This window comes from Ochotona curzoniae, unplaced genomic scaffold (genome assembly GCF_017591425.1).
Source record: "Ochotona curzoniae isolate NIBS_2020 unplaced genomic scaffold, NIBS_Ocur_1.0 patch392, whole genome shotgun sequence".
In the NCBI taxonomy this organism is placed as follows: Eukaryota; Metazoa; Chordata; class Mammalia; order Lagomorpha; family Ochotonidae; genus Ochotona; species Ochotona curzoniae.
Window position 1 is genome coordinate 265734 of NW_024466964.1, and position 121896 is coordinate 387629.

The following is a 121896-nucleotide window of genomic DNA, read 5'->3' on the forward strand; positions in this document are numbered from 1 at the left end:
CAGCGCGGCCGGAGGCTCGGGAGCCCGCAGGCCGGCGCACGCCTACCTGCTGCCGCGCATCACCTACTGCACGGCGGACGGTCGCCATCCGCGCGTCTTCGCCTGGGTCTACCGCCACCAGGCGCGTCACAAGGCCGTGGTGCTGCGCTGCCACGCCGTGTTGCTAGCGCGGGCGCACAAGGCGCGCGCCCTGGCCCGCCTGCTCCGCCAGACCGCGCTGGCGGCCTTCAGCGACTTCAAGCGCCTACAACGCCAGAGCGACGCGCGCCACGTGCGCCAGCAGCACCTGCGCGCGGGGGGTGCTGCCGCCTCGGTGCCCCGTGCCCCTCTGCGCCGCTTGCTCAATGCCAAGTGCGCCTACCGGCCGCCGCCGACGGAGCGCGGCCGCGGGGCGCCACGCCTCAGCAGCATCCTGGAGGAGGATGAGGAAGAGGCAGAGGGGGCGGAGGGGGCAGAGAAGTGCGAGGGAGGAGCCCCCCAGAACGAGCGGGCTGAGGTGCTCAGCCTAACCCGGGAGCTGAGGACGTGCAGCCTGCGGGGCGTCCCGGCACCGCCACCGCCGCCACCCGCACTGCCCCGTCGCTGGAGGGCTGGCTCCTGGGAGCGCGCGGGCCAGGCACGATGATGGCCCAAGGGGCAGGACTCGCCGCCCCACACCCGGTCCATTAGACTCACAGCCTCCAACCCCGGCCCTGCCTGCTTCGGCTCCCAACCACTCCCTGGCACTGCCTCCCTGGTGGTCTTGGTTGTGGTCCTCCAACCCTTGGCCTCCTTCTGGCTTAGGGTGCACCTGACATGCCCTTGACTGCTGGGGGTGGGGGCTATCACCTCCACCTACACCCGGGCCCTCCATAGTGGAGCTGCCTCCCAAGCTTTACAGCAGGCTGCACACTGACCACCCGGCTCCCCGACCCACCACCACCACCCCAAGAGATCCTTTCAAGAGAAGAGAGACATGTTTCTAGAAATGCAGGAGGGTAGGTTTGCACTCTGGGTGGAGGCCTGGACTTGCCCTTGGTCTTGCTAGCCCTACTCCCTGGGGTGAGAGTTACCCTGCAGAGATGTCTCTCAGAGGGAGAACAAGATGGCTGGGGCAGTTAAGGGCAGGACTCCAAGGGCCACCAACTCGGCACTGTATACATAGGAAGAATTCTCAGGGCCTCTCCTGGGCCTCCCTGCCCCTTGCAGGATTCCTGGGACTTCACTACTCTGCCTCTGGTGAGGAATGGATGAATGTACCAAGTTCCAACAGCAAACTAGGCCAGGCCACAGGTCTGCAGCGGGCAGCTGCCCAAGCCTTTGCCGCCAACAGGTGCCTCACAGCCAGGACCAAGGTGCGGCTTCCGAAGGAGGTAAGGAGAACCTCTGACAAGTGCTTGGGGACAAGATGAGGCTGATCAGGGCAGGTGGAGCCTTGAGTTTCACAGCAGCAGGGATGGGGAAGGAGGGGTGTTAGCCCAGCAGGGAGAATGGACTCTGCCCAAGTGTCTGCAGAGACCACACAAGGCCCAAAGATGTGTGTGTCCCCAACTGATCATTGTGAATAAAGTGGACCTGCTTTTTCAGCCTGTCACCACTCTGTGTTGTGTTTGATGCCAGGCTGGCTGGGGGCGAAAAGACTGTCATCAGAACCTTGCAGACCGCAGCAGGAATTCCAGCCCTTTGAGCAGCTGGAGCCAAGTGTCAGGATTGGAGGGGGAGGAGAGCTCAGAAAACTGTTCTCTTATTGCCGGGAGAGAAGGCAGTGGCACATGCCCTGTTTGAAAACAACATGTGCCAAGTTCTGGGCGGGGTGGGGTGTTATGTCTGCATACCTGGCACTTGGGTGCAAGTGTCTGGGATATTAGGCAGGAAGGGGGCACCGGGCTGAGGGGTGGGGCATTTCCCAGCATGCAGCATAGACTAGGCATGGCCCCTCCCCTGCACAGTGGGTGGAACGGAGAAGAACCAGCTGCCCAGCTTTCTTCAAGGAGCTGGGGATGTCAACGCAGACCCCTAATAGGCAGTGTGAGTCTGGAGCTGGGATGCCTTTTTATGCCTGTGTTAAGTTGGGCATCAAGCCCAGAGTTCCCAGAGTCCCAAAGTGGCCTCAGCCACTGCCAGGCATCGTGGTTCCCGGAGCTGCCAGCCAAGGTACCACTGTCCCCATCACTGTGGTGAGACCCACCCAGGGCCAGGGGCCTTGGAGAGGGCATAGCCAGGGTTGGTGTCCCATCTGACTGACAAGGATCCAGCGGGCAAGGGCTTCTCATGGTGTGGCTCCCCATGTGCAAGAGATAAGCAAGCAGGAGGATGTCAGATGTGGAGGCAGGATGAACCCAGGACAGCCCAGGCATGGGCTGAAATGACCATAGCCAGAAGCAAGGCCAAAAGCACACTCCCTGCCACACTTCAGGCAGCAGAGGGGACCAAGCGTGCTACATAGCAGGCACAGCGCTGGCCAGAGATGCCTGGGACTCTGGGCTCTTACAGCCTCAAGGGAGGTACATAAGATTAGAGGAGCAGTTACTGAGTAATTATCTGCAGGCCTGCCCCCAGCCTCACCCTACCCCTCAGGTTTTGGGGAGTCTCCTGACACATAGATGCACACACACACACACACACATCTATCTACCTTGTGCATTGCACACATGCACATATGCCTGCCAGTTGTTTGACTGACCACACCTGCATTTCCAATGTGTGTGGAGCAAGAAGACCCTGGACCAGCATTCCTCTCCCATTGGGTGGAAACAGAGAGAAACCAGCGACCAGCCAGCACAGCTCCAGCTGCCACAGGGCTGAGAGTCAAGGGGATGGAGCTGCTGTAACCACCAGCCACTTCAGCAGCATTGCCCATGGGAGCGGGGTTTGGGGAGGTCAGGGGAGCCATGTCCACCTTACCCAAGCACTAAGGGCAGTGTTCCCCCACCCGCCTCAGCACCTCATCACCCACGTCGGAACCAGAAGCTCCCTAGGCAGTGGTCAGGATGTCTGTGGCCCCTGGCTCTTCTGCTGGCTTCCAAGTTCCCCACCCTGGGGAAAGATGACCATGGGCTGGGCCAGTGGTTTGCAAGCTGTGTTCTCTGAGTCCTTGGTTTCCCAGGGGTGTCCAAGGAGCTGCTGTTACCAGCGCTATGTGGGTTTTCCATGGGGAGGTTCTGGGATTCCAACTGAGTAGTGGGAACCTCCAGGTGGCTGGCTGGATTGTTAAGTGACTAGATGACACACTCCTTAACCCATGCCTACCTCCAGGCCTGCTGTGTGAGGTCTGCTGGGCAGACTCATCAGGAAATTGGGGTTGGAGCAGCTAAGGGAGTCTCAGAATGGCAGTGAAAACCCTCGCAAGAATGACAAGCTAGGGCTGCACTGTGGCACCGTGAGTTAAGCTGCTGCCAGTATCCCATGAGGGCACTGGTCTAAGTCCTGACTTCTCTGCTTTGACCTGTCCCAGCTTATTTGGGGAATGAACCAGCACATGGAATATCTACCTCTCTCCTCTATCTTTAAAATAAACCAGCATGATAGTCTGCCCAGCCCAAGGCAGGATGAGTGCTCCTGGTGTGTCCTGCCTCTGCCTGCCTGAAGCCATGGCTGTTGGCCCATGGGCCCCAGCACACATTGCGGCACCAATGGGTCCACCAGACAGCACCAGGTAGTCCCACCCCTGGGCCTTGGCACACACGGGTGCCACATCCCGGACTGCCCTTCCTGCAGGCTGCGTGTTTTTAGATTCTTCCCTGTCAGCAAAGCCCAGCTGCAGCTCCGCTTCCTGCAGCTTCACTTCCCTCTTCTCCCCAGCCTTACCCCGCTCCTGCCAGGTCTGAGGGGCTGCCACCTCTTGCAGTCACAGGGGGCTCCATCTGTGCTGTTCTCGGGGTCTTCAGCCTGGTCCACCTTGACATATTCGTCTCTTACTGGCTCCATCTTCAGCTCCCCACCCTCTTCAGCACCTTGTCCGCCATAGAATAGGAATTTTTTTTCTTTTTTTTAAGATTTATTTATTTTTATTGGAAAGGCAGATATACAGAGAGGAGGAGAGACAGAGAGGAAGATCTTCTGGCCGATGACTTATTTCCCAAGTGACTGTGACCACCGGTGCTGCGCCGACCCAAAGCCAGGAGCCAGGAACTTCTTTCCAGGTCTCCCACGTGGGTGCAGGGACCCAATGCTCTGGGCCGTCCTCCACTGCTTTCCTAGGCCACAAGCAGGGAGCTGGATGGGAAATGGAGCTGCCGGGATTAGAACTGGTGCCCATATGGGATCCCAGTGCGTTCAAGGCAAGGACTTTAGCCGCTAGGCCACACCGCCGGGCCCAGGATAGGAAGTTGATGCTCAGTAGTGGTTTGTTGAATGAATACATGAATGAACGAGTCAGATGGAAGTGCCATCATAGGCCTGGAAAGCAAGTGGGTGGAGGAACCTTCCCTACGACAAGCTGCTGCTCTGAGATACTGAAGGCGTCATGTCCTCGGGCACCCTGCTCCTACTGAGGCCCTTTCTAGGGGACGAGCTCTATTCCTTGGGGTCTGCTCTGGCTCCACAGGGCTAGTCAAGGCCCCAGTGCAGAGCAGACAACAGAGAACACACAGCAGCACCTGGCCGTGGCCAGACACACTCTGGCCACATTGGCTGACCTTGGCAGACTTGGGTGAGTGGCACAAGAGCCCTCCAGGTAGGAGCCGTCTTCCACCCAACACTCAAGTCAGCAGACCGGGACTCGGCATCACACATACCTGTGCTGGCCATTTGATGCCTGGCTAGTTTCAGGCTAGCCTGGGTTTCCAGTCTGCCTCAGTAGGGACAGGAGGTCCATGCTCTGTATGGCTGTAAGGTGAAGGATGTGAGATGGAGCCTGTGGAAATGTCTGGCACAGGGAAGGGTAGTCACTGCGACTTCCTGGCTATAACCACCGTCTGCCCAGGAGCTCTCCTCCTGGGAATATCCAGAAGGCAATCAGGTGCCTGGTGCTTGAGATACTAATCACGTGGTCTGTTCATGCCCCATGGTGGTGAAACGCCCAATGTTCCATTCATCTATAAACCACAGTGAAGATTCAACCAACTCATGCCTGCCTAGTAATCTGCTTCTACTTGTTCAGCTAAATACATTTGATCCTACTGATGTTAGACTTGGAGCCAACACTACAATACAGCAGGTTAAGTACCTGCAGTGCAGCATCCCATATGGGCACAAGTTCAAATCTCGGCTGCTGCAAGTCTGATGCAGCTCCAGCTCCCTGCTGACGTATCTAGGAGAACAGCAGAAGATGGCCCAAGTTCTTTGGCTCCTGCACTCGTGTGGGAAAACACATAAAACCCTTGGCTCCTGGCTTCAGCCTGGCCTAACCCTGGCCATTGCTGCTGCCATTTGGGGGACAGCAGGTGGAAGCGCTCTCTCTCTCTCTCTCTCTCTCTCTCTTCCCCCTTCCACTCTTTCTTTGCCTCAAAAAGCCCTAACCAATGCCTCCTGTTCTTCTCTGAGGTTCTGATTCTAGATCTAAGCCCCATTCAGCAGTTGCTATTCCCTTCCGTGTGTGTGTATGTGTGTGCGTGTGCGTGCGCACGCGCACTCGTGGCTGGCTTACTCCCCAAATAGCCACAAAGGCCAAAGTTGAACCAATCCAAAGCTAAGAGCCAGAGCTTCTTCTGGGCTCCCATATGGATGTAGACTTTGGGCCACCCACTGCTGCTTTTCCAGGCCACAAACAGGGAGCTAGATGTAAAGTGGTACAGCCAGGACACAAACTGGACTCCATATGCGATGCTAGGCACTTAGAGGTGGAAAATTAGCCAATTTGGGCCTGACACGATAGTGTAGTGGTTAAGGTCCTCGCCTTGCACACCCGGGATCTCATATGGGCGCCAGTTCTAATCCTGGTGGCCCTGCTTCCCATCCAACTCCCTGCCTGTAGCCTGGGAAAGCACTCAAGGATGGCCCAAAGCTTTGGTATCCTGCACCCACGTGGGAGACCCAGAAGGGCTCCTGGCTCCTGGCTTTGGATTGGCTCAACTCCTGCCGTTGCAGCTGCTTGGAGAGTGAATTATTGGACGGAAGATCTTCCTCTCTGTCTCTCCTCCTCTCTGTATATCTGCCTTTCCAACAAAAATAAATAAAAAACAAAAAAAGAAAGGAACTTAGCCAGTTAGCTCTCAGGCTGGCTCCTCCCAGTTGTTTTGTTTGACTTGCCCAGGACCTTCGGTGGAGCTCACACTCCCTTTGATGGAGCATGAGCTGTATGTGCTGATCTCAGAGTCCACGTTCTGGAATTACCCTTGACTCATTCCAGGGTGTGGGCTGCTCAAGGCTTACCCAGAGGGGCCATGTAGAGAGGATAGAATATTCCAGAAGGCTTCAGAAAACATCCAGCATCACACAGCAGTCAGGGCAGACTGATCCCACACTGGCTGTAAGACAAGAAAGCTGGAAGGAGGCAACACAATTCCACCCGGGCCTGGTGGGAATCCCTCCGGGGGCCCGAGCTTGCTGTGAAGGCAACACGTGCAGACTAGAGCCAGGGCAGTGAAAACAGGCGTCTATGGGCATTTCCTGATGGGGAGAGTCATGTGGTCAGGAAGCACCAGGCGGGGGGGCTTCAATAAGCACCCCCACCCTGTGAGGGCTTGAGGGTGTATGCCTGCATCCCTCCTGGCAGTCAGGGAAACACCTGCTACTCTGGAACAGGAGCGAGGAAGAGCAGGCAAGGCCACCACTTCTCAGCTGAGATCATCGCTGTGATGTATCCCACAGGGGTGGGACTGGGCTCAGCCAGCAGCCTTGGAAAGGGGCAGGGCTGCAGGAAGGGGTGGGGGAGGTACTGCCAGGTCACAGGGGCCACTGCAGTCGCTCCTTCCTCTCCCACACCATCAGCCTGGAGGAGGCAGGCTATCACCTCTCTCATACCAGCCTTCCTGTAAGATTCACTTGGTGCCTGGTGTACAAGCCCAGCTCGTGGGTGGGAAGCAGTGTCATGGGGTCAAGGGTCGCTATGGTGGGGGGCAGCACAGGAGGCAGAGGGAACAAGTCGAGCCGTGAAGGTGAGGGGCCCACAGCACTTAGAGTCGTTGAGGATGTTAAATTCTTCTTTCGGGATTATAAAAGCAGCACATTTGTATCTGAAACCAGTGAAACAGCAACTGCACAAGAAATTGAATGAGCGCCCTTCCCCCATCCATCCCCAATGCACTCAGAAGGAGTGAACAGTGCAGCTGGGGCTTGTCCTTTCCGGCTCTCTCCACACACGGGAACGGGAACGCTAAAGTGTGTGCACACACACACCACACACACACATACACACACACACACACACACACACACACACACACACACACGAGTTGTTTGTTTTCACCAGAGGAAGTCATTTCCAGCACATTAGTCTGCTCCTCGCTCTCTTTCTCACTTACATCATGCACTTCCCCCCGCACACTGGATTGAGATCCAACTCAGTCTCTCTTTTTAAGGACTTATGTTTTATTTATCGAGAAGGCAAAGAGAGAGAGAGAGAGAAGTGTGTGGGCTGGCTCTCTACAAATGTCTGCAACAGCCAGGGCTGGGACAAACTTAAACCAGAAGCCAGGGGCCCGCCGCAGTACCCTAGTGGCTAAAGCCCTTGACCTGTACCCACATAGGAGATCCGGAGGAGGCTCCTGGCTCCTGGCTCCTGGCTTTGGATCAGCTAAGCTCTGGCCATTGCGGTCACTTGGGGAGTGAATCACTGGACAGAAGATCTTCCTCTCTGTCTCTCCTCCTCTCTGTATATCTGACTTTCCAATAAAAATAAATAAAATAATAAATCTTTAAAAAATAGAAGTTAAGAATTGCTCGGGGTCTGCCACGTGGATGCAGAGACCCAAGTGCACGGGTCATCTTCCGCTGCCTTTGCTGGTGCAGTGGCAAGGTGCTTTATTGGAAGCAGAGTAGCCAGGACTCAGACCAGCACTCTGATACCGGATACCTGTTAACCTGCCCTTAACTAGCTCCTTTTTTACCAGTTGCATAATCCGTGTGAGCATTGTGTGTTGCAGCAGTCTCAGCTTGTTCTAAGTGGATGACGAATGCCTGCACCGCTGCACGCAGAGCAATACCAGTCCACAGCCTGAAGGTAGCTGGGACAGGCGAGCATTTCTGTGGATGACTGCAGCCAGAGAGTCATCGTGGGAAGGACCCTTACAACCTGTGGCCCCATTCCCCAGCTTGCAGATGATAAAGGGGTCTTGCCCAAGTATACATCTCTCTTTAAGAAAAAAAAAAGATTGATTTGAAAGGCAGAGTTTAGAGAGGGATAAGAAAAGATCTTCCTTCCATCTGCCGATTCACTCTCCAAATGACCACGAGAGCCAGAGGTGGGTCAGTCTGGAGCCAAGAACTTCTTCCGGGTCTCCCATGGACACACAGGGGCCCAGGCACTTAGGCTCTTTTCTGCTGCTTTGCCAGGCACCTCGGCAGGGAGCTGGGTTCAAAGTAGAGCAACTGAGACTCCTATGGGTTGTCAGAACTATAGGCAACAGCTTTACCTGCTGTGTCCCATCTCCAGCCTCAAGTACACCAGCTTGCTACCCAGGAAGCTGGCTCCCAGATCAACAGCAGCTATCCCTTGTACAAAAACTACCTGGAGAAAAGAGAAAAGCACAGCTCACACAGCACTTCTCACAGACAACTGCTTGTGTCTACCCACTCTGCCACCATGGTGCCGTTCGCCCATCCGACACCATCTAGCCCATCATCTGCTTGCTGCCTTCCCAGCATTCGCCATGATCTCAATCATGACTCTAGTTTTTTTTTTTAAGGGAAGATGTATTTCCAACTTTGGAAAGATTTATTTATTTATGGGAGAGGTAGAATGATGCAGAGAAAAAAATCTTCCATTCACCGATTCACTCCCCACATAGCTACAATAGCCAGGACTGGTCTAGGCTGAAGTTAGCAACTTCAGCCAGATCTGCAGCATGGGATGCAAGGGCCCAAGCACTTGGCCATCTCCTGCTGCTTTCCCAAACACATTATCAGGGAGCAGGATCAGAAGTGGAATAGCTGGGACATGAACCTTGCCTGCTTGAAAGCAGTGCCTCTGGCACACAGTAGGTGCCTGACAAAGATTTGGACAGAGAGGGTCTGAGCCTCCCAACTGCCTCCTCCACCCCAGGAGGTGTCTGGCAGAGCTCTATGGCCCCAGCTCCAGGTAGGAAGCTGACTGCTGCTTCCCGCTGGGGTTGGGAGGGGTAAGGCTTCTACAAGGATGAAAGGTGGCAGGTGTGACCCATAGGGCTAATCTCTCTCTTCATCCTCAATGCCACACCCTCTCAGGAGCCTCTGCCAGACACCAGCAGGCCATCATCTCTGACTGCCACCCCCTCCCACCCTTCTCGTGTCCCTGCACAGGTGCTTCTCCCTGGAGTTCTGAACAGTCTCCTCTCCCTGCTCTTCTCTTTGGACCCCAACTGCCCCTTCTCTGCTCACAGGCAACTGTGATACTTTCCCCAAGAAGGTGGGGGGCCAGGGAGTGAGTGAAGAAGGGACCCACAGATTTTCTGCTTCTGAAATGGGTGGGGACACTGGCCGGGTGTTCTTGGCAACTAGTTCACTGAACAACCTTGGCCAAGTCCCTCTACCTCTCTGGGCTCTGTCTCTGCTTGGAAGTGAGGGACAGCAAGCAACTGGAGTTGACCTGCCAAAGCTGCTACCTTGTCATCATATTCATGCCTGAAAATTGGCAAAGGAGGGCCCGGCATAGTGCCCTAAGGGCTAAAGTCCTTGCTTTGAACGTGTTGGAATCCCACATTGGCACCGGTTCTAATCCCAGCAGCTCCACTTCCCATCCAGCTCCCTGCTTGTGGCCTGGGAAAGCAGTCAAAGGACAGCCCAAAGTGGGCTGCACCCATGTGGGAGACCTGGAAGAAGTTCCTGGCTCCTGGCTTTGGATTGGTGCAGCACCGGCCGTTGTGGTCACTTGGGGAGTGAATCATTGGACGGAAGATCTTCTTCTGTGCTTCTCCTCTCTGTATATCTGACTTTCCAATTTAAAAAAAAAATAAACATTTTTTAAAAAGAAAATTGACAAAGGAGAACCAGATTCCCATCTGTGCTATAGATGAATAAGAAAAATCCAGGGACCAGCACCATGGCTCAATGGGCTAATCCTCCACCTGTAGGCACCAGCATCCTATGTGGATGCCGATTGTAGTCCCTGCTGCTCCACTTCTAATGCAACTCCCTGCTTGTCAAAAAGCAGCAGAAGGATGACCCAAGACCTCGGGTCCCTAAACCCATGTGGAAGACCCAGAAGAAGCTACTGGCTCCTGGCTTCAGATTGGCTTAGCTGTGGTCATTGAGGCCAATGGGGGAATGAACCAGTATGGAATCTCTCTCTCTCTCTCTCTCCCTCTCTAAATCTGGCTTTCAAATTAAAATATCAAAAAAAAACAAAAAAAAAAAAAGAAAAAGAAAAGAAAAAGCCAGCTCTGGGAGGGGATGAGGCAGAAATAATGAGCCATCATGTGTGTGAGCTTGGCACGGGGCAGAAGTGATGTGGCCACCTTGGCTTTTTGGTACAGGGAAAGTCTCTACACTGGAATGGGCTTGAGAACCCTGCCCAGAGGGTGGGCACCCTGGTGGAGGTGAGGGCAGTCGCTGAGCAGTGGGTAGCAGACTACAGAGAGGGTGGGCTCCCTGGGGGTGGCCCTGGGAGCTGGTGCATTCTTTCTCAGCCGTGCTGGGCTGCTCACTTCCCCCACAGCTGGAATTCTACTTCCCACCCCTTTCCCAGCAGGCAGAGAGACTGGCTGTCCGTCCAGGGCCTGTCTGCTCCAGAGCTGGGCTGCAGGCCAGGGATCTGTAGTCCTCAGCCAACCAGCTTTCCTGAAATCAATGTCTGAGGCATGCTGACGGGCGTTGGCTGCTGTCCTAGGTGCTGAGGAGACGGCTGGGAACCGTGGAGAAAGAGATCCTGACCCTCCTAGCACCCACGTTCAAGTGGGGAGAGACCAACAAGAAGCAAGAGGCGGGGTCTCCCCGTTAGAAAGAAGATACATCTGTCCCCCACGGTGCCTTGCTACCGCCCAGCCTTACCTGGGCCACTGCTGGGAGAAAGGGCCAGCCATGGTGGGGAGTTTCTCCAAGCAGAGGCAAAGGAGGTAAGCGTGAATTGTCGCAACTGTGCCGGACCACCAACTAAGGTACGGCAAACCACAGTCACCGGGGGACCAGCTCCAGCGCTGAGCATCGTGCCCTCGGCAGGTTACATGGAGCAACCGAGCTACCTGGGATGGGAAGTGCGGCTGTCTCCGACACCTTAGAAACCCCAACGTGGACCAGCGCAGTTGGCTAGTGGCTAAAGTCCTTGCCTTGAACGCACCAGGATCCCATATGGGCGCCGGTTCTAATCCCAGCAGCTCCACTTCCCATCCAGCTCCCTGCTAGTGGCCTGGATCTAGGGACCCTGCACCCGCGTTTCCTGGCTCAGCGCAGCACTGACCATTGTGGTCACTTGAGGAGTGAACCATCGGACAGAAGATCTTCCTCTCTGTCTCTCCTCCTCTGTATATCTTACTTTTCCAGCCTCCGATGATTCACTCCCCAAGTGACCACAAGGGCCAATGCTATGCCAATCCAAAGCCAAGATCCAGGAACTTCTTCCAGGTCTCCCACGCGCATGCAGGGTCCCAAGGCTTTGAGCCATCCTCGACTGCTTTCCCAGGCCACAAGCAGGGAATTGGATGGGAAATGGAGCTGCCGGGATTAGAACCAGCACCCATATGGGATCCCGGCGCGTTCAAGGCGAGGACTTTAGCTGCTAGGCCACGCTGCTGGGCCCCTTTTTTAATTTTAATATTGATTGCAATGGTGAGGAGGTTGCAGACTGATGTGGGCCTCTAATTAGGATGGAGAAGGTGGGGATGGGGGGGAGGTGGGTAAGATAAATGAGTTTTCTCTTCTGTGTCCACAGAGTGGTAGGGAAGCTCTTGGGTACACCAGCAGGTGGGCCAGCCTAGCAAGAGTATCCTCTGAGACTCTTTACCAGACCTGTCCTCATACATGCCAGCAGGTGCTGCAGTCCACCTGAGACCCAGCTCTCACCATGGTGCTGTGGCCTGGCCAGGCCCGGTCAATCCCCAACCCTGGCTCCTCTCCTAGGCAGGTGCTTTGGCCTGACCCACAGAGGGCCTTCAGAGGCCCCCTTTTGATTCACCCAGTGTCAGGTCCCTCGATTGCCTGTGGTGCAGTGGTCTGGGCAGCGGAAACCCCACAAAATCATTTTATACGTGTCAAACAAGCACTCAGTGGCCCCATCCTGACCTGTGCCCAGTGCCCTGACCCCTAGCAATGCCCCCAACACACATGCCCATGGTGGTATTGATGACAATAGGCTGGCCCCAGCTGGCATGGCAGGCACTTTGCCCCTTTGCCCAAGATCCTAAATGACCTTGTGATCATCAGATCTCTGTGCCAAATCCCATTCTTTCTGAGAGTCATGAAGGTTTCTAACTGCCAAACCCCAAGTTGCACCATGACGGATGATCTTCTGTTTAGTGGCAGCTTCTGGCTTATTTCTCTGTTGGGAAAATGGATAGCTTTTCCGGAATTGATTTGCTTTTGAAGCAAAATGTGTCCACTATGCCTCTTCTAAATTTCTGTATCAGAATTACAATATGTCCTGACCTCACGGGCACCCTGTTCATCGTCAGCCCTCTGGCTGCTGCTCCGTGAGAACAAAGATTCTCCAACACTGCCCCTTCACACGAAATGCAGGAGCCGAACAGAAACCGAAGCTCCTGTCACACCGAAACAGCCTCCAAAGCTTCCAATTCCAAACGGTAAAAAACACACAAAATATCCAAAAGCCTCATTGTTCTCAATGATTGACTTGAAGTACAATATCATTTTTGAGCTTCTGTGTTCCCGGAGCTTAGAAAAGCATACAATAGTTACTCAATAAGTGATTGTTGATGGAGTGACTGAATGGGGGCTTTGGGGTTGAACACTGCTGTGGCTATGGAGAATCTTTAGAGATATTTCAGAAAGTGCTTGGCTTTTCTTTTCTGCCTGAAATGGTGGCAACCACCCCAATTCCAGGTCTCTAAGCTCCCAAGGAGGCACCTGTTCCGTCAAATCTAATTAGGCGGAGGTGCGGGGCAGCCTCTCTACGCAGGCTTCAGGGACCCCCACTTCTTCCACCTGTGGCCCTGCCCTCCTGTAGATTCTCAGTCCCCATGGCACACAGCTGGCAGGTGGGAAGGGATTGCTTATGGGCTGCTTATCGCAGAGGCTCATATCCTGTGGGCTGGACCCGAGTCACGTGGCCACATTAGCAGTACCCATGCTGGGTATAGCAAAAGAGGAGAACACAGAAGGAGCTACCAGGGTTCCCGTTTCTCCCTGGGCCTATGGCACCTGTACCATGCTCTCTCTGCTGCCTGTCCCATCTTCCCTTGGCCTTCAGCAAGTACCTCAAGTGCTCAGAGGTGACGACCTCGTGGGATCATCCACACTTGCCCCAGGATGACGGATGATGGAACAGACAGGAGCATCAGCTCGAATTTGTTGCCACTGTGAGCGTACGCCAAGCCCTTCGAGACCACACTTCAGAGTCCTACCAGGCTGTCCTCTAAGCTGACACTGACGGAGTCCCAGTCGGCCATGTCACCACCCCAGACGCTCCCAGTACATGACAAGGTCGGTGACTCACGCTCACTTGCGGATTCTTATATGTCTTCCACTGAAAAATGAGGCTCCTGATCAGAAGCAATGCTCTTTGGACTGCTAGGATTGTAAAACCAGATAACAATGTGGCCGGCAAAGCACAGCAGGCAGATGATGCAAACCCATTGCCATTTATTCCAGGAAAGCGTGATCCAGCATCCTGCACTTGGGGAGGAATATAGTACACTCACCCAGCCACCAGAGGGCAGGCCAAGCTTCTCCTGGCTGGGTGCCTTACTGATGACCCAGAGCCACTGCTGCTTGTCCCTGGTCATTCACTCTTGGGTAGCAGGAGAAAGGAAACAGAGACATCTAACCGATGGCCAATATCTATTGTTGTTTTCTTCCCTAAGAACAGAACCTTGACTTTTCAGTTAGGTCCCTAGCGCTGCCAAACAACCCAAGCATCCTCGTGTTTCTTTGCTACTGGGTGAGACCATGTTATCTGCCCTTCTCCCTACCGTTGCTTGGAACAAGTCGGTGAAGGCTGATATTCCAGAACTCAAGATGAACTTGAAGATGGAAGCTCTGAAGCAGGAAAGCCAGAACTGGAAGCCGGGTGGCGGCAGAGTCACATCATTGGCTCTGGACGGACAATGAGTGTAAGCCACGGTCATCTGTCAATCCAACCTGAGTCTGATGAGTACGTTGAGCAAGCAAGTTGGGGGAAAATATTCCCAATACAGCAATAATTATATATAAACAGACTGAAGTACCTGAAGGAAAAACAGAGAGTTCCAGATGAGTTGTTGAGAGCCACCAAGATGTCACTGATAACAGACTCACAACTAAAGGACCGAATGATCAAAAGTTAAATAAGCAGTTTCTGTCTTAGGGCCCAGGGAATCCGTGAACTTGGAAAAAAAAAAAAAGTGCTTTATTTTCATTTACTGCCAACTAAAATTTACCCCCTCGTCATTTTTAAATACAGATAATAAATCATAGTACTGTGAGCAGCGCCTATCATTTTGACACAATATATCTTATATTTTCAGATTGATTGCAATATCCCAAAGTATATTTTACTCCTGTCTGTACTTCAAAAATACAATAATTATTTGGCCTATTCTCAGTTGTTATTTAAACAGTAACTAAATTTACATATGATATCACAAATATTTTAATTATTCCATTAGAACTGGCTTAATTATTAGGTAGTACTGGCTTTATAGTTCTATACAATGAAGAGCATTATTTTGAAAAAGTTTGTTGGTATCACCAGGCTGCCAGAGGAACCTCTGGCACAAAAGGTTAAGAACTCTTAAAATAAATGGATTCTCAGACTAATAATAGTAATATCAGAAAAAGGGGATATAAAGGTTAAAACAAAGTCATTATAACAATGAACTCTCACCTCGGGGTCACTTACAGAAAGGAGAGCTGACCCCAACCAGGTGGTCTGTTCACCTGCCTCCTCAATCAGCCTTGCCGCCTTGCAGAGTTGTCTGGCTGCACCTCCTAGGGAGAGGCTCTGGTTGGATGCAACACTAGGTCATAATATGGGGCAGGGGAAAAGGGGAGGATGAAATGGGAGACCCCTGAGCTTAAGGAACTGTATCATGAAAAATTTAAAAAAAAATTTTTAAGATTTATTTATTTTTTATTGGAAAGGCAGATATATAGAGAGAAAGAGAGACAGAGATGGAAGATCTTCCATCCTCTGGTTTACTCCCCAAGCAGCCACAACAGCTGGAGTTGAGCCAATCCAAAGCCAGGAGCTAGGAGCTTCTCCCGGATCTCCCATGCGAGTGCAGGGTTCCAAGACTTTGGGCTGTCTTCCATTGCTTTCCCAGGCCACAAGCAGGGAGCTGGATGGGAAGCAGGACTGCTGGGATTAGAACCGGCACCCACATGGGATCCTGGCATGTTCAAGGCGAGGACTATCAGGCCAGAAAATTAAAAAAAAAAAATTAATGAATTTAAGAGCACAGAAAGTAAGTACTTTACTGTGGGAAGCTACACAGTTGGGTACAAGGTAAGCTGGACCCCCAACCTAGCTGTGCTTGTTCCTGTCACTATGTGGCTATTAACAAAACTTCCCTGAAGGCCTGGAATCTCCATTTTTTTCTCCCGCTTTTCATCATCTCTATTGCCACTTTTTTTTAAAACTTTTTTAGCTCAAGACTAGTCTTTTTTTTTTTTTTGACAATATTTACATAGTTAATTAGGGTAAAAAGATTCAAGGGCTATAGGAAAGTGGGTAAGATAATTATTTCCATATTGTTTCCTTCATGTTTAAAAGGGGGGTATTAAGGGAGAAGGCCCACCCATTTCCCACCATCCCCAGGTCCCAGATGTAGGGTATGCTCCGAGGTTCTTGCTCAAGTGGTTTTGATATTTCAACAGTTATGAATCGCTGCCAATCTTGCCACTCCAAGCATTATGAAGTCTTTGAAGAATCCACTGATTGACATAGTCCATCATAGAGTCTCTGTTTGCCCCGTATTTCACTGCCAACATATAGCTGAGATGGTTGGTTGACCAGTTCTGGCTTCTCTCTTTTCTTGGTTAGGGTTCTGAGTCCAGCATTTTGATTGGGGAGATCTCCAAAGAAACTTTGTCTGAGGTGTTCTCAAACCAGATTCTTGTATGTGCTAGCAAGTACAGGGCCCAGCACAGTCCATCGCCCTGATCAGCTGGTGGTTGCGATCGCTGGGTTGGTTCTGTTTTCAGCCCCGACTTCCACTGGAACCAATGGGTGTTGCAGTCCAGCCTGGTTCTGCCCAGCACATACTTGGCCCTTGCATAAACAAGTGGGAGCTGCAGCCTAGTTGGAGCGACCCACAATAACCCCCACCAGGCCCGCCCCCTACCCTGGTTTGCCAGTATGTGTAGCAGTAGTCCAGTCTGTCCCACACCCCATTCCACCCCAGCCCCTGTCCTAGTTTTCGTGCCCTCCCATGGAAGTGGTAACCCAAGAGAAAGGAGCCCACTATTTCCCTCCCAGGTCTCTCACTCCCAGATTGTGCACTTTCCAGGTGGTTCTGCAGTTTAACTTGACAGAACTAGCCCCCAGTGCCAGCTTCTGCCAGCTGATGCTGCAGCTAAGCCCAAACAACCCTCACCCACTCTAATTTTGTTTGCACCAGTAGGAATAATTGCCCAGCCTGGCTCTTCCCTGATCTAGTACACATGAGGCGTACAGGTGTTATAGCCCTGCTTAGTCTGGTCTGCCCCCATCCCAGCCCATGGTCTCCAGTGGGAGGCTACCAGCAAAAGAACCACCCCTTATTCCCCTGCCGGCTCTGCCCCCTCCCTTCCTTGTTCTCAACGCTTGCTGGTTGGGCGCTGCGGTCCCTTCTGGTACAGGCAACCTCACCTTGGCATTCCATATTGTGCACTGGTTTTTGTTGTGACCAAACCTGGCTCGACCCACACTGTTCTGGTGCTCGGATTTGCCAGTGGATGACGTGGACAGATTCAGCCTGGTCTTCCCCCGACCCCTGCCAAATGTATGCCAGTGGGTAACTTTCCATGGCCTGTTCTGTTTCCTATCATGTTTCTTGTGCTTACCTGCCGGGTCTGTGTCCTGCCAGAGGAGTTGCCCAGGCTCCTCCATCAGAAACTCTCCCAATGCCAGGTTTCTTGCTTACCAGTGGGTCCATGAGCCAGCCCTACTCAGTTCACCTGCTATCCTAGCAGGAACAGTGGCTTTTCCTGACTGGCCTTCAACCCAAACTGGTCCTTGCTGTTGGATGTTTCAGCCCAGCCATGGCTTGTCCATACCCACATATGGCTCACACATGGCTCAGTAGGGGTTTGAGACCTTGCCTAGTCCATCACACATCTATCCCGGTCCTCCAGGACACCAGAGCTCCCCAGGTGGCAGGTGGGCCCCGGACCTGCCCAGTCATGGAGACCTCCCCCCTTGGTGTACTCACCCCGAAGGGAGCAGCCCCTGGAGCCCAGGCAGGCCTGGGGACAGCTCACCACGTGCACATGGTGGCTGTCATCTGGGATCCAGGCATGAGATGCCCCATCCTGAGACCCACCAGCAGCTGGGGCCACTTTTTTTTTAAAATCAAGAAACAAAATGTTTGCATTTTAAAAATTGAAAAATATAGAAACAGTGAAGGAATGAAAATTATCTATGGATAATAGATACAAACATCAAGAGATCATGATTAAATTCATGTTTTCCAGCAGCCTTTTTTTTTTTTAAAATCTTTTTGTCTTTAAATTTAGTTGTGATGAGGTTGTGTGTTCCTGTATGTGTGCCTGCATACTTGCAACCTGTTTTTAAATAACTTTGTTGGGGGCTAGAATAATAACTCAACCGACTCATCCTCCACCTTGCAGGGCCAGCATTCCATATGGACACCAGCTCATGTCCTGGCTGTTCCACTTCCCATCCAGCTCTCTGCATATGGCCTGGAAAACAGCAGAACATGGCTCAAAGTCTTGGGACTCCATACCTGCATGAGAGACCTGAAGGAAGCTCTTGGCTCCTGGCTATCAGATCAGCTCAGCTCAGCTCTGGCTATCGTGGCTACTTCGGAAAGTGAATCAGCGCACAGAAGCTCTTTCTGCCTCTCCTCTCTGTAAACCTCGCCAGTCAGGCACATCACGTTAACCATGGCACGGCTCAGTTGGCGTGCATGCTGAAACAGTTGGGGATGTGCTGTGGGCTCTGTCAACATCTGGGAAGGGGGGATGCCTTTCGCCCCAGTTAATAGTTAACAATAACGTATCCCCCTCAAGGTTTCCAAACCTGGTGATTCTCACCTTGGCTACTAGTCATCAATTATACCTGTGACCACCAAAACTCTTCCCCGTTGCTCCCTGGCGTGCTGTGTTTAAACTTCCACGATAACAAGATCCTGCTTTTCACACCACTGATAATAAAAATTCGCAGAAGACACACGTCGGGGCTTCTTGTCCTGCTTCCCCACCCCCAACCCCCGCCCCCTCCTGGCTTCGCAAACTGAGAACTTGAGCCTGAATCTGTGTCTTTATTTTCCGCATCACTCACTGTTCCTGCTTCGGCCTGCGCTGACCCCCTGCCATGCTGGGCACAGCACAATATCCCTATAATCTTCAAAGGTAATATTGGATCATTTCAGTTTTTGTCTTAAAATGTCAGAATCAGCATGATTTTGCTGAAACATACTACTGAACCATGAAGAAGCAGATTATCCTGACAAATTACAGAGGGTCTTGGAGGAAAGTGAAAAACTGATTCTAAAGTTTACAGAAACCTTGAACTTGGGCAAGTGTTACTCTGGTGGGAGAAAAGCAACCAAAAGCTGGCAGGCATTCGGTCTGGCTAATGCCAGATTTGTGTCAACTACACAGTATGCCTGCATACTTGCTTTTTCTTCTTTTTCTTTTTAAAGACATGTGGGGAGGGCCTGGCATGGTAACCTAGCAACTAAGTCTTCGCCTTGCACACGTCGAGATCCCATATGGGCACCGATTCGTGTCATGGCTGCCCCACTTCCCATCCAGCTCTCTGTTTGTGGCCTGGGAAAGCAAACAAGGATGGCCCAAAGCCTTGGAACCCTGCTCCTGCATGGGAGACGAGGAAGAAGTTCCTGGCTCCTGGCTTTGGATCGGCTCAGTTCTGGCCATTGTAGCCACTTGGGGAGTGAATCAGCAGACAGAAGATCTTCATCTCTGTCTCTCTTCTCTGTATATCTGATTTTCTAATAAAAAAATTAATCTTTAAAAAACAAAAGGTATGTGGGGAAAGTAGAGAATGCCAGGTTGGGACATACCACCCTGGCCCCCAGGCAGATTATCCAAGGCAAGGGGTCTGGGGACATGTTGGAGCAGCAGAGGATGAGGGCATGTTTGACAAGGTAGGAATGACTTGTGGGATCCTCCACAGACCAGCCCACTACTCTCGGTAGACAAGGGAGGTGAAACTCGGTGGTTTAGAGGTGGGAGACCAGAGAGCATGCCTGGGTCAAAGCAAGACATTTCTCCATGTGGGAGACCTGGGCTGGGTTACATAGCACCACCCACCACCTACTGATACATGCAAAAACTGGGGCTGGGGGCATGTCTTGCTGGGCTAGGTTACAGTACCCACCTACAAGTGTTGGAACAGGGGGTAGGCTACCCTCAGGTTGGGTTGCAGCATCCACCAGAACAACAACAACAAAAAAAGAACCGGATTTGGGAGCAGGTTCTATAGGGGAATTATAGGTTTGCCTCTGTGGGACTGCAGCACCTGCTGTCTTGCATGAGAGATTGGGGTGGTGATGACTGAGTCAAGCTGGACCACAGAACTCACCTGACGGGAACTCATCTGACACCTGGGAGAACCAAGGCTGGGAGGAGGCTTGGCTAGGCCAGGCTGCAGCACCTGCTGGCACATGCAAAGACCAGGACTGAGGGCAGACCATGCCAAGCATGGCCACAGCACACAATGGCATGCATGAGATCTGGGCCTGGGAGCAGGCTTGATAGGAGAACTTGAGGAACTCCCCTACTAGGTCATAGCTCCCAGGGAGCACAAGAGCTGGGGTGTGAGGCCAGCCAGGGCAGCCCAGATTGCAGCAGTGAGCATTTGTGTGAGCCAAGTCTGGAGACAGATGGGACTGAACCAGGCTGTAGCACCCACTGACATGCATGAGAGCCAGGACAGGTAGTAGGCCACACCTGCGCGGACTTGGCTATAAAACCCACCAACGAGATCTGAGACTAGCCAGACTGAATCAAAGCACCTACCAGCAAGCATAGGATCTGGGAATGGGCTTGGTAGGGAAAATTTGAGGACTCTGCTACTGGATTCAGCTCTCACTGGGGCTGTAGGTGGACTCGGCTGGGTGAGGCTCCAGCACCTGCTGGCATTCCTGAGAGTCACAATGCTTGTGGAACAGGCCAGACTAGGCCGCAGCACCAGCAAGTCATAAGAGAGCCACGTTGGGGGTAGGCTGCAGCACCCACCAGTGAAAGGCAGAATGGGTGCAGACCAGTTGGGCTAGGTTGCAGTACCTGCCAGTGAGCTGCAGAACTGGGGACCAGCATAGACACACACAGGTGAGGACAGCAAGCTCTTCTAGGCCAGCAGAGGACAGCGAGTGCAAAACAGGTTGGACAATTCTCTTGCCCAAACTTTGCAGCAAGTGTCTGCATCTGTGGCTGCGCTAAGGTAGACTTGGTCAGCCAACAGACCCTGGAAAGATTTTTCTCAACCCTGGTGCAACCAAGCAGGTGATGTCTCAGAACTATCAAAACCATTTAATTACCACCCTCAGAACACTCCTCCCCACTTCAGGGTCACTAAGACGTCATCAAATGACCGTCCCCCATCCCCAGGTGCCGATGTAGTTTGGCAGCAAGGAGCAGTCCTCTCCCCTTCCCCCAGCCCCTTCCTTTGGACTGGGAGAATAAGAGAAAAAAACCAAAAAGCTCAGAAAAGGAAATTCAGAAAGAAAGGAAGAAATGAAGGAGGCTAAAATTATGGAAGCTAAATAGAAATAGTAACAAAATAAAATGTACGCAGGAAAGCTCCAGGGCTAGTGTCTAGAAATCAAAACTATTCATAATAAAAACAACGTATATGTGTGTAGGGACGAACAAATCCACCCATGGAATATAGTATATCGCTGGTGCACAGAAATTTGAAATTTTCCCATGCTGGAACTGCGGTCCCCGAGGAAAGCAAGCATTCCAACTCACTACTGTAGCATCCTTTGACATCTACAGGAAACACGTAAACTGGCCCCAGAGCAGAGTGAATAAAGATTCATTCTAAATGAATCAAAGACATAACAATAAAAGCAGACTCTTAAAAACTCTTCAGAAGACACCTTCACGCAAGTCCTCTTGTAATACGCTTGAACACTTCTCTATTCACTTACGCCGGAGCTCACTGCATGGAAACCCATCTAACTTCACCAGGTCCTTCCCGGTTGTACTGCACGTGGCTGTTGGAGCTTAAAATCCCAGAAGCAGAGCCTGAGGCTTCTAAAGCCCTTGCATTGTTGCCAACACTTAGGATTATCTAACTTTAAAAAAAAAGTTCTGGTATTTGAAGTATCACTTCATTGTCTTAACTTACAGAAACGTCCCAATTATTTTAGTTTGTCCCTTGTGAATTTCCTATGCCTACCTTTTGTCCATCTCCCTATCCAGTTTCTTGCCATACCCTCATTCATGTTCCATGAGTTTCTCATAGTCACCATTTAAGTCATTTGCAATAATTACAAAGAATATTTGGGGGATGGGGCTGGCACTGAGGCGTAGCATGTTAAGCTGCTCCTTGTCACCAGGATTCCAGCAGGGTGCCAATTTGTGTCCCGGATGTTCCATTTCCGATCTAGCTCCCTGCTAACAGCCTGGGAAAGCAGCAGAGGATGAGTCGGGTCCTTGGGCTCCTGCACCCGCACGGGAGACCTAAATGAAGCTCCTGGGTTCAACCTGTTCTAGCTCCGGCTGTTGTAGCCATCGGAGAGTGAAGCAGTGAATGAAGATTCTCTCTCTGCTTCGCCTTCTCCCACGCTCACTCTGCCTTTCAAATAAATAATAAACAGATCTTTTTACAATTGTCTCAGGTTCTCAACTTATTGCTAGGTTTGTCTATGAAATGGTTTTATTTTTTTAAGATTTTTAAATTTTATTTTTATTGGAAAGGCGGATATACAGAGAGGAGAGACAGAGAGGAAGATCTTCCGTCCGATGATTCACTCCCCAGGCAGCTGCAACGGCTGGAGCTGAGCCAATCCGAAGCCAGGAGCCTCTTCCGGGTCTCCCACATGGGTGCAGGGTCCCAAAGCTTTGGGCCGTCCTCAACTGCTTTCCCAGGCCACAGGCAGGGAACTGGATGGGAAGCGGGGCTGCTGGGATTAGAACCAGCGCCCATATGGGATCCTGGGCATGCAAGGCGAGGACCTTAACCACTGAGCCATCGTGCCGGGCCCTATAAAATGTTTTTAACAAAGTTTATTTTTTCATTTTATTTGAAAAATAAAGAAACAGCTCCCATACAATGGTTCACTGCTCAAAAACCTGCAACAAGTTACCGCTGGGCCAAGCTGCCGTCAGGAGCCTGGCACTCCATCCGATCAGCTGTGGTGGCAGCGACCCAGCCACTCAGCTGTCCCCTGCTCCCACCTGGAGTGTACACCGGCAGTAAGATTCATTGAAAGCCGAGTAGCTGGGACTCAACCCTGGCACTGTAACACAGACTCTGGGTTCCCAAGCAGCAACTTCATAACTGTACCAGATGCCTGGCCCGGAATAAACATTCTTAATGTTTAAGTGACCAGATCTGAAGACTCGTTCTTCTGAGAGCTGCCTTTAGCCTGCGTTGCTCACAGCCTGCTCATCTTCTTGCTGATCCTGGGGATCCTTCATACTTGGTGCACCTTGTCAGAGCGTGCTGTGATCCTGTGGGTCTTAACCCCCTCTCATGCCATGCCTGACTGAGCACGCCCCTGTGCCCAGCCAAGGTTGAGCCTGAGAGGTCCCAAGCATGTCCTGCCACGCCCTGCCCAAGTTGGAGGTGATTTCCAGGGGAGGCTGGCAGAAGCGCAGACTGTAACTGAGACACCCACTTTGTCCAGTGGGAACACCCACGCTTCCTTTCAGTCTCTTCTCTGCTTCCTGTCATCCGAGGCTCTTCCCGGGGACTCTGTTTCTCTGCATTCTCCTGTTTTCCTGTTGCCAGCAAGTTCTTCTACGCAGGGGGAAGGCAGCTGTCAGCAACAGTTACAGCTTCGCTTGGCAAGGACAACGGGAAAAACCGACCTTCCCACAGATTCAGCAGAAAAGTGGAGCACTGGCGTGGCTCCTGCTGGACCACCTGCCTGTCTCCTAGAAAGACTTTGCCCTAAAAGAAATGAGAAACCTTCCAAGGCAGAATAAAACTCCAATCACCATGGGAGGCTCCTCCTTTGCAAGTGATAGCAGCATGCCACTGCCGTGAGCTGACTGGTCTGGGTACCCGGATGGGAGAGGGCCAAAAGAACAGAATGGGAGGAGATTCTGGCTGGGGACAGGCGGAGCTCCGTCCTGACTGGGTGTGGTGGGATGGCAACTGATGGTCTGATGTTAGGGCTTGCAGCCCTTGCCAGCCCATCATGCCAACTCCCCCAACGGTCCTGGGACCAGTGAGAGCCAGGCTGCGAATGGTGAGCTGATCCCAGCTGCAGAGCCATTTCTTGTTAGCTCAAATGCCTTTACTTGATTAAACCTGGCAAAAATGACACGTGTCCTTGTGATGTGGGCTACATGAAATCATTCAGATACTGCACATGGGCCAGGGCCTGGCATGAAGAAAGACCTCAGTGTTAATTATTACAAGTAAACTGTTTGTTGAGTGAAAAAGTGAACGTAGGGTCCCTGGACCCCTACATTGGGACTCTGAGCGGGTTCCCTCCCAGACAGAAAGCCTGGGGTACAGAGTGGGAATTTTGGTCCTTGATAATCAATATTGCTGAAATCCTTTCTCTTCTTAGAGCTGAAAAGCGGAAATAAACGCAAGCTGCTGATGGTTGGTCTGTGTTAAGTCAGAACCCTTGAGCTGCTCCAGGGGCCAAAGGTGCAAAATGGAGTTGGTGAGGAGTGCCAGGAGTTCTCATGCCACATCATTCCAGATCCCCCACCCAGGCTCACTGCACACATGTGATCTCATTCAATCCTCACAGTGTCTCTGCAAGTGGACCCATTTCTCAGATGAGGAAGGTGAGTGGTGTGACCCACCCAAGCTCCCTGGGCTAAGAAACAAGGGAACCAGAATTCCAACCAGGCCTACTTGACACCAAATTTCTTGTTCTCCCGTGTTCGGGGCTGTGCCCCCACCATGGACACGACAAAAGGAGGCCATGAAGGACAAATGACTTGCCAAAGGCGGTGTACATGGCACGTGGTGAAGCCAAGATGCAAACTCGATTGTCACCGCCAACCCAGAATCCACAGGCGAGGGAGGCACGCGTTCAGTCTCAGTGGAGAAGCTCATGCCCAGGATGCTCCCTGACTCCAGCATCCTGCTGAGGATGGACAGCAGAGACCCCCAAGTAATGGGCTTCCTCTGCCCACGTGGGATGCCTAGACTGGGTTCTGTGTCTTCTCCCAGTCACTGTGGACACCTAGGGAGTGGATGCACAGCTGGAGTGCTCTGATTCTTTCTACTCCAGCCTCCCAAAGCTTCCTTCCAGCTGCGATACTTTGGATTCTGGGTAAGATGAAAAAGTTCCTCAGTTGTAGGACATTGTGACCCTAGAAGGTCAGCCAGCACAGGATTACAATTGATAGGATAATATTTGTATGAAAACAACTGAGTGGGTACCATTCCTATAGTTAAATGGATATCATTTGTATGAGAACAGCTGAGTGGACAGCATGTGAATGAGAACACTTGGTGGGATATACAAAACAAAAGAGTTCCAAACAAAAGTATAGAAACAGTTGATGGGTTTGTTGATAAGCTCAATACCTCCTCCCTTACCCTATGTGACCCTATCTGACCATCAGTCAGAGTCCACGCGTGTTATTATCTGCTCCATGTACCAAGCCCATCGCTGCAGGACAGCAATACTCAGCTGTATTGCTCTTCCTCCTAACTCCTGACTCTGGGGCTCAATGTGGCTGCTTCAGCATGGCCTTTTCAGCCTTGCCCCCTCCCTAAGGGAAGGAGAGAAAAAGTCACTCAACAGACCAGAAGCAGAGTTGTGGATCCTGGGAGGGTGGCCCTCAGAGAACTTAGGCGGATTCCTGGTGTGTACACAGCTCTTGGAGAGCTGGACAGAGAGCGGCCTATGAGAGTCAGAGGGACAAAGGAGGGACAAAGAAAATGGGACTTGCAAGGCAAGTGGGAACAGCATGGGACATTTTCTTTCTCTTTTTTTTAAATAAATATTTACTTATTTTTCCTCTATGTGTCAATTGATTTTTTTTTCATGTGCACATTTAAGGATCTTTTCCTCATTTTCAACTGAAGAGAGCTTTGTTATCATGTGTCGTGGTGAAGATTACTTTTGGTTAACTCTGTTGGGAGTTCTCTGCCCCTCCTGTATTCTGTTTCTCAATTCTTTCTCCAGGTTAGAGAAGTTTTCTTTTATTATTTCATTGAATACACTTTTAAGGCCAGCTTCTCTTTCTGTGTCTTTCGGAACTCCTATAACTTTTACCTTTGGCCTTTCAATAGTATATCTTAACTTGAATGCTTTTGTTGTTGTTGTTGTTGTTGTTTTAGCTTGACCCAGCTCTGCTTCCAGCTTTTTGTTTCCCCATTGTGTCAAGAAACACCTTCTAATTCTGAGATTCTTTCTTCTGCCTCATCCATTCTACTAGTATTGAGTCTTTCCACTGAATTTTTAATTTGTTCCATTGTGTTCTTCATTTCCAATAATTCTGTTTGATTTTGTTTCAGTACTGCTATTTCCTGTGTGACATATTTCTTAAACTCCTTGAATTTATGTGCTTCTCATTGTTGATCAGAAGCTTTAAAATTAGTTTTCTGGGGCCCGGTGCGGTGGCACGGTGGTTAAGGTCTTCGCCTTGCACGCCTGGGATCCCATATGGACGCTGGTTCTAATCCTGGCAGCCCCGCTTCCCTTCCAGCTCCCTGCCTGTGGCCCGGGAAAGCAGTCGAGGACGGCCCAAAGCTTTGGGACCCTGCACCCACGTGGGAGACCCGGACGAGGCTCCTGGCTTCAGATCGGCATAGCATCGGCAGTTGCGCTCACTTGGGGAATGAATCATTGGACGGAAGATCTTCCTCTCTGTCTCTCCCCTCTGTATATCTGCCTTTCCAATAAAAATAAAATAAATCCTAAAAAAAAATTAGTTTTCTGAATTCTGTACCCCCCATTTTATCAATGTCTTCCTCAGTTAACTCAGAAGTTAGGAAAGGGTTTTGCTTCTTTGCAGGGGAGTCCTCAGTAATATTCATTGTGCTTTTGTCTCTTCTTTTGCTCTTGGTCATTGTACTTCTGGTTAGCAGAGTCTTCTTCTTGGGGCAGGTTTTAAGCTGTGTCACCCACAGGTCTACAATGCGATTTTACTTACTGTGGTTGGCACATGGCTCTTTATCACTTGTGCCACTCCCTCCAGTGAGTTCCAGGTTTGGATTCTCATGTTAAACTTCCACCATGGTCTCCGTATGCCCAGCTCCTGGCTCACCACTCTCCACCTCCTGTGACACTGTGCTGAGGCTGCACCGTTGTCTACACAAGCTTTCTCCACTTCAGGTTCAAGCATTAGGGAGACACCAGGTGTCCTAAATAACTGGGTTGTTGGTGGTGCTGATCTTCCTATAACCTGCCAGCTGTTAGGACTAAAGGCCATCTGGACCTATTCTGACCCGTAGGATGCCAAAGTAAGTATTATTTTCCCTGTGGGATCTAGGCAATGCATTGAGCTAGAAGTGAGTTCACTCCCAGCCTAACACATGTACAGCTCAATGCTGTCCCTCTAGTCTCACAGCCTTTGTTACGCTGTGCAAGGAATGGCCATTAGACTCACAGGAGATCTCTCACAGGAAACTCTACAGGCCAGAAGAGAATGGAATGACATATTCCAGATTCTAAAAGGAAAAAATTGTCAGCCCAGAATAACATAACCAGTAAAGTTTTCCTTTGTCTTTGAAAATGAAATAAAATTCTCCCACAATAAAGAAAAGCTCAGACCTTCCCTACAAATGATACTTCAAGATGTTCTCTTGACAGAGAAGAGGAATAGCGTCCACCAAAACCAAAGGCAAATGTGAAGAAATAATGTGTTATTTCATCCCAGTGAAATAACAACAGAAAACTAAATCAATGAACAACCCATTGCTAAGATGACAGGACAAAATTACCACCTATTCATATTAACTGTGAATGCAAATGGATTAAACCATCAGTCAAACATCAAATTAATAGACTGGATTAAAAAACAAAACCCATCTATCTGTTACCTACAGGAGACACATCTCACCAACAAAGATCAGCGAAAACTATATTTCATGGATTTTGATATTTTTGTTTTTAATTGACATTTTCTCATATTAAATTCTTTACTGGAGAATCAAAATGGTGGAATAGGGTAAGGACACCTTTAAACAGATAGAGAAACATTTAATCAGGATGAAGCAGAGAGGACACATTCCAGGAAATAGGAGAGGACAGAACAACAGCAGAGGGGTACCTGGAGACTGACAGACACAGGAAAGCAGTGGATACAACGGTGTGGCATTGCAGTGACTGATACTCCAGCGGCATTCAGCTAACGGGCGATCTGAACTCCACTGGCAGCCGGAACTCCACCAGCAACCAGGTGGGAAGGGACTTTCACTGGGAGCTTGGGAGGTGAACCTAGACAAAGAACCGTCCATCCTGCTGGACTGATTGATTTGACCAGGAGCAGAGACAGAGCAGCAGATCACAGACAGGCAGTGTGAGAACAGCATGGATTTCACAGCCCAGTCAGCCCCCTAGAGCCAAATTGGGCGCCATTTTGCCTAAGGAGGCAAAGGCAAGGGAAAGGACTGAGCATACACTGAGCTGGGAGTGAACTCATTTCTGACTCAGTGAACTGCAGCAACGTGGCATTCTACAGGTTCCACCCAAGACAGGTCTGGGTAGCCCTCAGATCTGATGGCCAGCAGATCAAGAACTCTAGTAGTGGTACGTCAGGCACCATTTTGTACACTGTGGCAAAAGCTTTAGGACTGCAGGGGACAACAGTGAACTGCGCATGTGCTGAACTCGTGAGAACTCACTGAGTTCAGTGGATTGCACTGGTCCGCAGGAAAATAATACCAACTGTGGCATTGTACAGGTCAAAATAGGTCCGTGTGGCACCCAGACCTAACGTCCAACAGGTTCCGGCAAGATCAGCACCAACAACAACCTAGCTATATAGGACACCTGGTGTCTCTCTAATCCTGGGACCTGCTCCAACAAAAAGTGGAAGAAAGGTTGCAGCAACAACATCCAGGAGGGGCACAGAACTCCCAACAGGCTTGACCAAAAGATATCTTCACCAAGACACATGATCATCAAGCTCTCTTCAATCAAACATAAGGAAAAGATCCTTAAATGTGCACGTGAAAAAAATCAGTTGACACATAGAGGAATGCCAATTAAACTCACAGGAGATCTCTCACAGGAAACTCTACAGGCTACAAGAGAATGGAATGACATAGTCCAGATTCTAAAAGGAAAAAATTGTCGGCCTAGGATAACATCCCGCAAAGCTTTCTTTTGTCTTTGAAAATGAAATAAAATTTTTCCATAGCAAAGAAAAGCTAAAAGAATTTGCCTCTTCCAAACCTGCCCTACAAATGATACTTCAAGATGTTCTCTTGACAGAGAAGAGGAATAGCACCAAACAAAACCAAAGGCAAACGGGAAGAACATCCCAGTAAAATGACAACAGAAAACTAAACCAATGAACAACCCATTCCTAAAATGACAGGACCAAAGTACCACCCATACATATTAACCCTGAATGTAAATGGCTTAAACTCAATCAAATGTCATAGATTAGTAAACTGGATTAAAAAACAAAATTCATCGTTTGTTGTCTAGAAGAGACACATTTTACCAACAAAAATCAGCGGAAACTATATTGCATGGGATTTGATGTTTTCGGTTAGTTTCATCTCTTCAAAACACTTTCTTCTGATTAAATCATTCAATGACTCATAGATCATAGAGTAGCATCATTTTCTTCAAGAAGGTTCTTGATTTTCGTTTCTTCAGCTACACGTTAGTCATTTAGTAGCATGTTATTTAACTTCAGGGTGTTGTTAACTTGTTTTTTCCTGCTGTTGTTGATTTTGTATTGTGGCTTTTCACTTAGAGGATATATAGTAACTGTGTAATGGAGACGATCATATCTACATGTGAGGATACAATGCAGTATGCATCTCTACTTCCTGATCAAAGATGGACTCCCCATGAAACTGTTAACTATATGTTAACAATAGGATGCTGGACTCTCTGCCATTGCCCATGCCCACAATGATGGACTTATGACTGTTTATGAAGAACTACACTATTGCAATAATATAAAGAAATCAGCGGAGAGCAGGGGTTTGGGAAAGGTGTAAGGGAAATCCCAGAACCTATGGAACTGTATCATAAAATAGTAACAAAATGGGAAAAAAAATTTTTTTTATTAGAAAGGTAGTTTTACAAAGACAGAAAGCTCTTCCATCCTCAGCTTCACTCCCCAAATGACCACAACTGCCAAAACTGAGCCAATCCGAAGCCAGGAGCCTCCTCGGGGTCTCCCACATGAGTGCAGGGTTCCAAGGATGTGGGCCAGCCTTGTCTGCTTTCCCAGGCCGCAAGAAGGAAGCTGGATGGGAAGTGGAGCATCTGGGATAGGAATCAGCAGTGATATGGGATCCCTTTGCTTGGAAGGTAAGGATTAACCAATTGTGTCCTCCCCAGAATGGGAGATTTTCAACAAAGCAAATTTTTTGTACAATGGAAGGCAGAAACAAGGCCTGGGAGCAGGCCAGCAGGGGCACCTGCACTGGTCCCAAGTCCCTGTCACGTGAGTTTTAGCCTTCTTCCTGAGTTTTAGCCTTTTTCCTAGAGGGCAGCTTAGAGAAACCCTGCCCTGCACCTGTGTGCAACACTGTCGGGGGAGAACTCCCACATCCAGAAAGCCCCTCCCTCAATGCTCCCAGAATAGGGAGGAAGAGACGCAGGCACGCATTACATGTCCACAAAACTTTCCGACATCCCACCTGGCCCGAGCGGCGCATTCTCCAAGCTGGCTTTCCACTCCCTCTGTGCCCCGACACCGGCGCCACGAGCATGGCATCCACCCCTCCAACCTCCTGCCCGCTCAATCGGACTTGGGCCTCGCCCTCTCACCCTCCACGCCGAGCTCCATCAACCTGAGAGCCAGAGAGAGGCGGTCGCCCAGCAGGAGGACGGAAGGTGGCCTAAAAGCACGCGCGGGCGCAGCCATTGCCTCCGTGCGGGACGCGCTGCCGGGGCTCCCCTCCACGCCCTTATGAAGTGGGCGGCTCCTCTCCCTGGCCAGCGCCGGCCCTCATCCCTCCAGCCCTCGGACACACCCCGAGGGAGGAGCCACCCGCCCAGTTTGCCGGTATATCCCCGACCGGCCCAGCCCTCTGCTCTCTGCGCCTGCACCTACCGACCCGCGGACAGACATGGCCCGGGAGCCTCGGTCCGGCGCGCTGGAGCCGGAGTACCTTCAGCGGCTGCTGCTCTGCTCCCTGGAGGCCAAGAAGTCGGCCTATTGCCCCTACAGTCGCTTCCCCGTGGGCGCGGCCCTGCTCACCCGCGACGGGAGGATCTTCTCGGGTAAGGGCGGGAGCCTCGGGGTCCCTTCTCTCTGGCAGCCTGCGTGAGGGAGGGGGACAGGCGGCGACGCACAGAAAGGCTCATCGCGCTGGGAAACTCGATCCGGGCACCAGTGATTCTAAGAAGACTGGGACAGCCAGGAGGTTTGCAGGGAAGCAGAAAGGGGCATACTGGTGTGCTGGGAGAGGGGATTAATAGCTTGGCAACCTGCTCTGTGAAAGGCTCCTGGTTAAGGCTCCCACACAGCAAGTCCTAACCTCCAACCCCTGACCTAGGTGTTAGACCCATTTTTAGATGAACAAACTGAGGCCCATAGAGGGCATATGACAAGGTCAAGGTCTTGCTTTCAACCTTGCTAGGGGATGACAAAAGGGGATGCAGGTGGGTCCTGCCGAAAGGGTCCATGGGGTCAGCAGTGAGTGACAGGCTGGGAAGGTGGCGGGGAGGACTAGCTGGGCTGCTGCTGAGCCACTGAACTCCTTTCCTATGGCTGGCTGGTTTGGAAGAACACCAAAAGTCAAATTTGTTTGGCTAAGCTGGGGACATTGTCGTTCAGGCTATCCAGGACATGCCATGGTGGGGAAGGGGAGAGAGCGCATCTGCAAGGGCTCCGGTGGTGGTCATGTCTAGTGTGTTGATATTTTGCCTGGTGGCCTGGGTCTCCAGCACCTTCAATCAGGAAAAGTAACTTTGCCTGAGGGATCCCCCGGGAGAGGAAGGGAATTGCTGTGGGAGTTAACCCTTACAGACTATCCCCGCTGGGCTTCTGCCAGGCTATGAACCTGCCTCCCCCAGCCTTGTCCCAGCAGGGGCTGTGGCTTGAATCTTTGCACTTTTGAGCTCTTAGTGCTGCAAAGCACCTCCCTGGTTCCATCAGGTGCCTCAAGACTTGCTGAGGGGCGCTGAGTGTAGTGAGGAGGCAGTGGGGCCCAGTGGTAGCAGTTGCAATGGTTGTGCTATTCTATTTCTTGGGGAGGTGGGAGGGAGGGCCGCGTAGTGTGACTCTTCTTGACTGCTTTTCCAGCATCAAAAGATTAGTGTCCTGTGGGGACAGAGAGCTGGTCGACAGCCCCCAAAACAGGAGTCCGACATTCCAACAAGCTCTGGTCTTTTCTTTCTTGAAAAGCTGATTTAAAATAAGGCTAAACCTTATACCTGTTAACCACGGGGATCCCTGCAAGAGATGTCTAGGGGAACGGCTTTGTGGCGTCACTGAGGAAGCTGCAGGGGTGCCTGACCCAGCTGGCCGAGGAAGTGAGCCAGCAGATGGAGGGGCCCCCCACACACTCCCATTCCTCTCTTCCGTAACTCTGGTTTTCCAATAAATAGATAAATAAAAAGGCAGCCCAGCTCAGGTGCTGCATATTCTCCTGTTGCTCCTTCAGCAGCCAGTATACTGTGTGCCAGGAGCCAGGGCTATCAGCATGGCAGGGGGCAGGGACCCCTTGCCTTGCCCAGGCCATGTAGCTCCAGGTTAAGCCGAGATGAGCAGGAACATGGCCTACGCTGATGGCAGGAAAGGGCCTGGCATCGTCCATACAGGATTGTGCCATGAGGGCTTAGGGAGGCTCAGGGTTGGAGGCTCCTGGGTTTGACTCCTGGCACTGCTGTTCTGTTCCCTTCCGCCTTCTGGTCCTCACCTATCTCCTGTCAGGGTTGCTGTGGGTGGGGTTGCCTGGACTGGCAACCCTGGCCTGGTGTGTCATCATCGCATGGCTGGATGCGAGATTTGGAATTAATCCGCTTTTTGTCATTGTAAGAAAGTAATAAGGAAGGAGCTTCTTGGGAAGAGGAGGTTTCTTCTGACAGTATCTGTCAGGTGGAGACAGGCAGTGACCGTGAAGGTGCCAAGGAGGTGTGCCAGGAGGCAGGGAGGGAAGCCAGACCAAGCTTACCTCAGAGGCCACACCCTAGGGACCTAGTGTCCACCCCCAGGACCTTCCTCCAACCCCACCAGGGTTATGTCAATCTCCACCTAACCCGCAAGCCATTGGCGTTCATCATCAGCCATCTCGATGAGGCTGGGGGCTTCAAACATCTGTGTGAGTTTGGGGAGCCAGGTCTGGCTCGGTCTGCACAGGCTTCAAGTGGGTGAGTGCTCACAAGGTGTTTTATCCATGTTGGCTGCACCCCTCATTGCTGCCTGGAGACTTTTGGAGGCCCAGCATCAGATTGAATGACGTGGGAAGCAGGGAGTCAGGGCATGGTGCTAAGAGTGATGTGAGGATGGCACGTGGGGACCGTTAAGAAATCAAGGAGGACTGTGGCTGGCGGAACAGCGTCAAGGGTCACCACCTGCCCGTGATGTCGGCACATTCCTGGCCCATTACCACTGCTTGGTTAAGGCCCATTGAATGCATGGATGGATGCAAGTGGAACAGAGAAAGGAGATACGGTTCCTGGAGCAAGGGACAAGGCTTGGGATGGAAGGCATGAAGGGGGCGGGCTCCAGGGTCTGCAGCCACGTGTCCCAGGGCATGACAGCACCTGGCTGAAAGCAAGAAACTGTGTCGTGAGGAGCTCAAAGTACCGCATGAATCCCTAAAACGGGTCGAACACTCAGGGAGCCCCATGTGTAGAGACCAGCTCCTAATCCTGCCGCCTCCCGGGGTAAGGGAGATGAGGCTTGTCCCACACACACACACTAGCCAGAAATGACAGGATCCCACCAAAGCGGGAACAGGTTAGGGAGGATCCTGGCTGGGGCAGCCGGATGTGGAGCCTTCCTTTACCTCTGGGTTCTGCTGGCTTCTTCCTCTTACCCTGCAGGCCAGCTCTGTCTGGGTATCAGGGAGCATGACTTCACAGCCCCTGAGAAAATTATTCCCCACCAAACCCACATGGAAAAATTGCAGGGAAGAGCTCTGATTAGTCCATCTTCCGTTACAGGCATGTTTCCGGGCCAATCGCGGTTGTCCTGATGGGGTACTGTGATTGGGCCAGTTGACCAGCACATCTGACCTCAGCAGACTCCTCCTATAGGCAGAGCTCCTGCAGCTCCTGAGCAGGCTAGGGGAGGCCCGGCCTGTTCTGCCCCTGGCTGCAGCTGTGCTTAGAGGGAGTGGAAACAAACAGAAGAGTTGAGCTTCCCTAGACAGAAGGTGAGGGCAGCTGCAAAAGAGAACGGTCTATGGCAGTAAGATGGGGGGTGGCACTTAAAGGCAGCTGATACGGCAATGACCGCGGGCAGAAATGACACGGCCGGATCTCTGAGCTGAGTTCAAAGGTGCTGGTGGCACAGGTGTGCCCAGTCACAGCCTGATAGCTACCCTCATTTTCCCTCTGTTCCTGCCCAGCGTGGCCAGGTCCTGGTGCCAGTCACAGATGGGCCACCCAGGATGATAATTAAAACCTATGACAGACTGCCAGCTTTGGGGGAGAGATGGGGGCAGTGCAGAGAGGGAAGGAGCAAAACAGTAAGGGCTCCTGGGAGCAGATGAGGACACCGGGATGGGGCGAGAAGGACAGGAAAGCAGCAAGAGTGTGCCGGGGAAGGAGTGGCTGCCCGGGCCTACCCAGGCCAGAGGCTGTTTGTAGACAGCCCCTTGGCACATGGGTACAGTGGAGGGTCCATGTGTGGAACCATCCCGAGCCTGGGACATGCTGCCGAAAGGGCCCGGAAAGAGTCGAGGGCAGTGAAGGTGGCTGTTCCAAACTGGACAGGCACCTCCCCCGAGGGGGGGTGTAGTCCCTGCGGCAGCCCCTGACCTTGGGGCAGTGGTTTCGCTCCCTTCTCTCACGCTTTGCACTTGCCGTTCGGGGCAGGGGGAGAGGGGAGAAGGTCGCAGTACTGGACCAGCTCTGGTCACATGAAAGAGACACTGCAAGTTGGCCCACTTCCTGACTGACTTCCTGTTGAAAGTATTACAACCGTTCAATAGATTCTGTGTACATCTCCACCCCACCACCTTGCTCCCAGACTCCCCATTCCTGGCCTCCTTTCTCTGACTGGAAGCACCTCCCCAGAGCAGGAGACCCCTCATTCCTCCCCTCTCCCCCACTCCCGTGTTGCCCCTCCAAGCTGGCTCCTTGTAAAGCTGAGCTCTGCTGAGACCTCTGACTGCCCTCACGGGCCTGTGCAGGGGTGTCTGGCAGGGGCATGGGGCTGAAGGCCGTGCAGGGGCTGCAGGGGCTGCGGGGGCACACGTGGGGCCCTCCCCTAGTCTGGAGACTTGCCAACGTGACCCCAGATCCCAGGCCTCAGCCATTGCACGTCAGCACGAGGATTCCTGGACTCCCATCCCGAACCGCTGCATCGAGTTGGGGGCTGCAGGGGTGGGGCTCCTCTCTGTCTCAGAGTGTGGAAATCACTCGCCACGCAGGAGAACTTTCCTTGCCCATACTGATGCCATCCCGCCCCAGCTCTGCCCAAATCACCAAACCCTTCAAAACAGCCTCCTGGAAACACCTCAGAGCACAAGAGCAGGGTATGCGGCCCGGCTCATTGCCACCAGCCTCCATTTTTCCACTCTGTAAAATGGGTCTAGGATGGTGTCTGGATTGAGTCTCAGAATGCAGGCATGGTGCTCCCCAGGGCTGCCTGCAGGATAGAAACCTGGTTCAAGGTCGTGATTCCTGCTGCGAGTGTCCTCATCCTGGGAAGGGTAGTCCAGGCTTGTGCTTGTGGATCCCACCCAGCCGGTCCAGCATCCCGCATGCATTTCAGAGTCAGTGTAGGCAGCCCCGGGAGCGAGCAGGGCTCCTCCACGGGGCCTGTGACCCAGGGAGGCAGAGCCCAACGGTCTGGTCTGGTCGTCCGTGATTACAGCACACGGCCACACACTTCCTTTTCTCCTCGAGCAAGGCCAAAACGTTACACTTGCACTTTCTAGCCACCCTAGTTGGCACCTCAGGCTGGAGCGCTGAAGTGAGCAATGCCCCTTGTCTAGTCAGAGGGCAGCACCTTGATTTCCTCAGGACGCTCTTCTCAAAGAGTGCCTTTTTAGACAGAGTAATCGGGGAGGGCTTCTCTGAGGAGGTGACATTTGCGCTCAGGCCTAAGTGAGCTGTGTACAGACAGGGTATCGAGGGATGAGGTTACTTGGACATCGTAATTGGTTTTACCATCGGTCGTGGACTCCAATGACAGGTCACTCCATAAAAGGCATCCATTTCCCCATGAGCAGAGCCGAGAAGATTGGTTTTCTATACAAAGAAAGGATGGAGAAAAGCAGCCACAAAGAACAAATATTAGCAGTTGAAGGTCCCTCTCCTTGTGAGGTGGGGGCAGGGAGGCAGGTGCCAGAGAAGTGACTGCTCAGTCCTGGTGACTGTGCAAACCACTGCACGGGCCAGCTGAGCACGAGCCCAGCGAGGCTGCTGTCTCAGGGGAACTCGGCCGTTTCCTTTTAGCTTGCAAGTTGAGATAACAACTTGGCTTTGATTTCAGCGGAGCTTTAGCTTGAGTCTGCTAGGGGCCCAGCGCCAAGTCCAAAACAGCAGCTTGTTACAGAGGAGAGAACTCTGAGCAGTGCAAAGGTCCTGAGGCAGGAGTGCACTCCGCGTCCTTGGAGAGTGGCTGGCGGGACGGTGGGTCTGGAGGACTGAAGAAAGGGATGGTCGGAAGTAGGCAGGTTGGCGCCAGATCGTGGAGGGCCCTGGTGGCTGTGAGAAAAGGCAGGACCGGCCACACAGGCCTTGCAGCGCAAGGGCCTCAGCTTGCACGCAGTCCGTGAGGACGCACTGTGGGGGAAGGGAGGCTGGTGTCGTGGTGCAGGAAGTGAGCTGTCACCTGATATAGTAGCATTCGAGTTCCCGGTCCTGGCTGCTCCACTCCCCACCCAGCGCCCTGCTAGTGCACCTAGGAAGGCAGCAGAAGACGGCATGAGTATTGAGGTCTCCCACACGAGGGTCCTGATTTCTGGAAGCTCTCGCTCTCCATCTGACTCTTTGCCTTTCTCCTGACCTGTCACTCTGCCATTCACAACCACAAATAAATCTTTAAAGAAAGCAGTGACAGTAACAGAGAGCTGCCGAGCTGCCGTGCCGGGCTCTGTGCTGGAGTCTTCCCCGAGTATGTGCAGTTCATTCTCACGGGTGGGCGGGTGGTCCGCAAGGAGATGCCCAACACCAGCTAGGCTGGCCCCTTTATTCAGAAAGCAGGCTTGTGTGGGCAGCCCACGCCTCAGCCGGGGCATGCTCTCGGTGCCCTTCTGGGAGCGGCCTGCTTGCTGGCAGCATCCAGGGGCAGCTCAGAGCATCTTGCATCAGGAGGCAGGGTCTGCATGTCTTTGGAACACCCCCGCTGATGAGTCCCCAGGACTGCTGGGGACCTCCCCTGATAACTTTTCCATCCAAGGCCCCACCTCTGAACTCCATGCGGCTGGATTAGGTGCCCACCCTCTTTGTGCCTCACAGTGGAATATAGTTTCTCTATTCCTTTTAAAGATTTATTCATTTGAGGGCCCGGCGCGATAGCACAGTAGTTAAAGTCCTCGCCTTGCATGCACCAGGATCCCATGTGGTCGCCGGTTCTAATCCCGACAGCCCTGCTTCCCATCCAGCTCCCTGCTTGTGGCCTGGGAAAGCAGTTGAGGACAACCCAAAGCCTTGGGAGCCAGCACCCACGTGGGCAACCCGGAAGAGCTCCTGGTTCCCAGCTTCAGATCGGTGCAGCACCAGCCATTGTGGCCGCTTGGGGAGTAAACCATTAGACAGAGAATCTTCCTCTCTGTCTCTCCTCCTCTCTGTATATCCACCTTTCCAATAAAAATGTTAAAAATAAATCTTTTTTTTAAAAGATTTATTTATTTGAAAGAGTGACAGAGAGGGAGAGATCTTCCATCTGCTGTTCCATTCCCCCCATACAGAGACAGCGGTTTGGGGTGGGCCAGGCAGGAGCCCAGAACTTCTTCTGGGTCTCCCATATGGGTATGGAAGCCCGAGTACTTTGGGCTGTCCTCCACTGCTTTCCCAGGAGCATTTGCAGGGAGCTCAGTCAGAAGTGGGGAAGCCTGAACTTGGAGCCTGAACTACTCGCAGAGAATGCCAGCGGTGATTGAACCCACTACACCACAACGCTGGCAATGGAGTTGAATTTCAGTGCGTGCAGCCATGAGGAAAGAAATCTCTCCCTGTCATCATTTTACAAATGCTGGTGCTGCGCCTTCCTCTCCCTGGTTGTCAGAGGACGGCATAAAGGATGCCAGGCCAGGACCAGCCCAGGGCTTGCTCTCTGCAAAGCAGTGTGGGTAGTGGGGCAGGCACATGCGCTCCCCACGATGACTCCTTGACTGGTGGAAGAAAGGTTCTCTCTGCAGCTTTTCTGAGCTACTAGCATGCAGACACGTGCGCAGTGGTCCCTGGAGGTTGGGCCACTTGCAGCAACCATAGGCAAGGCACAGGGCTGTGTGAATCATGTCTGTTAGGACATGGGTCAGGCTTGAGGTAGGGCCAGGGCGGGCCTGCTGGGAGGAGAGGCAGAAGTCAGGGGCAGGAGGTCAGCACGGTTGGGAACAAGCCAGAGTGGAGCCAGGGGAGTCACCTGGGGCCAGGATCAAGAGTCTGGCAGGGCAGCAAGAGAGCCTCATTCATTTATTCACTCAGCTATGGTTGTTCTAGCAACGAGGCAGAACAGGGAGGGGTTGGTTCCAGCCACAAGATGACTCACTATTCATGTGCAGGAAAGCACATCCAGGGCTGCGGCACCATGCTGGCCCTCTGTCCCCTGTCTCAACTGCATCTGGGTGGTTGACATGCCAGCAACCATGGACAGAGGAGCAGGTGTCAACGCAGGAACCAAGCTGGTGGGCATTGGAGGGTAGATAGGCTGGAAGGACTGAGAGTCAACTCCCGCCTCTGCTTCCCATCTATCTTCCTTAAAATGTACACCCTTGGAGGTTAACAGGTGATGGTTCAAGTTCATGGGTCCTTCTACTCAGATGGAGTTCCTGCCTCTTGGCTTTGGTCTGACCCAGCCATGGCTGTTGCAGGCTTTTGGGGAGTGAATCAGTGATAGATGTGTGTGTGTGTGTGTGTCACTCTGCCTTTCAAATACATGAAAATAAATTTTAACAACAAAATTTAAGAATGTAATTATAAATCTTCCATCTTTCGTATCACTTTGGATTACCTTCCTTTGGTCAAACCTTAATCACGTGGCCAAAGTTAACTGCAAAGGCGTCTGGGAAATACAGTCTCCGAGTAGCCATGTGATCACCCACCTTGGAATAGAAGTTCCATATGGAAGAATTAGGAAGTGAATACCAGGAAACCATTAATAGCCTTGCCCTGATCAAAGACAGGCAACAACATGTGACAAGTGTCGTTTGCCACATCCTGGTGGCCAAGGGAAAGCTCAGCTCACTTGTTCTTGGCCTCATCTCAGATAATGAAGCATTTCTTAGCCAGTCTGGTCAGGCCTGGGAGAGGCCGTGGCTCATGATGGTCCCAGAAATGACACTGAAACAGCAGACCCAAGGGGGTGTCTTCCTCACCAAAGGCTGGGCCCCCTTGGGAAGCCACAGCATTGCCCCCCCACGTTTGCAAGGTCACGAGAACCTCCCACAGAGCTTGGGAGTCTCTTGTTGGCTGTGGACAGTTTGCTTTGCAATGCAACTCCCATAGAGCGTTGGCTGAACCCCAATACACTACAGGTCTACACTTGGCATTGAGATCTCTCCCAGTCCATTGGGTTGCCACAGCAACATACCTAGGTAGGTTCTACAGAAGAGAAGTTTATTTCCTACCCATCTGGAGGCTGGAGAGGACCCCAGTTTCTCACATTTGGCACCTTCTTACCACAAGGCAGCTCTCTGGGACCTCCCAGGTAAGGGCACTATCCTGAACACCCTGTTGGGGTGTTCAAGCCACTCAGCCTCTGCCTCCTCACACCATCACTTTGGAAGTTAGAACTTCCACAGTGAATGTGGTGGGGAATGGGACATCCAGGCATGACTCCCAACACTTAGCTTCTGGCCTCAGTCCTTCCTTGGCCTTGACCTCTGCGGGGGTGGTAGGGTTGCTTAATCATCCCTGTTACACTGCGGCTGTTCCCAAAGCCATCCCCTTCTCCCGACTATGTGAGGTTGACCATTTCCTCCCTATCCTGGAATAAGTGGTTCTGCTGGATATACCCCCGAGCTTCCCTTCTCTTTTTAGGGTGCAACGTAGAAAATGCCTGTTACACCCTGGGCAACTGTGCTGAACGGACCGCCATCCATAAGGCCATCTCCGAAGGGTGCCAGGATTTCAGGGCCATCGCCATTGCCAGGTGAGTGGGATAGCTTTGTTGCCACAGTATGGACTAACCTCTCCAGTCCTGATCCTCCGTGCACCTGCTGTCCATCCACTCACTCATCTGCCACACCTCTGCTCAGTGCCAGGCACTGGGCAGGCCCCTGGGCTGAAGGCAGGGGACAAAGAGATAAGTAGAACATGGACTCTGCCCTCAGGGAGCCCTCAGAGCCGGCCAACACCTCTGGACGCTCCTGCCTGTCCAGGGCTTGTTTCCGAGTAACCGGATGGAGCCTGCAGTGTACGAGAAGGGCCCAGCTGCCCAGAGCCGTGGCAATGACCAGGGTCTGTCCTGGCTTCTCTTTGGCAGTTTCAGGAATGTTCTGTAAAACCAGGCAGGGCTCAGTGTGCAGATTGCACTGTAGGAAATTGAAAGGGGTCGGGTGAGGGAGAATCACTCATTTTCAAAGCTGATACAAGAAAATGGTGCTATTCTGGGGACATAGAGGCCAAAGCCAATGATGGGGGGAGGGGGGTGGAATGGCATACCGGCCTTCCCTGGCAAGAATATCCAAGTCAAGGCTTTTTCCCCTCTTGGCCAGCACCTGCTGGGAAACATGCTTGGGTATTGCTAGCAGTCATTAGAACTGTCTTTATTTACATAAACCTGCCTTTCTCTGCTCTCCTCTGCCATCCCCCCAGCACTGGCATGCTGAGCCAGGAATGCAGTCATCATTGCACTAATGAGTTGTTAGAAGGGGAGAGTGGACCCAGAGGATAAATGGGAACTGCCAAGAGTCTTGTTAACTTTGCACGGGGACTAAGTAGTCTTGAGAGCCTCTCTGAAATGACTCAGGTGGGAGGCTGTCCCCTAGGCAGGTGCACAGGACTGCAGAGACCAGGGTGGGGCTTTGGCAGGCAGAAGAAATGCGCGTGCCTCCTGGGGGGCCCCTATGCAATCATCAAAGCTGATAAGAGTGACCTCAGAGTGTGAGCAAGGTCACAGCAGGGAATTCCATGAATGCCCAGCAGGAGGCAGGATAAGGGAGGAGGGAAGTGACAGGAAGGTGGGGAGGGAGAAAGAAATGTGGAGGAAATTTCCTGATACAGCCTGAGCATTCTGGCTTTCAGTGTTTACTCTGGTTCGGGCAGCTTTTCTCTCTCTCTCTTTTTTTTTTTTTTTTTTTTTTTTTTAGCTCAATATATATTTGCAAGGCAGAGTTACAGAGAGGGAGAGACAGATCTGCCATCCACTGGTTCACTCCCCTAACAGCTGCAAAGGCATACTGCTGGCTGCTCCCCTTCCCATCCAGCTCCTTGCTAAGGCACCTGGGAAAGGAAGCAGCAGTGCTTGGGCCCCAGAACACATGTGCAGACCCAAAGGGATTCTCACGCTCCTGGCTTCCACCAGGCAGCTCACAGGCTGCAGTGTCCTTACCTGCCCCTTCTAAAGCTCACCCTGGGCAGAGTGCTGAGTGGCCAGCTAAAAACGCCCCCAGGGTTGGCGAGACTAGCTTCAGCTCCTGCTCTGTGGTGGGCTATAGCCCTGCTGCGGGCGTCTGAGAAGCACCTGGTACCCAGCACAGCAGGGATCAAAGCCACTGTTCCAAGGCTACAGCAGCTACTGGTGTATGCTGTGGAGGCCAAGCATACAGGCTCCTAATGCCATTCCTGGCCCGACTGCCCTGTGGCCCTGGGCCAGCTGCTTCCCTTCGTGGCCACCTGCACATCTCCACCCCTCCAGGGCTGTTGAGGATGAGCTAACACCCCTAGGGGGCCTTAGAATGTGCCTAGCTAATATATGGTAGAAATCCTTAGATGTGGTCCATGCACCTAATCCCAAAGCCATGGTGCCTAGAGGCACCGTCTTGCAGTTTGTGACGGTCAAGGTCTGGGCCAAGTCCAACGTTCCCATGTTCGGCACTGTTGGCAGCCTTGAAAACCTCACAGGAATGTGGGCCGTCATGTGCAGGGACCAGATCCTCCAAGGCTTCACAAAGATTCCATTCCAACTCCAGTATCCTTGACCACAGTCCCCAAGAGTAGCCACCCACCATGTAGACCCTGGCTTCCCCTGCAGGCAGCAAGGGCCCCACAGTCAGGAACTCTACAAGGCTGCTGCGGTCCATTTCCCAGGCCTGTCTCACCCAGAGCAGGCTCATGACCCTCCTGGGTGGGATGAAATAGGATGCAGTGCCTCGCCCAGCCCCCAAAGCGGGACCACCAGGTTGCCACAACTGTCACCTGGGTGTTGCAAGGGTGTGAGCAACACCCACGTCTCCACGTACCCCGAGCCGAGCGGAGGGACTAGGCTTATGACACAGACAAGACAGACAACGCACACAACACACAGAGTCTCATTCTTGTGAAGTGAAGCCCTTTATTCAAAGTCGAACTCTCTTATATAGTCTGCTTGGCCCCTCCCAGGATCTTCCCAATGGTTAAGCAACACCTAAGCTCCCCCAAGGACGTGCAAAAAGGGGAAGCAAGAAGGAGGGAAATTGCAGTCAGGACGTGCAAAAATGGGAAGCAGGAAGGAGGGAAATTGCAGTCAAGCCATGGGCTAAATGTATCAGGCCATGATTGCCCTTCCTGTTACACCTTTGAGAAACAGCTGAGCTGTGGAGTTAACCCTTGGGAGACCGGGGCCTACACAAGGGTTAACTTGGCTCAGTGGGTGTCCTGGGAAGAGGTCCCCAAAGCTGGGAGCCCAGAGGGGACCCAAGTTTTCCATGGAGCAGAATCTTTTTGTTTGTTTTGTTTTGTTTTTTTTGTAAAGATTTATTTATTTTTATTGGAAAGTCAGATATACAGAGAGGAAGAGAGAGAGAGGAAGATCTTCCACCTGATGATTAACTCCCCAAGCAGCTGCCATAGTCAGAGCTGAGCCAATTTGAAGCCAGGAGCCCGGACCCTCTTCTGGGTCTCCCATGTGGGTGCAGGCTCCCAAGGCTTTGGGTCGTCCTTGACTGCTTTTCCAGGGCATAAGCAGGGAGGTGGATCGGAAATGGAGCAGCTGGGGCATGAACCAGCACCCATATGGGGTCCTGGGTGTGCAAGGCGAGGATGTTAACCATTATTATTATTTGTTTGTTTTTTATGATTTTTGCAAAGGTTATTAGGGTGCAAAGTGTCAGGGGCTACAGGAAGGTGGGTGAGACCGTTATTTCCACAGTCTCTTTTTTCCTTCCCATAGCTTGGGAAAAGGGGGGACATAAGGGGAGAAGCCACACCTAGCCTCCCAACCACCTCGGCGTCCTGGCAGAATCGGTTTTTGATGGGACCCTTCACACACCCACATGCACACACAGGAAAAAGGCTGTTAATCAGGTTAGCAGCCTGTCCCGCTCTCCCCACGCTGCCTCCTCCTGTCTTCCCCCTGGCCCGTCTCTCTGTACTTGAGCCACATTTGCTGGGTCCCAGCTCTTCTCACCGGTGTATAAGCACCCGAGCATGATGAATTGTGTATGCATGCTTTCCCCCCCAACACTGCACGTCCAGTGCCAGTCACAGTGCCTGGCGCATAGTACATACTCAATAAATACTTGTTCACCGAAATGAGACGCTGCTTTGCAGGAGGCCTGGCACATTCTAGGCACACGGTAGCCAGGTGAGCGTTATTGTTAATGTATAACACGGCCCCTGAGAGAGCAGTGTGCAAAACGCACAATCGATAATAAAATGATCGAGGACAAAGTACTGGAAAGATAATAAAGCCTGTCTGTAAGCAGATGAGTGCCGGTAAGTGGCGCCAGCAGCCACCGCCTGTGCACAACGTTCTAGACTGTTCAGCAGCAGCACCAGAGCCTCACGTGTGTCTGCACTCCTGTGCCCTTTGCTGCACGCCTGTGGAACGCATCATGTGATTCATTCACATTCCAGGAAGAAAAGGCACCCCGAGGGGCCGCCACACCCCAAGGCCCACGTAATAACTTACAGAGAAGCCAGCAGAGACCCAACATCTGCATAATGGCTTGTGGGTTTTTTTTGTTTGTTTGTTTTTCAGAAAGAGTGCAAGGGCAAAGCCAATAGTGGCTGCTGGTTTACCCTACGGCCCCCCAGTGGGTATGGAGGTTCCCATAGTTAACACTGACGCTCTCAGAGGTAGCCCTTGGCTGTCAGCTGCTCTTCTCCAAGCTCGCTGGAGCCCAGCAGCTGGCATGGCTCTGGGAGTCACATGCATCTAATTGCTTCATGCCCCAGGGCCTTTGCACATGCTATTTATGTATGTGCCTACAACACAGACAGGCCTGGGGCTGCAGGAATCTACTCCTTCTCCAAGGACTGTACCCGATGTCACTTCCTCCAGGAAGTACACTCTCTGTAAACAGAGCTCGCATCCCTCTCCGGGATCCTTACTGCATTGGTTGCAAGTGAGAACTCTGTGACCCGCTGGGATAAGCCACAGACTCTCTCTCCCTTAGCCTTTACATCCTGGGGCTGTGGTCCCAAGGCAGTGCCTGCTCCTCAGACCTATCTTCCAGCAGATGCCTTGCCTCAGGGCTACAGGGCAGACTAGGCGGACACCATCTACCTGGCCACAGCCATCTACCTCCCACAGTGTCTGGGAGCTCAGGGCCGGGTGGGGGGTCTGACGGTGGGCTGGTTTCGAGAACCTGACTTGAGTTTGCTCTGCTCTTGCAGTGACCAGCAGGATGACTTCATCTCGCCATGCGGGGCCTGCAGGCAGGTCATGAGAGAGGTAAGCAGCTGCTGCCCCTTTCCTGGAATGCCAGGCTGTGGGGGCCACTGGGAGCCTGCAGGCGCAGTGCCAGTCCGGCTCACTTGGTGGCAGGCTTCAAAGGCCTGAGGTCACATGCGTCCCTGCACTCCTCCAGCCTGTGCTGAGCCTGCGTGGATGTTGCCCCAGGCCCTGAGCGCTGGTGCTGCTAGAGCTCACCCTGCAGGGCAGCGCAGGCTGGGGGTCTCACATGGAACACTCCAGGTCGGGGGGCGAAGGGGGGAGCCTGCAGGCCAAACCCATGTTTGTGTAAATAAAGTTTTATTGGAACACACATGGGCCATTCACTCCCAGTCAGTGGCTGCCTGGGTCTTGCGGCAGTGGAGTGGAGCCCCTGGCACAAAGGTGGCATGCTGGCAGCTCCTGGACTTCCACTGCTGGGTCCCTAGTGGGAGGATGAAATTTTCCAGTCTTTTTTCTCCTTTTCCTCCTACTTCTTCATTTATTGGGCCTGTCATGATGGCTCAGTGGCTAAATTCTCTCCTTGCATGTGCCAGGATTTAATATCAGGGTCCTGGTTCCTGTCTCAGCTGCTCCACTTCCCTTCCAGCTCCCTGTTTGTGTCCTGAGAAAGCAGCTGAGGATGGCCCAAAGCCTTGGGACCCCTCATTCATGTGGGAGACCTGGAGGAGGCTCCTGGCCTCAGATCAGCTCAGCTCCAGCCATTGCAGCCACCTGAGGAGTGAACCAATGGATGGAAGATCTTTCTCTATCTCCTCTCTGTGAATATGTCTTTCCAATATGATAAATAAATCTTTAAACAAGAAAAGATTTATTTATTTATTTGAAAGAGCTACAGAGAGGAGAGAGACAGAAAAACATCATTCACTGGCTACTCTACAAATAATTGCAGTGACTAGGCCTGAGCCAGCTGAAACCAGGAGCCTAAAACTCATTCAGGTCTCCCATGCAAATGGCAGGGTCTCAGTGCTCGGGCCATCCTCCACTGCTCTCCTGGCTCATCAGCAGGGAGCTGGATCGAAAGTGGAGCAGCCAGGCCTTGAGCCTGCACTCCACTACAGGATGCCAACATCACAGGCGGGGCTTAACGCGCTGTGCCACAACGCTTGTCCCAGTCCCTGCTTCTGATGGCCAGGAGGGGGCAGCCTTTGAAGATGACATGTGAGTAGAAATGTGGACAACAGAGATGTGGAAAGGGGGATTTTCTGAGGAAGCAGCAGGCTTCCCATGTAGACAGTGAGTATGGGAAGGAGTATGGAGACCCCAAGGGGCCGGGGTGTGGTGGGGGAGCCACGGCATGTGGGCCAGAGAGCTTTTATCCCACCAATAAGGGGACTGAACAATACTCTTAGAAATAGTTACAGCGCCAGATTCATTTGACCCCATTCCAAATAACTGGGAGTGGCTGGCGCAGCAGCATGTATGCTAATCCTCCACCCGTTGTGCCAGCATCCCTCATGGGCTCTGATCTGTGTCCTCCACCCGTTGTGCCAGCATCCCTCATGGGCTCTGATCTGTGTCCCAGCTGCTCCATTTCTGATCCAGCTCCCTGCTTACGGCCTAGGAAAGCAGCGGAGGATGGCTCAAGTCCCTGGGCTCCTGCACTGACATGGGAGAGCCCAAGGAGGTTCCTGGCTCCTGGCTTCAGAGCAGCTCAGCTCCAGCCACTGGGGCCACTGGTAGACAGAAGATCTCTCTCTGTGTCTCTCCTTCGCTCTGTAAATCTTCTTTTCCAATTAAAAATAAATGATTCTTAATAATAATAAAAAAAAGGAAACAAAAAAATAATTGAAAAAAATTATAAAGAAGCAGGCAAGACAAGAGGGTAGTTTAGATCTGAGGCCCATGGAAGATTCCAGAGTTCCTGTGCACATTGCACATTTGGGTTTGGAGGGGAACTCACAGGTGTGCCCCAAGAGGTGCAACCTCCCAGAAGCCGCCAGCCGTCTCTGCCCTCTAATGCAGCATCTTGCTCTGAATGTCTCCACCATGTGGATTCTGAGAGGCGCTGGGCTTCAGGAAGGTCAGTGACCCCCACGCCCCAGCCCGAGCCAGCTCCGGCCTCCTCCATGCCATCACTTGCCGGAGACCAGCTCCGGCTGACTCGAGAGCTTGCAAAGGATGCATGGATCGGCAAGACGGTAAGAAGAAGAGATAAGACACGGACCACTATGGCTTGATGCTCATAATGGACAACTCAGAAAAGTTGCCTTCTTTATTTATACACAAATTATCACAAGCTTTTGCACAATATCCAATTGTTTCATTTTTACATCATGGTTAAGAAAATACAAAAAACAATCTTAAGGAAAATGTTTTCAACAATCAGTACTCACTGGAACCTGCAGTCACCTGGCTGAAGCCAGGAACTCCACGGTTGGCAGTGTATGCAGTTACATAGTGACAAATGATTTACTTATATTTAAAATCAGTTTTTACTAAACACAAACTAATATTGCTTAGAATATTAAGAGTACAGAATTAGAAGATCATAAAAGGATTTTATAAAAGCATATAACATAGATTCTTTGCTAAATCTTATAATCAAATCATGCATTAATTACCATCACCTTCACCTAGTGCTGATTCAATTGTTTTTTGTTCTTTTGTTAAAGGGCAGTGAAAGGGATCAAGGCAATTCAGCCAATCTACAGAGGGCTTTTACAAGAAACTTCCTTTTATCTTTATAAACTGAAGTGCCAATATAAGATAGAGATTTTAAGCCATTTTGAGGGGGTTCACATTTGTTTCCCTTTAGAAGATGCCCCATATACTTTTGCTTTCTGTGGTGAGAAACTAAAATGCATCATATCATGTGTTGTAACAGTTCGAGGCACATAACTTCATGATTGCCATCTGTTCCAAGATATTATCAAGCCATTTCTTAAGGAAAACATTACTTATATTAGGGCAAACTTCAGGACAAAAGTGGGCACATAACAGGATGTTTGGAGACATTGTGGGCTCAATTGTACTATTGTATACTTTTAGCTGTGTGTCATAGCCTTATGTCACTAAAGATGTTTTTATCATAACATGATTGATCAATTTGAGGTGTCATACCAGTTACAGGAATCACTTCACATTAGCAGAAAAACAATAACAACCTCAGGAGAATTCTACATCAGAGAGATGTAGAATGTCTCTCTGAAACATCAGAGAGGTGACTGAGTGTCCATACAATGGGGTGAGGCAGCAATGAGGTGACCAGAGACATTCTGCCGGGCCTTGCCACGCAGTCAGAAACTCCTTGTAGCCTTGCTAACTGAGGAGCGGTGCTCATCACACACCCATGCCATCCGACCCAACTGCACGGCTCCCCACAGTCACTCCTGTCTGTTGTCGGTTTGGGCTTATAATGTCTAGAAACTGCTGACTCCCCAGGGTTTGTGCTACCTACCGGAAGCAGAGAGGCTGGGGCTTGACTTCCGTGCAGGGCAGGATGCTGGGAAGCAAGCAGAGGCAGCCGGCTTGACCTCTTGCCAGGACTGCAGACCAGGCCCGGCTCGCAGAGCTCTGTCCAACAGAGTAGCCATGGCTAAGGTCAACTTAAGGAAGCCAGGAACATGGTGCCAAGTCCTCAGCTGTGATTCATTTGCTCATCGCTCTCTTCCCCAAACACACTAGAAATTGGCAAGTGAGAGTGAATGGCCGCGTGAAAAAATTGCTGCAGGAATGGCAGGCAAAACTGCAACCAGAATGTAAATGGTGGGAACTGAGGCTTGGGGGCTGGGGACCTGGCTCAGCATCCCACCACCCTGCCAGGCAGAGCCTGCCAAGCCGAAAGAGCCAGAAGACTGATTGTGTCTGCTAAGGACCCGGTGACTCAGACAGAAGCATAGAGGAGCAGCAGCTGCACACCCGAGCAGTCCCTGGCAATAGTGTCACCTGTCAGAAGGATGGACTGAGTGCCCGCTGGCTGCCAGGCACCCGCTGCAGGCAGATGCCCTTCATGCTTCGCATACAGCAGGTGGAACGCCCCTCCTACCAGCCCTCCCACCCAGACAGGTGCCTGCCTCTAAGACCCCTTCCCTGAAGAGCTGCCATTCTGCTGGGGTGACACAGCCTCAAGCAGCACCGCTCATGGTGTAGGAGACAGATTAGCAGACACGCTGTCTCTGCTGACTGCTTTGCAAGGCCTCCGTTTTCTCATGGGGCTTAAAAGTAACAGCTAAATCACAGGGGGAATGAAATACCGTGTGTGCAGTAACCAGTGTGAAACAAAACAGGCATATGACTTTTCCATGAAGTCTGGCTCCAGACTTGTGGGCTGGAACAGCAAAGAAGGGAAACAGCCAGACTCTAACCCAGGGCTGCTCCACTTTCCCAGCCACACCACCTCCTTCACGCAGTCTTTGCCTCTTTTCCAGTTTGGCACCAACTGGGACGTGTACATGACGAAGCCAGATGGCACATATGTGGTGAGGACAGTCCAGGAGCTGCTGCCTGCTTCCTTCGGACCTGAGGATCTGCAGAAGTTCCAGGGAAGACCAGAGAACTGCTAGCACCTGGGAGAGCCTGGGGTCCCGAGGGCTTCAGGGCACAGCACCAGTAGAGCTTCTGAAAGACATCCTCTCTAGCCTGGAGACACCTGCCAGTTGAGTTCAATGATACAGGGCCGGACAAGGATGACTTCTTCAAGCTACACTCAAGCATGTTGGTCATTGGCTGGAGTGACTCCGGGCCTCACTCTGGGCTGGGCAAGATCTTCCCCTGAACCCACCAGGGCCTCCCTGGGACTCAGGGTGCTTCACCCCACTCCACTCCTGCTGTCCTTTCTGCAGGTACTCTAAAACCCCATACCGTGTGTGCAGTAATGCTTGGGAATGCCTACTCCCATATCAGAGAACTGGGTCAAGTCCTACTGCTCCACTTCGCATCCGGCTCCCTGCTAATGCACCTGGAGGAGCAGCAGACGATGGCCCTGGTGCTCCAGGCCCTCACCCCACACGGAGACCCTGACGGAGGTTCTGGACCCTGGCTTCCGTCCAGAGCTGCAGCCATTTGGGGAATGAGCAGTGGCTAGATACTGTCTCTCTCTCTCTCTCTCTCTCTTGTTCTCTTTTAAAGAAATAAAGTCAATCTTAAAAAAAAAGACTGATTGTCCAGCAGCATTGTACAATGGACAGCTCCTGTATTTAGAGAACACCAGACTTCAGGGAGGTTGGGGGACTCGTTCTAAGACCCCTGCAAAACCCAGAAAGCCCCACTTTCATCTCCAACATCACCTACTGTTTGCCAGGCACTGTGCCGAGGGGGTTAACACAGTCCTCCGAGGTTACCACCATTGCCCTCAAAGCCCAGAGAGCTTCCGTCACTCAGATCCTAGGTGGCAGAATTTGAAAGAGGTCCGATTCCTAGTGATTTTTCCCATTCTCCCACAGCCTGGTCTTTATTTACCGAGCACCTTTTGCGGGTGAAACCTGTACCTACTGCCGAGGGGAAGGGTTCAGGCTGCAGGTCCTGCCCTTGACCAGCTGAGCCTCCAACAGGGACACGGGCTGCACAGGAATTTGCTCACCATTCCCAGTAGTGCAAAGGGCAGGGCGGGGGCAACAATAAGGCCTGTGCCCTCCTCTTCCTGGGACAGGCAGGTAGGTCACCCCCTCTGCCTCATGTGGGTGCTAATGAGACTGGCTTCTGCTGGACACACCTAGTCCAACCTGCCATGATCTTGGGACACCAAAAAGTCCTCCCTCCATTGAAGCATGGTAAAAACACTTTGCCTTCTTTTCATGCTGGCTTTGGGGTCTTCAGCATGCTCCTTGGGAGACATTGACAAGAAAGAGGGAACTGGAAGACAGTTTGCCAAGATGCTAATGTCAGGCAAAAACCTGCGTAGGAATGATTGTTTTTTTTTTTCTTCTTTCTGTATATCTGTATTTTTTGTGAAGTTTCAAAAACATGTTTAAAACTCAACATCCACAAAAATATATTTAAAAAAAAAAAAAGAAAGAAAAGAAAAATGGTACTGTGTAATGACAAAGGGTTTGCACTTGGGGGCAGTATTATGGCATAGTGGCTAAAGTCACTGCCTGCAGTGCCAGCATCTCATATGGTCATGGGTTCGAGTCCCTGCTGCTCCACTTCTGATCCAGCTTCCTGCTGATGCTCTTGAGAAAGCAGTGGGAGAGAGAGCCCAGTTGATTCGGCCTGTGCTCCCATGTAGGAGACCCAGAAGGAGTTCCTGGCTCCTGGCTTAGACCTGGTCTAGCCTTAGCTGTTACAGTCATTCAGGAGTGAAGCAGCAGATGGAAGGCCTGCCTCTCTTTTAATAAATAAATAAAATAAAACTTTAAAAAAAGCCTTTTCTTTCAAATAAGTAAAATATTTTTTTAAAAGAGTTTGCACTTAGCAATTGACCTGTCTGCAAACTGTGTGACTTTGCCACGTGAGACTCAGTTTCCTCATCTGCGAGATGGGTGATGGTACCCTCTGCTTGGGATTATTGGGAGGATGGGTTGCCATCCAGCAATACTGATATCCCTGTGTTCAATTCTCCTCCGCAGGGAGCTCTCTAAAAATGTGGGCCGCTGACCTTCATTAAGGATGACAAGTGGTGGCCTTCTAAGGGAAAATTCGATTTCAGTCAATTTAACTCATTCCTTGAATAATTACCTGTGTGCCAGATCTTTCTATGGCTGTGAATGGGACAGAGTCCCTGTCCTCAGGAGGTTGGCTCCTCTGCAGGACAATGAGACCCACCTGCAGTTCCAGACAGATCCACCAAGAGAGCCAGGGACCCAGAGAAGCAGGAGTGGGAGTGGGACCAGCCCCAGGACTAGGAGTGGGAAGCAAGAGCTGTGGGAAGGCATGAAGCCCGGGGCTCCTGCCCTTCTGGACCAGGAAGGTTCTTGACCAAGGACCCCAAGGACGTTTGCTGTCCGTGTGCTGCATTGGCCGGAGGTCTTGCGAGCAGCCATGCTGCCTGGCTGGCTCTGTGTGTGTTTAGGAACCTGCAGCCCAGCTGGGAGCAGCCCCTCCCCTCCTGCACTACCATCCCCACCAGATACAGGGGAAATTGGAAGCCTTTGTCCCACCCACCGGACCCCATACCTCAACTCTCCCCACCCTATTTGGTGCTTCTCATAGGCCTGAATTCTTGTCAACTATGTAAACAACATCAAAAATAAAATACAATTTAAAATAACAAAGGAACGGGCAGCTCACCTCCACCTTTCCAAGGTGCTAAGCAGAGCCATGGCTGCAGCTGACCGATTGTGAGATGGGCACAGTTACACCAACAGACACTGGGAGTACTTGGAGGAGTGCCAGAAAAGACTGCTCACTGATAAATAATGGGCACGACTGGTGCTTAAGACCCTACTTGGGGCGCAGGTGTTGTATAGTGCAGAAAGCTGCTGCCTGCGTTGCCGGCATCTCATGTTTGCCAGCTCGTGTCCCAGCTTCTCCTTTCAGATCCAGCTCTGCTAACATACCTGGGAAAAGCAGTAGAGGAGGCCCCAAGGGTCGGAGACCCTGAACCCACATGTGAGAGCCAGGTGAAGCTCCTGGCTCCTAGTTTTGACCTTAATGCTGTGGCCATTTGGGGAGTGAACCAGCCACAGGGGAAGCTCTCTCTTTATTTCTATAAATCACTTTAAAATACATATTCTTTAAAAAAAAATTCTGAGAGAATTAAGATGGCAGAATAGGGTAAGGAGAAATATTAGCCAGTTTAAGGCAGAGAGGGCACATTCCAGGAAATACGAGAGGACAGAACAACAGCAGAGGGGTACCTGGAGACTGACAGACACAGGAAAGCAGCGAAAACAACGGTGTGGTGTTGCAGTGACTGATACCCCAGCAGCATTCAGCGAACGGAGATCTGAACTCCACTGGCAGCTGGAACTCCACCAGCAACCAGGTGGGAAGGGACTTGGAGCTCAGGAGGTGAACCCAGACAAGAACTGCCTGTCCTGCTGGTCTGTTTGATTTGGTCAGGAGCAGGCAGAGCAGCAGGTCCCAGCTCCCTGCTATGTGTTCCCTGGATGGTTCGAGTGTTTGGGTCCCTTCCACCCACCTGGGGGACCTGCGTGGCGTTTCTAGTTCCTGACTTCTTCCAGGCCAGCACACATCTGGGATGCGTATCAAGGAGCTTTCCCTGGGCCCCTCTATCTGTCTTTCAAATAAATTTGATTAGATTTGGGGAAAAAAGGAAGAAGAATGTGTGATGTAACTGCCTATGGAGTCCCACAACCCCTGTATCTGATTATGCAAGCACAGAAACAGGGGTGCAAGGAACATGCAGTATGTTAACCCAGTTTATGAAGGGCATAGTAAAGGGGAAATGAAAATGAAAATAAAAATGAAAATTCGATAACTGAACAGGAAAAAAAAAAAGGAAAAATGTTTACATCAATTATTTATTGCTGGGTAGCAAGTTGCTGGAGTCCATGCAGTGGATGTGGGGGACCACAAGGTGTGAGTATTGTTCCATTGCAGGCAGGGCTGCAAGGAACTTCCTGCTGCACAGCAGGGCCCAGCAGATGTCTCTATAGCTGCCTGACTGCAGCTCCACCTCTCTTTGCGTGGACACTGGACCACCCTGCGGAAGAATTCTAATCCATTCAGGCATTGGTGTTGTATTACCAATGTGAGCCTGGAAGTTTATGTCAATAATAACATCTTGCATAGGGCCTTTTGTTATTCATACTTTCTCGGCCATCCCCATTGACCTTATGTTAATCAAATGATCTATGTTTAGGGTTTCATTCTTTCCTTGATCTTTAGATTCTCCTTTTCTTTGTGATACATTTTTTTGCCTTAACTGATTCAAGATTGAGTTGTAGAATAAGAATTGTAGTAGGAACTTCTATTGAGTTTTTAGGTGAAACAAATGGCAGAATTATTCTTGGATACACCCACTTGACCATGACATCAAAAGTCTGTGCCAGAGCTCATGAGGGTTTCTGTATAAAGGGGACAGCTTTCTTGCATTTGTCCATTATGATCATGAAATTGTAGTGGTCCATTTCTTTCCTCTTTACACCTAATCCATGCACCCTTCTCGAGTTCTGAACTCAGGTGGGGCTGGACTCCGGCAGCAAATGACCTGGGCACTTGGCAGCTTAGCCAGGCAAATGCTGACCTCACAGATCCTGCAGGGCTCAGGGTTCTGGGCCTGCTGGGTCATCAGGGTCAAGGTCTCCATGAGGTTGTAACGAAGGCGTCCACAGGAGCTGCTGTGTCATCTGAACACTCGACTGGCAGGGGCCAGCTCCTCCTTCAAAGCTCACCCCCAGGTTTGTTGGCAGCATCCCAGTCATCTGGGCTGTGCTGTTTGGCTCTGTACCTCAGGTTGGGAGGGAGGTCCCTCCAGGGGACAGCGGGCAGTGTGGCAGCTGGCTTCACGTGGGACAAGCCAGCAGAGCACAAGGCAATGAGTAAGGCAGAAATCAGCATCTTTTTGTCAACTAACCATGACCAGGACTTTCCATTGCTGATGCCAAGGTCTGTCACTAAGAAGCAAGCCATTTAAGTATGGTTCCCACAGCTGAAAAGGGGCCTCCACAAGGGCACCAATTCCAGGAGGCAGGCATCAAGGACAATCCAATTTTTAAAAGGTAAAACTTGAAAATGCTTGTGGCTGAGGACAAGAACAGAAGACAACAGTACAACAAGGGATGCTGGAGGGTCAGAAGTGGCAAGTGCACTCGGTCCTGTTGAGGCGTTTGACCTTATTCCAAAGGGCACCATTAGTTTCAGATGTGGTGGGCATTGCACCTTCAATAGCTCAGCCTGCTGGAAAAGAATAAACATGAAGAAACTTGTTAGAAAAGGCAAAATCAGCTGAAAACAGGCAAAACTTGTGTCCTTGTCCTGGGCTGGTGAGAATTCCAAGAGAAGTGCCTGCTTTTTATTATGAATTTGTCTGCTACATATAGTGTCTGTTTAATTTTTAAATGTATTTCCTTAAACAAATTTTATTTTTGGTGTTGTTTACATAGTCGAGAGGAATGCATACCCATATGGACCACTGATTAGGGTGAGGAGGGCTGAGGCATGGGGGAAAGTGGATGAGACAATTACTTTCAAAAAAATGTTTTTCTTCCTGTATCTGGGGGTAGGGGTAGAGGAGAGAGGACCACTCCCAGCAGCCTAACCACATCAACACCTGGGGAGGGAGGTCGGCCTCTTAATGTCATCCTAGGGTCCTTGGTGCCAAGCATGTTCCGAGGAACCTGCTCAAGTGGTTTCAATGGTTCTGAGATGTTGTTGATGCCCCTGCTTCAAGGTTGAAGAAATCTTCCCAAGGTCCGTTAGCTGACATAGTCCACCCTAGAGTTTCCACTCACCCAGATCCTTCCTGTCAAAGCTTGGTCGGGAGAGTTGTCCGATTTGTTCTTTCATCCAAGGTACTCAATGTCCTCTGCAGGCCTCAAGGAACTGTCATGTCCCCCACGTGCATCTGAACGTGCCATCCACTACACAGGCTTCAGCAACTGATGAGGCTCAGTTCATGTCAGTGTCTTTTAAACCAGATCCTCATACTACTTTCAATTAAAAGAATCGCTAATTTAAAAAATGCGGGAGGGGGGCACATTTGCAACAGTGGTTAAGACACCCAGCTTCAAATCCTAGCTTTGCCCCAGATTTTTATTTCTGCTAACACACACCTTGAAAGGCAGCAGGTGCTGGTTCAAGGACTTAAGTTTCTGCCACCCACTTGGAAGACCTGGAATAAGTTCCCAGATTCTGGTTTTGGACTGGCTCAACCCTGGCTGTTGTAGGCATTTGTGGAGTGAACTGTCAGATGGGAGATCTATCTTCCTCCTGTGCGTTTAACGGAATAGTTCTTTATAAATAAAAGATGCCATAGACTGTGCCATAGCACCCACTGGCACACTCAGGACCTAGGGCCTACTAGGGGAACCGGGGGAACTCCCTTGTTAGGCTGTAGCTTCCTTCTGCTGGTGAGTGTGAGAGCCTAAGCAGGCCAGGCCAGGCAGGGCTGCAGCACACATCAGCATGTGTGTAAGCCGGATCTGGGGGCAGCATGTCCACATCACATGCTGGTGAGAGCCAGGTCAAGTTGGGTTACAGCATCCACTAGTTCACATGAGAGCCAGGGCTAGGGGGTGGGTCAGGGCTGGGGTAAGCTGCAGCACCTGCCAGCAAATGCCAAGATCGGGAACAAGCCATGCCAAACTGGGCCACAGCATCCATTGGCATATGCAAGACCTGTGGCTGGGAGCAGGCCTGGTAGAGAAACTTCAAGGATTTTCCTGCTAGGATCTTCTCCACTGGTAAGCATGAGAGTTGGGCCCAAGGAAGGGCCAAGCTGGGCTAGACTGCCATACCTGCTGGCATTTGTAAGAACCAAATTAAGTGCAGGCCCAACTGGGTGGGTACCCCCTCAACTATGTAAGCAATATTAAAAATAAAAATAAGGGCCTGGCGCAATGGCACAGTGGTTAAGGTCCTCGCCTTGCACGCCCGGGATCCCATATGGGCACCAGTTCTAATCCCGGCAGCCCCACTTCCCATCCAGCTCCCTGCCTGTGGCCCGGGAAAGCAGTCGAGGACGGCCCAAAGCCTTGGGACCCTGCACCCGCATGGGAGACCCAGAAGAGGCTCCTGGCTTCAGATCGGCATAGCATCGGCCGTTGCGCTCACTTGGGGAGTGAATCATCGGACGGAAGATCTTCCTCTCTGTCTCTCCTCTCTGTATATCCGCCTTTCCAATCAAAAAATAATAAAAATAAATCTTTAAAAAAAAATGTTTGAAAAACAAATAACTGCAGTTTGGGGGGGGCTCATATAGCAGGGTTTTAGTGTGGCAACAGCTTTGCTCAGTCGACAGTTTCAGCAAAAGCGCCTTCCACCTTTGCCAGCAATGTGGAGGCAGCATTTTTGAGATGGATGTGGACCAAAGATGCTGCCCTGGGGGAGATGGCTGACCCGGTGCCAGAGGACATGGTGCAGAGCCAGCAGCCCTCCCTGGCACGAGATGGCTGACACGGTGCCAGAGGACATGGTGCAGAGCCAGCAGCCCTCCCTGGCACACCTCTCGCCCTTTTCACATCAGCATCAGCAGATCCCCGCCCTTGTCTGTTAGGGGAAGGTTAAATCGAACCCCCTGGGGGACGCCATGCATGTCACTGAGACTCTAAAGTCCGTGTCCACTCAGAGGTCAGGCCCTGAGGAAGACCCCGGGACGTAGACCAAGATACCGCCACACCTCTCTAAGACTCCCAGCCCTGATCAAAGCCTGCCCAGGAATGATGTTTCAGAACTCCTATACAGAACTGAAATCTGCAATATAAACAGACAGCAGAAAACCACAGACAACATCCTCAATTTCACCTTCTTGGGATCCCACTAAGAGGACAGGAGGGGGTTAGTCATTCAGCTGAGCAGTTAAAAAGCCTGCATCCCAGGATTCCATGCCGGCCTCCAGCTGCAGACTCCACTTTCCTGATGGTGTACACCCTGGGAGGTAGCAGGTGATGACCATCCAGGGTGATGAGGACTGAGCTCCTGGCTGCCAGCTTCCACCAAGGCCCAACCCTGGCCAGCCCAGGCAGCTCCCGTCAAACAAGCAAATACATGCCCAGAGATCCCCTGGCTTGTCCACACAGACATCTACTAAGGAATACAGCTCCAGGCTGGGCTGGGCTTTTCCACAACTGCAAAAGCCAAGGGGGCCGGCCTGCAATGAGTGCTAATTAACGTAGGTCAGAGAGTCCTTTTCTAGCAGGTGAATTTCCCATCACAGGTGAAGTGGATTTCTTTGCAGTTTAGGAGAACAAATCTGAAGGCTTGGGTCCAGAGCAGTGTCCTAGTGGCTAAAGTCCTTGCCTTGCATTTACCAGGACCCCATATGACACCGGTTCATGTCCTGGCTGCTTTACTTCCCATCCAGCTCCCTGCCTGTGGCCTAGGAAAGCAGTCGAGGACGGCCCAAAGCTTTGGGATCCTGCACCCGTGTAGGAGACTTGGAAGAAGCTCCTGACTTTTTGTTTCGGATCAGCACAGCTCTAACCGTTGCATTCACTTGAGGAGTGAATCAGTAGACGGAAGCCGTTCCTCTCTGTCTCTCCTCCTCTCTGTATATCTGACTTGCCCGTAAACATTTTTCAAAAATCGAAGAAATAAGAAAGCATTCGTTTGTCAGCCCGCCTTAACTGCTGGTTCAGTGACAGGACGGTGAAAGCCAACCAAGCCGCTGACCCTCGGGAAGCTACGGCCTTTCTGTGGGATTTCCCAAGGGTTCTCAGAAAGGCAGCGACTGTGCTGGGAGCCCAGGCCTTTGCAGAGGACAGTCAGGGTCACATGAGCCTCAGCTGTGGTACTTAGCCGCCTGTGACCTCGAATGCTGCCTTGTTTCCTTATCCACACAAGTGATCCTAAAGGTGGAAAGGGTCTGGCACATCACCTGATAATAAATATTCTCTTTTCAATTCCTAGATTTTGCCAAGATGCCATCTCTCCCGCTGCGTCCACAGTGCAAAATGTCAACACGCAGCAGGAGGCGCAGGCGCGCGCAACGAGTCCTCGCGCGCGCGCGCGCACGTCCGTGGTCACGGGCGCAGTCCCGCGTCCCGGCGCCCGAGCCCGCGCCTGCGTAGAGGCGCCGCCCGAAGTTTGTTGTTTGTTTGTGGGGTGACCCCGTGTCCCCGAGCGCTGGTGGCGGCGGCGGGACGGGGCCGGGGTGCCGCCATGGCGGTGCGGCAGGCGCTGGGCCGGGGCCTGCAGCTGGGCCGCGCGCTGCTCCTGCGCTTCGCGGCCAAGCCTGGCCCGGCCTACTGCTGGGGGCGGCCCGGCCCGGTGACCGCCTGGGGTCGCCTGGAGCGCCCGGGCCGGGCCGCGGCACCCGGCCTGCAGCCGCGCAGGGTCGGGTGGAGGCTTCCCGACCGCTACCGCTTCTTCCGCCAGTCGGTGGCGGGACTGGCGGCGCGGCTGCAGAGGCAGTTCATGATGCGGGCCCGGGGCGGCGCGGGTCCTGGAGGCCGGGCCGTCTTTCTGGCCTTCGGGCTGGGCCTGGGCCTCATTGAGGAGAAACAGGCGGAGAGCCGGCGAGCGGCCACGGCCTGTCAGGAGATCCAGGTGAGCGGAGCTGTGGGCCCCGTGGACCTCGGGTGGGCCTCGGGCCGGGCGGGGGCGGGCTGGGGGTGTGGCCGGGGCAGGACGAGGAGCGGGGACAGGTTGGAGTGGCACTAGAAATGGGGCGGTCCCGGGGACAGACCCCTGAGCCGGGGATGGAGGCGTGGCGGTGAGTGAGATACCAGGTGGATGAGGGCACGGTGGAGGAGTCGGAGACGGGACTGGCACCTTCCACTTCCTTACTCGCACTGCGAGTTTTGGAAGATTGGCGCTTCCCAGTTGTGGTTCCAGTTGTGTGCGTTTTCTAAACTCCGAAGACAAGTACATCATTACATTCTTATCTCTGGAGGTAGATTCCATCCCCGTGCTGTGGAAAATACTCAGGCCAAGTGACTTGCGCAAAGTGACACAGCTGACGAATGCCCCACCCCAAGGTCCCGCTCCAAAGCCTGTTCCCTTGGCCAAGGATCCAGGCCTTCTTGGGACTGGCCACTTAGTGGCTGAGAATGGTGAGGGCAAGCACCAGAGGTGCATGTCAGTTAACCTGGCCGCTGAAGCCCACCAGAGGACCCCCGGGACTTGCAGATGAGTGAAGGAAAGTCCTGGTCCTGCTCAGCCGGAGCCTGCGCTGATCAGGGCTCCCTGGCACGCACAGCTAACGGGCTGTGTGCATCCAGGGAGGAGCTGATCCTAAGGCTTCTGCTCGCTGGAGGTGGCAGGTGTCCATCTGCCAAGGAAGCAGGCCTGGGCTGGAAGGAGCTGATGCTGCAGTCCACTCTGGGCTGGCCGAATCCCTCTTTCTTGTGGGGCTTGGAACCAAGCGCTGTGTTAGTGTTGGAGAGGTGTAGCGGTACCAGACGGCGTGACTGACCCCAGGGCACAGCCGCCAGAGGACCGGCCAGTAGCTCTCATGTCTCCTGCTTTCCAACCCAGTTCCTGTCCCTCAGTGCCACAGCTTGTCGTCTTTGTGTCCTCAGTAGTTTGGGGTGACAGGTGACATCCTGTCCCCAGCTCCTGTCTTTGCCTTCTGCCACAAGCTGGCAGAAGCCACTGGTGAGAAATCTTGCTTGAACTGAAAGAGGCTTTGTGTTCCGAGGGAATGGCCCTCCTAGGCTGACATTCACACACTCTGCTGGGCTTTCCAGTGCTTACCTAGGTGCCAGTTAATTCATATTACAAAATACAGGTGTTTGCTTTCTTTTGAACAGGAGCCTCAGATGGGGCGGGCATCATTTGCAATGTCCACATCCAGTTTGGAGTGTCAGTTTGAGTTCCAGCTTCCACATTTTGGATCCAGCTTCCTATCCAGGCCTGCTGGGAGGTAGCATAGGATGGCTCAGGTTACTGGGCCCCTGTCCTGGGTAGAATTTCAGTCTCTTGGCTTCTGCTTAGCCCATCTCCACTGGGTGTGGGCATTCAGGGAGCAGCCAGTGGATGGAGGAAGAGAGCTCTCTGTCATTTTGCCCATCGGGTGGGAAAAATGCATTTTAGAATTTTTAAAAAGATTGAGTTACCTGGAATGTGAACTTGCACAGCAGTGAAGGTGGTACTTGGCATGCCCTCATCCTGGAGTTTGAGCCCTGGCTGCCCCCCCTTTTTTTTATTGATTGCATTGCATTATGTGACACAGTGTTATGGGCACTAGGATTCCCCCCAACCCTCCCCTAACCCTCTCCCCATGGTGGATTTCTCCACCTTGCTGTGTTACCACAGTTCAAATTCAGTTGAGGTTCTTTCATTGGAAGTATTTACCAAGCATAAAGTCCAGTGTCTTATTATCCTAGTGGGTTCAACGATTTCTTGGTGAGACCATCTCTGGTCTGAAGGTAAAGCCAGCAAAGTATCATCCCAATCAATTAAAGGCCCCGACATAACATCAACAGCCATTTACAACCTTATGGCATTAATTGACATGGTATTGATTAATAGTATGTTGATAGGAAAATGCGGTTGCTTAACTACATCCTGTGACTTCTTCATAGACATTTCAATTTTGGTTTATATTCAACCTGATTCCATACAGTTATCAGTTTAGGTACAGTACATTTTTTTTAGGATGGGTGTGCAGAGAAATCCCCCATACCCCAGTGAGGCATAACTAATCTTTGTGTCCCATCTAGTGAGGCATGTTTGGGTCCACGCTGGCCGTTTCCTGTCTGATTCTAAGCTTTCCATGTTGTTGTCTGTCCATTCTAGATTTTTTGTCTGTTTGTATATTTGTTTGTTTGTTTTTAAATATTTATTTCATTTTTATTGGAAAGTCAGATATACAGAGAGGAGGAGAGACAGAGAGGAAGATCTTCATCCAATGATTCACTCCCCAAGTGAGCGCAACGGCCAATGCTATGCTGATCCGAAGCCAGGAGCCAGGAACTTCTTCCAGGTATTCCGCGTAGGTGCAGGGTCCCCAAGGCTTTGGGCCATCCTTGACTGCTTTCCCAGGCCACAAGCAGGGAGCTGGATGGGAAGTGGAGCTGCTGGGATTAGAATCGGTGCCCATATGGGATCCCGGCGCGTTCAAGGTGAGGACTTAGCTGCTAGGCCATGCCACCGGGCCCTGTTTGTTTGTTTTGAGGGGTTACTGGAACAATCCTAATGGTCACCGCGAAAGAGGGTAGGCACCCAGGCTAGGACCAGAGAGAGCTCGCCTCCCTAGTCCTGAAGGAAGTTTATTATTCTTCTGTTTCTGCAGATCGCTCAGGGCTCCTGGCCGTCGTTCCGATGGCGCTGGTTTCTGCACTGCAGAGTTTGGACTTCTTCCATCCCCTGTGGAGGCTCCAGATGGGGGTGGGTGACCTCAGAGTTCTCGGCCTCCAAAGGCACTCCTATTCCCTGTGGTTGGGATGTAGTCCTTGGTGTCCGTGTTGATGGTCCTTGGTGAGGATCTGGGAGTCTTCAGGGTTGGGATGTGAGCCTCCTCCTGACCCCCTGCTCCATACGCATGACCTCCTGTTAAGAGGCTTTCAGGGTCGCTCCCAATTCCCCCTTATGCCTGTGTAGCTTTACTATTGTCTAGTGCCAACTCGAGTCTGTTGTCTATGGGTTATCAGATTTGATCCTGATAGGCTATATTTCACGTCTTCCTCTCACTTTTTAGGGAGATGGAAGATTTCTCTGCATTCCCTCCCCATTATGGAGTAACATAGGGTATTAAGAGTGTTTTAGGTTTTACAGTTCTTTGATGTAGATCATAAGCATTCTGACTCACATCGATTGTTGTATTATAGGTTACAATGCATTGTCTTATTGCATTGGATACATGTTGTCAGAGGTTGCAATAATGTTACAATGTATTGGTATTATTTTCCAGATTAACAACTTTTCATCTCAGATTAAGGCAAACATGTGGTATTTAACCTTTTGGGATTGGTTCATTTCTCTTAGCATAATGGATTCCAGTTGGGCCCATTTGGCCACAAAGAACTGCATTTCATTTTTTTTTTTTGATAGCTGAGTAGTATTCCATGGAGTATATGAACCATAGCTTTCTTATCCAGTCCTCTGTTGATGGGCATTTCGGTTGCTTCCAGGTTTTTGCAATTATTGATTGTGCTGCTATAAACATAGGGGTGCATGTTGGTTTCTCATAAAACAGGTGTTTTGGATATATTCCTAGGAGTGCTATTGCTGGGTCGTATGGTATGCTGATTTTCAATTGATTTAGTATCCTCCATACTGATTTCCATAGAGGCTGTACAAGTTTGCAGTCCCACCAACAGTGGAGTAGGGTTCCCTTTTCCCCACATCCTCGCCAGCAAGTGTTAGTGGTGTTTTTTTGTGTGTGTGCCATCCTTTCTGGCTGCCCCATTTTTGATTCATTTCCCAGCACCCTATGAGGGTGCCATGTAGCATGCTTATGTCTTTATTACCGGAGCGGCAACTGGAGTCACCCAGCTCATGGGTGGTGGAGCCATTATCTGCACCTTGCCTGGCTCGGGGTGGGGGAGGTGAGTCTACTTTTTAACCATCTCCTGTCCAGTGAGGAGGCCTGTAGATCACACTTTCCTTGCCCAGACCTTGCCAGTTAGAAAGACCATGAGAGTGGAAGAGACACAACAGCCAAGGGCGGCCCAGCAGCAACGGGAGCTGCAGCACACAGCCCCGTTCTGCGAGCAGGGCCGCAGAGGAGCCTGCGAGGAACATCTCACCTGCACAAGGCTGACAGAGCTTAAGAATGGCTCCTTCTAATACGCTGGGGAAAGCAGCAGAGGGTGGCCCATGCGCTTGGGCTGTGTACCCAAGAGAGACCTAGAAGGAGCCCTTTAAAATTGCTTTTGTTTCCAAATTGCCATTATAGTACTGTGATTCCATGTGGTGTCCAACTGGGGTAGAACAGCGGCTGCTGCCTTTAAGTGGCAATGAGTGACAAACAACCCAGACGGACAGGAGGCAGAGGGCCCAAGTGCAGATTCTGTTGGGGAGAGTTGACAGCGAGTCAGCGTGTGCAGGGGTACGGGAGGCACACGCGAAGGCAGGGTGCATCACATTGCTCACACGGCCAGAACTACTGATGTCACGTGGCTGCACCCCAGCTGCTGCTGAGAGCACGTGATGGCGGCCAGGCCGGCAGTTTATCTTCCAGGCAGCACGGATTGACCGTGCAAGCCAGCAGCTGCAGTCTCGGAGGTTCACCTGGAGGAGGTTCCTACCGAGACACACACAGTCAGCCAATGTGGAAAGCTGGTGGCTCCTCAAAAAATCCAAAACAGACTTACCAGGGAACCCCACACTGCACTGCTGTTATTTTTATTGGAAAGGCAGATTTACAGAGGAGAGACAACGATCTTCCATTTGCTGGTTCACTCCCCCAAATGGCTGCCACAGCCATTGCTGAGCTGATTTGAAGCCAGGAGCTTCCTCTGCGTCTCCCACGCAGGTACAGGGTCCCAAGGCTTTGGGCCGTCCTCTACTATGTTCCCAGGCCACAAGCAGGGAGCAGGATGGGAGGCAGAGCAGCCGGGACAGGAACTGGCACCCATAACCCATATGGGATGCTGGTTCTTGCAGACAGAGGATTAGCCAGTTGAGCCATTGTGCCAGCCTCCCACAACCGCACTTCGGTGTAGCAGAAAGAGTTGGAAGCTGGACCAGGAACACATGCTCGGACATCCTTGTTCACAGCAGCATTATTGATACAACCAAAAGGCAGAGGCAATCCAAGTGTCCAGATAAATGGACAGATAGAATGTGGTCCATGCCTTGTGGTCCAAGGCAGTGTATCAGGCCGGTGTTGAAGCACAGTGGGTTAAGTTGCCAGTTGTAATGTTGAAATCCCATGTGGGTACTTAGTCGGTCCTGGCTGCTCCTCTACTGATGCAGCTGTTTGCTGATGGCGGGGGGAAAGTGGCGGAGGCTGGCCCCAGTGCCTAGACCCCTCCACTCACATGGGAGACCCGGAAGAAGTTCCTAGCTGCTGTCTAGCTCAGCCCTGGTCGTTGCAGTCATTTGAGAAGTGAACCAGCAGATGGAAGACCTTTCTCTGTCTCTCCCTTTCTTTGTAACTACCTTTCAAATAAAACAAATCTCTCTCTTTTTTTAAGAGATTTATTTATTTTTTATTGGAAAGGCAGATATACAGAGAGGAGGAGAGACAAGAGGAAGAGCTTCCATCCACTGGTTTATTCCCCAAGTGACCGCAATGACCAGTGCTGTGCTGATCCGAAGCCAGGAGCCAGGAGCTCTTCCAGGTCTCCCATGCAGGTGCAGGGTCTCATGGCTTTGGGCCATCCTCGACTGCTTTCCCAGGCCACAGGCAGGGAAGTGGATGGGAAGTGGGGCCGCTGGGTTTAGAAGCAGAACCTATATGGGATCCTGGCGCGTTCAAGGCAAGGACTTTAACTACTATGCTATCGCACCAGGCCCTAAGTGAAATAAATCTTTTAAAAGCAAAGGAAAAATTAGAGCCTGGGTGAGCCAAGAAATGGCAGCACTGCTACCTGCCGCTGTGAGAGCCAGCAGGTGTGCTGTCCCTCCCAGCGCCGCACTGTGTGGCAGCCATCTCACTGCCTGTCCCTGTCAGTGCCCTGTCCTCCTGTCTCCCTTCTGAACACAGTGGCCCACGAGACGCCCAAGAAGCAGGAACAGGCAGGCAGGATGGAGTGAGCTCCCCGTGGTTTCTACTGAGCACTCGTTCCTGGCAGCCTGGACCACGGGAGGCGGAGGGAGGCAGAGCACTGTGTGCCCCGAGGGACTCACTAGTCCTGACCTTGCCCTTGATCCACAGCTTGCTATGATGGTCTGTGTCTGACACTGCCTCCTCCCCCTCCTCCTTCCCTTCCCTGGGGCCTCCCTGACTGCTGTCACATGGTGCACTCTTTCCTCGCAGGCCATTTTCACCCAGAAAAGTAAGCTGGGAGCTGACCCCCTGGATGGCAGGCGCTGGCAGGGCTTCCGGCTGGAGGAGTACCTGATCGGGCAGTCCATTGGCAAGGGCTGCAGTGCCGCTGTGTACGAAGCCACCGTGGCTGCGTTGCGTGTGAACCTGGAGGAGGCAGAAGGCACCAGGCTTCCCGGGAGAGGCACAGAGCTCACTACGGCAGGAACGACCGAGATGTCCGGCCCAGGGGCCCCCCACTTTCCCTTGGCCATCAAGATGATGTGGAACATCTCGGTAAGCACCATTGCCCCAAGTGCTGAGCCGAGAGGGCCCCGGGGAGGGCATCCAGGAGGTTGTTAGCAAACCACACAGACCTCACGGGACCAGTGCCTGTGGAGCACGCCTTCCTTGCCTGCTGGCTGTGACACGGCCACGATCACCTGGGGATCGGCAGCTCAGCCTTGAAACTGCTCCTAGGAGATGCCAGTGTGGGGGTCTGGGGCCACCCTGAGCAGCGAGCATGAGTCCCTTGCAGCCCAACACTCCTGCCATCCCCTCCCTCCTGTGCCCATCCTGCTAGAGAGGAGGTAGGCTCCTCCTCTTTTCCTGCCCCTCACACCCCCACCTCTCGCTGGAGGGCAGCTCTCAGAAGGACCAGTGCTTTGGGAAGTGGCAGAGTACTCCCCAGCCTTAAGGCCACAGATGATTGCACACCTAGCTGGGTTAATAGCTGAGAAGTTGCCAACCCCTTTACCTGTGGCAGAGCCACCAGGCGGGGACATCACCCTGGTTGGGGTGGGGCTTCAGTCCCGGCTGCTGGCCGACTGGTGGTCCCCGTGGGCCTCCTCGGTCCTGAGAGCTGTTGATAAAGAAATGAAGGAGACCACCTGCTCCTGCTCCCTTTGGGTTTTGTTGCTTTGGGGAATCAACAAAGGCTGTTCTGTAGCTCAGCACCCTCAGCCAGAGGGGAGCTGGGGGAGCCTAGCAAAGGGGTCCCAGTACCCGTCTGGCAGTGACCGCAGGCGTCCGGCAGGAGGAGTGACCCTAGCCCAGCCCATCTGTTACAGAAGGTTTCAAGTTGGGACACAGGGTTGTGGCACAGTGGTTTAGCTGCTACCTACAAGACCAGCATCCCATCTGAGTGCCAGTGTCAGTTCCAGTCGCGGCTGCTTCACCTCGGATCAGCCTTCCACTAATGTGCCTAGGAAAGCAGCAGCAGGTGGAGACCTGGGTGGGGTTCCATATCCTTGGCTTTGGCCTGGTCCAGCCCTGGCCATCATGGGGAATGAACCAGCAGATGTAGCTCTTCTTTCTGTCTCCCCCTTCTCTATAACTCTCTGCGTCTCAGTTTTTTACAAAAGTTTTAAAACTAGTGGTGGTTGTACGTATTTGCAGGCCACAGTGTGGCATTTCAGAGGGGCTGTTGAGATCAGCCCATCAGCACATACTGACAGGCCCAGGCAGGGAGCATGGCCCCTTCTCCAACATGGCTTCCCACTGGCAGGCTGGGAGCAGCTTCCTGGCGCTTGCTCTTGTAACAGATACAGGTTACTATACGGCAGAGTCTCCACTAGGTGGCGTGGCGATAGGAACTTAGTCCTGCAGCTTCACATCCTACCCTCCCCTGTCTGGTCACCTAAGGGCTGGAAGTGTGGGCAGCGTCCCTGGGGCTTCCAGCAGTAGCCAAGCTGGCCTTCCCACCTCCTATAGGTCACCTGAGCTTGAAAGTGTCTCTTCTGCGACACCCTGGTCCTCTCTGCTTGTGTTGTAGGCGGGCTCTTCCAGCGAGGCCATCTTCAGGACTATGAGCCAGGAGCTCGTTCCAGCCAGCCGTGTGGCCCTGGCCGGGGAGTACGGAGCCGTTGTTCATAGGTAAGTGTCCCGGCCCACCAGGCTGACTGTTGTCGGAGAGCAGAATCGTCGCCTGTGTCCGCAGCACACCCAGCACCATGCCTGGTGGGACATGCAGCGCATGGATGTTGACTGAATAATGTGGATCTTCAGGAGGGGGAGAGTTTAGCTTGGGAGCAGCTACAGATCTTCTGGCCCCAGCTGGTGAAGCAAATGGCAAATTCACATCGAAGAGGCCACCCCAAAACGCCGGTTCCGAGAATAGGGGAAATTGCCGAGTTCCAGGAGTCTTCCTTAGTGGTGTGCAGATGCGGCGCCACCTAGCAGCGACAGCCGTGCCATCTCCAGGGGCTGCTGCCTTCCCTGGTGGCGCAGGGGATGGTGACTGCTGTGTTCTTCAAGAGTCCTCCATGTGGGCAGTGCCCAGCAAGCACAGAACAGAGCATGGTGTGGGCAGTGCTGGGATGTGTCTGCTCAGATGCCCTGGGCAGCCCGGGAGAGGCCTGTGTGCCCACTGCAGGGGCCCGGGCCACTCAGAGGTGCCGCCCAGTTGCTTTTGGAGGACCAGCAGCATTTCCGGAGGTCTAGACAGAGCTGTTCTCGGTGGAGGAGGGAGGGAGCGGATGGTGGCCCGAGGACAGTGGCCTGTGGGACAGGCCAAAACAGCTCTGTGTCTCCGGCTGGTGCCAGGATGCCTGCTCTCACTCAGTGGCTTGCTGGGCACTGACGGGCGGACTGCCTCAGCGTCCTGTCAGATGGAGTAAGTCAGGAACTGAAGGGAATAAGCACGGAAAGCCCCACCATGGCGTGGAAGGTTCCAGGCACTGGGTCCCAGCTGATACACCCCTCCCCCGCCCCCTCTGAGCAGAATAGTGGATGCTGGGAAGTCAGCTGCTCTGAGGCTGAATCGGACTTCATGTGCTATCGGGCACCCCAGCCCTACCCCCTAGGCTCCCTTTGCATTTTCTTTTAAAGATTAATTAACCTAAGATTTATTTATTTTTATTGGAAAGACAGATTTACAAAGAAAAAGATCTTCCATCTGCTGGTTCACTCCCCAGATGGTTGCAACAGCCAGAGCTGAGCTGACAGCCAGGAGTTGCCTCCAGTTCGCCCACATGGGTGCAGGGGCCCAAAAACTTGGGCCATCCTCTGCTGTTTTTCCCAGTCCATAAACAGGGACCTGGATCAGAAGTAGAATAGACTAGAACCAGTGCCCTGTGGGAAGCCAGCATTGGCAGGTAGAGGATTAGCCTGTTGAGCCACTGCACCCAGTTTGCTTATTTTTTGAAAATCAGAGTTACAGAGTTACAGGCCATCTGCTGCTGCTTTCCTGAGCCTTGGGCAGGGAGCTGAATCAGATGTGGAGCAATCAGAACAGGAACTGGTGCCCATGCTGTTGGCCAGTGCCACAGGTGGCAGCCTTAGCCGCCGTAACACCAGCCTCTCAGCGTCTAGTCTGACATGCGGACTCTTGATTGGCAGCTGTGCTGCTGTGCCGAGGGGCTCTGCTTGGCTTACATACACCCGACCACTTGTTCCATGTCTGCGGAGTGACGGACAGCTGTGCAGGTGGCACTGGCTAACTGCTGGTGCCACCTTCACTTCTCCTTTCCTGCTGCACCCTGCTGTGCTGCCTCCACACTGCGCTGCCCAGCTCCTGACCCTGCAGCTCTGGGCCACCAGCCCCAGGGCCACACGCCCCGGGCAGGGCAGGTGTCCAGCTGGTCTCGGCTCTGCTCCATTCTCCCCTTTGTACCATTAGCATCCTTGTTTCTTTTCCTGGTGGCTCTTCTGTCTGCCGACGTTGGTTTACTCCCCTCTGCCTTCCTGTGCCCTGGTAAAGGCTGTGGTTTCCTTTCCACTTGGCTCTGTCACGGCCTGGCCGGGCTCTTGGTTCACGCACCCTTCGCTAGGTCTCTGCTGTTATTGTAGGCTCATTGCCCTTGGGGCTAGCAGGCAGGGCCACACTAGCCAGCATGTGGGCAGGGCTTCCTGGGGCAGGTGTGGCAGGGCGGGCAGGTGATGTCCCTGCTCCTGATGTGTCTATTCCCATCATTCTTCACAAAAAGGCGATGCTGAGACCTGAGCTGCCCTTGACCATCGCACAGCCCTGTCCCGCACAGCCATGGCCCTGCGCTGGGAGGACCCCTTCCCGGGAGATCCCTGTGAATAGGTTGTGACTCCACAGCCAGCTCCTTGTCTGTACCTCCTAGGCCCAGTGTGACTCACCACTTTGCGGCTGACCTTGAGCCCTGAGAAGATGAGGCACTTGGCCCGAGACTGCCTAGGGGCGAGCCTGGGTTTCACTGCCAGGCCGACAGACTCTGACTGTGCTTCCCTATTCCCTGTGTTCTGACCAGGGGATAGAGAGACAGGTAGGACAGGGCTGTGTGACGGTCAAGGGCAGTTATCACCTGTGCTCCCACCATCATGGTACACAAGAAATCTACCGAAATATTCAGCAGACAGCTGTCGGCCAGTACTCATTGTGACTTAGCCCCATACATTTGTTCCATTTGACTGACAGAAAGACCAAGGGGAGCCCCAAGCAGCTGGCCCCTCATCCCAACATCATCCGCGTTTTCCGCGCCTTCACCTCGTCTGTGCCGCTGCTGCCAGGGGCCCTGGTGGACTACCCCGATGTGCTGCCCCCTCGCCTCCACCCTCAGGGCCTGGGCCATGGCCACACGCTGTTCCTCGTGATGAAAAAGTGAGTGGTGGGCACAGCAGGCCCTGGGCTTGCTTGGCCTCCCCGCACTCGGGAGTGCCCTCAACCCAGGCCTCCCCCGGACCTGACCGGCTGTGCTAAGGGTCTGTGCTGCCCCGAGGGTGGGTTCCCTTCAGGATGCTGATTGTGAAAGAAACCCCTCTTCTTCTGGAACCTTGTTCTCACCCAGTGCCCCGCCCAGTGATGAGCGCCTCTGATCCGGGGCTGGCCTCTGCTTTTACCTAAAGGCAGCTGCCCTGCCTCACCTCCATCTGCCCAGTGTGGCTGTGGGGTGTGTTAGCGTGTCACGTGGGGTGAGGGACAGAAAGGATTGCACGGGGAAATGAGATCAGAAGTTTCGTAGTGGGGAGAGGAAGGCATGGTCCAACAGTGACAGTGTGGGAACCAGAGGTTCTGTGCCCTCCCGCCAGCTACCCCTGCACCCTGCGTCAGTACCTGCGCGAGAATACCCCCAGCCCCCGCCTGGCCATGGTGATGACCCTGCAGTTGCTGGAGGGCGTGGCTCACCTGGTGCAGCAGGGCATCGCGCACAGAGACCTGAAGTCGGACAACATTCTTGTGGAGCTGGACGCAGGTGGGTGCCCTCTGTGTCCTCAGGGTTCCCTGGCTACGCTAGAAGCCACGGGCATCCCCCATACTTGTCACTGGGCCTCGTGAGGCCCTCTTATTCATGTCTTGCTGGTGGCTTTGTAGGGCCCTAGGAGGGCCTCTCGGGGGGCCGTAGGGCAAGACGCTGAGCCACTGGCCTCGGCCTGTTTCTCCGCAGATGGCTGTCCCTGGCTGGTGATCACCGACTTTGGCTGCTGCCTGGCTGATGAACGCATTGGCCTGCGACTGCCTTTCCCCAGCTGGTACGTGGATCGGGGCGGCAACGGCTGCCTGATGGCCCCGGAGGTGAGTCCTGCTGTCGCTCTGTGCTGCGTTTCTACCACATGGCAGGGCAAGACATGGTCCCTCGGTGTGTTTCCTGCACTTCGTGTCTTCTGACCTGTGATGTATGATGTGGCACAAGTGTATTCCCTGTGCTGTAACATGAGCCCCATAAAGCTCCCAGGAGACATGAGCTTGGTCCCCAAGCCAGTGCTCCCCAAGTCCTGGGCTCCTCGGAGCAGAGGTCAGATCAGCCCGCAGGCTGAGGGACACCCAGGAGCAGAGCAGGTAGGCCTGCCCGCAGCCTGACGTCTCCACGTCTACTTTCTGACCAGGTGTCCATGGCCCATCCGGGCCCCAGGACAGTGATTGACTACAGCAAGGCCGACGCCTGGGCCGTGGGAGCGATTGCCTATGAAATCTTCGGGCTTGCCAATCCCTTTTACGGCCAGGGCAGGGCCCGCCTCGAGAGCCGCAGTTACCTGGAGACGCAGCTGCCTGCTCTCCCTCGGTCAGTGCCTCCGGATGCCAGACAGCTCTTGAGGTCCCTGCTCCAGCGAGAGCCCCGCAAGGTGAGGGGGCCCTGGCTGGGTGGAAGCCCCGGCGTATTCCCAAGTGAAGGACAGGTTGGGACCAGCACCCTGGGGACACTCAGAGGCTCCATAGGCCACAGGCAAAGGCCAGCTGCACAGAACACGAAGTAGATTTTGGCATAAGTAGTAGTGGGGGAACAAGTCACCAAACATCAGAATTCTAGAATTTGTTTTTAGAATTTTTTTTTTATTGATTACATTGCATTATGTGACACAGTTTTATAGGCACTGGGATTCTTCCCTCCCCACCCCATAACCCGCCCTCCACCCCCCCATGGTGGATTCTTCTTGCAAGAATTCTAGAATTCTAACAGTCCAACCTTTCTTGGCTTTTTTAGTTGCTGAAAAGCTGCTCAGGGCGGGGTGGAGGTGGGGCAGGTTGGGCCACCACATCGCATATGACAGAGCTTGGCTTCGGCCCAGGATCCTACACATTTGTTAAGAATTTTTTTTTTTTTTTTTAAGATTTACTTATTTATTGGAAAGGCAGATACACAGAGAGGAGAGACAGAGAGGAAGATCTCCCATCTGATGATTCACTCCCCAAGTGAGCGCAACGGCCGATGCTATGCTGATCCGAAGCCAGGAGCCAGGAACAACTTCTGGGTCTCCCACACGGGTGCAGGGTCCCAAGGCTTTGGGCCGTCCTCGACTGCTTTCCCGGGCCACAAGCAGGGAGCTGGATGGGAAGTGGAGCTGCTGGGATTAGAACTGGCGCCCATATGGGATCCCGGGCGTGTTCAAGGAGAGGACTTTAACCACTAGGCCACGCCGCCGGGCCCGTGGAGTCTTTTTTTCTTTTTGAAATATTTATTTTTATTGGAAAGGCAGATATACAGAGAAGAAGAGAGACAGAGAGGAAGATCTTCCATCCAATGATTCACTCCCCAAGTGACTACAACAGCTGGAGCTTCTTCCCGGTTTTCCACATGGGTGCAGGATCCCAAGGCTTTAGGCTGTCCTCAACTGCTTTCCCAGGCCACAAGCAGGGAGCTGGATGGGAAGTGGGGTAGCCAGGACATGAGCCAGCGCCCATATGGGATCCTGGTGAAGATTTAGCTGCTGAGCCATTGTACCAGGCTCCCTTCAGAATTACTTTTAAAAAGATTTGGAGGGCCTGGCATGGTAGCCTAGTGGCTGGAGTCCTCACCTTGTATGCACCAGGATCCCATATTGGCGCCGGCTTGTGTCTTGGCAGCCCTACTTCCCATCGTGCTTCCTGCTTGTGGCCTGGGAAAGTGATTGAAGGTAGCCTGGAGCCTTGAGACCCTGCACCCACGTGGAAGTCTGGAGGAGGCTGCCGACTCCTAGCTCCTGGCTTCACATTGGCTTGGCTCTGGCCATTTTGGCCACTTGGTGAGTGAATCATTGGACAAAGATCTTTTCTCTTTGTCTCTTTACCTCTCGGTGTCTGACTTTCCAATAAAAATAAATCTTAAAAAAAAAAATCAGGGGACCAGCAAAGCGACGCAGCAGGTTAAGCCTTTGCCCATGACACTAGCATCCTATAGGAGATAGAGTCCCAGCTGCTCCACCTCTAACCCAGATCACTGCCACATGCCTGGGACAGCAGGAGAAGGTGGCCCAACTACTTGCTACCCACGTGGGAGGCCTGAATCAAGTGCCGGGCTCCTGGCTGGCCTAGATGTTCGGAGCCTCAGCTTCCCTTCTCCCACTTCCCTTGTAGAGGCCATCTGCCCGAGTTGCTGCAAATGTGCTGCATTTAAGCCTCTGGGGGGAGCATCTTCTAGCCCTGAAGAACCTGGAGCTGGACAAGATGGTGGGCTGGCTCCTCCAGCAGTCAGCCGTCGCCCTGCTGACCAACAGGCTTGCAGAGAGGAGCTGCGTGGAGACAAAGATGAAGATGCTGTTTCTGGCCAACCTGGAGTGTGACGCGCTGTGCCAGGCAGCCCTGCTGCTGCGTGCATGGCGGGCAGCCCCGGGGCAGCTCTGCACATAACTGGGAACGACTAAAGCAGTGGGCAGCACCTGTGTGTGATGGTCTGTGCATGCTGAGGGTGGGCCGTGTGAGCAGGCAGGAGACAGAGACAGGAGTCGGAGACAGGATGGCTGGGGGCTGGGCAGCCGAAAGGGAGGCCCAGGGCTAGGGGCAGGGCAGGGCAGGGGTTAAGTTCATGTGATTGGAAAGGTAAGCCATGCAGGCCTGTTCTGGTACCATGACGACACTGCTCTCCATCAGCTGTGTTCACCGTGAAAGCGAGTTCACCGTGATGTTGCAGCTACTGCATCCTTGTAGCACTGAAGCAGCCCGAACAGATGAACAGCTAGGCCTGTGTTCTGACAAAGCTTTGTGAGCACAGAGATCTGGCTTTATGTGTCACTGTCCATCTTTTTAAGCGTCTGAAAAAGTAAATAATCTTGAGCTCGCGGGTCATATACAGTCAGCCCAAAGGCCACAGTAAAACACACGGCCTGAATGGCAGCTCGGCACCAGGTCCCTGTCAGCGGTAATGCTGCTGATCTGAGTATCCCCGGACTAAACCCAAAGGGACGTGCCGCTGCACCAGGCAGCGACCCGGGTGAGGCCACCAACCCAGGCCCCACCTGAAACGCGCTGTCACTAGGCCTGCAGACCCTGCCGGCCAAGCTGCCAGGTGTGGCAGGGCTGAGGGCTTAGCCTGCATGCCCTGCCAGGAGGGATCCTGGCTGACACTGGCCCAGGGGAGCAGGCATTGGGCCGTGGCGCCATCGTCACAGGCCACCGGGGCAGAGGGGAGCGCTTGCACAAGTCTCTATTCAGGTGTCAGCTGGAGAAGCGCCACAGGAGGCCTGCGGGGTCTGCAGGGCGGGGGACTGCGCGCAGCCATGCTTCTCTACGGCCCGGGAGAGTCCAAGAGCACCTCACCACAGAACTGATCCAGCCAGCGAGTGAGCACCTGAAAGCTACTGCTGTGGTATTATCAACATGCTGATTGCCCTTCTGATTAACATTTCCTGCAGGAATTGTGAAAAATTAAATGCAAATTACAACCACAGAATGTCAATGTGCCTGGAACTGAACACTGGCTTTCATCCTTAGACCTGAAATACGAGAAGGTTTGGAGGGGAAGGTTTCAGTTTATGTGCTTCTCAGGACTCAGGTTAACACCTGAGCCAGGTGGACGTGAAGGTCAAGCTCAACCATGCCAGCGGCCGTCATCCGGCCTGTGCCTGGCATCTCCTGAGCGGTGAGGGCAGTCCCTCTGGGTTAGGGAACACAGCTGTCTTAGCAGCCATGAAAGAACCTGCAACTTCTGACTCAGTCCCCGGCAGGAGGCGCCCCACATCAAGAAGCATGACAGATTGGGGCCCTCTGAGGACAAATTTTTTATTTTAGAAATGAATGACCACACACCGTCAAGATGCCACTTAGTAATTGAAGGAGTAAAACTTGACAAAAGATTCCCTGTTCCCACCCCCAGTCCCCATGGCCCATCTCCCACTGAGGTAAGGCTGTGCCACTTGCCCATGGCTTAAAAAAAAATAATAAAACCCGACCCTGGTCCCAGGCCGCAGCCTGTCAGTCCGATTTTTCCTTCTCCTTCATGTGCAAGAAGACGATGCTAAAGATGAAGAGGCCCAGCATCATGGAGAATGCGCTGGCATAGTAGGGATAGGCCGAGGGGATGAAGCGCTCATACTGCGTGTGCTGCAGCGGCCTCACCGACACCTGCAATGGCACAGGAGCACGCGTACAGGCCCTGGCCGCTGGCAAGCCCCAGCGGGCACATGCCTGGCAGAACGCAGGGTCACTGCTTACCTGCGTGGAAGAGTACAGGTGTGTGTAGCCGAGCCGGTTGTAATCCACCTTAAATTGGAACACGCCATAGACGTCGGGCAACTTGAACTGGACGCTGTATTTGCCACCTAGGGAAGAAGCAGCACAGATCCCCGAGGGCGCGTCCAGGGTACGTCTCACGGGCCACCTCCTGCCACCCTCTCGTGGGGATGCCTACCTTTCCTCTTCAGGAAGGTCCTCACAAAAGGATCGATGCGGACAAATTCCAGCTGGATGTCGTCGCCATCAAAGGGAACCCACCTGCCGTTGGAGAGCTGCTCAATCACGATGCTGTACTCCTGGGGGGAGACCAGGGAGCTGTGCTCGTGTCTGCCGCCCGCCCCGGGGCCTCAGCATGGTATTCAGGCCCCCTGCAAGTGACCCAAGCCCCTCGCCACCCCTGAATGGACCAGCCAAGTGTAGCCCCAGGCTGCAGTCCTGCAGGCAGAGGGGGCTAATCCTCACTTCCGCCCCTTTGGCCTGGCACCCGGGCTCGGCAGCCGCTGCAGAGCTGAGCTGAATCAACTGAAGCCCCCAGGGGGTTCTCCCACCCCACAGAGCGCTCACCACCAGGTCAGTGACAGTGTAGGCATTGGGGGGCGAAGTCTCGCCCACCCGGTGATGGGACACAGGCCCCACACGGAGCACTCCCTCCTCCTTGAACACCCAGCGCGATAGGGCCACGGCCAGCTCATAGTTGCCTGTCTGTGGGTACCTGCAGAGGGAAGGAGGGGCTTAGAACCACAGCCAGCATTTTGCTGTGCCTGACAGCCCAGGCTGTTTGACCCACATACCACGACAGAGCTCACTTGGCAGCCCTCTGTCAGCCCCAAGCATCCAGGAGCCACTGTCAGGGCAGAGAACACCACGGGTATGGGTGGTGCTGACTTGCACAATACCATTTTCTAAAAGGACCAAGGGGTTGTGGCCTCAAAACCAGTCTACTACTAAGGGCTAGTAGAAGCGCCAACACCAGCAGCAAAATCTTCCAAACACCTGCAAGCCCGAGGCCTCCAGGGCTCGTTCCCCTTCACGCCTCCCTGGCAGACCCAGGCAGCACCTCCCAGACCATGCCCCCATGCCCGCACCCACCTCTGGGCACCCGGTGTGGCCTTCTGCACGGCTGAGTTGAAGAAGGCGTCGCTGAAGAAGTCCAAGGAGCCACTGAAGATGACGCGGGCATTGTTCCTGGCCTGGAGGCCAGCGATCAGGAGGGTGTTCTTGCCCACGGCGTGCGGGTACTGGCAACATAATGGGGCTGTCACCCAGGTGCAGCCATGGGCCAAGGCAGGACGGTGCAGGACGCACCAGACAAGCCCAGCCCCATCTGGGGAGGAACCTGAAATCCTGATGTCTCCACCCCAACATCCCTCTCACCTGGGTGATAGGCTTATCCGGGAAGAAGGAGTACGAAGTAGACGAGCCCGTCAGGATGTCCAACACCAAAGGATTGTCAGGATCGGCCACCATCCTGTGGGAGCACAGAGAGCCCAGTGGTGCCCAGGAGCCACCAGGAGCCCAAGGACACGAGCCCCAAGGCTTCCCTCCCAGTCCACCTTTCTCCACGGCACTCAGTGCTGTAACAAGGGAATGTGACTGTCTTCCACATGACCCTCCCCTACATCCTCTGGAGGCCCCCAGAGTAAAAGCTGCTTCCCCAGCTGCCTTGGGCTTCTCCCTGCTCACTCACCCAACTCCCCGAAAGAGGATGGGATTCAGAGACGACTTCCCAACAATGGTTGGGGCTTTGAGCAGGTTCTCGGTGTCCGCCACGATGAGCGTGTGCTGCAGAGGGTAAGCAGGGGTCAGGAGAAGGCAGTGCCAAGCCCAAGAGGCCGCCCTGAGAGCCAGCAGGGGACAACCCCGATTACCTGTCCAGGGTCCGAGACATCATAGTTGTGATGGTCAATGACAGCCGTTTTCTCCTCATCAAACTCAATCCCGCACTCACTGCCCAGCTCTCGGAGAGGGTCACCTGCAGATCCAAGAGGTGCGTGGCTGAGCCCCACACATGTGGGCCTGGGCCAAGCGGGGTCACTTGTCTGCTTCCTCAAGACTTGTCCTCTGCTGGCCAGCCATGTGGCTTCACCGGGCAGGGCTGAGCCCCGAGTGGCCCAAGCCACAGCATGCAGCCACCCTGGGGGCAGTGGGAGTGAGGGAAGGCTGGCATCTGGACTGCCACAGCCACCTCCTGGCCCTTGTTCTCTGCCACTGTGCAGGGAGTTTGCTCTGCACAAAAGCAATTAGCTCACCTTGCCGTCACCTTACCAGGACACACATGTAGAGTAGGGAGTTTAAAAACCTGCCATTTTTACAGATGGACAGCCTGGCCAGATGAGTGACTCGCATGTGGGGTTCACATGCTTTCTCCGTACTTGTGGAGACCTTGGACAATGTCAAGACTTTGGAACACAGAGCTGTCAGACTAGGCTCCCTCAATTTGCTTTTCAGAAGGAGGTGCCATCAAAACAGCATGAGAAGCTACCCAGGCAGAGTGCCCAGCCCATCAAAAGACCCACCCTCACGGCAGGGCAGCAGAGGGGCCAGATGTCCAGGGCTCCACAGTTCTGTCATTGACCCCACAGCTACGGCCTGCCCAGCCTGGCCAGTGTAGCCATTTTCCCTGGGAAAGCTCTCCCGCTCCTTGGCAAACTGGTGGAAAGCACCAGAACGACCCAGGTCACACTCACCAATGTCTGAGCTGGCGGCTACCAGGACGCTGCCCCCACCGTCAATGAAGGCGCTGATGGTCTCCACGTTGATGTTGCCGCCAAAATCTGGAAGAACGTACCCAACACAGTGACCCCCAAGACATCTGGTTTTCCAGCTTGGGGTGGGGGCTGCAGTCAGCCACTGGTAATCCCCATGGGAGGGGGATCCCAGACCACTGCACACAGGACAGACACTCCATGTTCCCACAGCATGAGTCAAATAATGGCTCAGATTTTAAACTGCTGATCCAACTTCCTGGACGCATATAAAATGCAGTGATTCCTTGTGCCAATGCTGTGGTGCAGTGGGTACAATGCAATTGTCCCTTAGTATCCATGGGGACATGCCCCACACCCCTGGAAGCCTCATCCGCCATGTAACAGTGAGTCCCTGCACCTTCAGCCGTGCCCCGTGTACTCCAGACACCTCCACACGCTTAGCCTGGTCACCGATGGTGTGTGAACAGTCACACAGCACCATTTCATGACAAGTTTAAAGCCTGTAGACATTCAGTGCAGGTGCAATCTTTGTTTCCAGATATTTCTGACCTGTGAGTGTGGAACCCATGGTCATGGAGAGCCCACCGCCTCCACACAGAAACACTGCATTTTCTCCTCACAGATACAATGTGACTTCAACTCATCCCTGCAGGGTTCACTGGGGTGCTGGTCTCCACTGAAGCCAGGTGAGGTCCCGCCAGTGCCCAGGAGCACCTGCCCCGAGGACAATGCCAGCACTGGCCATCATCGTGCCCGCCGGCCTAGCACGAGGCCCGCAGATTACGTTCAGGACAGCCACAGCACAATTGCTCAGAACACTTTTTTAGCATCATCATCAAAACGATTCGTTCACCTCCAGTTTCTAACTGCCACAGGCTCTGACTGCTGTAACCTGGAGTCAATTCCACCCCAATCACTTCTGCCTCCAGAAAGGCCAAAGACACATGTGCGAGGGCAGTCGGGAGTAACGCAGTGACAGGAGCCCAGGGAAGCACTCCAGTGACAGGGGCTGCCCGTGAAGCCCAAGGCAGGAGTGCCAGGCCTGCCTGCCCCAGCAGGCGCTTCCTCTCACCGCTGCTGTCCCTCCACGCAAACTAATAAACAGGAAGGGAACACCGAGTCCGGAGTTTGCAGGAAAGCACCCCCCTCCCACCATGAACTCCACGGTGCTGGAGGCCCTTCTTCACACCACTGCCTGCGATAGATGGAGGAGACAGCATGGAGAGCGCGCTGAACACGGAACCATCAACCGGCTTATGCGGTTACGATATGCAAACTCCCAGTTCCCGAGAGAGCCCGTCAACCTGCCCCAGATCCCCCCTGCCTCCACCCAGCCATGGTTCACGGCCTTCTCGCCGGGCGAGCTGCACCTGCGGGAGGCCGGGCACCGCAGCCCTTCCCCCGGGGACCTGCCGGGTCAGGAGCGGGCAAGTTCTCCAAGCAACAGCGCCGAGGCCCGGGACCCAGCCCCTGGCTACTCGGAGCAGCAGGAGCCCGGCTCCGGGGGCGTCCCGTGGCCCGTACCTTCCACCGACGGGGAGAAGATGATGAGGTTGTCGAAGAGAAACTCGCCATACTTGATGAGGGACAGGCTGGGGTCGTCGGCGCTCTTGAAGGTGAGTTCAAAGCCCCGATCTGGAAGAGAAGCAAGCGGGGAAACTGAGGCAGAGCGCACGCGGCTGCCCGAGTGGAAGGACAGAGCGCGTTTCCTGGACCCCACGCTCACCCTTAAGGCTCCGGAAGAAAAGCGAGTGCGTCTCCCGCAGGTTGAGGTTGTCCAGCAACACCAGAGTACGGGGACCGCTGGCCAAGGCCGAGCCGAGCAGCAGCAGCAGCAGCCAGGAGAGCGCCCCAGCCCGGGCCATGGTCACCCGCCTGCCAAAGCGCCCAGCGCCCGGACACCGGAAGTGTCCCCTCCTCGACCGTCCAATCGCCGCCCGCGGCCCTGCCTTACCACCCGGAAGTGATCGGGGTGCGCGGGGTCGAACGGCCGCAGCTGCGGGTGCACGGGCCAGGAGCCGGGAAGCCGCCCGGAAGCGCCCCAGTCAGTGACGGAGTCTCTGGCGCCTATTGGCGGAAAGGGCGCGAGGCCCCACCCCTCCGACGGAAAAGGCTCAATCGGAGCGAGCCAGCTCTGCAGCCGCAGCCAATCAGCGAGGTCGAAGCCCCGGGCTCCGTCCCGGTTTTGAACCCGCCGGCTCGGATCCCGTAGTCAGTCCAGTGACCTGCTCCGCTCCTTGCAAGGAATGGCCGCCTCTTCGATCCCCATTAGTCCAGGGCCGAGTCGGGACTGGAGACCGGGCACTGCAATCCTCACGGGGACCTGCCGCGGCCGCGGGGTTCGCCCTGCCCGTCGCGGTGGCCCAGGCTGGGCACTGCGTGGATGAGCTGTGGACGCCTCTTCACCGCCCCCGCCCTGTCTGCCTCTGCCCTCCGCTTCCACGGAACTCAGTTTTCACCAAGCCCTTGGCTCTCCCCACTCTCAAACCTCCAGGGCCAGCCCAAGGCCATCCCCCCCGCCCCAAAGACCCCCGTGCCCCCCTCGGACTTCCTCCGGGCAGCCCTCTGGGCTGGACTCCCAGGCACTCAGCTTTGGGGCCTCCCACCCTGTCACTGCTCATGGCCTTCAGAAGGCGTGTGTTACCCCGTTTCACAGAGGAAGGCAGAGCCTTCGGCCCTCCCCGAGACCCGCCTGGGAGGGCTGGGTGCGTGGGTTCATTTCTGAGTGGACACCCAGACACCCCCCTGAGAGCCGAGGAAGCCCGGGCCTGAGAGCTGGCCCATCTCCTGTAGAGGAAAGGCCCAAAGCTCTGCCCGGAAGGACGCCCCTGTGCAGGTGTCTGCGGGGCCCTGGAAGGCTTCTCTGGCTACAGCACCCTGTTCCCAGACGGGCAGGTGTTTTTCCGCTGCGTGGACAGCCCCGTGCCCTGCGAGTCCAGCTGCCAGCTGACGCACACCTGGACAGCAGCAGTGGCTCAAGTGGTTGGTGGAAAGGCAGATTGAGTTCCAGGCTCCCAGCCTCAGTTAATGCAGATATTTGGGGATAAGATCATCAACTGGAACCTTCCTCTCTCTCAAATCATATTTTCAAGAGAACCACTGCTCAGTGACTCCAGCCAGCAGCGGCAGCAGGGCGGGGAACGGAGTGTCCAAAAAGGCAGTTTATTGGGCAGCTCAGCTTGCCGGGGCCACAGTCAGGGAGCCCAGGCCGGGCCTTCCCTTAGGCAGGATGCCCCGGAGGTGCGGTTCTCGGCAGCTCCTCCCCTCGAGTGCTGCCAGGGAGGACTCTGGCAGTTGTGAGCCTGCAGAGCCCACGGAGGCCAACAGCAACACTGAGGGGCCACAGGGGCAGCCTCCGTGCAGGTGAAAACACTGGCATGGCATGGCCAGGGTGGCTGGGGCAGGCTGTTTCCTGCGGGATGGGAAGGGAGTGTGGGGTCCCAGAGCAGACCCATCGGGGGCCCTGAGGGGACAGGTGGGAGGATGGAGAGAGGGTGGCCCTGGGGCTCCAGCTGGCAGCAGGCATGGCATTCACAGAGGCTCGAGGCCAAAGCTGCTTTTGCTCTTCTTCCGCCGGGCCTTGGCGAAGGGGATGTCCAGGGACTCGAGGCGGAAGGGCCGGGGCTGGGGCAGCTCAGTGGCCTGGGTGGGTGGGATGGCCAAGCTGTTGCCCAGCGGGGAGCTGAGGCCTGGTGGCGAGTTGTGGTGCCCTGTGGAGGGGAGGGCCAGGGTGCCAGTCAGCCCATGTGCAGGCACCCTGCCCGTCCTCCATGTGCAGTGGGGAGGGTCCAGCAGCTCACGCCCCCTCCTTCCCCTCCCCAGCACTGTAGCTGGGGCCCAGCAATGGCTGCTCAGGATGACACGTCAGACCCAGCACTACACCTGTAGCCCAGGGGTTCGGACCTGCAGACAGCAGGCCTGGCTCCCCACTTGCAGCAGTGTGACCCCGGGCAGGTCCCTGACCTCTCCTGACCCGCAGCGTGGGCACCACACAGGGGCTCAGCTGAGGCCAGGTCCTTTCCTATCCTGTTTCCCTCCTTGGGCCTCCATTCCGCTGCTCCACCCCTTATATCACCTTGGTATAGGAGGAGGATTTGCTTTCCGTTGCTACTTTATTGAAAATACAGTGGGATTCTTCCCCCTCATTTTAGAAGCAGAAGAATGGATTTTTCACTTTCTGAAACTGTGTTTTGCCTTTGTGGACCTTCTCTGGTCCCTGGGCACGGTGATCCTTAACAGGCAAAGTCAGCCCTCCCTACCCCACCACAGCGTATGGCAGGCCCTGCAGCACGTGAAGCAGCTGTGGGGGGCTGGCACTCCCCCAGTGATACTCTAAGCCTGCACCTCACCCTGCGTGCTGCCACCCTACCGGGGCTGGGGGGGCAAATGGACCAGACCCAGCACCTCTCCCCGGTGAGCAGACAGCACCCTGAGCACCTGCTGTGTGCGGCTGGGCTGGGCCATTTCCCCATGGCACTGTATTACATCCTGCAAATGAGTATTATTGCACTCCCACCCCATTTTATAACAGGGGAAACTGAGGCTCAGAGAGGAAAAGAGCTCCTGAACCCAGCTGCATCTGACTGCAAGCCCATCACGCCTCTCGCAGCTTGGGGCACGGAGCACTCACCGAGGCTCCTCATGGAATCCGTGCTCAGGATCTGGCTGGCCCGCTTGGACCGGAAGTAGTTACTGGCAATGTTCTCACTGTCACTCCGACTTAGCATCACGCGGTAGCGGTCTTCTTCCTGCCAGGATTAATCCACACACTAAGCAGTGGAGCCCCAGCTACTGCAGTCCTGACTCGGACCCCTAGCTGAGAGCTCAGAGGCCTCTGGAAGCCTGCCGGGGTGGGGACTGCCCACTTTGGGGGTTCCCGGGCTCATGAGTCTCCAGCCAGGCATCCACTGCACCCCGCTTCCCTGGGACAGGCAGGGCTGTGTTCCCTCATGCAATACTCTGATGGGGCGAGGGTGCCGCCACTCTACCCCACCCCCCAAGTCTGTCCCCAGAGTACTCAGCCCACGGCTCCCCATGTGCCCATCAGCCTGGAGCCTGACCTCACATGAGGACAGTGATGTCACTGTAGCCAGGCCCTTGGTTTCTCACTCTGAACTCCTTCCTTCTCCCACTTGACTAGATATGTTCACATGGCACCCATCACAGAATCACAACTTCTGGAACACAGTAAGTGGTCCACTGCAGGCCCATGACCAGTCCAAATCTTGCCCAGAGTTGGGGCAGGTGCTGTAGTGGAGGCTGATAAGCTGCCCACACCCCATACCAGAGTGCCTGCTCCGAGCCCTGGCTACTTCACTCCGGATTCAGGTTCCCACTAACTGTAGCCTAGCACCTAAAGTCCTCACCCTGCACGCACTGGGATCCCATAGGGGTACTGGTTCTAATCCCACCAGCCCCACTTCCCATCCAGGTCTCTGCTTGTTGCCTGGGAAAGTAGTTGGGGACAGTACAAAACCTTGGGACCCTGTACCCGCATGGGAGACCCAGAAGAGGCTCCAGGCTCTGGGTTCCTGGCTTTGGATTGACTCTGTTTCTTCTGAGTCCCTCACATGGGTGCAGGGGGCCTAGGCACTTGGGTCATCTGCTTTTTTCAGGTTCACTAGCAGAGAGAAGGACCAGAAATGGAGCAGCCAGGACTTGAACTGGAACCCAAATGGGATGCAGTTTTTGCTGGCAGCCCTTTACCCACTATGCTCAACACAACCCCCGCTCCTGTGTTTTATTTTTATCTGTATTTTTTATTGGTTTATTTGAGACAGAGAGCTGCCATCCACTGTTTCATTCTCCAAATGCCCACAACAGTCGAAACTGAACTCTGCCAAAGCCAGGAGCGCAGGCCTGGTCTCCCGTGCAGGTGCCAAGGACCCAGTTACTTAAACCATCACTCACTGCGTCCCAAGGTGCTGGGACTTGAAGCCAGGTGTTCCGATATAGGACGTGGGCACCTCGACTGCGAGACTAAACACCCACCTTGGCAACTAAAGTTTCATCCTGTCTTTACGCTGCAATAACAGATGTGAGAGACTCCAGCCACCTGGCCCAAGAGCCGACAGAATTTACTATCAGCAATGACATTGTGGGGTACAGAGCGATGCCGATATCCCATGCCCTAGCACCAGTTCGAATCCACTTCCAATCCAGCTCCCTACAAATGCTCCTGGGAAGGCAACAGAAAGCAGCCCAAGTGGGTGGGCCCCTGCCCCCAGGTGGAGTGCCTGGCTCCTGGCTTGGCCTGTGCAGCCACTTGGGAAGCAGGTGGAAGACCTCTCTGTGTTTCTCCCTGTCACTGTGCCTTGCAGGTACACAGATCTTTCCCAAAAGTTGTAAAAATATATTTACTGTCAAGTCCTTTATAGCAGATGCTGGCTAGCTCCTGCTTCACACCCATACAACATGGGAAACATGCAAAGAAAGTGACCTTAGAATCCCAGTGATAGTTCTGTCAACACGTGGAGGTCTGAGGGACCAGCTGGGGCCCAGAGAACCAGACTGGGCCATGGGCCTCTGGACTTGAACCTGAAACCCCTGCCCTGTGCCAGCAGGGAACGCAGCCCAGTGCCCTATCCCTATCCCTGCCCTGTGCCCAGTGGCCCCAGGCCCTCCCTCTCCTTGTCCTCCTGACTTCAGGTGCATGTGAGCCAGGGCCAGCGGAGGCCAAGGGCCCAGTACCAGTGGAGGGACGCAGCAGAAGAGCCAGACTGGGCCCCAGTGTTCATCCTTAGGGGTGGTTGGTTTGGCCCAGGGATGAAGATGTCACTTGGGACCACCCCATCCCAAATGGAAGTGCCTGGATTTACATTCCAGCTCAAGTTCCCCATTCCAGCTTCCTGCTACTGTGCAACCTTGGGAGGCAGCAGGTGATGGCTCAAGCATCTGGGCACCTGGCAGCCACACGGCAGGTGTGCACTGAGTTCCTGGCTCCTAGCTTCGGCCTGGCCCAGCCCCAAGCCAAGCCTAAGCCCCAGCTGCCTGTGGGCAGTTACCAAGTGGATCAGTGGATGGGAGAGCTATTCTCAAATATATAAAACCAAGAAATCCTGGGGCCAACATGATGGCATACCCAGTTAAGCCTGGATTGCAAGGCCAATATGCCATATCAGTGCCAGCTGATGTCCCAGCTGCTTTCCTTCCTGCCTAGCTGCCAGATAATGGCTAAAAAGGCAACAGAACAGGGCCCCAATGTTTGTGCCTCTGCCGCCCACCAGGAGACCCGGATGGTGCTCCTGGCTCCTGGCTTCAACCTGGCCCAATCCTGGCTATTATAGTCATTTGGGAAGTGAACTAGCAGGTGAAAGATGTCTCTCACTCTGTGCCTTTCAAATAAATAATTCTTAAAAAGGAAAAGGCAGGAGAGCCGGGGGAGGATCCTCAGCTGGGGGGAGAGAAGTGGGTCTCCCATGGTAACGCCCCCAGCACCCCTCCACCCCTGTCCTTCCCCCTCCCCCGCAGGGGTCTTACCAGGTCGGCCTCACCAGTGTCAGCTGCAGAGGCTTTTCGCGGGGTTTTGTTCTGCGGCCCGGTGGAAACTGCTGAGGAAACAACAGCTACAGTCACTGCAGCCGGGACACGGGGGCCGGGGGTGGGGTGCAGGGTGTGACCCTGCCCAGCCTAGCCGCGAGGTGACTGTGGACAGCAGGCAAGGGGCAGGGGGCAGAGAGAGCGAGCCCAGAGCTGGAAGTGGAGCCGGCTGGGGTCTTGCGGGCTGGGCAGGTACCGCTCACAGGTGTCAGAGAGGTAGGGACAGGACCACGCCAGCTACAGGGCTACCGAGGGGAGAGCCTGCTGCTGCCCAGACAGAGCCGGGCGTCAGTGGGACATGGGACCACTGCAGGGCAGCTTTACTCTGAGACTCATCTGGGGCAGGGGAAGTGGGGGGCTGCAAGGTCACTTTATCTGATGGAGAAGCCCAAAGAGAGGCAGTGACCTTCAGAAGGTCATGTGGGAGAGCAACAGCCAGGTAAAAGTTAGTGTAGACCTGTGCAAACCCCTCCCCACAGTGACGGTGACTTGGGGCCGCACACCCGCTGCACCCACAGCTTGCAGGGAGCAGCTGGCTCAGGTTTGTGCAGAACCACAGGATACAGAGGGGAGGGCAGGGGGCAGCGTGCTCTGACCTACTGGGAGGCTGGTTCTCATGATGACGGGCTCTGGAATCTTCCAGAAGCCATTATCCTCATCCCAGGAGGACTCGCGCCGGATCCTCTCCAGGTTGCTGTAGTTGCAATCCCTCCGGATCAGGGGCTGCACCTGCTCCAGCAGCTGCTGGAAGAACATGGCGTCGCGCTCCTGCCGCCGGATGGTGGCCAGGTAATCGATCTTCTCCAGCTCAAACTCCGATTGCAGATCTTTGATCTCCACCTCTGCAGCCCGCAGCTGCCAGCAAAGCATGACAGGCAATGAGCAAGTGGGGTGAAGACAGAGGCTTCGCCCGGACCATGCCCCCACCCCTGCACCCCACCAACAGACCCCTTCATGGCCCATCCACACCATCTCCCCCAGCCAACCAGCCCCCAACCCTTCTGTCCCTCCCTTGTCCCTCTCCCACCGTCCCACCCAGTGCTTAGATGAGCTGTCCACAGTCCTGAAAAATGTAAAGGGATAAACTGACCACCACCTGCTGCCACCAGCTCCTGGCCCCTGGCTCACACTCAAGCACCTCACTCGGGGGCCTTTCAGATGTGCCAGCCACAGTCGCCCCAGCCCTGGGAGAGCTCAGAGAGCTGCACAAATGACACGACTACGGGGTCCACCGGCACAACCGTGCCGACTCCACAGCCCTCCTCCCCCCACCACAGCCCTCTGTCCTGGAGAGACAGACCCCGCACCTGACAGGCCCACCTGATTTGACCATGGACTCCAGGCTCTTGGTCCCTGCGAAGTGTGCCAGACTGACCTTTCCTTCCCTCCTAAACACAGTGAGTGCCAATGCCAAGTGCAACCCTGTGCTTAGCCTCATGTCCCAGATGCACAGGCTGGCCCTCACACAGCCGGTGCAGTGTGGCTGATTAAGAAGGGTGACTGAATCCAAGGCAGTGACTGTCACCAGGCTAAGAACACGCCCTCGGCAGGAGTGGGACGGACAGGCGGCTGGCAGGGAGAGCCAGCTACACAAGCAGAAGCTATGCTAGGCCTGAAATGGAAGGGTTGGCTTCAGCTGAACTAAAGATGCCCCAGTGCCCATGCTAGGTGATGCACGCAGGGTTCCCATGTCATTACAGATTGGAATGTTTTTAACGATTTACTGACTTACTTATTTCGAAAGTCAGAGTTACAGAGGGAGCGGGAGAGACAAACAGCAATCTGTCCTCACAGGTCCACAACAGCCAAAGCAAGAAGCCAGGAGCTTCATCCGGGTCTCCCAGGGACTCAAACGCTTCAGCCGCCTTCTGCTGCTTCCCCAGGCCATCAGCAGGATGCTGGATCAGAGGTGGAGCAGCCAGGACCTGAGCAGGTGCCACGTGCTGGTGTCACAGGTGGTGGTGCCCTACCTACTATGCCACAAGGCCAGCCCCGTACATTTTTGTATATCTAAAATAATTCAGAATCTCTTCCTGGGCCCAGCAGCATGGCCTAGTGGCTACATCTCACCTTGCACGTGCCACAATCCCATAGGGGTACTGGTTCATGTCCCAGCTGCTCCACTTCCCATCCAGCTCCCTGCTTGTGGTTTGGGAAAGCACTAGAGGACAGCCCAAGCCCTTGGGACCCTGCACCCATGTGGGAGAACTAGGAGAAGCTCTTGGCTTCTGGCTTCAGATCAACTGAGTGCTGGCCAATGCGGCCACTTGGAGAATAAACCAGCGGATGGAAGATCTTTCTGTCTCTTCTTCTTTTGTAAATCTGCCTTTCCAAAAAAAAAAATAAATAAACAAATCTTTTTAAAAAATCACTTTCTGGGCCTGGCACAGTTGCCTAGTAGCTAAAGTCCTTGCCTTTCATGTGCTGGGATCCCATATGGGTGTTGGTTCTTATCTCAGCTAATCTACTTGCCATCCAGCTCCCTGCTGTGGCCTGGGAAAGCAGTAGAGGACGGCCCAAAGCCTTGGGACCCTGCACCTGCATAAGAGACCCAGAGGAAGCTCCCGGCTCCTGGCTTCAGATCGGCTCAGCTCTGGCCATTGCTGCCACTTGGGGAGTGAACCAGCAGATGGAAGAGCCTTCTCTCTGCCTCTCCTCCCTGTAAATCTGAAGATGGGTCCCTGCAACCACATGGGAGACCTGGATGGAGTTCCAGGTCTCCAGCTTCAGCCTGGCCCAGCCCTGGGCATTGTGGCTATTTTGGGGGGTGAATCAGCAGATGGGAAGAATGCTTTCTCTCTGTGACCACACTTTCAAACAAATAACTCTTTTTAAAAAATGACAAAATTTAGGAAGGTTGCAGGATAGAATTGCTGTTTTCTTGGCGCTATTACCAGGGAACTGGATCAGATGTGAAGCAGTTGGGACTCGATCCAATGCTCATATAAACACCAACACAGCAGGTGGCAGGTTAACTTAGTGTGCCAGCTTTAAACTTTGCTATTAGTTCTAATATTTTTAAGTCCCTTAGGACATTCTCTATAAAGCATGATGTCATCCACAAATAGAGATTATTATCTCAACGTGGATTTAAAAAAACAATTTGCATGTTTATTTTAAGGTATATAGATTGAGAAGGAGCATCAAAAAGATCTTCCATCCACTGGTTCGTCCCCAGACAGCCACATGGCCTGGGCTGGGCTAGATGGAAGCCAGAAGCCAAGAATTCTATGCATGTCTCCCACTCAGGTGACAGGGGCCGTCTCCCTCTGCCTCCCAAGGTGTATTAGCAGGGGACTACACAACATCCGGGACTCATAAGTGATGCCAGCACCTCAGGCAGCAGCTAAACGTGCTGTGCCACAATGCCCGCCCCCAATCCAGATGTCTTTTATTTCATTTTCTTTCCTAGCTGCTCTTCTAGAAATTGCACTTCAACGTGGGATAACATTGCTGACAGCAGGCTTTTGTACAATCCTTCTTACATGTGGTTGGATTTGGTTTGCTGGTATTTTGTAGAGCCAGAGGAGCTATCAGCGTGCACTTTTCTTACTAGGTCTTATTCTGGATTTGGTATCAAAGGGACACTGGTCCCATGGAATAAAGTGTTCTTAGGTACACGACATGATGGCTTAGTGGCTAAATCCTCACCTTGCACACGCTGGGATCCTTTATGGCGCCGATTTGTGTTCCAGCTACTATATTTTCCCATCCAGCTCCCTGCGTGTGGCCTGGGAAGGCAGTGGAGGATGGCCCAAAGTCTTGGGCCCCTGAACCCACGTGGGAGACCTGGAAAGAGCTCCTGGCTCCTGGCTTTGGGTCCACTCCACTAAAGCCATTGTGGCCACTTGGGGAGTGAGCCAGTGGGTGGACTATCTGTCTCTCTTCTCTGCAAATCAGACTTTCCAGTAGAAAATAAACAAATCTTTATTAAAAATGTATCTCAGAGGTGGAGATAGAGTAAGCTCCTGTTTGATTCTTTAGATGCCTGCAACTGCTGTGCCTGGGCTCAGTCCAAGCCTGCAGCCAGGAGCTCAATCGAAGCCTCCCATGTGAGCAGCAGGAATCCAGGGCCTTGGGGCATCACTGCCACCTGCCGGGGTCTGCCCCTGCAGAAGCTGGGGCCAGGAGCCAGAGCCAGGAGCAGCCTCGGGTCCCTGGCATGCGAGATGGGTACCCTGACCAGCAGCATCACCGCAGGGTGCTGGTACCCTAGCCCTGGGGAGCTCCAAGCAGAGGGACTGGCCCCACTATTGCCACACCACTGCTGTGGTGGCATTGTGGTACCAACGGGAACATGAGCTTCATTTCAAGTGACACTTCCCAGGAGCAGGCACCGGCCTCGCCCTCAGCACACTCTGAGCCCCAGATCAGCGCACCTGACTCTGGCTTCCTGCCCCGGGAGGCGGCAGTGACAGTCCACGAGACTGGGTCGCTGCTGCCACAGGGAGACCTGGATCAAGTTCCTGGCTTCCACCACAGGCTGCAATGTTGGAGGAGAGAAGTAGTTTTAGGAGGCTTTCTCTGTCTCTTTCTCTGCTTGTCAAATACTTAAAAAAAAAAAAAAAAGATTTATTTTTATTGGAAATTCAGACATACAGAAACGAGGAGAGACAAAGAGGAAGTTCTCCCCTCTGATGATTCACTCCCCAAGTGGCTGCAACAGCCAGTGCTGTGCCAATCCAAAGCCAGGAGCCAGGAGCTTCCTCTGGGTCTCTCATGCAGGTGCAGGGTCCCAAGGCTTTGGGCCGTCCTCGACTGCCTTCCCAGGCCTCAAGCAAGGAGCTGGATGGGAAGCGGGGCTACCAGGATCAGAACCGGTGCCCATATGAGATCCTGGCGCCAGCAAGGTAAGGACTTTAGTTCTAGGCTATTGCGCTGGGCCCTGAAATACTTTCAAAAAATAAAAGATGACACTTCTCCAGACAGCCAGAAGAAGGCGCTATTGAACCCCAGGGAACCGCCCAAGCCTTGCCTTTGCTGCTACCTAGCCAGAGCTCACAAAATCACCAGGGATGTGCAGATGTGTCCCATCAGAGGAGAGGAATCACAGCATTTCTAAGGAGAACCTCCCCTCCCACCAAACACGCAGGGAGAACACGCAGCACGGGCTGGCGGTGCGGCACGGTGGGCTGGCGGTGCGCACGGCGGGCTGTCTCTGCTCGCAGCACAAGCATCCCACAGCAGAGACCTGGCTGGTGCTTGGTGTCCTCCCGCCAGCATGGGAGACCGGGACGGAGCTCCAGCCCTAGCCGCTGCGGCCATCTGGGGAGCAAACATGTGGATGGAAGATTCTCTGTCTCTCTCTTTCCCTCTCTCACTACCTTTCAAATTTTTTTTTAAGGAGAGGGGAAGACAGTCCCCTGTTTGGCATGATCCCCACTTGCTGGCATTGAGGGAAGGCCAAGCCCTCACAGAGCAGGCACGCAGGCAGCGCTGCCGCTCCCTCGGCTCTCAGATCCTCACATGGGGCTGGCACTCAGGCTCCTCCCTAGTGCTCCTGGAGCTGGCCCTGTCACCTGCACCTGTCTCGGGTTCCATGCGGTACTGACTCTCCTGGGGTCCCCTGTGCAGGCTCCCCTCCATGCGGACACCCCTGGGGTCCTTGGGCCCCCAGCTTCTTGATGTGGGTGCTGGGATCCCCCGTGCAGTGCGACTTGCAGACACTTTTAGCAAACAGGCAGACAAATCTGGTCTCCTGCCCTGAGCCCCTTCACTCTTCGCCATTCTTCAGCTTGGCCCTCTGTCACGTCACCCATCGCACAGGCACACACATGCACATACGTATACACACACTAGGATATAAGCACCGTAACGGCTGGCACATGCCTCAGGCGGCCAGCCTCAGGGTGCGCACAGCAGGTGCCTCACAGACGCCCGTGCAGGGCAGCTGTATGGGGGGCAGCCTCACCTTCCTCTGCACCCTCTCCAGCAGCTTGCTCTTGGCCCTCACTTCCTCCTGGATGGAGTCGTAGACGTTGAGCAGTACCCAGTCGCCGCCGTCCTCGTCTGCGCTCTGCAGTGCGGCCACCAGCTGCTTCCGGCGCTCATCTGCGTAGCGCTTGCGCCCCTTGTGCTTCTCCTTCAGGGCCTTGTTCTTGGCTTGCTCCCCGCCCACCACCTGCTGCTCCAGCAGCTGCAGCCTGCCCGCCCGCAGAGGGGGGGAAACGGTACAGCACCTGTCACCCCCACTCCGTGAGCTCACCTACCCCACTGTGCTCACCAAACCCCCCAGTGGGCCCACTTCACAGAGAGGCAGACTGAGGTCCACAGGATACTGCTGGCTTAGGGGCCATACCCAGATCCACCCAACTTCACGCCTGTGCACTTAATGGCTGGGTAGGTGTGCCCAGCCCTGCTGGCCACAATCTATGCCCCCATGCTCGCAGCTGACCCCTGGAGCCCTGACCCCACCACTCCCAGGTCTGAGGCCCTGCCACGAGAGCTCACGGCTGCCCCTGGAGACCACACTGCCACGAGGAGACCAAGAGCCAGACTGTGCAAAATACACAGTGGAATCAACCAGGACCATGGACAATCCATCTTAAATGTCTTTGCACCCCAAATGTGCCACATTGTTTTGTCTTTCAAGGGACAAGCTTTAAGTAACTTCAAAGACGGCTGTGGAAGTGGACAGCAACCAGGGCACAGCCACATCCTGCCCCTCCTCCAGTAGCCCCTGGAGGGATGAGGCCAGTGCTGAGGGGCTACACGGGGCCCCTAATGCCTCCCCTATCCCCCGGACCACCCCTTACCACCTCTTGTGCATGGCGGCTTCCGTTCACTGCTCCAGGCCCTTGGTCTGGCACTGCCTCACTCAGCCATGTTCTGCAAACCTCACTCAAGACCCCACTTCCAGGAAGCCCTCCCTGACCTTTAGATAGCCACACCGTGTACCCTGGGAGCCTGTCCCTGGACTGCTACCGCCGCAGCTATAGCCACATGGAACACCTGCTACGACCTTCCCCAGCTGCAACTGCTCACGTCATCCAGGGGACAGAGACCCACGAAGGCCCAGAGTCAACGCACGATGGCAGAGCTGGTGGCAGGAGAGGCCAGGAGGAATCCAGGCAGCGAACAACGGCACCCAACCTGGTGCCCCCGAAGGCCCAGGTGGCCCCTGCTCCGCCCACACACACAGGCTTCAGCACTTAGTCACTCAGCTCACGTGTGAATGGCCGAGGCTCCCCAGGTGAGCAATACCATCACTTAGAGAAGTGACGGCTAGGCCTATGCGCAGCCATGGGGCCGGGGGCGAGCCCAGCTCCCCTGGCAGTCCCCAGGGAGGTGGTCTGTCTCAGCGTGGGCGAGTCCTCCCACAGGAACAGCACAGGAGGGTTTGACTGTACCCAGGAACTGTACCAGAAACAGGTGGGCACCGGCCTGTTCACTTCTTCCCCAGCAGGTGCCTGACTGGAGCCTGAGGCAGCCCAAGTTCTGGGGGCAACTCCAGCCACTCCCAGCCCCCGATGCCCTGGGGAGAAGACCCAGGCGACCGGAGCCATGGGAGCAGGAGGGGTGAGTATATGGTCCCCAAACCTGGGCCTGGGATGGCTCCTCCCCACCCGGCCACGGGCCACACCAGCCCGGAGCACACCATGCTTACCGGGCGAGCACCTGCTGCTGGTCCACCATGGGCGGCAGGTCCTCAGTGAGCACTACCACCTCGTCCGTGCTCTCCCTTGTCATGCCTGCTGTGGCCAGCTGGGGTCGCTCTGGAGCCGTCACTACCACCTGCGACTCAGGCTCCAGCCACGCTCCAGGGCCGGCAGTGGACAACACCTCTTCCACCTCCTCGGCCATGTCCAGGGCCAGCTCAGCCTCCTGAGCACAAAGAAGTGAGATGGAGGACAGGCCACTCGGGGACAAACTCACGCCCAGGAGAGGAGGTCCTTCTTGGGGCCTGATCAGCAGGTACACACAGGTATCCAGACAACAGTATCTTCAGCTGCCCCTCCATACCTTCCAGCTTCACCTCTCACCTCCCATGCCAGGATACTCTTCTTAAAATCACACCCCTTGAGCCCGGCGCGGTAGCCTAGTGGCTAAAGTCCTTGCCTTGCATATGCCAGAATCCCATATGGATGCCGGTTCTAATCCTGGCTGCCCTGCTTCCCATCCAGCTCCCTACTTGCAGCCTGGGAAAGCAGTCAGGGATGGCCCAAAGCCCTGGGACCCTGCACCAGCGTGGGAGATCTGGAAGAGGATCCTGGCTTCAGACTGGCTCAGCTCCAGCTGTTGTGGCCGTTTGGGGAGTGAATCATTGAAGGGAAGCTCTTCCTCTCTCTATCTCCCCTCCTCTCTGTATATCTGCCTTTCCAATAAAAATAAATAAATCTTAACCCAAAAAAGTCACACCCCCTTAAAAACAGAACACCTGCCACTTCCCTCTGCACCTGTGGGAAAACCCAGCTTCATTTCCGGCCGCCACACCCTTCACACCCGCCCCCCTCGGCTTCCCGCGGCCACCCACCCCCAGGCAGCCCTGCACACTGCCACCCTGCCGTAGCTATTCTCAGTGAGAAAACCAAGATCCTGCTGGCCACAGGACCTTGGTACTTGCTGTCTCTCCTTGCTTGCTGCCTGGGTCCCCCTGAGTGTCGTTTCCTGGCCAGGGCCATCCCATCTACCCTCAGAAGATGCCGGGTGCCAACTACCCCGTAGGCTGCAGGCCAGAGGCTGGCAGACTTCCTTCTCCAGAAACGAGACCATCGCCGCTTTCCTGGCCCTCCCTGTGGCCTGCTTTGCTGTCTCCAACAGAAGCAGAAGGGTGGGTCCTATGGCCGTATTGCTGGGACTCGGGCACAGCGGGGCTACAGGCCATGTCAGCCTCAGAGGAGCGACAGATGCCCAAATGTGCATTGTGCAGGCAGGCCGGGGGTCTGGGCTCACTCCAGGATGAGGCTGCCCACGGAGCCACCGGAGGTTAGCCCTGGCGGTACTCACCATCCTGGGCGGGGGGTCCTTGGCCAGCTCGATGGTCGAGCTTGTGTCACTGCGCTCAGGCACTTCTGTTGGAGAGGGAAGCTGGGGGAGGGTGAGAAGGAGTGGGGAGGGGTGGCCTGGGTCAGAATCGGCCTCCATCCCCTGCCGTGCCCCTGCCTCAGCTCCCCAAGGCTGCCCAGCCTCCTGGTACCTGCCACCGCCCAGAGGAGAAGCAACGGTTGCAGTGGGAGAGCGGGAGAGGGAAACCCAGGGGGCCATGTCCAAGGTCATACAGCTAGGTGAGTGCCAGAGCGGGACAGAATCCACTGCCTCCCTTCTCGTTCTCCCAGTCCGGAGGTGCAGGATGGGTGAGGGGATGCAGGCCCCTCCCACCCACCCACCTGCCCTGCTGACTGACACAGCAACAGAGGAAACAGCTCCCCCCAGGCCCCACCATGCCCAAGCCAGGGCCCCTGAGGCGGACAGCAATGCCAAAGCCACAGCATCCACGGGGCAGTGCAGCTGGACAGCAGAGGCCACGAGTTCTGTGCATGAGCACGGCAGCCTCTGCCCCCGCTGCCCAGCATGCCTGCCCACTCGGCAGATGCCCAACAGTCACTACCTGCGACAGGATCTCGGCCCCTGCGGTCCGGGGCTCTTCCGTCCTGGCTGTGAATGAGGAGAGCCGGGCCAGCTTGGCTTCCACCTCGGCAAAGGGGTCAGGCAGCATCTGCAGGGACGTGAGCGGCAGCTCCTCCTCCTGGAAGCCGGTGTCCTCCGACCAGAGCATGGCCTGAGCCCCTAGTCCTTCGGGCGGGAAGTACTCGCTCCCGGGCTCCATCTCGGACTCCGCCCCGTGCACAGGCTCCGTAGGCCCAGGAAGGACCTCGTCCTCAAACGTGGACGACTCGTTGGACCAGAAGGACGCCTCGGATCTGGAGGCCTCCGCCTTGGGCAGCTCCTCGAAGGAGGCAGAGCCTTCCGCCGGGGCGTGGGCATCCGCGGGCGGCTCACAGGGCATGCAAAACACCTCGGGCCTGTCCACCAGCTCATACTGGAAGGCGGGAGTGAAGTCTGCCCGGCTGGCAAACTCGGCCCTGGACATGACCTCAGCCTTGTAGAGGACTTCTGCCTTCAGCATGGCCTCTGCACAACCAAGAGTCCCCGTTAGGCCAAGGGAAGACCACAGCTAAAAGGGGGCCCATGCCCGCTGCCCCCAAGAGGCCACTCAGGCCAGGAGACTGGCCTGCTCACCTGCCCCGTTGCCCATTCCCCATCACAGCTCAGCCTGTCACCTTCTACCTCCACCAGGAAGCCTTCCTCCCACCAGCCCCAAGGTTCCTCCATGCCCAGGGCTTCCCCAGCCACCAAGAGCTGGCTTCCCGCCGCCTTGACTAGGGACCACTGTTCCATCTTACAGGCTCCCATGGGTCCAAGCGCCTCCCCGGCTGGGAGCTCCTGGTCAAAAGGTTGCACGCCGAGACCTTTCCCCGCCGCCCCCCGAGTCTGACCTCCCTGGGCAGAGGGTGCATATAAAGCACCCACGGTGCCAGGCACTGAGCAATGCCAGCGAGGGGTGGCGCAGCATGAGCAGCTGGGTCACAACCACCACCCCGGCCTCAATGCAGGTGGGCAAGTGCCAGTGGATAGTGTTCCAGGAATTTGGCCTAGGAGTTAAGATGCCTCGGTTCGAGTCCCAGGACCGGCTCCTGACTCATTTCCTGCCAGTGCAAACCTTGGCCGGGGGTGGGAGCATGGGTGATGGCTTGAGTAACTGAGCCCCTGCCACCCACACAGGGGTCAACCACTGCAAGCATTTGGGGAGTGAACCTAAAGATGAGAATTCCATCTGTCTGCCTGCCTCTCAAATCATGACAAAGCAGCAAGAGCAGACATTGCAAACCCCAGGTTGGGACTGCGCTCTGAAAGGAGGTGGCACTTTGCACCCTGATGCCAGCCTCGAGTAGGGCCCAGCAGGAGCCAGGCCACCATGGCCAGCACTGTGGGTGAGACGGTGGCGCTGGAACAGGTGGCCAGGGCGCCGTGTGACCTGCATGAGCCACTCACCCTGTCTGTGCCACAGTCACCATGGCACCCGCCTGGCAGGCTGCCCCGAGGCTTCAGCAGGATGAGGCCGGTGCCAGGGAGGGCTCTGTGCAGTCAGCCGCCCGCCCGGCCCCGGGCACCCACCTGTCTCCTTGCGCAGGTTCTCCTCCAGTGTGGACAGCTTCATGTCGTACGAGTTGCGCATGGCCGTGATGTCCTCCTCCAGCCGCGCCCGGGACTCCTGCTCCGCCTGGTAGTCGGCCTTCAGCTGGGCCAGGCGCTGCTCGTACTCCTGGGGGTGGGTGGCCTGTGAGCAGCCCTCGATGCTCCCTCCTCTCACTCGGCCACAAGCAGGAGGCTACAATCCCCCACCCTACACTGAGCAAGCCCCCGCCCCCGGGAAGCCCTCCCTGACTCCGGCTCATGCGCTTTCCGGGATAACAGCACAGGGACAGGTTCACTGTCTTCCCCACCCGCCAACGCACCCTGAGCGCCTTCCCACGCCAACAGGAGCACGCTGTGGTCAAAGGTCCCCAGCCCATCGGTGACAAAACCAGCTCTTGTCCACCTGCTTTCTTCCACACCACTGTGCCATCACCAGCTCTCACCCACAGAGCCCCTCGGGGCCCCACTTCCACCCCTGCTATCGCCCCAGACCCTTCTCCCCACAGCTGCCCTGCATTTCCAGCAGACTATGTACTCTCCCCGCCACTTCCCTATCTAAGGCACATCAATGGCTCCCCAAGTTCATGGACAGAACAGATGGCATCTGCGCCCTTCAGCCCGACACAACACCCAGGCAAGGGCAGTCCTGTGCCCAGCACAGGATGGGGACTCACAAAACACAGGAGGTTCCAGGGTGAGCCACAGACACGGGCTCTGACACACCCCCCTTGCGAGGGGACAGCCTCAGCAAGCGGGCCGCCTGGCTGTGTTCTCAGGAAGGAGAGAGGGGACAGGTGGACGTCAGAACTGGGCACATCTGAGCCTCATGGTCACGCCTGCCACATCACAGAGGCCCAGTGGCTCACCAAGCCTCTCTCCTCACTTCCTGCCTGTCCCAGCAAGATCTGGTACCCCTCAATCCATGGGCCCCATGTAACCCAGGCTCAGCCACCCCAACCTGCACCCTAGCAAGACCCAGAAGTGTACGTGGCTGTCGGCACATATTCACGCAAGACCACACACTCATGCATCAGCACTCACAGAAATGCACACTCGCACGTGCACACTAGCAGGTGCACACACGGACACAGATGCATACAGCAGTATACCTGCACAGAGACGTAATTAGCACACAATGCTTATGCAACGTCTGTATACATCCATGATGTGCATATGCTAATATGTGTGCAGCGCATGCTAACACACGCTGGCATGCAAACATATGTGCACGTATTCTCACAAATACACATGTATGCACACAGCGGCACCACCCTCCCACCTCACCTTTAACCACAGGCCCCAAATCACAGGCAGGGCTCCCATCACAGGACACACCCCCAGCCCTCACCCTCCTCCACTGCCTTAGCACCTTCACTCCGTCACAGATAACTGCCCCTCACCTCCACCTGCAGCTCTACCGCCCGCACACTCCCCCTGGATGAGCTGTCTGGCATCCAGCCCGCCTCAAAGGTGAGATGCTCTCAATCTCCCACCTGCCTCCCACGCCTCAACCTCTCTCCCTGAGACCACACCCACCTGCCCACTTCTCACTTCCAGCACCAAAACTTCAACTTCCTGGCTCTGTGTGCCCCTCCAGGCCTCATGCCGAGCAGGCTCAGAATACGCTAAGGATGAGGGGGCTCAGCACTCCTCCCCCTCCTCCTGCTTGGTCCTCACTGCACAGCCCAGAAAGAGACTCCCACATGTCGCATTGCCCACCCCGTGCAGCTGTGGGACAGCTGCCGGGCACCTGTGTGTGCCACAGGTGAGGGCCCAGAGGCTCCATGCCCACCAGCAGCCTGCCCAGAGTCTCACAGCCTATCAGGGCCAGGCCACAAAACAAGGCAGCAAGATGGGAATATTCTAGTCAACTCTCATTGCCCTTTCCCCCATCCTGTCCATACAGCTCAGGGCACCCCTCACACGAACTCATAGCTGACTCGTTCCTGACCACACCCCTCCCTGCCAAGAGGCCTCCTCCCTGGGCCTGGGCCTCCTCCCTGGGCCTGGGCCTCCTCCCTGGGCCTCCTGCTTGCACTGTAATGGACAGGAAAGCCCAGTCCCCAGGTAAGTCTCCCCGCCAACTCCTCTAAGTAAGGCTCCCAGGAGAGACCCCTGGGGCAGTCAACCGAATCCCTGTGGCGAGGCAGCAACGGGGTGGGGGGCTCTTGCTACCACCGGGCTGTGCTGGAGGAGGGCAGGCAGCCTGGTTCTTGCTCAAGTCACAAGGCCATCCCATCTCTGGCCTCCTGCCCCTTCTCTCCTTCGCAGTGGACTGGCAACAGCGCTGTTCTCCCAGCTGACCACGAGATGGCGCCAGCCGCTCTACACGGAAAAGGCCGAGCAACGTCCTGGACCCAGGGGCAAGGTCCCACAACTGCGGCTGCTGCCATGCCCTGCCTCTCCTGTCTGTGAACTTCTGCCACTCATCATGCCTCCTCCTCGAGAGCCCTCCCCAGCAGCCAGCCTCCCAGAACCCCAAGCTCCCCTAGGCCTCACCTGCTGTGCTTCCCCCAACCAGAGACCCCTGGCCCCTACAGCCTGAAAGACTTCAGGGTCTGAGGGCTGACCCCAACTGAGGTCATGTTGAGCGGCAGGAGCCAAACTGTCCCTGCAACAGTCAGGGTGCTGAGAGGAGGGGTGGCACCCAGTTCCCCACTTCGAAAGGGAGGGGTGCCCACAGCCAGAGGCTGTGGCAGTGACCCCTGCCCCACAGCTCCCCAGGGAGGCTGGGAGGCCCTTGGGTCCCCAGAGGATAAGTCTGCCCTCACCCACTGGCCAGAGGCTGCTCTGTTGGGAGCCCCAGCCTGTGCACAAGCCTCTCCCACAGCCAGGAGGCCCTCTCTGCTTCCATCCCCAGTGCTCCTGGAGGAGCCTCACACCCTGTCCGTTCTCTCCCATGCAGGCTCTGAAGCGGCATGGCCTGCAGGCTGGACTCAGGACCCCAAGTTCGAATCCTGGCACTTGCCCTCCTTAGCCACATGAGCTTGGACAAGTCATGGCATCTCGAAGCTTCAGCCACACAGTGGGCCTACAGGTACAGAGGAGGGCGATGGTAGTGAAGGAGGAACGCTACCTGTGGAGACAAGGCGGCGGCCCCCAGCCCTCTCCCCACTGTGCCTGCTCGGGCCTCACCTCCCGGATGAGCTGTTTCTCAGCCTCAGCGTCATGCTGGGTCACAGGTGGGATCAGCTTCTCCTCACCCTGGCCGGGACGCTGGGGCTCCTGGCCAGACAGTAGGGCTGGGAGAAGAGGGAAAGCAGCTGAGAAGGAGGCACACACGGCTTGGAGGAGCCCGTGCAAGGGTCACCACGTGCTCGCTTGGACACGCCCACGAGGGCTGAGGTCATCGCAGACAGGACACAGGGCGGGTGCCAGAGCCGCAGGTGCCAGAGCCACAGGCAGGCAGTGCCATCAGCAGGTGGGGATAGCAACAGGACACTGGGGCAGCACGAGCCTCGGCCATCCTGGGGCAGTGCTTTCCACTGCTTCACAGGAGGGGACTGCGGCCCAGGGGCCTGCGGAGGTGGGGGTGAGCTGGTGTTGGCTGCCTCACTCACCACCTGCCTCAGTGCCATGCTCGTGGAGCAGCGACCCTGGACGGCCTCAGTATTAGCGGACCCAGTGACACTGCCTCCCCAGCCACTCCTGGGACCTCTCACCACTCCCAACTTGGCCTCCCGCTTACTGCCCTTGGGGGGCGCTGGGCAGCATGGGGAGAAGGGAAAGAAGAGGGGGGCAGGTGACCAGAGTGGAATTCCTCCTGGAGGGTTCAAGGCCCTCCCCTCTCCACCCCCCGCCAGTCCCCACCCCACGGTAGCCCGCAGCAGCCTGTGTGTCTTCCCAGAGGAACCTCAAAGCCCTAAGCACACATCCCAGCTACTCGCAGCCCCACGTCCTCATGGGGTTAGTCACTGTCTGCTCTGTGAAGCCAGCTGGGACTAACCCCACGCCACCCCCACAGACCTGACCACACACCCCTTTCTGCCCACTGCGGGGGTCTGCCTTAGGGCCTGCTAAAACATTTAGCTCAGGAACTGGGAATGGATGAATGGATGAATGGGGCAGGAGGTTGGACCGGAGTGAGCGAGTGCCCTGACTGCAGGGTGGGCTGGGAGGGCAGTGGGGTCGGGTAACTGCATGGGTGGAACAAATGAATGAGGAGCAGGTGGGTGTGTGATGAAGGAAGGAAATGGACAAATCATGGCATGGATGAGAAGGCAGGCAGGTAGACATGTGAGCAGACCAGCCGATGGAGATGGCATGGGGCTTGACAGATGGGCAGACAGACCTGGCTCTCGCACACTTGCTTCCCCGAGACAGAGAGAGGGAGATTGCAGGGGACCTTGGCAGGTCCGGCTCAGTAGGATGGCCTGATAGCCCTCCGCCCAATGGCAGCCCACACGCCTGGGCCTGCACATGGCAGCAACAGCCTCCTTACTGCAGAGCAAGGTGGGACATGGAGGAGTCAGCCAGCCAGCACCGCAACACTGTCCCGGAGACAGCCAGCACACAGAGGGGATGACGGAGGCGCAGTGGGGCAGGCAGCGGGTGACAGGGCCTTGGGCTGGTGGGACATGCCAGAGCAGGGCCACTTCCTCAGATCACTGACAGCACGCATTCCATGTGACTGTTCCAGCCAGGGCTGCACCTGACTCTTGCCAAGCTGTGCCCAGGAGTGAGCATCCGGGGCAGCAGGTAAGACAGTGGGAGCGTGGGGGGCCTGCATCAGTATTGGAGTGCCTGGGTCCAGATATGGTTCTCTTCCTAATGCCAGCTTCCTGCTAATGCCCACCCCGGGAGACAGTAGGTTCTCTTCCTGCCTTTGGCCTGACCCAACCCCAGCTGTCACTGACACTTGGGGAGTAAACCAGTGGATGGAAGATCTGTCTCTCTGATTTTCAAATAAAACAGACAAAACAACCAAACAGGGAAAGCTGTGCCCACACGGAATCAGGAGAAGTGGGGGCTGGAAGTCAGGGCCAAGCTCCCGCCTCCTCTGCCGGCCACCACCGCCCGGCAGCCTACCTGTCTGGCTGCCCGGGCCCATCTGCTGGGCCAAGATGGCCTTGAGCTTCTTGATTTCCTCCTGGTACTCGCGAAGGAGCGCGTCCTTGGGGTCCTCGTTGATGCGCGGCTTGTTCTTGATGTTCTTGGCCCGGTTGGCATAGCGCAGCGTGCTCAGGGACTCGTCGTAGTTGTTGTCGGCAGGCGACAGGCAGGCCACCATCAGCGTCTTGGTGTTGCCGCCCAGCGAGTCCTGCAGCAGCCGGGTGAGCTTCGAGTCGCGGTACGGGATGTGCTTACAGCGCCCGTCCACCAGCGCCGAGATAACATTGCCTAGCGCTGACAGCGACAGGTTGATCTTGGTGGCCTCCTTGAGCCGCTCCCCGGTGGCTCCCGTCTTGGACTGCCGCTCGCTGCCCGCCAAGTCCACCAGATTCAGCTTGCCCGCGCGGAGGTGGTCCTTGCCCCGCTCATCTACAGACAGAGTGGCCAGGTGCAGTGGGGCCAGCACGCAGTGAGCCCCAGGACGCTCCTCACCGCTGAGAGGAGTCCCTGGGAGGTACCACCATGGTGCCCAAAGGAGGACACCGGGGCCCAGAGAGGACACTTGATTCACCAAGGTCAAATTCACATGATCCGCTAGGGTCAAGGTCAGATGTGAGCTGGCCCAATCCCAGGGAGCAGGGCCCAGAGCACAGGCTGTTCTCGGGGCAGAGGTTCCTTCCAGCTCCCCCCTGCAGCTCCTCCTCCAGGCCTGAGGCAGAGGGTAAGGAGGTATAGCCGGGCTAGCTCTCTGGTCCTCAGTTCTGCACACCAAGCCTACGAGAGCAGCTCTAGCTCCCCCCGAGGGTCAGCGGCTGGGACGGAGCAGCTAGGTCAGCAACACATTCACAGGGCAGGACCCGCCGTGATGGGGCAACAGCCCTGGTGTGCAGAGCGGTAGCACAGCAGCTGTGGTGGGCTGCAGCAGCTGGCCTGGGGGGGCTGTGGCCCCAAAGGGTCCCATGCTGACCCTGTCCCCCCAGCTGTGACACTTGGGGGGACAACTCCACTGGATTCAAAGCCCGCTCCCTTCCTCTCAGCACAGGTGCCCCGAGCCCAGGCCCGGACCTGCCCAGGGCCCCCATGCCCACCTGGCGAGTGCTGCCTCTCGGTGCTGCTCTGTGGCTCCCTGTCCCTGGGCAGCCCTATAACTGTCCCACGTGAGGGAGGGCAACAGTGTCCACGTCCCACTCAGCAGACAAGGCCCAAGGTCCCAGCTGTGGGGCAGAGAGGCAGGGTGTGGGGGCCTCCCTGCTGGGTCTGCAGCTGGCTGGAACCAAAGCTGCTTTTGTTAACTGGGCGTCAAGCTTGGCTGGGCACAAGGAGCCATGAGGGGCCTGGCGCCTCTGGTGCAGGAGCTGGCCCACACCCCACATCCGAGATCTAGTGTGACTCCACCTCTGACTCCATTCCTGCCGCTGTGCAACCTGGGATGGCTCACGTGCTTGGGCCCCCGCCACTCACACAGGACAGCACTCAGAGTCCCTGGCTCCTGGCCCCGCCCTGGCTACTGCAGGCAGCTGGAGAGGGAGCCAGAGCAGCGAGTGCCTCCTCTGTTCTTTTTTTAAGAGCAGGCAGGTGCTGGGACTGCCCTTTGGGAAAGCTCCACACTTAGGCCAAGGTCACAGGACACAAACACACACGTGTGCTGTGTGCCCCGGTGTGACCTGGCCCCAGGGCTTGGCTGCAGGGAAGCTCCTCAAGGCGAGCCACTCCGGGCATGACGGGGCCTGGTTGGGGACTGGCTGACACAACCGGAAAGCTGGAGCAACTCTAACACCCGGCCAGGGGCAGGCTCGAAGTGGCCCGTGAGCCGTGAGCCCGCAGTGGTGACGAGGGCCACGCTTGGTGAGGGCCTGGCAGACAGAACACAGGAGGAGCCACCCAGAGCACAGGTGCCAGTCATGCCCAGAACGCTTACACAAAACAAGCACAAAAAGACAAGATGCTACCAGCGTTGGGGCACACAGGGTAAGGCAGCCAGCTGTGAGGCCGGCACCCGCGTTTGAGTCCCGGCTGCTCCACGGCCGATCCAGCTCCCTGCTAGTGCACCTGCAAACGCAGCAGCAGATGGCCCGAGTGTACCCACGTGGGACTAGTTGGAATTCCGGACACCTGGCTTTGGCCTGGCCCATCCTGGCGACCTGGCCATTTGGGGAGTACACTAGCAGATGGATGAGTTACGGGTCTCTCCCTCAGTGTCTCTGTCTCTCCCTCAGTGTCTCTGTCTCTCTGTTTGTGACTCTGCCTTTCAAATACATAAACCTTAAAAATAAAAAAAGAGCAAAGCAGAGTGTGCTCTGAGGTGAGAGCTGGCTTTGCCGGCTCTAGGAAACATGGCTCATTTCCCCTCTGATCTCTACGTATCTTTGTGGGGCTTGGATATTTTATAATGAAAACAGTCACTGGGCCCGGCACAATAGCCTAGTGGCTAAAGTCCTTGCCTTGCATGTGCCAGGATCTCATATGGGTGCCAGTTCCCGTCCTGGTTGCTCCAGTTCCCATCCAGCTCCCTGCTTGTGGCCTGGGAAAGCAGTGGAGGACATTTCAAAGCATTGAGACCCTGCATCTGTGTGGGAGACCTGGAGGAGGCTCTTGGCTCCTGGCTTTGGATTGGCTCAGCTCTGGCTGATGCAGTCACTTGGGGAGTGAACCAGCAGATGGAAGATCTTTCTCTCTGTCTCTCCTACTCTCTGTATATCTGCCTTTCCAATTAAAAATAAACAGTATTCGTTTTTACATCTGTTAATGGTCTATCACCCCCTCCTACAAACCCCCAGAGGGACACCGCCCTCCCACCTGCCCACTTCCATCCCTGTCCCTCCCCCAGCCACCCCACAGGCAGCTATGACCAGGTTGATCCTTCCCTCCCCAGAGGCACAGCCCTGGGGAGCATTCAGCCAGCAGCAGGTGTAGGGGGGCTGGCTGGGCCCCAGGTGCTGACTGCTAGGTGTCTGCTCCCCAGCTCTCTGGGTGTCCCACCACCTTGGGGACAGCAGCAGCAGGGTACACAGCAGAGGCAGGGCGTCAGGAAGATGTGGGCTCCACCTGGGCTAGAGGAAGCTGAGACAAGCAGCGCACCGGGCGGCTGCAAGCCTCAGCTTCTCCACTGTAAAAGGAGACGGATGGGACCTGCCCAGCCCAGGACTGCGGGGTGGGACCCAGGACACAGCACCTGTGGGTGGCCCCAGATCAGCCTTTCTTTCCATTCCAGGTTCCCACAAACTCCAGCGTGGGGCAGCGTGAGAATAGGTCTCAGCGATACACACTCCGGGCAGCCTTCAGATGGAAGCCCTGCTCGGACACCCCCTGGCTGTGCAACCTCGACTCCACCCTGGAAACTGTGGGCAGTGGTCTGCCTTGGGGAGCGGGGCGGCTGTCGCATCCCTGGGACAATGACCACAGACTGCAGGCTCACGGGGCCAGGGGATTGCTGCAGTGACGGCCGCCGGGGCGCCCTCTGACGGCCCCCCTTCCTAGCTCCTGACCGCACCCCTACCCACACCCAGGAGTGGGACCGGCTCAGGGCCTGCCCCGCCACCTACCCACAGCGTAGATCTCGATGCTGATGGTGAAGATGGAGTGGGAGCGTGAGGAGTCCTTGTTCATGAGGGTGTAGCCCACCGAGCGGTTCTTCCAGCCCATCTCCATGATGCGCTCGCACTGTGCCACGTTGTGCACCGTGTGCATGGACAGCCCCTTCACATACACGCCCTTCTCCGGGTGCTCCTTCAGCTGCGGGCGGGACGGACTGCTCAGGGCTGCAGTTGCACTCAGCTCCACCCAGAACACACCTGCAGCCTCGGGCAGTCATTCCAGGCTGCCCTATCCCTGCCTCCTTCTTGTGGGACTTCGGGTTGTGACTCAGCGTGAGCCTCAGTTTCCACATTTGTACAATAGGTGAGATACCCATCTCATCCAGACACGGTGAGAATCCACTAAAATAAAGGGTGTTGGTGGTTCGGCATGGTGCCTCTGGCATAGGACAAATGTCCCCTAAATGCCAGCCGCCATTCCGAAGCTGCAGTGTCACCACTGGAAAGGCGGGTTTTAGCCTGGCAGCTGCCCTCACTCCTGGGACCCCAGCAGGTGACTGGCCATTTGCTACCACAGCCCACAGTGCCAGGGATGCCAACAGCTGTGCCAGCCTGAGCACAGAAGACACCAATGCTTCGCTCCAGGCACTTCAGGGCCTCCCCTCTGAAGGGCCCAGCCCAGGGAGTGGACCTGGGGCACAGGGCAAACAGGGTGGCAAAGCAAGGCTGAACAGCTTGCTCAAGGTCATGGCCATGGTGGGGCTCTAGCAGTGGGAGACTTCAGGGGCTGGGAGGAGACAGGCTGAAGCCTCTAGCAGGACAAAGGGCTGACCTTGACCGGGGAGGAGCAGCACAGGCAATAGAAGCAGGAGGCAGGATGTGGGGGGCAGGGCAGCCCCTCCAGCTGCAACCTCACCATCCACGGACTGCTGGAGGGCTGCCACCCCCAGAAGCTGGGACCCCAGCTGGCACAAAGACCCAGTGAGAGGGGATCCCAGCTGCACCAGGTTCCCTGTTTTAGACTCAGACGAAACCTGGTGCTGCCACCTGCTTCTCTCTTTGTCTCTCTCCCCTCATCTGTGAAATGGGAATGACACATTCTACTTGCATGAGACTGGCCTGCGCGTGAGGCCGACAATGGGTCTAAATAGCAGTTCAGCGCACCTGCGTCGGGGCAGGTCACATGGGCCTGGGAAGCCCCAGAAGATGCACCCCTGCACAGGACTGGGGGGCTCTCCATACTCTATCGTTGGTCCAGGAGGTTCTATTCCCCACCCCCACACCTGAGGGGACCCCAAGGAGTGCCCTTCCCAGCAACTCCCGACCCCACCCCCCCAGGCAGGGCTCCACTGAGAAACGGCCACCCACAGTGCACAGCTCCTCAGTGACTGCTCATCCCAGCTGCGCTGAAGCCAGAGCTGGGTTGCTATGACAACCAGCTGGGAAGTGGCAGGGACAGAGATGGACCATGATCCACCTCCGTAGATTGAGGGAGCAGGCAGGCCCTTGACATGGGTTGTGTGATAGAGGTTTTAGTGGCTGCAGCAGGCATGCGGCTCTGCTTCCCCGATCTCTCGCAGGCAGATCTGTGCCAAGCAGGTTCAGGGCCCACACCGAGAGCACATGGCCCAAAAGACACAGCCCTGCTCTACCGGCTATGCAGCGGCTGGCCATGCATGGAACCTCTGTTCCTTCTCTGTTGCAAAGGATGAGAAAGTAACCGTGCCTTTGTGTCCTGTCCCCCTGCATGTCCTCCACAAGGCATGGGCCAGACTCATGGTGCCCCCCTGGGGAGTGGTCACAGGCAGTTCCTGGCAGCCCAGCTCACCCAGCCCTGGGTCCGCAGGAAGTGGGTGAGGGCATGAGTGGTCTGAGTTGGCGGGGAAGAGCAGGGGTCCCTGATGCCCCAGTCAGCAGGCGTTGTGCCTGCCTGCCAGCCTGCCTGCCGGCTGAGCCATGCAGCAGATGCACCCAGAGCCAGAAGGAGGGTACAGCTCCAGGTGGGTGGCTCTAGGTGGGCGGCCGTGGATCTCACACAGACAGGGCAGAGCACTGCTGCCTAGCAACAAGCCAGCTGGGGCAGGGCAGGGCCTGGGTCCTGCTCTGGACGGAGATCGTGCAGATGGCAGAAGCAGGTAGACAAAAGTTCCTGAAGGGCCTGTGCGGCTCTGCGTTGTAAGGATTTGTCTAGCTCCTCCCTGGGCTTGGGCTGCTCAGTTGGCCGCACAGTTGTCACCCATCCCCGGGACTTACAGACCTTCCCTCACAAACCCCAGGGTGCAGGGAGCAAGGAGTGAGCTGAGCAGGACATGAATGGCCTTGAGGGTCACTGCAGAGTGGGGGACCCTCCCAGTCAGGACCCCCAGTCAGGCTCCCCAGCCCACAGCAGTGACGGGGCATGCCCTGGGGATCATGGCTAAGGTCCAGCATGGAGTCTAGCTCCCAGCCCTGTGGCCTCAGCAAACCTCCTCCTCTTTCTGAGTCTGTTCCCCTTGGGTAAAGTCGGTGTCTCCATAGCACCCTCCAAGCACTCCTTGAGGACTAAGGATTCCCCACGGAGGTGGGCTGGCCCTAGGCCACCCACAGGCCTCTGGGGGCCCTGGGGGTCTGGCCAGGCAAGCAGCGTCAGAGCTGCAGGAAACGGACAGGTCACCAGAATTCTGGCCGTGGATTTGTATCAGCACCCCTCCCCCCACCGCTGCTGGTCTATTCTTCCAGACTCACCCCACGACCAAAGCTGCTCACCAAAGTGCAGGCCAAACAACCCCAAGCAGAGCCAGCCTGGCCACTCACTGGCTGCCCAGTCCTGCCAGGTCTTTCAACCTCACTGGGGTCCCTAAGGGACCAGCCTGGTCCGCCTATGGTGACAAGAGGGAGGTAACACCACTTCCGCTGCCCCCTGCATTTGGCCACTTAGAGACCAGGGACAAACAACAGGCAGTGGGCAGTGGCCGCCCACGGAGCCAGCCCTAAGCTTGGCTGCTCTGAGCGGCCTGTGCCCCTGAGGCTCCACTCTGCAGTGCCACCCCAGCACGGCTCTCCATCCTGCTCTCAACACAGCCACCGCCACCAGAGCTGGGTCCACGCGGGACTCCTCCCCAGAGGCATAAGGTCCCACACTGAACCCTTCTATAAAATAGGGTGTGTGAGGTTCCGGATCTCCGCGACCCCTCCCCATGCTGGCAGCCTGGAGGTTTCTGTACCCCTTCCCCATGCTTGCGGTGTGGGGGTCTCAGCCACCAACCAGATGACTTAGCAGGAGGCAGGAGGATGTGCCAACAGCCGGTAGGCAGGAAGGGCTTAACAGGTGACCATTGCTATGGCCTTTTTTTCAGCACAGGGGTCTTTACAGATTCCCTGAGCACTCCTTGTGTAGCAGTTAAAGGCTAGTAGTGTAGTTAGTCAAATGACGCCTATCACCAACTCCGTGTTTGAGCAGCTGCGGGGGCACCCAGGAGACACCGTCGCCCGATGATCGGGGAGGCCCATTATACTTCCCCTGCACCATGAAATCTGACTGAGGACACTCCACAGTCCAAGTTCAAAGTCCCCACCTAGTGTGAACTGGCACGAGAGCCCCGGGGCAGGAGCAGCATCCCCCCTTCCGCCACCCCTGCACCCACCTCCAGCTTCTGCTTGGTGTCTGCCCCCAGCAGATCCCGCACGTCCTCATTGTAGATCTCCAGGTAGGAGGCCCGCACCAGGAACTTGGTGTTCTCTGCGCACTGCAGGGTTGAGAAGCACAGACAGGACTGAGCTCCAAGCCACCGGCTGCCCAGCCCGCCCTGGGCTACAGTCCTCTGCAGCCAGGGAGCGGGAGAGGCCAGGCCTCTCCAAGCTGCACTGTATCCACCTGCTATGCCCAAGGTTCCAGCCATAAGCCTCAGGGACAAGAGCAAAGTCCTCCCTGGGGTCAGGTGAGGCTCAAGCCAGCCCCAGCTCCCAGCTGCTCCCTCACAGGCCAGGTTCTGCCATTTCCCATTGGGGGACTTTCCACCCAGTGCCACCCATGGTCCCCCTACAGCCCGGGCACTGGGAAGGACTTGCCCCGGCCATCAGGGGCTCCAAGTCTCAACCCCCCCCCACCTCAGAAATGGGCTCTAAGTTACCCCCTGGTCTCGAAGCTTGGTGACCTCATTAGGCAAAGAGCTCCCCACACAGGCTTGGACAGTAGCAATGAGTTAATCCAAACAGAAGCTCAAGACAGGTCCAAGCCAGGGCCACCGGGAGTTCGGGACCAACATCACCATATCCTAGGGTGACCTTGTCTCTACCAGCTGCCCAGAAAACAGTGCTCACCCTGCAGCTGTGAGCCTGCAAGGCCAGCCCCTGACAGCACAGCCTGGCAAGCCCTCCACCCAACGCTGTACCTGCACACTCTCAAACACGTGCTCAAAGGCCCTGGGAATGATGCCCCGCTGGGAGGGCGGGTCCGGCAGGCCCTGCATAGTGAAGGACTTCCCGCTGCCCGTCTGGCCGTAGGCAAAGATGGTGCCATTGTAGCCCTCGGTGACACCCTGCGTGGGAGGAAACCCAAGTTGGTGCTCAGCAGGGGTCCAGGGCAGGGTCAAGGTGGACAGTGAGGCGCCCCCCACACTAGACTGGGACCCTCCCTGGACCTCCTGCATAACGGCCCTGGCTGCAGTAGAGACTAGTAGAGCTCGGAGAGTTGAACCCTGAGGCTCCCCTGCAGCTACCGGATAATGTACCCAGCCCAGCTCTTGCTGTGACCATTTGGGGGGTGAACCAGTGCATGGAAGATCTCTTTGCTTCTTTCACTCTGCCTTTCAAATAAATCAAATAAATCTTTAAAAAAAAAAAAAAAAAAAAACAAGCAAGCATTTAGGCTCTGCCCTGCCAGGGGTTTGCTGGGAAGGAGAGGGAGGAACTGCTTGAGGGTGATGAGCCTGCTGGGGGATGTGGCCCGGGGCATTCATGTCCCATCTGCACCTTTGGCTGTGTGCCCACGGCCAGGTGTGCCTCGGTGTGCCCATCTGTAATAAGGGCAGAGAACACCTGCTGCTGGGCCTACCACACTGAGGCACACTGCAGCAGCACCCGAGAGCAGGCACACAGGGCGCTTGCTCAGTGTCCCCCTGCACTGTGGGGGCAGGACAAGCACCACTGACACCTGTAGCAGACAATGACAGGCACTGCACACGAAGAGGTGGCCAAGAGGGCAAGGGGGCGGGGCGGGGAGGCAAGAACTCGGCAAAGTCTCCCAGGGCCATCAGGAACCAAAAGGGAGGTATGGGTTCCCACAGGGCTGCAGGCACAAGACTCATGCCAGGCCGCATGGGAGCTGAGCGTGGATGGAGAGGTGGGAGCTGAGAGCAGGTGCAGGGAAGGATGGAGAGAGGACAAGGCTGCCAAACAAAATGCAGGCGAAACAGCCCATCTCCTGGACTTTCTTTACTTAGCCAGCATCTGTCCACCCGCCGTACACACAGAGCACATGAGGTCACAGATTCTAGAACTTACCATGGAACAGAGTGTTGGAATGTGGACCTGGAGGGCTGCTGCCACGCCTCGGGGCCCGTATGACACCCCAGGACCATCATGTGGACAGAGTGGGGTGTGGCCATCTCAAGGGGACTAAGGTCAGTGTTCCCAGCTGCCCACAAGATAGGTAAGCATGCACTCCCTCCCGCGGAAGCTGGGACTCGGGAGTGGACACCTGCAGGGCAGGAGCAGGAGACCACCTGCCCACGAGCACACTTCTAAAGCCCTGTGGCCAGAGCAGGCGCACTGGAGGCTCAGGAGCCTCATCCCCGGAACCTCGTGTGGCCCTGACACTCAGCTGGAGGAGTGGCAGTGCCAGGCTGCCCCACCCACTGAAGCAGTCCCCAGCCCCCACTAGGGAGCACCCATGTGACTAAGGAACTGAACTTCCAATTAATTTAGATTTAGAGCCACAGTTTCACCGCTGTGTTAACGTGTTTAATTCAGCTGAAGGGCCCAGAGGGAGAGGGAGTCAGACATCAGACAAGTTCCCATCCACTGGTTCACTCTAGGATCCAGAAACTCAACAAGGATGGCCGGCACCTGCTCCTTTCAGAATGCACATCAGCAGACAGTGGAACAGGAAGGGGAGCAGACACCGGTGACCCCAAGCAGCTCCCTTACTGCTACACCAAACGCCCACTTCCAATTCAACTGCTGGGACATTAGCATAAAACATAGGCTGGATTTTACATAGTATGAAGAAAGGATGTAAGAGATTTCACTAATATTATGCAATGAAAATAATACCCATTTGCATCTCAGGGAAGCAATATGTTGTTAATATGAGCTGAAATATTTGAATCTGTTTCCTTTTGCTTCACAAAATGTGGCTCACTTGGTATTCATACAGAAAGACTTGGCTCAAGAGCTGTGCCAGGCACATGGCAGCTGCTAGCCACAGGGGTTAAATTTGATCTTACAGAAACCAAAACTTCCAGTTAAATTAGCATTCAGAGGGCCATCACCACGGCACAGTGCGTTAAACTGCCACTTGCAGTGTCAGTTCAAAGTCCCGGCTGCTCCACTTCCTAACCAGCTTCCTGAGAACTTGGCCTGGGAAGGCAACAGCCGATGGCCCAAGCACCTGCACCCCTCCCACTCATGTAGGAGACACGGGTGGATCTCCAGGCTCCTGGCTTCAGCCTGGCTCAGTCCCGGCAGTTGGGGCTATTTGGGGAGTTGAATCAGAGAATGGAGGAAATCTTTTTCTCCCCGCCACCCACCCCAACTTCCCTCTCTCCTTCCTTCTCTGTCCCTCTGCTTGCAAATAAACAAATTAAAAAAAAAATTAAAATCCAGCCCCCCGGTGGCACTCAGTGGCATCTCACTTGCGCCATGTGGTTCATGGCTATCATAGGACAGTGCAGCCACTGAGCGCGACCACTGTCACAGAAGGTCCCTCGGCTCAGCTCCAGATCTCCAGACCTAGCGTTCCTCCACCCACGGTCTGCCACAGCTCTGCAGTTAGGGACCAAACAGTTTCCGGGAGATCAAGGGTTAACCAACTCTTTAACTCGGGGCTGTCCTGGGACTGGGCTCCGTGAGCTGACCAGGTAGTGATGGGGAGATGGATCAGCTGGAATGAGGGTCCTGGGTGGGCAGCTTCCAGGACAGGTGACACGTCACCCAGTGACAAGGTCAGGACGGGAGCCTCTATCTGAAGGAAGGGAGGAGCACGCAGGACCCAGAGGGACTGTCCTGGGCAGAAGTTGTCCAGGCTGTCACGGGACCCCGGAGCCACCAAGACTGCCAGCCTGGCCTGCCCAGCGCCACTGCTTCTAGGCTGTAACGTGCTTGCTGGCTGCCCTTCTAACAGGAGGCAGCCGGACGGGGCAGGGGATGCTGGCGCCAGGCTCAGCACCAGCCCTAATTCCTTCTGCAATTCTCCAGTCTTCAGGGTCCCCAGCTCTTCTGAAGACCAAACCCGCCCGCCCGCCTCCAGCCTGGTTCCACCCAGAGGACCGCTCTCAGAACTGGCTGACTCCACTCAGCCTTCAGATCACAGCCTCTGTGACACCTCTTCCAGGAAGTCCTCCTGCTCCTCCCATCCACGCCTCTCTCCACCTATATCCAGGCTTGGGAGCATCCCTGTGTTGCCAAAGCCTCCAGGTTTCCCCTGCTGACTCATCCCCCTGGATCCCAACTGTTGGCTTTGCTGCTGCTCCTCACTAACTTGCTAAGAACAGAGACGCTGCCCCTTGCCCATGAGCTGCAGGAGGGACCTGAAGGGCTGTCCTGTCTGCCTCCCTCTATGGGCTGGGGCTGCCAGGGCCCCCACAAATGGCTGGCCCAGGGCCATGCTCCAGGCCGAGGAGGGGACCCAAGCTCCCACAAGGCAGAAGGGGCTGCTTTGGGAAGCTTGAGCACCTGTCGGGGCAGATGTGCTGGGGAGAGCTGGTGCTGCTTTGGTGGCCTTTGAGGATCCAATAGGGAACAAGAACTGGGTCAGGTGACCCCCTGGGACCCTTCCAGTTGGAGAGTGGAGTCAAGGCACAACCTTGCTAAGTCTCAAAGCCTGGAGGGAGCTGGCCCTCATGCCTGGGGCATCATCTCTGGCTGGGGGAGCTTCGGACCATATCAGCTCATTCCAGGCTTGGACTGACTCTTGGCACAAGAGATGGGGACCCAAGGGAACTGCTGCAGGCAACACCAGCATTCCGTGTCTGAGCGCTGGTCCTGACCTGTCCTGGCTACTCCACTGGAGCAAACCATGTCCCCTACCCTCTCTCTTTCAAATACCTGAGCCAGTGTTTAACAGAGGATAGCGTAGGAAACAGATTAGCTCCAGCCAAGCTCACTGGGAGAGCCTGGCCACGCTGTCCCCAGGAGTGAGACCCCAGGGTCCTTGCAGCAAGAGGCAGAGCCGTGTTCACAACCTCGGGGCTGCCCCCAAGCTAGGGCCAGGGCCACCAGGAGCCAGCTGCACTCACACCACAGTGAACTCCATGAACTCCACTCACGTGGAGAGTGGCAAAGGCGAGGCTGGCCTGGGGCGGGGGGGGGGGACACAGGAGGCTGGACAGAAAGCATTCGGGGCTTCCAGGGATCCCACGAGGGGGTACCCGTCGCGGGGGGCGGGGGGGTTCTCAGCAGGAGCAAGAAGGGGCACTGGGCACAGCGGAGTCCAGGACGCCATCTCCTGTCTGCACAGACGTCGGCTGCTGTCCACCTGCGCCAGCTCTCCCCGCCCCCCGCCCAGCCCGCGCGCCTGGGGGCAGGGCCGTCCCTAGGCGCACCTCCACCAGCGGGTAGGCGATCTCGTTGTAGATCTGCTCGGTGACGTGGTCCGTGTGGTAGGCGCCGTCGAAGGTGAACTGCTTGGGGGGCTCGTCGGCGGCGCCCGGGTTCTGGATGAAGCACTGGCCGCGCGCGCAGTCCACCGTCACCACAGGCTGGCAGTGCAGCTCCCGCTCGCGCAGGTTCATGGGCCGGCAGCGCACGACCACCTTCACCGCCTCCGCGGCCATGGCGCGGCCGGCGCCCGCGGGGGGCAGGGGCTCGCGGCGGGGACGGATCCGCGGCGGGAGGGGCGGGCTCGTCGGGGGGCGCCCCCGGAGGAGGGGGCGCTCGGGACACTCACAGGGCCCAAGCCGGCACGGCCGCCGCCTTCTCCAGCGCCCGGGCTCGCCCGTGCCTGGGCCTGGGCCCCGGCGGGGAAAGGGGGTGCGGGGGTGGGGTGGGGGGATCCGCGCTGCAGGCGCCGCCGCAGGACCCGAGCCCCGGAGCCGCCGGCTCGCGCGCGCGCGCACACCGCCAAGGCGTTCGCGGTTGCCGGGCAACGGCCGTGGCGTCACAGGGGGATGCAGCGCGAACCCCACGTTCTCCAGGGCCGGAGCCCCCGCGTCCGTCACCCGCCGAAGCGGTCCAGGTCCAGCAGCTGACTCGAGGATGCCCTGCCATGACGGGACCCGCAGGCTGGACTCCACTTCCTTTCCCAGACACTGAGAGTGCCCGCTGTCCTTTACCGACAGCTCAGCTCTGGTGTGCGTCGGTGCAGGGGGCGGCAGCCTGGAGCCCGAGCCCTCCCTCCCCAGCTGTCACCTCGTTTTTCCTAAACCTCATGATTTTTCAAAGCTTTAGGAGTCGAACCCTTTGGGCAGGCAGAGGCAGTCTGGCCCAGCCCTAGGGGCCGGCCAGGGGAGCCTCTGGACGACTCCCGCAGAAAACCAGGGTGAACTCAGTGCCTCCTGCAACCCGCAGCCCAGCAGAGGAGACTGTCCCCGGAAGCCAACATCCTACAAAGCGGTTAGCGCGCCGCGGACCCAGCACACCTGGACCGGCAGAGGGCGGCTCGCACTCCCACTCCTGGAGAGCCGCCACGGGCAGCCTGGGACCAAGCTGAAACATCAAGGCTGAGCATGAGGCCCGTCCGGGAGGAAGGGGAGGCCGTGGCGGCCACCTAGGCTGTGCCAAGGCCCTGTGGCATGTCACAGGAGCAGAGAGCAAGCTCCAGTAGCCAGCGCTCAAGGCACCAAGCATTGTTCCTACAGCACCTTCCCCTGAAGGTGTGAAGGAGTCGGACCTGGCTGATCACACCCCCTACCCAATTCCTTCCGGAGATCCTGAGCCCAGCCCATTCAGCACCAAGCGGCCAGACAGAGGCCCCACCTTTCAAAGGAGCCTGTATCTGAAGAGGGGAGGAAATGCACTTTATTTGTGTCCACACAGCTGAGCTGCCCACGTGGCGTAGGCTGGAAAACACACACACACAGAGCTGTGCTCTGATGTTAGGACATTGAGAAGTCAGCACCTGTGGGCCAAAATGCTTGCCCTAGGTGTAACTTCTAACCAATAAACGTTGCCAGGATGCCGGCCGGGCACCTGGCCCCAGACCTTGCCAGCATGCAGTCAGACCCATGCCTCCCACAGGGGTGCCTGGGCCAACTCCAATATTTCATGGACCGTCTTCCCAGGCACAGGAAAGCGCAAAACCCTCTCCCTGCTAGAGGAATGTGAGGCTGCAGAGGGAGGGAAGGGGGACAGGGTGTCCTCCACTGCCCATGCCCAGGGATGGGAGGAGTTGCAGCTGAGATGCTGGGAGAGGGGCCCAGCTGCCCACTCCCATTTGACACGGATCAGGATGGCCTGCCCCAACAGAGGACACCCCAGTGGACAGCTCCCTTGTGTTACTAGATTGATGAGACAGTGACAAGGCCACTGGCCAGGACTGTCCTGAGCGGAGCTGGGAGTGGTGGCCGTCTCTGCCACCCAAGGGTGACAACCTGTTGCTTGCGAGCGTGGCGGGGCCTCTGCCTCGGGAACAGGTATTCCGTAACTTCACCAGCACACCCGTGCTGGCCTGCCAAGTCCACTCAAAGCAGAAAGGGGGGTAACCTAGATTTGTCAGTCGTCAGCAGGACCACTACCTAGACCCATCTCATGGGGCTGGCCTGGTGAGCTGAGCTGAGACCTGACAGCCATGCCAGCCACAAACCAACTGGGTTAGGCATGGGTCGGCCTATGCCTCTCTGACAGCGGGGTGAGCTGGGAAGGAAACCCCAGTCAGGGCTCCCGACCCATCCTGGCAAGCTCCTGTGCCAGGAGTCAAGCAGTACGCCAGAGGCAACAAGATGACAAAGCCCCCAGACTGCGGGCTGTGAAGCGACAGAAGACCCACGCGAGGGACACAGCAACCAGAGGACCCGCTGGCCAGTGTAGATGAGAAGGGCAGAAGGCTGCGGAGCTTGCAGTCCGAATGAGGTGCAGCCCTGGACCCCGTGGCCTCCTAGCCCAGGCCCTGCAGCTCCGCCTCCGATTTTGCATGGCTGAGGGGCCGGAGAGTCCGAGGCGGCCTGCCCTCATGGCCCGAGTCTTGTTCCTCGTAGGTGGGGTTCAGGCGGCCCATGTCCAGGGGGCAGAAGAGGCTGCGCTCGGCACCTGAGTGGCTCTCCACCAGGGCCTCCAGGCTGGGGAAGTCGGCCGGCAGGTGCTGGCAAAGGAAGGGGCTTCAGCATGGGGGGCCCTTCCTGTGGCTTGCACCCAGCGCCAGCATCCTAGGGCTCAGGTGACATGTGCTATCGCGGAAGGGCCACAGACCACTTCCTCTCGCCCTCACTACCTGACCACTCCAGCCTGACCCTGGCTGACACCCAAAGGGAGACTCAGGTTGTGTGGGCTTAGGCAAGGTCATGCCCCTCCATGTGGGTTCCTGCTTGGCTACCCACCGGCTAGGGTATGGGGAAGCAGGATTTCTAAGAGCCAGGATCCCAGCAGAAATGTGAAGTGTCACTCAGTCCAGCTCTATCAGGGTGCCCTCGGGGAGCACCCTCTAGATTGGGGACCCTCAGTGACCACGAACCCTCCAACTTTTCCTCCAAGAGCGCTTTGCTCGGGCCTGGACCAATGAGGAAGGATCAGGAGCAGGGTAAGGGAGGCGAGATAAGGGGCAGGGCCAGCTTGAGCTGTGATGAGGGTGAAGCCACCAGTGGGGCGGAGCCAGGCCCCTCCTGCACTCACCTCCAGGCAGTAGCGGCCCACGTGGTTGCGGAAGATCTGGTGCGGCACCACGCCGCACTGTGTCCGCACCGACAGGCACCACTGGCCGCTGGTGCCTGGCTCTGGCCACAGCAGGAAGGCTCCAAGCACATCTCTCCGCAGCAGGGCCAGGGCACTGGGCCTGGGGGATGGAGGGCAGGAGAGGCTGTGGGCAGGATCCCTAGTCTGGGGCAGCCTTGGCCAGTCCCCCTGAGCAATGGACAGGCCCTGGGCTTGGAATGGCACTGGGGTTAACTGTTGTTCTTTGTTGCTAGCCTCAGGACCCCAACAGGAGAAGGAGGGAGCCATGAAGCAGGTCAGCAGCTGGCCATGTTCCCAGGGTCCCTCACTGGAGCTCCCCACAGCCCTGCCACCAAGGAGGTCTTCTCATTATCTCATCTCACATTTAAGAAGACTCAGGGGGCCCAAGGTCCGCGGAGCTGGGGAGCTCTGTCTGTGCACAGAGATGGGCCTGGTAAGAGTGCCAGGGGGAGGGGAGAGTCCACCCTCTCACCCTATGCCCACAATAGAACTAAGCATCAGGCCAGGCCAAACCTACGCCCCTCCCCCAAACCTGGAGACGCCGGCGAAGGCCCAGATGTTCTCCGTCAAGCTGCCTTCGCTTTCCACCAGGCACGAGGAGCCTCCAGGACCCCGGGGCCATGCCTCCCACGCAGCAGGAACTGTGGAGACCCCATTCAGGGTCAGAGGAAACAGGGCCTCCCACTTCCTATGCTAGGCGTGCCCTCCATGCAGGTCCCAGCATGCTAGATGGGTCTCCTCCCAGCCCTGCCTCGCGGGCACACCAAGCTGAACAGTGGCACCTGTGCAAGCCCCAGGCACTCAGACTGGGCTGTCTGTGCACCTGCATACACAGGTATGGCACTTCCACACTTGCACAGAGGCACCAGTCTTGAGGTGCAGCCACTGCCCTGCAGATCAACCCTTGCTGGCCATGCCCTGCGATGGGCACCAGTGCACCAGGGCGACTCACAGGCTTCACGTGCCGACAGCTGCAGTTGAGCCTCGTGCGTGCAGGCCCGGTAGGCCCCGGAGCGGATCACCTTGCTACGGATGGCCTTCTTGCGGACCAGCGTTGGGGAGCAATAGGGATTCCCCAGGCGGCCGTGGCGGGCGCCCCCTCGGCCCTCCGACTCTGACAGCTCCTTCTAGGGCACCCAGGGAGAGGCTGTGGGAAGGCAGACTCGGCCCCAGCTACTGGGGTGCAGCCCCCAACCCTCCCCCAGTTCTCTTCCCTCCTCCTGCCCATCCCTGGCTGGGGGCACTGCATACCCCACTGCCCACCGGCCCCTCTGCTGGCAGCCGCCGGAAGGAGACCAAGGCGTGGACGTTCTGTGAGAGCTGATCCCGACCGAAGGGCTCCCGCACCAGGGCCGGTGGGCCCCCTGCGGGCTTTCGGGGCTCATCCCATGTGGGGGCCTGGCAGGGCTCAGGTCGTGCCCTCTCCTCAGGGTGCTGCAGGAGGTAGGCGAGCTGGAAGGAGCGGCAGAGTAGCAGGTGCAGGATGTGGATCTAGGGCAGGCAGAGGCAGCTGCCGTCGGATGGGGCACCCGGTTATCACCACAGTCGTGTACAGCCCCTCAACCAGGAGTGCCCTGTCTCACTGGGCCCCAGAACCTCACCACCAGGCTCCCGCCCCAGCCTCCCTCCCTCAGCAGGAACAGGGACAGCTGCCCCTAGAGAGGGTGCCAAGAGTCCAGGCCCTGGAGTCTGGCCCCGGGTTCCAATCCTGGCCCCATTTCTCAGGAACACCTGGGTGACCATGGCCTTCTCCATGATCCTTTGAGGAGTTCATGAAGAGGCCAAGCAGAGGCTCCGGACTTGTGTGCTGACTGCAAGACATGCCACACACTGGAAGACCAAGCACCAGGTCGCGAGCAGAGGTCAGCCTGGATCCAGCATGGGGCTGGACGCACACGGCAGCAGTGAGCAACAGCCTCAGCGCCTGTCTGCCGACCCTGGGGTCCCGGGGCTCTGCAGCTGTCTCGCCTTGAGCTTCTCAGATGGCTCTGTCCTCACCACCCCAGTGGAGCGCACGCAGCCCAGCCTGGTCCAGCCTCTGCTCTCCAAGAACTCAGACAACCGCCATTAGGGACAAATAGATAGAGGGTTGGGGATGAGGAGGGCGCCGCAGGAGCCTCGGGAACACGGAGGCTGAGCCTCAAGCACAGAGGAGAGACAGGGCAGAGGCCACGGCACAGGCAGAGGCCACGGCACGAGCAGAGGCCTGGTGCTGGCTGCACTCCTCAAAGCCAAGGACAGGCTCTGGCCTACAGGCTGCCAGGGGCCACTGAGGCCACGGACCTGCTCTCCAGAGCCTCCAAGGTGACAATGTGGACAGGGGCTCTGTGCCTGCAGGCGGCCAAGACGGAAAGGCCACCTGATGTCTGGCCCATCCCCTTCTCCATCCTCAGCAGGACCTCCCCACCCCCACCCACCCGCCTTATGGCCCAGGCACCTCTCCTGGCTGCCTGCCCACGAAGAGGTGGCAGAACAGCTTGCTGGCCGGGCTCCGTGGGTTCCGCGCGATGAAGGCAAATTGGCAGTCAGCTGGGCACCAGGTGGAGTAGAGGATGCGCCTCAGGGCATGCGCCATCAGAAGCACCTACGGGTCGGGGGTCGGGGTGCTCATGGCCTCCATCAGGCCAGCTCCAGCCACCTGGCTCCTGCTAGCCCCCCTACACCCCTCAGGTGGCCGTGGCCTTGGGATGTGCCAGCCTGTGGGTGGGATTGTGACCCAAAGGCAGAGCTTGCACAGATTACTGGGTCAGAGACAGGCAGTAGTGCAGGCCCGGGCTTGCAGCCTGGGCTCTGAGGCACATGCCAAGGGTTCAAGTCCTAGCCCTGCCACAGCTCCTCCACATGCCTTGGTGTGACATGGCTCAAGTAAGGAGACACTAGTCCCTCTCAAACAGGTGGTGGTTGACACCTCATGCCAGCAGCTCAGTGCTTGATGCCAAAGCCCATGACATGCCTGGACCTTAGGTGATGGAGGCCCACAGTCACGGGGAGCACAGCACGGTATGACCCATGGTCAGGGTCCATTCTGTACCAGGAGAAAGAGTGGGCCGTCTCCAGCCCCGGGGGGGTGCCAGGCAGAGGAACGGGCATCTCCAGCCCTGGGGGGTGCCAGGCAGAGGAACGGGGCATCTCCAGCCCCGGGGGGGTGCCAGGCAGAGGAACGGGGCATCTCCAGCCCTGGGGGGTGCCAGGCAGAGGAACAGGGCATCTCCAGCCCCGGGGGGTGCCAGGCAGAGGAACAGGGCATCTCCAGCCCCGGGGGGTGCCAGGCAGAGGAACGGGGCATCTCCAGCTCCAGGCTCCCAGGCAGCCTGGCCTGCTCCTCAGCAGGGCTGGGGGAGAACCTCCCTGAACCCGCCCCCCACAAGCACCCCAGGAGGCAGGGCTGAGGACAGCCCTGGGGTAGATGCCCCACTCGGAGCCCCTGAAACTCCTACCTCTCCCTCCCCACTGTAGATCTTGAGTCCCTGGAGGCTGAACTTGAGGATGACAGCCCGGCGGCGGGGACAGTCCTGGGTGGAGAGTCGGCAGGAGTAGCGTCACCTCTCCATCCCAGCCTCGGGGCACCGTGAACCCGCTGTGCCACCCCCAGGGGCCAGGGAAGAGTGGTGGCTCCTCGCTCACCATCCCCATCGAGGCCACACTGTGAGAATCTCCCGTGATCTCCCAGCCGTGGGGCCCTGCACAGCCCCGAGGGAGGGGGTCCCGGGCCAAAGGAGCCATGTTCCCTGGGGACAGCTGGCCTCCGAAGGGGCTCATCCTCCCGCCAGGTCGTGGCCCCCACGGGGGACACCCCCCCAGCGCCTCCACCTTCAGCAGCCACAGCTGTTGCTGCACCAGCCACACGCTCTCCTGGGTGTCCAGGTCGTCCACAGGGAAGGAGCCCACGTACTGTTCAGTGGTGGTGTGGCAGGGAGCAAGGAAGGTGGCAGGGGTCAGACCCAAGGCCCCTGGCCACCCTTCTCCAGATCCCCCTGACCCAGACATACTCTGCTCAGTCAGGCAAGCTGTGGGCTCTGCCATGTCCCTGCGGATCCCCTCCCTCACCTGTACACACCCCCCCCCCACTCCAAAGCCACTGGGGGAAGGGAGACACGGAAGTAGTTCCTTGACCCTCAGCCTCCCCTACCCAGACAGGGCCACCCACAAGCCAGAGCACCCAGGCTGGGCAGCCCCACCCACCTGGGCAAACTTGGTGATGCACCTGGGCCGGTACAGGGCAGGCCCGCAGTCAGAGGCCCTCCGGCCCCCTGCCCCCGCCCGCTGCATGGCCTTGGGATGCCCAGCTTCAAGATTGCCGTGATTGAAAGCTGACTGAAAGCTGTAGGGGGCGAGGGGGGAAGGGGAGGAGTCGGTTCCAGGCAGGGGAGCCGAGCAGCTCCTGCCGAGGCCCCAGGAGCTCCTCTGCTCCTTCCCAGTCCTTTGCCAACTCATCCAACAATCCCCCCAGGCCACAGGCGCTGGGGACACAGACTAGCAGACAGTGATCTTTCTATTTCACACCACGATGAGGAGAGAGACACCAAATTACACACCTCGCGATATGACAGGCTGCGCCGGCCCGGCCCTGCCAGGAGCGGAGCTGAGCACAGGCCACCGCTCACTTTGTTCAGCAACTCCAACCCCCAGAGAGCTGAGAGCCTAAAGCCTCACGGCCTCTGTTCCCAGCAGGGGGAGCGGGGTGGGGGTGCAGACTGTAGGCACCACCTGCCTGGGAAGGCGTCAGAGGGGTGTGAGGGCCTCGGGCATGGCCTGTACAGGCAGACGCCAGGTGGGCAGCTGGGCCGAGGCAGAGCCGCCCTATGGCAGTGGCAGTCTGACCTGGTACGCAATCAGTCTTCAATGCCAAACTGGGGAGCTCTGCTTTGTGGGCAGTGGAGAGCCAAGGCAGGTTCTGGGGTAGGGCAGCCCATGGGGTGGCCATGAGCCAGCTGGGAGAGCTAA

General features: G+C 55.6%; 6 protein-coding genes across 7 annotated transcripts in view; 3 read left to right on the top strand and 3 right to left on the bottom strand.

Moving 5' to 3' along the window:
* LOC121167570 (protein FAM43B) overlaps window positions 1-625 on the top strand; it is a 1002-nt gene extending 377 nt beyond the window's left edge. Inside the window, exon 1 of the mRNA XM_040997047.1 lies at window positions 1-625. This exon is cut by the window's left edge and continues 377 nt beyond it. Within this exon, the coding sequence (XP_040852981.1) occupies window positions 1-625 (625 nt within the window).
* Window positions 626-30690: 30065 nt separating this feature from the next.
* LOC121167573 (cytidine deaminase-like) lies at window positions 30691-49822 on the top strand. The gene is made up of 4 exons (XM_040997051.1): window positions 30691-30896; window positions 39996-40107; window positions 44715-44772; window positions 49143-49822. The coding sequence occupies exons 1-4, from the start codon at window positions 30743-30745 to the stop codon at window positions 49275-49277; spliced, it is 459 nt and encodes a 152-aa protein (XP_040852985.1). The 5' UTR covers window positions 30691-30742; the 3' UTR covers window positions 49278-49822.
* Window positions 49823-58437: 8615 nt separating this feature from the next.
* Window positions 58438-73565, top strand: LOC121167571 (serine/threonine-protein kinase PINK1, mitochondrial-like). Its single transcript, XM_040997048.1, has 8 exons — window positions 58438-58824; window positions 65147-65431; window positions 66909-67009; window positions 69519-69701; window positions 70130-70293; window positions 70486-70613; window positions 70925-71161; window positions 72870-73565. Exons 1-8 carry the CDS (start codon window positions 58438-58440, stop codon window positions 73140-73142), a joined length of 1758 nt encoding a protein of 585 aa, XP_040852982.1. The 3' UTR covers window positions 73143-73565.
* A 931-nt stretch (window positions 73566-74496) lies between these two features.
* Window positions 74497-80182, bottom strand: LOC121167580 (dolichyl-diphosphooligosaccharide--protein glycosyltransferase 48 kDa subunit-like). Its single transcript, XM_040997066.1, has 12 exons — window positions 80131-80182; window positions 79398-79667; window positions 79196-79306; window positions 77651-77737; window positions 76832-76935; window positions 76651-76745; window positions 76338-76431; window positions 76053-76201; window positions 75528-75675; window positions 75139-75259; window positions 74943-75049; window positions 74497-74852 (listed from the first exon to the last, which is right to left on the bottom strand). Exons 1-12 carry the CDS (start codon window positions 80180-80182, stop codon window positions 74703-74705), a joined length of 1488 nt encoding a protein of 495 aa, XP_040853000.1. The 3' UTR covers window positions 74497-74702.
* Window positions 80183-81202: 1020 nt separating this feature from the next.
* Window positions 81203-113903, bottom strand: LOC121167576 (kinesin-like protein KIF17). Of its 2 annotated transcripts, none has more exons than XM_040997055.1 (15): window positions 113673-113903; window positions 109302-109448; window positions 108555-108656; window positions 104941-105130; window positions 101375-101827; window positions 99482-99588; window positions 96326-96473; window positions 94758-95281; window positions 94157-94237; window positions 92817-93034; window positions 91122-91353; window positions 85807-86065; window positions 85151-85218; window positions 82302-82419; window positions 81203-81381 (listed from the first exon to the last, which is right to left on the bottom strand). In XM_040997055.1, the coding sequence occupies exons 1-15, from the start codon at window positions 113901-113903 to the stop codon at window positions 81203-81205; spliced, it is 3057 nt and encodes a 1018-aa protein (XP_040852989.1). The 2 variants fall into 2 exon arrangements, with proteins under 2 accessions (XP_040852989.1, XP_040852988.1); XM_040997054.1 differs by having other exon boundaries at window positions 85151-85221.
* Window positions 113904-116161: 2258 nt separating this feature from the next.
* LOC121167577 (SH2 domain-containing protein 5) lies at window positions 116162-121379 on the bottom strand. The gene is made up of 9 exons (XM_040997056.1): window positions 121135-121379; window positions 120763-120843; window positions 120390-120464; window positions 119390-119536; window positions 118204-118443; window positions 117905-118079; window positions 117485-117593; window positions 116893-117052; window positions 116162-116365 (listed from the first exon to the last, which is right to left on the bottom strand). The coding sequence occupies exons 1-9, from the start codon at window positions 121219-121221 to the stop codon at window positions 116162-116164; spliced, it is 1278 nt and encodes a 425-aa protein (XP_040852990.1). The 5' UTR covers window positions 121222-121379.
* Window positions 121380-121896: the final 517 nt, after the last annotated feature.

Bases quoted from the DNA above. Each gene is read 5' to 3' on its own strand.
- LOC121167577 (XM_040997056.1), bottom strand. From the start codon at position 121,221: ATGCAGCGGGCGGGGGCAGGGGGCCGGAGGGCCTCTGACTGCGGGCCT. The intron at 117,594-117,904 runs GTGAGTCGCCCT...GGGTCTCCACAG, and splicing joins GCTGTCGGCACGTGAAGCCT to TTCCTGCTGCGTGGGAGGCA. The intron at 117,053-117,484 runs GTTTGGGGGAGG...TCCATCCCCCAG, and splicing joins GCCTTCGCCGGCGTCTCCAG to GCCCAGTGCCCTGGCCCTGC.
- LOC121167580 (XM_040997066.1), bottom strand. From the start codon at position 80,182: ATGGCCTTGGGCTGGCCCTGGAGGTTTGAGAGTGGGGAGAGCCAAGGG. The intron at 79,307-79,397 runs GTGAGCGTGGGG...CTTCTCTTCCAG, and splicing joins TTTCTTCCGGAGCCTTAAGG to ATCGGGGCTTTGAACTCACC. The intron at 74,853-74,942 runs GTAAGCAGTGAC...GTGCCATTGCAG, and splicing joins ACCTGTACTCTTCCACGCAG to GTGTCGGTGAGGCCGCTGCA.
- LOC121167576 (XM_040997054.1), bottom strand. From the start codon at position 113,903: ATGGCCGCGGAGGCGGTGAAGGTGGTCGTGCGCTGCCGGCCCATGAAC. The intron at 91,354-92,816 runs GTAAGCATGGTG...GCGGGCGGGCAG, and splicing joins CAGCAGCAGGTGCTCGCCCG to GCTGCAGCTGCTGGAGCAGC. The intron at 85,222-85,806 runs GTCAGAGCACGC...TTGTTTCCTCAG, and splicing joins GAGAACCAGCCTCCCAGTAG to CAGTTTCCACCGGGCCGCAG.
- LOC121167571 (XM_040997048.1), top strand. From the start codon at position 58,438: ATGGCGGTGCGGCAGGCGCTGGGCCGGGGCCTGCAGCTGGGCCGCGCG. The intron at 67,010-69,518 runs GTAAGTGTCCCG...TTTGACTGACAG, and splicing joins TACGGAGCCGTTGTTCATAG to AAAGACCAAGGGGAGCCCCA. The intron at 69,702-70,129 runs GTGAGTGGTGGG...CCCTCCCGCCAG, and splicing joins CTGTTCCTCGTGATGAAAAA to CTACCCCTGCACCCTGCGTC.
- LOC121167573 (XM_040997051.1), top strand. From the start codon at position 30,743: ATGGCCCGGGAGCCTCGGTCCGGCGCGCTGGAGCCGGAGTACCTTCAG. The intron at 40,108-44,714 runs GTGAGTGGGATA...CTGCTCTTGCAG, and splicing joins AGGGCCATCGCCATTGCCAG to TGACCAGCAGGATGACTTCA. The intron at 44,773-49,142 runs GTAAGCAGCTGC...CCTCTTTTCCAG, and splicing joins GCAGGCAGGTCATGAGAGAG to TTTGGCACCAACTGGGACGT.